A 144,179-nucleotide genomic window follows, 5' to 3' on the forward strand; every position below is an offset into this window, starting at 1 on the left:
AAAGCCTGGCAGTTAGCCTGGATATAGCGAAGGCCTTTGATCGTGTATGGCACAAGGCGCTCCTCTCCAAACTTCCATCATTTGGGCTTCCCGAGAGCTTGTGCAAGTGGACCTCCAGCTTCCTCACTTGGCGTAGCATACAGGTCGTTGTCGACGGATATTGCTCGAACCCGAAGCCCGTGAATGCTGGAGTGCCCCAAGACTGTGTGCTATCTCCCACGCTGTTTCTTCTGCATATCAATGATATGTTGGACACCAACATTCATTGCTATGCAGACGACAGCACTGGTGATGCCATATACACAGGCCATGCAGGTCTCTCTCGGGAAATCGTCGACCATTGCCGGGAGAAACTTGTGTCTTCTATCGAGTCCTCTCTTGAGAAGGTCGCGTAATGGGGAAAATTGAACCTTGTCCAATTTAACCCCCAGAAGACTCAAGTTTGCGCGTTTACCACTAAAAAAACCCCATTTGTCGTATCACCGCCCTTCGACAACACTTCCCTCAAAGCCTCGCCTAGTATCGGAATACTGGGTCTCGAAATCTCGAGCAATTGCCAATTCCGTGGCCATCTGGAGGGCAAAGCCAAATTGGCTTCGAAGAAGCTGGGCGTCATCAATAGAGCACGGCAATACTTCAAGCCGGCCCACATTCTAGCGCTCTACAAAGCGCAGGTCCGGCCACACATGGAGTATTGCTGTCATCTCTGGTCTGGCGCACCCCAGTATCAGCTCGATCCATTTGACCGCGTGCAACGCAGAGCAGCTCGAATTGTCGGGGACCCAGTGCTCTGTGAACGGCAGGATCACTTGGCGTTGCGTAGAGACGTCGCTTCATTGTGTGTCTTCTACGGGGAGTGTTCCGAAGAGCTGTTTAACCTAATTCCTGCCGCCGAATTCCACCTTCACACGACACGCCACAAGTTAGGATATCATCCTCACCATCTGGATGTGTGGCGGTCCTCCACTGTGCGGTTTTCAAGGAGCTTTCTTCCACGTACTACAAAGCTGTGGAATGATGAGCTTCCTTGTGCGGTGTTTCCGGGATGATACGACATGGGTACCTTCAAAAAAAGCGCGTACACCTTCCTTAAGGCCGGCAACGCTCCTGTGATTCCTCTGGTGTTGCAAGAGATTGTGGGCGGCGGTGATCACTTAACAACAGGTGACCCGTACGCTCGTTTGTCCTCCTATTCCATAAAAAAAAAGTCATTGTTATCGCCGTATATTGGAACGCGTGAATTGCAATTTCCATACAGACTTCTAGTACTGGTAAGCTATACGTCCTTCCATTGACAGACAGCGTGTGAAGGTGAGTGGAGTGACCACTTTGTGGCGCGACCATTTATCATTTAAATTTAAACAATTTTTTTAGCTTAAATTGGAATTATTTTGAGGAAAAAAGAATACCAGTTGGCTATCGAATCGTTAAGATAATTTTAGAATATTTTTTAAAACATCGGAGAATAGGCTATTGTAGCCATATCATATACGACTTCAATTTATTAATAGTAACACCTGTGGTACTATGGATCTACTTGAATTATTAATAATAATAATAATATTGACATACTTTTTACGCAAATTATCTTGCCCCAAATTATATATAGCCTGTGTTATGGGTTGCAAGACAGCGATATATTTAATACAATATACATACTTAAACATACAGAAATACATATAAACATACATAGATACATATAAACATCCATGACTTGGAAACAAACATCCATATTCATCATATAAATGCTTGCACCTACCGGGATTCGAACCCGGGACCTCTAGCTTAGTAGGTAGGATCGCTAACCACTTGGCTATACAGATCGTCAAAAATAAAAAAAAATAAAAATCAGCAATTCTTTATTTCTATTGTTGAAACAATGAAGCAAAATCTATATCATTGGTATGGGCAGTACATTCTACTTTAAATCAAGTGGGCCATCTAACCAATCCGTCACCTACTCCGATAAACAATCTGTTCATTGTCCGTCTGTCCCTCTATCAAGATAATTTTTCTCACAAATACGTGAACTTATTACATAGTATGTGTAATAAATACATTTTTTTTTTTGACACACTTTTACACAAATTATCTTGCCCCAAACTAGGCATAGCCTGTATTATGGGTACAAGACACCAATATATTTATTACAATATACTTACTTAAACATACATAAATACATATAAACATCCATGACTCGGAAACAAACATCTATATTCATCATATAAATGATTGCACCTACCGGGATTCGAACCCGGGACCTGTAGCTTAGTAGTCAGGGTCACTAACCATTCGGCTATATGGGTCGTCGAACATTACATACTTATTACATCTCAACGTCTTGTCATTAAATGTCACGACCTGTCAAGAGCTGTCACAGAAATATTATATTACGGCCGTTCCTAATATAGTATTTACATATTATATATAAATTACTACCTTTCTACTGTCAGTAATTAGCTGTCAATAATCTGAAACTGTCCCAATATACCCGATAAGGTGAGTCACCGTCGATAAGTTTATTGGGACAGAAAAGCCAACGATAGCTACGATTTTTATCTCAAGTAAGAGATAGACTGAATATTGGGAACGGCCGTTAGATGTTTATGTACATATATACAGCACAGCGATCAAACGTCAGTGGAGTAACAGGTTACCGGTATTTTTTTATGAAAATAAGTGACGAGAAGAGCAGAATGTTCACTTGATGGTAATTGTTACGTCTTGCCCATTACAATGCAATACCGCTCAGGATTCTTGAAAAACCCCCAAAATTCTGAGCTGCACTACAATTGCGCTCGTCACCTTGAGACATAAGATGTTAAGTCAGCCATTTGCCCAGTAATTTCACTCACTACGGCGCCCTTCAGACCGAAACACAATAATATTTACACATCACTGCTTCATAATATATATAGGCATAAATAGGCGCCGTTGTGGTACCCATAATCTAACTGGCATCCTGTGCAAAGGAATACAATGGTGAATGTAATTATGTAAGTCAACGTGAAAGAAACTGGTTGGACGGGAAAAATATTTTTAAAATCCGTACCTTACCTCTAAATCTACCACATAACAAACATATACTTTTGTAGAATATCCAGTTCTCACTAACCTACATGTATGACTATCTATCAGTACATACAATACTCGTAGCTATGTTACACACCAGTGGTTTTTACGATTCTGCATACAATAAAACCTATGTGGTGTCGTTTTTCTATCGAGTGTTAAGTCATACACTTATGTATGCTATTACGTACATACTCAGACTACATTATTATTATAAAAATTTATTGAATTAGGCGTAACTTTGCGGAAATCCATAATTATACAAATGATTTAAGTTCTCTTTAGTGTTAATTTCGCCAATATTTGTTTTTAAAACATTTCGACACGTGTTTCGCCTCTACACGAGGCATCCTCAGGACGTGTTGTCTCGCCAAAATCTGGCACGAGACTAAGTCTTCTTCAGTCTTCATCATTTGTATAATTACTATTATGATTTTATATCAATAGCAATGACATAATACAATATTCTATTTTTATTCTAATAAGAAAACTAGAGCGTTGCGTGCGCCGTTTCTTCTCTCCCGCGCTATTTGTTTTTAAAGTGGCGGTAGTACTTTCATTGAAAAAGTATTCGGAAGGAATTAAATTTGAGAATATTAATGCCTTTTATGCCTTATATTACAATTAACATGAAGTATATAAATCTTCAAGTAAGACGGGAAAAATTATTATTTAGTTTTCAACTTCTGGATACTTGAAATACGGTCACTATCAATATTAGTTCTTTAACTAAGATTATTTTTAATCCATTTTTGTGTCATTCATCATTAGTAAAATTAGTCCTACACGAGTGCAATTATTTCTACTTTTTACTTCGATACATTTATTGGCCCCTCGAAATTTTATATAGATTATATTATTACCAATTTATAAGTGCTAAATTCGAAATTATTTGCATAAAATGTGACGACTCGCTCCGCGCGCGTTTTTTGATTTTGAAAATTGACATTAGAGCGCCAACACACTCGGTGGCCACATCGTAACGGCAACGTTCGCGGTCCGGTGCTAATCGCTGGTTGCTTAGTCTGTCCGATAAGTGATAACGGACGATTGTTTCTTATATTCCACATTCACGGGCCGCCGCTTGTCTTAATTCATATGACAAAACAAAATACAATTTCGATTCATATAAATGAGCGCGGACCACTGAGTTTTGCTTATTTGAAATTATTAGATTTTTTTTTTAAATTAATGCTCTAGTGTCTAGCAAATCAATTTCCTATACAATGACGACATATGAAATTAAAATAGAGTGTCTCAATTTTTTTTTTCACCATCATAAAATTGATCTTTCATATTTCCTACGTACTTCATAGAACTAAATTTTTGTTTAATTTTTTTTAAATAAAGCAATTTTCGTTAAATGTCCTATAGATTATTACAACTTACCTAATTTTGAGTTTATTGTATTAAAATAATATTCTAATACAGTCGGAACCGTGCTGTTTATTTCTTTTGAAATCAATCTTGAATATTGAATATATTTTCAAGAAAATAAAATATATGTCGTTGAGTTACCGAGGTAAAAATATTATTTAACACTTTGTTCTTCAGATTGTATTTTTCTGCAAGATTTTCCACGCAAATCTCAGAAATAACTAAACCGATTTGAATGTTTTTTCCATTGGTGTATTGCAGCAAACTTACCATAGTATTAATTTTCGCTAAAAAATACGCTCCACCGATTTTTCCATTAACTGATTTGATATACCATTTTAATATTTTTCTTTCTCTTATCTTCTTACGTTCTTTTTGTTCCATCGTATCTTCGAAATGGTGCACTGTTTGACCTGACAGAGCTCGTTTAATTTTGGAAAATGAAGGAGGACTCGAAACTAATTCTGTACTTACAACTAACAAATTATAACAAATACAAAAAGTGACCTTTATATGCTGTTGTTATTATTTCCGATATCCCCCAGCCCCGGCCACCTGTTCGCATCACCGACCTCACATAATGTCACATCCGCCGGAAACCAACACAATCACTGTTTTCATTTCAATACACAATATATTGTCCACTCTCATCATTTTATATAAATAAATGTTTATGCGCCAGTACAGTAAATAAAGCCTTCGTCCAAATTTAACTTTTCAAGAACTCGATAACTTCTCGCCGATTTGTGCCTTTGCACAAGGGTCTTTACTTTTTACCCTTATTAGTTTAAAGTCTTAGTAAAGTCAAAAATATTTAGTTCATTTAGGTACAAAAATGACTCAAACGATTGTGAAACTTGGAAATATATTTAAAAAAAAACAACAAAATAGTGTGTGTGCTAAGTTTTTGTATACGAGAAGAGCAGAATGTTCAGTTGATGGTAATTGATACGCCCGGGCCATTACAATGCAGTGCCGCTCAGAATTCAGTGCCAAAAATTCTGAGCGGCACGACAATTGCGCTCGTCACCTTTGCGACATAAGATATTAAGTCTCATTTTCCCAGTGATTTCAATAATGTTAACACACTTCTGCTTCACGGCAGAAATAGGCGCTGTTCTAGTACTCTTAATCTAGCCGGCATCCTGTGCAAACGAACCTCCTTCAGGAATCCTACTTATGTTGACCACGTATGACAAAGTAAATAAATCCGCGCGATATACACTGTCCATTGCAAATGGGACCTTGTAATAATTATATCTAAAAGTAAATACGAAATGACATGTAATTTGTAAGCGTATTGTTATCACGGAAGGCCGAACGGATCGCTCGACTGTGACGAGAACGCGCGGTCTTCCTTACGAACAGATAAACAAATAACTCATTTTTTATTACTACCTTTATATTTATTTATGGACCGGTAAATGCGAAGATGTAGACGCAAAAATCTTTGGACCTTCGTTATCTAATAGTATATTGTTGCAAATTATTAATTAAATGTTAGATGAAATCAACAACGAGCGTATTGCTGAACGTTCAAAGTCGAATTCAAATAACCTTTATAAGCGCTTTGGAATCGACATTTTAAATATTTCTTTAAAATATTTCGGAAAAAGTTATAGCCCGTGAGAAGAACATAGAAGAAACTCAAGGGCCACTCTTTTCAATCAGATAAAGTATTTTACAATGGCCATAATATACATAATAAATTAGTTTGTAAGGTGCCGAATCTAATATGTGAATCATGTTTAAATAAAATTAAATATTTCATAAAAAGTAATGAAGAATAAACTGTATAAATATAAAGTATCGTATATTTTCCTTAACCTTTAGAGCTTTTTTTATGGAATAGGAGGACAATCGAGCGTACGGGTCACCCGTTATTAAGTGATCACCGCCGCCCACAATTCTGTTGCAACACCAGAGGAATCACAGGAGCGTTGCCGGCCTTTGAGGAAGGTGTACGCGCTTTTTTTTTTGGTACCCATGTCGTATCGTCTCGGAAACACCGCACAAGGAAGCTCATTCCACAGCTTTGTAGTACGTGGAAGAAACCGCCACACATCCAGATGGTGGGGATGATATCCTAACTTGTGGCGTGTCATGCGAAGGTGGAGTTCGGCGGCAGGAATCAGGTTAATCAGCTCTTCGGAACACTTCCCGTGATAAATGCGGTAGAAGACACACACAAGCTTGAATTCATTGTTTGTGTAAGGATGCTTCGTGAACATGATGTTCGTGATTACTGTCATAATTAGTAATCGCATCCAACAAATACAGACGCATGCACCATCTTTCCCTTCGCCAATAAAATATTGTATATTTTATTAAAAAAAAGGCGCAAAAAAAATGCTGGGTGAGTTTCTTGCGCCTCTTCCTCTCTCTCAGAGCGCCATTTTTTTCCGAAGTGGTAGTAGTGCCGAGTATATTAGAAATGACATCAAAAATAATGCTAAAGGATTCAATTTTGAGAAAATAAATGCCTTTTACTGGCATGTGTATCCACCTTTACAGTAGCTGGCACCTGCATGGATCTAGTATGCTAGTGTGCAAGCTACGGGTATGTGTATCCCGTACCATGTATGTAGCATTAAAGCTGATGCTAAGGTTAGAACAAAATGGACACTCGTCGGTGTAAATAGATATATTCTTATCCATGTTCAACGTTAGCAGAATGTATAAGAGAGGAGCTCGAGGCAAAGAATGTGCATATTATATAGTCAATTAGGCAGTGCCTATCACATTATTAACCTAAATAAATATAGCTCTAGTGTAGAAGTTAGTGTAGTTTAATTTGGTTCCGTTTTTTTATAATCTTCTATTGAAAACTTCTATTGAACTGCACTCACTCATAACATTTTTCATTGCGCTAGATACCTCCGGAAAGCTTTACATATTATACAAAGCTCAACTATGACAAGTTAGATCTACAGTGCCTACCTTGCTAGAAGACCAATGCCGCCCCTGGTGTTATAGTACACTCGAGGTGGCTCGAGTAACGCGCGATGGATGGAACGTAACGTCAAACAATACCCAAAGTAAGGCTCAGATCTATAGAGCTAACTCAAGACTTTGCTCAGACTATACTTACGCAAACCTTAGCCGTGTGTGATAAAACGCGAACTTGATTTTTGCATTGGGCTGTCTTAGCTTAAGCTTAGTATCATTAAAGCTGTCAAATAAAAATAAATCTTATCTATTTATAAATTATGTGACCCGTTGTTTGTCAGCGTTGGACTCCTAAACTAATGAACTAATTTTAATGGGGATTACTTCGTGGAGTGAAGTTTAGTCCAACTTGAGAGATAGGATAGATTTTATTTAGATTTGGGACCCATAATTATTTTTATTTTCAATATTTGTTATGTATGGACATATTTTCTATGAGAGAATTTAGTGATGCACTGTTTCACAGTTCCGCTGTGAAACAATTTAATGCTATCATTAGGTTGCTATCAATAGGGAGCATTTTTTAAGAAATAATTCTTGATGTTTTGAAATATTATTGGCGAATTCCTATAAATCTGTATTTTTTTTTTATTATCTACAACGTCTGTCGGGTAAGCTAGTACGAAATAAAAGTCTATGCTAAGCTAACACTCAGTTATGTTTTACGTAAGTAAAGTCTGAGCGAAATCTAAGTACACTCAACAGGTCTCAACCTAAACTTCATCATAAGACGTGTATAGGAATTACTTAAATCCTTATTGCGGCGAGACGAGAGGTAATTTCTCCACGATCTAGGGTAAAAGTAGGCTCCCAAAAATTATTCTTTCGGTGAATCCGCCCATTCTCTCCCGTGCCGCAAGACCACGTTGAGCTAGTTCTAGTATTTTTTTTTTTTCACTTTTATGGAAGTTGTAGTTCTCAAGCAAATTACCAAATTCTTAAAAGTTTTCGATTTAAAAAGTATGGAACAAATATCTTCCAATCGTATTTTCAGTTAAGGCATCAGAAAGAAAAAGGTTTGAAAATACAGATATTAAAATTTATCTTTGATAGGAGCACTAATATTTAGTTTAGTTGTAAAATCTCGAGAAAATCTCATATAATTATGGGACCCTACCCTTAACTGCATATATACACAATCTATTTGAAATGTATTTACAAATTACTCGCTCAAGTCCTATCCCCCAAGAATCTCAAGGAATTGGACTTAATCTATCATCTATTTGCACCAACATTGGTAATCTTTAATAATGTTATAAATGGTAAATTAATGTAACTGTGTATAACTATGCAACCAACTTATTAATTTATTTAAAAAAAACTGTTTATTTCTTAATTTATTCTGTATAATACTTCAAATTAATTATTTCTGTGCATGCTGTGTTTATTTGTAAGTAATCACTACATTTAGTTCCTAGTTCTACTTTTATTTATTTTATATTGTAAGTGATTGTAAATAAACCTAATAAATAAATCTAAAGTTTCGATGATCTATACCTACATGAATATTGGTTTGTAAAATTAATGAATTAATTTAAGAATATTTAACAACGCGGCGGCGCTCAGACAAACTCTCGAAAAATCTTAAATAATAAGAGATTCTTATGGCTAAATAATTTCATGCAAGATATTATTAAATAAATTACATCCAATTAATAAATTAATTAAAAACTTACATTTGTATATTAATCCATTAATAAAGTTAAGAATTTTACAAATAGTAATCGCAGTCTTTTAATTTTTGAAGGAAACTAACAGATATGGCCACAACACAACACAGCGAGTGTTTGTACAACTCTAGAGCTCGCGCGGCGCGGAACGGAAGCACCATTAACAGCTCTAAACTAAGTTAGCTTCACAAACATTACATAATATAAATATTCCAAGGTAGAGGTCTATATAGTGTGATGGAGCTACTAACGGCCGTTCTCAATATTCAGTCTATCTCTTACTTGTGATAAAAATCGTAACTATCATTGACTTTTCTGTTCCAATTATCGACTGTAACTCAAGGTGATCCGTACACGCTGTCTGTCAATGGGATGACGTATAGCTTACCAGCGATAGAAGTTTGTATGGAAATTGCAATTCACGCGTCCCAATATAAGGCGATAAGAATGACTTATCGGGTATAGACAGCTTCAGATTATAGACAACTAATTACTGACAGTAAAAGGTAGTAATTTATCTATATCTGTAGATAGTATAATATGAACGGCCGTAAGTGACTATAATGCTGTACGAATTTAATAATTGATGAGATGTATCTGTTACGTATCTTCACGCAAAAATATCTGTGTCTCTTTTTTTGCACAGTTGGAAAATACATTTACGTATTGAAGACCCCCAAAGGAGGCCCATAAGTCGGGATCGGGTGTAAGCACCCCCTACTGAATAAAAACCTCCTCTATGCTTCCCCCAAGTAAGGTTTCGCAACCCCCTTAAGGGTCGCGCCACCCACAGATTCAAAAACACTAAATTAGTGGAAACGATAGATTTTTTTTTATGAAAATAAGGAACAAGACGAGCAGGACGTCCAGCTGATGGTAATTGATACGCCCTGCCTGGAAACGGCTGATTTTACTATAGGCTACTTTGTAACCTACCAAAGTGGCAACATTGAATTGCCCTTAAATACCAGTGGAAGGCTCCTTTGCACAGGATGCCGGTTAGATTATGGGTACCACAACGGTGCCAATTACTGCCATTGAGCATTAATGTGTGAGCATTACTATATTTCGGTCTGAAGGGCGCCGTAGCTAGTGAAATTACTGGGCAAATAAGACTTAACAACATATTATGTCTCAAGGTGACGAGCGCAATTGTAGTGCCGCTCAGAATTTATGGGTTTTTCAAGAATCCTGAGAGATAGTGCATTGGAATGGGCAGGGCGTATCAAATACCATCAGTTGAACGTCCTGCTCGTATCGTTCCTTATTTTCATAAAAAAAGAAAATACTACACTAAAATAAAAATAAAAATTCAATTTTAAAAATGATACAACAGATTTTTCAGTTTGGCCGTTTCAAAAATCTTATAGGACGCGGTAGATATATCAATATACTTATTTTCAGTAATTACCTAAGTCAAACAGGTCTTTTACCATGCTAAGGTAGCAATTATTTTGCACAAAAATTCCATGCTTATCAAGTTAACTACATATTAATGGCTTTAGAACTACATTTTGGTGAGATAAGGATAGCTCGCAAACAGACTACAAATACCACAGATAGAGTAAACAGTATTAAACGGTTTTAACGGTTGTTCAACTCTCAGGTTGCGGGTTCATTCATTCATTCAGAGTTGAACAAAGCATACAAGATTTTATGACGATACTTCACTCGAACGGTTAGCTCAGTTGGCAGAGCACTGGCACGTGGGTTCGAGTCCCGCATCGTTCATAAAATTTTGTTTTCAAATTTTATTTATGTATTAATCCTAGAAGTGAGGGTTATCACTTTAAAAATATAAAAGATTCTTTATAATTCAAATTAAATAATTTAAACGTTTTTCTATTCTCTTCGCCATTACCCCGTTTGTGTTACCCTGTGTGACGCAATGGAGGGTACTGTGTTTAGCAGTATGTATTATATATTTATACTAGCACTGACCCGCGACTCACTTTGCAAATACATGACAAACTGTTGTGTTTAATACATTTTTAAGCTACCAACTATATCATTTTCATCTCCCTTTTTCATCCCCACACAGGTCTCAACTTTAAAAACGCTAAAACAAATATTTATTAATTTTTTATCAAATGTCTAAATACAAATTTTCGTGGTGTTATCTTCGATGATAATGACGAACTTTCATACAAATTTCCACCCCTATTGAAATTTGAAACCCCGCCATGCCTATTATTTGCAATAAAAGAACGCCTATTTCCTTTCCCAAGCTCTTGTCTATCTCTGTACTTAATTTCATCAAAGTTCAGTGGTTTAGGAGTGAAAGCGTACTACCTTCTACGAAAGTAGAAGGTAGTAATTTATCTATATCTGTAGATAGTATATTGGGAACGGCCGTTAATGGTAAGTAAAAAATCCCACATTATTCCATCAGGGATTGTTAAAAACCGAATTCCTCGAATTTTTCCATCGCATAAAGAGATGACTGTTTTGGTCGAATCAAGCAATCCGCCCTTCACCAAACTTAGGTACATTTGCGCACGGTTGTTCGCTTTACCATCGTAACAACTAGAAATTATACTTAAATACATCAAATAACCAGATTTAAAAAAATACAATCCCTGAAACCTGTTATTTGAAATGCTGATATAACTAAACCAAATAGTCCGTCAGACCTGAACATCAGGGAAGAATGAAGATTAAGTATAGATTAACGCTTAGGTAGGAGGCTAATTTTGAAATCGTGACGATGGTCATGTAAAATAATTCATATCCTTTTAATTATGTTTTTGAAGTAATAAAATCTTTAGACGCGTTCATCACATTCGAGTGATTGAAGGACATTGAAGGTCCATGATACTGTAACTACAATATTATTCACTGTCCAATGAAACCTTTCATTGTTATGAGTTGTTAAACAACTTGTCTTTAACTAGAAAAAAAAATTAATAAAATATGTCGCAGATTTTTTGAAGTCTGTCGGTTGTCGATCTATGACGGATATCCAACAATTTTGAGCGGGAAGCTATTTATGACATTATCTAACGAACAGCTGATCGATGTCGGCCATGTTTTTTTGCGTAAAATAGGTTTATAGAAGGGACCTAGCAACTGTAAGTCACGTCAGCTTTATCTAAGAGATAATGAACGTTTTAGCTCTAATATGCGATTATGAATACCATTTTTAACAAGCTTATATTAGCCATGTTTTAAATCCCTGCCATGTCATTATGAATAAGACAGTTAGTGTTTAGCCGCAGAAGAAAATCAAATAAAGTTTTCAAAATAATGTACAACAATAAGCAACTTACATCAATCTCAGAGGTGGCTTAAACTCAGTACGTTAATAAAATTATGAAGATTTAATTTATGATATAAAACATCAATTTTAGAAAATTCCATCATCATCTGCTTTAGACCAGTATTATATCCATACTCGATACCCACATATTCTGAGACTCGATACTTCCACATCTACTGATTGCCTCAAAAAATGATGAGACTTTACGAAAAATATGACATAAAACATAATTATAAAACAAACATTAATCATTGATTTTTGATAAAACAACTAACGAAATATAAAACTTTCCTATCTCTCAAGTTCGAACTGATACTGCACCTAGTGTAAAAAATTCGATTAAAATCATTAGGTACATTAACAGATAACAGGATAAAACTACCATCTAATAACAATTACTGGATACTTTATGTGATCCTGAGATCCAGTTAAAATTGTACACAGCATTCACCAAATACAGTAAAAAAAATAAGTGGACACAACAGAAATTACATAATAATTAAAAAAAAAAATCCAAATTTCTATATTTGATCTTAAAGTATATATACAAAATTACTTAAATCAACATATTAAAGCAATTTAAAATTAAGCCTTATATATGTAGGTATCAGAAAACTTATTTCTACAACCCTATCTACGTATTGAGGGATAAAACTTTATTATGCTTAAAAACTAATACATGAGGTTTGTGGGGGGGGAATCCAGGAAACTGGGAAAACCTGGCTATTTGCTATTGATATAACGTAATATTAATCGTAACCTATCACTTAACCTAACTTAAGACTAATGACTAGAACTTAAAACTAACTTAAAAACTAAGGTAAATAAATACATAGATATGTATACATACATATATACTATATAAATATAAGAGGGGTGTGGGAGGGGGGTTATCTTGGGAAAGGGAAGGAGGGAGAGGGAATAGGAGGCCAGTTTTCGCCGCTATTTAATTCTTATAACTAAACCAATTTACAATATATTGGTTTTACATTTATTCAGACCTAGCTAGAACTCTGTGTGCATGAGTATGTGTGTGTGTGTACGCTAATGTTCTGTGAGCTCTGACCACTTGTGATGTGGTAATGGGTTACATAATAATGAAACTTAAGTTTAACATGAAATAATTCAACGTAAACTAGCTAGTTTTATAAAGAGTATTTTCAAACAAATTTATATTTGTATAATATCAAAATCAGCTCACACTTCACTATATACTCTACAAATTCCAATAATCGGGTTGATAAGCGATACATTAGGATAGATAGTTTACATAGCTCGCGAAGAGAAAAGCTTTACGGCCGTTTTCAATAACGTATCTCTAGCTACGGATACATTGCTATCACCGTTTAGTGACAAGTTTTTATCTATCCATAGTTATGTCCAATATAGTTATAGTCCAATGCTTTATGTCGTAGGTTATTGAAATGTAATAAATTTGTCTACCTCTAGTAAGTTAAACTAAGGATAGATAAGTTATTGAAAACGGCCGTAAATCAACATACCTTATATATATATAACATACATAGAACCTTCATAAATTATATAGAATAACATCAGCAAATAGTTACCTAATAAGTAACTACATTAAAGAAAATTATTAATTGATCCGAAAATGTTAAACTGTTACAAATATTTGTTGAACTAATAATTTAATTAGTATTTAAACTTGTTTACTATTTGTATTTTCGGGATTGAGCATTTCACAGGTGAAACGGTCTTCATTATTAAGAGCGACCTACTTTTAAAGCAATTAAAATGAGTGATTCGTGTTTCCAAGTTTATGTTTGCAATAAGTAGCTTAGTTCGGAACCTTCGTACTTTGTTTTATATTTCACCCCATCAAAAGAAAACATATTTTATAAGACAAAATAGACAATTTGTTATGTTTTTAAAGTGATAACCCTCACTTCTAGGATTAATACACAAATAAAACCTGAAAAACAAAATTTTATGAACGATGCGGGATTTGAACCCGCGACCTCAGGCGTTCCGTGCCGGTGCTCTAAGCCACTGAGCTAACCGTTCGATTACCGCCTCGTTACAAAATTCTGTTTGCTTTGTTCAACTCTCAGGTTGTGGCTTCATCTACAGGATCTACTTTACAGTTGATAGCCTGCTCAACCCCAATATTTGCATATTAGGAAATTGACTTGAGATGTCGCTCTTGTAAATCTAAACAATTTGTTGTTTTTAAAGTGATAACCCTCACTTTTAGGATTAATACACAAATAAAACCTGTCATGGGTTCGAATCCCGCATCGTTCATAAGATTTTGTTTTTCAGGTTTAATTTGTGTAAGACAAAATAGGTTTACTTTGCAAAAAAATATTGTAGACGCCCGTATCGTAGACTAATAAAATATCCAACTGACGTCACGTATACAACATCCCATGGCTATGCCACATGGAGGGGAAATACCTTAAATATTGCAGATGTAAAAAAGGGCTTATGGTAACTAAAGTATGAAATAAATACTTTGGTCTTAATATTGTCAATATATCTTTGGAATACTGAGTCAATTACTGTTTTAAATGTTGTTATTGATACAATGTTAGTGACTGCTGCACATTTTCAAATTAAATTTGGCGTCCAAAAACTCAATCAACGGAATCGTCGTATCCGATGCAAAATTTACTTTAAACCTCTAAGCTGCTTTAGAAGTCCTGGTATGTGTTGCTAGGATGACACATGATTTAAACTGGTATGAAAAATATTACTATCTACCATCTCTATGTTCTCCTGGCGTCTAAGTAGTAATACGTCGTGCGCGTGACGTCAGAATATATTAAGGTATACTCGCATAAGACAATATCTTCTTCAACTATGATCGCCTGGTACCAAAACACTGTATAATGCTTCCTATTTCATTCTTTCGCCGGCTGACACCTTTACCTTTACCTGTATGTGTCTCTATCGTCTCGCTTTTTCGTTTCATCGAGTTTCAAATCACAACGATTCTAAAGAAGTTGCACTTCAAATAATACCCTTTAGCTTTAATACCGAAATGCTTCGTCTAACACTATATAAAAAAGAATAAGAAATAAAAGTAACACCATGAATTTTAACATTTGATGTAAAGTATTGTTCACAAAAATCAAAAGCAGGCATTGCACATACAATTGACATTGTCATTTGAGAGTAGGTACCCACTTGAGAAGAACGCATTATTTAATTTAAGTGCATGACAAAATAATAAAGAGATACGTAGGTAATGAGTAGGTATTGTGGCTGATTATAAGAAAATAATTCAAAATTTCTGTACTAACGGCTTGAAAACGTTGTATTATACTTCGGTCGAACGTTACCGTTTATCGTAACTCCTATCTGCCGTTGTGTAATATAATTTAATTTAGATTCTAATTGAATATATTCTGATTGTAAATACGTAATTGAGTGATTTGGTGTGAATTCAGTTATTATTAAAATATGGGACGTTGTTGTATATTATGTTGTACAAATAATTCAGAACGAAAACATAACACACTTTACAGACTATTGCTATCTCTCACTAGTGTTCATCTTCTAACGACGTCACATTATGTAAGTGCGCCATGTACAATATTAATACCTGATGTAAGTATTTCAAATTAGACAGGCATCGCGTAGCATGAATATTGAATAAAGTAAAAGCATAATATTAATACCATGAGGGAGTCGTCAACTCGGCCACTAGATGGAGCAACGATGGGGTGCGTTATGACATCTATGATCATGCCGGTTCGTCCCATTGCGTACCGGTACCACCTAATATTTAAGCATGTAACATACAATTGTATTGCTAACGTTCTCTTCAACAATACTCCACAGTAAACAAGAGTGAGAACGTCAAATAGATGTCAGATGCCAAAAGTCAGTACTGAAGAATAAAGAAAAAATTTTTATCAATAAAATTAAAAAAATAATACCGCTATATCAGATTTATAGTTTATAGGACCTGGAATAATAGAAACAGCGATCCTTATAATCTTGATAGTGCACCCATTTGAGCTAACACTTATGATATCTCGGCCACCATCAACGCTGCCGTGATACGAGGCAGTTTCACGAATAAATTAAAACTAAGCGCTGTAAGCACGCGATTAGCTCAACACTTAGATTGTGGCCGATTATACTGCATAGCTACAACTCCAGAGTGAGCACTTTGTAATGTGCTCAAGGTATTTTCAAATATGAATTACTTGTGTCAGAAATTAACTATAACGTTAATTTCGTTATACGCTTAATTTCGTTATATAATAACGTTATACGCTACTACCCACACTATGAAAAGTTTAGGTAGTAGTACATACCCAGTTGCAAGAATACATTTAAAATATGAGTATTACTAGATAAGTTATTTGTTAAATAATAAAGGTAATTTTTACTTGACTAAATGATGTTTATTATTACTATTACTCCTAATTTGGAGGAGACCTTCACCTGCGGAAGGGTTCTTAAAACCGAAAAAACATTATTAAGTACTTAATAGGTATTTTGTGTTTTATAAAAACATTTATAATTAATATTATTATTGTTATCCCTGTATGAGAATAAGCATCCACAATATTTATTAAATATGCATGTTTCTACATACTTTTATTAACTAGGTATATTTACAGTACCTACTTATGATTGCAATATGAAGTAAATACTATCACTACGAAGGGAGTGTACAAAGAATACTGACAGGATTTCCGCGTTGGATAGCTAGATATCCGTTGGCTAGCAAAAAAATTGAAATAGCTGCCAGCGCCTAGGTTACAAACTTAAAAGTCTCCGCGACTTCACGCCTCCCTCGGGCCGACTTTTTTTGAGACTTTTGCTGTCATAAGGTACTTGATATAATAAGTAAAGCGAGAAATCAGTAACTATATATACTTACCTAATCCCATACAGTAATACACAATACCGTGGACGTGCTTCATTAAGTAGGTACTTTTACCAAATCTATACAAATGAAATTTGTGTATAATATAAAGACTGCGTCTTATGATAACTCCAAACTCAGCACAATTAGGTGGTTCCGATACCTAACTTCTGGTCATATCACGAGATTCGTTCGATTGTCTTATTCCTGAAATATTTTAATTTCATAGGTTCCCTACGGCATGGCTCCATATTTGTCATCGTAGGTACATGAAATAATAAATGCTACTAAATTACAGTTTTGAATGATGCCAATCTGAAATAGCCTTTCAAATGTAAAATAACTTTACAAATGTATCCATCAACAATGGAGTCTTGAAGTATCAAACATACAGAAACAACTATTTGATAACCTCCTCCTTTTTTGAAGTTGGCTAGTAAAATCGAACACTCTTGAACTTGTGACTTACCATTAGGTGAACTGCAACTTTGCTTTGGCTTCTTTTTCTCTTAAATAAACATGGTAAAGTTGTCGACTTTAATGAACCAAGCAGAGTCTTCTGTTATAGGCTGTGGAACTACGTCTTCGCCTATTTTATTACAAATGGAATGTCGAGTGAGAGCCTGAAGAAGGCATAAAGCGTAATAATCTTAACAAATTATAGCATTTGGCAATGGAGTGCGACTTAGGTAGAGACTTACCTATCTAATATTAGGGTGCATTTTTCATAAATTGTGCACGAAGGAGATGAATATGCATAAAAACAATAAAGGACATTTGTATGAAAAGCCAAGGCGATAGTTCGGTAGAACCGCTTACAGATTATAATCGCGCTAGTGTGCAAGCTGACGTGATATAGGTATTGTCTTTGTCTTTTGATTAAATCTTGTGACACTATTAGAAATCTCGCAGCCCATCGCTTTAAGGCTTGGAAAGATGAAAGCTTTGCTTATTATATAAATGAGTCCTTATATATGAGAGATATGAGACATAATCGCCCTGCCGCACGGTCAAAGCCGCAACGATCGATACATAATCTTGACATTGACAGTTCGCTACCGACTGTTGATATTGCACGTCATCTGCACACTGGAAAATGGACAAGCTCCTGGAGCTGATCATATTACTGCATATGGCAGATATGGTATCATCCACAAATGCGCTGACGCTTTTGCGCGAGAATACTAACGGATGATTGGAATATATAATAGATCTGCTTATTACCGTTCCAAAAAAGGGAGAACCCAGTTAATGCAGCAACTGGATTATTTATTCTTCAATACCCTCTAAGGTGCTATGTAAATAGCCCCTCAACCGTATTTAGTAAATAACAAGCAGGCTTCCGACTTAATTGATCGTGTGCCGATCATATCATATTGAAATATTGGGCGCATTCGTTACGACGAATACCCAAGCGAACATATTATCTATCTCTAAAGTTGACTGTTCAATTTTGCATTCTCTAATCTATCATATCCACATCATTTAAAAAGTGGTGCCACTAGTATAGTCGACATTTAAGAATACCAATTTGATAGTCTCACCGCACGACAAGGAGGTTAGGCTTGGAACCCAATGGAAGCGTCAAACGTCATACATTTGATTTTGATGGTTAAAAACTCTCAGAAGTCCGGACCAAGCGAGTTACGTCAACTGAAGGTGTTATTGTAAGCGGTTGGACCGCCGCAGCCGTGCTAATAATAACTATTCGTCAAGTGTTGTCTAAATTATATAAAAACATAAAAAAGTATATAATAGGGGACTGACCTACATTGTGAAAATTCCCCAAAATCCTAAATTAAAAATATGTATTCTTGTTTGATGTGTTTTGGTGCTGATGGTCTCGTTACCAATGCTACATAAAAATGTATTTAAATGTGTCATCTGTCACAAACATGTGTATTTCTGTCAATTGTCAGTATCATGTTAGTTTTTTCAATCTTCAGTAATTACCTACCGTAAAACTTTAAAATTAATGTTAATTTCAGTTCCTCAAAAAGGATTATGTTAAAAGTATTAAATAAAAATGGATGCATATGATATTTTTAAAAAGTTAACTAAAGGCTTGACGTTCAAACATCGCGTATTAGGTGTTAAAAATAATGTAAGTAAAGATAACCTTAAACTTAAACAGTAAACATAAACAGAATTTTCAATAGTACCTACGTGAATGCTGAAAATTTATTATTACATTTGATAATTATATAGAAATTACAATTGTTTGACAAGCTGGATTAGAAGGAAATAATTGATTTATGTAATTTAAAACTTTTCAGGACTATAAAATTAAGCCCATGCTGAAGAATGAAGACATAAAAAATGATATAGACTTGAAGAGGATTGAAGATGAAATTGAATTAAAACAAGAAATTGAATCTAATGACTCAGGTATATAAGTAATATAATTGTTATTAGGGTTCCTGAGTCTAAGCATATAAAACGGGTACCCTTTTAATATGGTTCCGCTGTGTGTCTATCCATCTGCAACTCTGTCTGTCTGTCATTGGGCTGTATTTTATAGATCAAAACAGGCAGCTGAAATTCTGACAGAAACATCAAAGATGACAAATACCGAATTCACAATCTCTTTCATATTATAAAAGGACTCCCTTTTTTTTTGCAAAAGTTTTAGATAATTTGTGTGTCTAGATAGACTGTGACAGCTGTGAACTTGTCGAAAAAATAGCGGAGAACTGTTAACCTCTACACTAAGACACTAAAACAAAGTGATATATAGAACATAGCTGTCATGCACACTAATTTAATATACCTGGCCTGTTGTCACATAATCTCACAGCAAGAGACTCAATCTAAATCATAGTTTCTCAACCTTATTTTGCTCACCGCCCACTTTGAGAATATGTGTTTTTCTAGAGTACTTTCATGTATTTTTTGCCTTTTTAGACTATATTTTTTAATCTACCCACGCCCCATCTGCGCCATCTCAATGCCCCCTAATTTTCTCTGGGTCTTCTACTGCACCCCCCTAAGTCTCAAACGCCCACAAGGGGGTGTTATCACCCACATTAAGAACCTATGATCTAAACATATAAGGTAATTAAATTATGTATAGCAAAATTATTTAAAAAATCCATAATTTTATATCTTATAACAATCTGACACACAAGTGCATCTCAAATTATTTATAACAAATATGGCCCAAAGCTAATTTTGATGCTTTTTAATTATTCAAATATTCATAGGCAGAGTTTGTTCTTTCACTTATTCCCATAACCCCTCCGTTGGGCAAGACTGCCACAAAGAGCATGGCGCCATGGCCAGTCTTAAGCTGTCTCACGTTACCGACACCAAGGTCAACGGGCTCAGGTTACACAATAAAATTTATTGCTTTTGAAGTGTTTGGGCTTCTTTATAAAAACGATTGTCAATGCTTTTGTTATTAAACAAGCTAGCCCTTTGTTAGATAACATATACAATAGATACTGCTTAATTTAAACAAATTTCCTTTAAAGTAGGGTTGTCATGCATTTTTTATGATTTTTTTAGATTTACCTACAGATTACATTTCGATTATTACTAATGAATGTAGTCATTTTTTATAACTAAAACATACATACTTCAAAGTTACTAATTAATAATAGAATAGTTACTAAAACATCATAGATAATACAAAAAAGAATTTTTAAATCGACTGCTACAGATAATTTTTAAGGCTGACCGCATTTTGACGGCTTGTCGTATTTTACACAGATAAAGTTTTAAAATTAAATATTTTTACTTTTATAGTCAAAAAATATCTGCTTGCCCTGCAACGGTAGTTTTTATTGCAGACATAATATGTCTGATTTGCACTAAAATTTGATTATGATTGTTTGTTTTATTTACAATACTAAACAATGTTAATTACTTAGTAAATAAGTAATAATTTTTATTGACAGTACACCCTAACAGTTAAGAGCTCCACACAAGGCAGCTATAATATTATATTAATGTACATTGTATTCCATGATGGTGTAGCTTTAAATTATCTAAATGCATCACACACGCAACAGGTAATATCATGAATCTTTTCCATCGTTCCATTGGTATACAACCCGACTTTGTATACCAAGAGATTTAAATGTATTGTGTGTAAATTTATCGAAATATAAATGTATTTTTGTATCGGTCTGTATCTGAAGATTGTGTGGTGTGTGGTGTTATGTTGATTTTTATGGAAAGATATAATGAGATGTATTGTTCTATAGTGAACATCTTTATAGCTGCAGTATGTGAAGAGCCTTAGGCATATGAAACATAGTTGTCATACACTTACTATCAGGAAAAAAAATATTATTTATCAATCCAGTTTTGTGTTTAGTTTAATAAAATTTGAAGACAAATCAAACAGGTCAAATTCTGGAAAGCCTTCAAGTTTACTTATGAAGTTAGATCGAGTTAAAAAGAAAGATGACAAGCACTTAAATGTCTCAAGTTATGTTAATAATTTGTAACAGGATCTCAAACTGAATCACATGCATCTGAAGAATCCGAGGATGAGTTACAAATACTAGAAGGTGTGAGAATTGAAAAGAAAAAAGACAAAACGAAGAAGAAATCAAAACTTGATCCGGAGAAATTGAAAAAAAAATTAGAGCTAGAAGAGGTGAGTGGTTGTTCTTCTAATTAGCTTTTTTAAACCAACAATTCAAATTCAAATATTTTTATTCAAAATAGGATGCGACATCACTTATTGAAAGTCAAACAAACGGCCTGAGAAGAATTTCAGTGGGCTTTTGTTTTTTCGTCATAAATATAGTTACAAAGTAATTTTGTACAATTAAACTTATTATTTAATAGCTTGGGGGTGGGCACAACAAACTCCGTGGGCTTTTTTTTTCATCAAAAATATATTTATTATTATTATTATTATTATTTGAAGAGGGTGGCTATTTCCTAGTCCTAGAAGGTTCCTAGTAACACCGCGTCCAGAATTGGACTATTGTGTTCGCCACTCATACTAGAGCTCATCGTCAAGCCCTACCGCCTTTACGAACCGCAGTAGTTCCTTGACGCGAGTGTTGCAAACACTATCTGGAGGTACGAAGTAGTTGCCAAAGATTGTGTTACGCTTATGCATTAGTGGGCCGCAGTCGCAGAGTAGATGAATAGGTGTTTCATCATCCTCAAGGCAGAACCTGCAAGCCTTGTCGCTTCTGATGCCGACCACACTGAGGTGCTTGTTTAGGCGACAGTGCCCGGTTAGCATCCTAGTGAGTATGCATAGATTTTTCCTGTTCAATGATAGGGCTTCATTCGCATAGCTGCTGTTGAATGCCCTTATCAGTGCTTTAGAGTGGTTTAAACCTGAAGAGTTGTTCCAGCGTTTAAGTGCTTCTTGTTTACATTGGTTACTCAGGGTGTGTCGGATGGCGCTCTTTGGCAGTCCACAAATGGGTTCCGGACCATATCGGACTGCTTTAGCCCCAGCTCTTGCGAGCTCATCGGCCATTTCATTGCCTATGATTCCGGCGTGCCCTGGGACCCATCTGAGAATCACTCTGTTTTTCATGCCTAATGAATTCAGGCATTCGACGCAATTATTGACTAACTTAGACGACGTCAAGTCAGCGTCTAAAGCCAACAATGCTGCCTGACTATCAGAGTGAATGTATATGTTATGATTGAAGTAGCCTTTTTGGATATTGGTTTCCGCGCATTCCAGGATGGCGTACACCTCTGCTTGAAATATGGAGGTAAAGCTTCCCAGGTTTGTGCTGGATTTAAACCTGGGGCGTTCTCCATAGACCCCACAGCCGACTTCATTTTCCATTTTGGACCCATCGGTGAACCACATGAGGCTCCCGTCCTTCCACGTGACTTTGTTGTTCATCCAGTCGTCCCTGGAAGGTAATTCCACGATATAGTGTTTAACAGAGATTAATTGTGGAATCATCTGATCAGGTAACATGCCTAATATGTGGTCTCGCATAACTGAGTCCTCTAAGGTCCTAAGCGTTTGCGACATCCAGTTACATGAACCCCCCTGGGCGATTGCCCTCAGCATGCTTGCCTTCGCCTCTTGCTGTATGAACAGTGGAAGAGGCGGTAGGTTTAGCATTGCTTCAATGGCCGCACCAGGAGAAGACGTCATGGCTCCGGTTACCAACATGCAGGCAAGTCTCTGCAGGCTATTTAATCTGTCTGCAGTTGTTTTCTGGTTGGCTTTGTTCCACCACACAATGGAGGCGTATGTGATTGTTGGTCTCACAATTGCTTTGAATAGCCATAGGAGGATCTTGGGGCGCATTCCCCAATGTCTCCCTACCAGACGTCGACATACACCCAAGGTTGTTTTAGCCTTTTTCACGGCTTATTCGATGTGAGAATTCCATGTGAGTTTCTGGTCGAATGTGACTCCCAGATACTTAACCTCAGCTGAGAATTCCAAAGTAGAGCCGTTCAAGGTGGGAGACTTCAGTTTGTTAAGTCTCCGTTTCCTCGTGAATGGCACAATAACAGTCTTTCCTGCGTTGACTGACAGTTTGTTGGCTGTACACCACTGTGAGATGGTGTTTAGCGCCTTTTGCAGTATAGAGCTTAGTAAGCTTTGGCAGAAACCTCTGACGATAATAACTAGGTCGTCTGCGTACCCTAGTGCATCAATTCTGAGTTCTGCCAGCTTACTAAGTAGTTCGTCTACTGCTAGTGTCCATAGAAGTGGCGAAAGAACGCCACCTTGTGGGCAACCTCGCGTAGTGTATAGCTCCAGTGATGTCCCATGGAGGGAGATTAGAGCTTTGCGATTTGAGAGCATTGACCTTACCCATTTGACAGTGGTGGAGTCTACATTTTTGTTAATTAGTCCCTTCACCAGCGTGTCTGTCGGGGTATTGTCAAAGGCGCCCTCAATGTCTAGGAACGCACAAAGTGCAATCTGTTTGTCTTGTAACGCCTTCTCGACTCTATCCACAAGTTGTAGAAGGGCCGTTTCTGTAGACCTGCCTCTACAGTAGGCGTGTTGAGAACTATGAATGGGCTTTAGGCTTAGAGCATGCTCTCTTATGTGTCTGTCCAAGACTTTCTCAATAACCTTCAGGAGAAAGGAGGTTAGGCTAATGGGTCTGAAGGAGCTTGGCAGGGAGTAGTCCTTTCTGCCTGCCTTAGGTATAAATAGTACTTTAGCCCTAGTCCATTGCTCTGGAAGATAGCCCCAGGCAAAGCTTACCCGGTATATCTTGACTAGTAGCGGTACTAGGATATCCAGGCCTTTTTGAAGAAGCGCTGGAAAAATGTTGTCTAGACCGCTTGACTTGTAGGGTTTCAGAGTCTTGATGGCGCACCTTATATCCCGGGGTCTGATTATCTTTGCCGCTCTACGCCAGTCCTCGTCAAGAGGCCGTTGTGTAGGCGTTGCTACAGTTGGTTGATAGGTAGCCCCCGGAAAGTGGTGGGCCATCAGTACTCTTACGTTTTCTACGTCGTCGGCTGTAAAAGATCCATCTGGTCTCTTAAGCAGGCCGATTTGGCTAGGTTTGTCCTTGGCGAGCAGTTTGTGTACTCGGGATCCTTGGGGAATTTTTGTTATATCCTCGCAGAACCTCTTCCAAGATGCTCGTTTGGCCTTCCTAACTTCTCTGTTGTAATCTGTTAGGGCTTCTTTGTAAGGTTCCCATTCTTGGGTTTTTTTAGCCCTGTTAAACAGCCTTCTGGATTTCTGCCTTAGTTTGTTCAAGTTTGAATTCCACCAAGGCACTTTCCTGTTTGAGTGTTGTAAGGAGAGAGGGCAGCTAGCCTCGTAGGCGTCAGTGATGCCATCCGTGGTTATTTTCACTGCCAACTCTAGCTCATCCAGGGTTCTGATGCGCTTAGGGATATTCTCCAAATTACTCCTGAGTTTCTCTTTATAGACAGTCCAGTTTGTTTTCTTTGGATCCCTAAAAGTATATAGTTGTTTTTCGAGGCAAGTCAAGATGTCGTATGCTATGTGACGGTGATCCGATAGCGAAATTTCATCACTGACTCGCCAGTTTGATATTCGCCTGGCAATGTTGTCGGTAGCGAAAGTGATATCTAGAACTTCCTGCCTGTTTGAGGTAACGAAGGTTGGCTTATTACCTCTGTTTAGTACCTGTAGGCCGTTAGTGTCTAAGAAATTAAGAAGTTGCTCACCTCTGTGGTTGACGTGGCTGCTTCCCCAAGTTGTGTGGTGCGCATTGACGTCGGCCCCGACAATCAGTTCGGCGTTGTTGCGTCGTGCATACTCGACCACTCTCGCCAATTCTGTTGTCGGGTCTCTTTCTTCATATGGAAGGTACGCCGAGCAAACGATCACTTTGGTGCCTTCCCAACCTTCGAAACAGAAATACGCCGCAACAAGGTCGTCGGTGCAGACCTCTGTAACAGGTAAGAAATTAGTGTTCTTGTTGAAGACTATACAAGCTCTGGGTTTTGATCCGCTGGTATTGTAGATTAACTTACCAGCGGTGTTCAGTCCCAGTATTTTGCCGGTATTGACCCACGGCTCTTGTAGTAGGCCAAAGAGGATTTCACCACTCGCAAGGCATTTCTCCATTACTGCAGTAGCAGCTTTGGCGTGGTGGAGGTTTGCCTGGAGTATCCTCGCCCTATTTCTGCGGAGCGTCATTGGATCCCACCGGAGGTGGAAGGCTTAGGTCGGTCTGTCTTCTGGTATGGGTGTTTCCGCCCGCGGCCAGAATTAGCCCGACTCTGATCCTTCCCTCCCCTGAGGGGACCTGAGACGTTCCTCGACATCGGCCCTTTGCCCCGGAACGTAGTTGTGGGGGCAGCCGGCCGTAGCGGGGTCTTTGAGATCCCGGATGTTCCCGGTCGCACAGGCCCGCTGGTCTGGGTGGGTTGCTGTCCACTCGCTGCTGCGGAACCCTCAGAGACGCCCTTGATCTTAAAATTGATCTTTCTAAAACCAAGGGCAGCTCTGCACTCGGACTCTTTCAGAGTCTCCGCGGAGGGATCGTCCAAGGAAAAAGTGACCACTTGGCCTCCCTTGTCCTCCCTCGCGTGGAGCACCTTCCAGTGTTCCGTGTTCAGTCCCGCATTTTGCGCTCGGATCAGCTTCAGTGCCTCTTCGACTGTGTCAGCCTCAGTATTCGGCAGAAAAGTCGTGGCTATGGAGGGTTTGGGCAGTTGTTCCTCCGACATGCATGAGAGCTCTGCCTCCGGCCACGGCTTCAGATCCTTGACTTTGTCCACAAGCCACTCTCGGCTGAAGTCATTTTCGCAAGTCACTAGAATCCAGCCAGGCTTGTGGGCAAAGCCCAAAAATGTCGGCCCAGTACCTTGTTCAGCCCCGGTGATCAAGGCAAGAAGTGCGCGGCGCACTTTCCGCATTTCGTCCTCGCTCATAGTATGGGTATGTCGAATGCCCACACGTGAGGACCCGGTTACCTCCTTGAAGCTAGGTCTTCCCGAGGTTGACTGAGTGTCATCTAGCCTGGGTAACTTCTTCGGCTGGGTTTTCGGAGAAATCTCCTCTGACCTGCCACTTTCGCTTTCGCTTCAGGTGGTGGAGGGTTGTGACCTGCTTTCTGTAGGTCATTCCAAGGCATTTTGGCTAACGCCTTGGCTTCCTCTACAGGCATGTCCGTTTGGAGAAGCTTTCTGAATCTTTTCCGGCCTGCACCGGACAGCTTCTTTGGCTTCGTCTTTATATTTCTCAGTTTCGAGTCTGTTTCCGTAGGCGTTGTGGTTTCCTTAACGGTTGCCAGCTCGCCTGGGATTAGTCTTTCGGCCTGAGGTAAGTTTTCGGTTCCCTTGGGGGCGTCTTGCCGCTCACCCTCGGGTTCCGAGATAGATAGGTTTGCACCTATGGTCGACAAAATAGAATTTAAAACGTTATTTTCCTCCACTTTGTTCCCACGAGAAGCTAGGGAAATAAAGGTCACGAACCAGCAGAGCCCCGCTTACTGGCCGAAGGGCATAAAATAACACTCCGAGGTGCCCAGGTATCGGAGGTACACCGTTAAAGTCTGAGCTCTCCCCCAGACACGCAGCCCTCGTCACGGTACGTCTCACAACTTGGCTTGGATTCCCTCCTCCTTTATCCGGGCTTGGGACCGGCACCATACCAACCCTTTGATATAGGGAAGGATATGGAGGCGGAGTTTTAAAAAAAAAAAAAAAATTTACAAAGTAATATTGTACAATTAAACTTATTATTTAATAGTCTGAGGGTGGTCACTCTATTCCCAATCTGTGGTATCATTAAGAAAGTCATTTATGTTATAGTAACCTTTACCACACAAACGTTTTTTAACAATTCTATTGAATAATGTAATACTTTTGTTTTGAACATTTTCTGGGATCTTGTTAGTACATCGTTCCGATGTCTTGAATATAGAATCCTTAAAAATTCAAATTTTCTTTAATCAATAGTTTCACAAAAGTCAGGCCTTAATACTAAATTTATTATGGCTTCACCACTCAGCTGAAAAGATGCTAAGAGAAGCTCAGCCAAATGTTTGTGATAACAGAGAGACTCAATATTAATGATTGTAATGAATGTATTACAATTCATATGAATGATTATGAGAAATCTATTTCATTGCCAAGCAGCCTTATCATTCATTAAATCTTTTAAGCTGTAATTTTTATATCTAATAAATTTATTTATTTTTCGGCGCCCACTTGTGCCGTGAAGGAGTAATGTGTAAACATTATTGTGCTTCGGTCTGAAGGGTGCCATAGCTAGTCAAATTACTGGGCAAATGAGACTTAACATCTTATGTCTCAAGGTGAGAGCGCATTAATTGTTGTGTCATTATGAATTTTTCGGGTTTTTCAAGAATCCTCAGCGGCACTGCATTGTTATGGGCCGGGCATATTAATTACCAATTTTGTATGTAAGTACTTCTTTAAAAAAAATTAACAAAAGAAAACAACCGACTTCAAAAACACTATTCCAAAACATTAGGTATAATATGCACTTAAAAGTATAAAAATAATTACGTATTTTTATACAATCTAATTCTAGTTACGATTATTGTTATTTTTGGAATCGGTGTCCTCCCGCCGCGACCCACTCTCGCCTCTCGCCTCCTTACGACTCAGCAATCTCACCTTTAACTATGTAGTTACAAACCTATCTTATATGACACCGACTCCAATAATTCTTGTATTACTATGACTTAGTAGTAGAAGTTTGAATACAAGACTGTAGTAGTTTAACATCTCTGTTACCATAGTTAGGTTGGCTGTTGTTTTGTATTTATAAATACCTTCAATATAGATATCACTTCACACTATACTATAGTGAGATTTATCGACTAATGTCGCAGCGCGCGCGCATTGTAAATAATTCATACTCTTTTTTTTTCCAGATGAATTACAAGTTAAATAATATGGTGGATGGATATATGTCATATAGATAGAACAAGCTTATTAATAGATATAATGTTTTTTTTATTACAGCATAATCGTTTCCGCAACGAACATGGAATTAAGGTTGTAGGGCGTCATGTACCATGCGCCTTGAAGGACTTCAATGAGTTGGTTTCCAGATATAATGTTTCTAAAGCTCTTGTTGATACTGTTGTACAATGTGGATACACGGAACCCACACCAATACAGAGGCAGGCTCTGCCATGTCTGTTGGAGGTTAGTATAGTTAATTGTCTTCATGGGGACTCATAGGATAATGACTGTTCCCACTATTGCTGCATGACCCTTTTTCGGATTTATTGATTCCTTGTCTATGCCGGCTGCTGATGTAATTAATAATATTCTTAAGATAGAAAGTATTTTCTTATAATATAAAAGGAACAAATGAGTGAATTGGTGTCCTGGTGGTAAGTGATCATAACTGACTATACACTCTTGTAAGATACTGAATTACAAGTGTTGCTGGTATATATTTGCTTCTTTGAAGGTAATTCAAGTTATTCATTCATGGAATTAAAAAAAAATACATTAGAATGAATCACAAAGTAATGTTTAAGCATTTACCACCACTTTGGTAAATTTGAGTGTAGTTACCTTAACTTGTTAAAATATGAAGGTATTGTGATATTATAGAAATAAGATTCAAGCAAATATATGGCAGGTGTTTATTTCGACTAATAAAGCTTCATTAACATTAAAACGAAACCTTTTTAATTCAAGATAGTAAATTATGCAGTAACAATTAATTTACTTAAATTGATAATTATTATCAACATTTATATTATTATTTATTTATTTCGCACAACATTTGAAGGAGAGCACAACATAACTATAATATACTAATAGTCATTACTCATAATATAATTCTCTTCCTTCACACTACTATAACAAAAAGGAAAAGTACTTATCTGGTGATCTGTTCACTCCTACGACTCGACCAGGGCTGGGACAGACAGTGACGTTTTCAGAAGACTGTAGTGCCATCTGTTAGTTGCCCCAACAATGAAAGCTTTGTCAGCTGTCACTCGCTTTGAAACCTTTCAACTTTTCTTTAATTGTGTCACTGCCCACTGCAACTGGTCATAAAATGGCGGCTACTTCTAGCGTTTGCGCATGTATGTAGCTCTCGTGTTGCATTTTGCACTACTAAATATAGATTTAAAGGATAGCCTTTATATTCTATGTTGTGACAAAATTAAATAACTAACTCTACGCGCAATTTCAAACATGGTAAAAAATTGCAAAACCTACATTAAAAAGTAGAGTTAGTTATTTAATTGCGTCACAACATAAAAAATTAATTTTATAATTTGGAGGTTATATATAGTTATTGTCGTGGCCAATCTCCAGATGGCGCTAGTTTCAAATAGACAGCTCATAGTGCGTAGAGAGGGCTCTCTTTTCCCTATATATTATTATACTCTTTGGACTCGACTAACAATGACCCACAAATGGTTGGGCACTGGCTTTTATAGCAGGAACAAAGAACATCTGCTCTATTGAACAGGTGTCAATAGGCAGTGAGAAACGAGTGACATCCTTTGTTTGTACAAGGAACACCTGTACAAAATTAGTCAAGTAAACTACTTTTTAATCTTAATGATTTAAATATATGGAATATCACCTATAATTATGTTCCGAATTAAATATTCGAATGTAAATAGTGTAAAAGTTAGTTTTATCAATGATCTTATAATTTGTATCACAACCGAACCAACTTTCGGAATTAAGGAATCTTAATTTCACCCAATAAACATAATATAGTGCTAAAAAAACTATAAAGATATAAAACGCTCAAAGTTTTCATTGGAATACTCCCTGATGCAAAAATATTGATGTTTGCAGGGTCGTCAGATAGTGGCCACAGCCCCCACTGGTTCAGGAAAGACAGCAGCATTTTTACTGCCTCTGTTTCACATACTCGGAGCACCTCAAGGTGGACCTAGAGCCTTAGTTCTCTGCCCTACCAGGGAGCTGGCCCATCAGATATACAGAGAGGCCCTTAGACTATCAGCCAGCACACAACTCAGATGTAGTGTTGTTAAAAGTGTCAAACAAAGCAAAGTCAAGGAGAGAGAGTCGACAATTAGGAAAAGTGGTAAGTGTCTAAGTGATTGTCAATTTAACAACTAACTAATTAATATAATTAAAAAAAAGAAGTGAGAGTTATCACTTTAAAAATAACAAATTGTTTAGATTTGAAAGAGCAACATCTTAAGTCAATTTCCTAATATGCAAATACTTGGGTTGAGCAGGTTATCAACTGTAAAGTAGATACTGCAGATGAAGCCACAACCTGAGAGTTGCACAAGTCACTCGAACGGTTGGCTCAGTGGATGAGCGGTCGCACGGAACGCGAGAGGTCGCGGGTTCGAGTCCCGCATCGTTGGAGTGGTTTCTCACCTTGAACCTTTAATATTTCCACCCCGTTCATAGATCCTGCTACATATTCGATTTATTTTTAATTCAATGGGCTGCCTTACAAAGGTTCATTTGTTTTATAATATTCAGGCTCAGGCATCAAATATTTTGGAATTGTTCCTAAAATCCGCAATTTATTAAAAATCAATGATTGAAATTTCTGAATGTAAATTTTAATAGGCGCCTGTAAATTGATAATATTTAGCCTGTAAGTTATTTAAGATAATGTATAAAGGTGTTTTACCTATGTTTGATGTGTGTTAATTATGAATAAAGAATTTATAAAATGAAATGATAAAATGTTATAGTAATTCCAATGACTTTTTAATTCTATATATTATATAGACAATGCACCTCATACAAAATCAAAGCCGAAATATGGCACATGCCACAAATGACAACATAATAACCATCGACTGTTATGTCTATACATTTCTGATTGTGTCCTTTCATCTGTCCCATTCTGACAAGAGGGTATTGCTGGGGACTTGTCAATAATATTGTACCATATTTAATGAAAAAATATTCGTTTTATTAAATTACTTCCGCTTTTTGCATCTCAATCTTATATAATAAAATAACCTTACCGATGATAAGTCACACCATCTTTTTTTGAATCGTTAATGTATTATTTAAGCACTTTTTATAGCACACTTAGGCATGTTGATTGACAAACAGTTGACACACGACTAAGGAAAGTGTGCTTACATTGTCTTTAAGCACACTCTTGCCGTTCCGTTATCAGACTGCGAATGATATGTCCATATGTACAGAATGTCATTGAGTAATTCACATAAAAATGAAATTATAAGTGAGTCTGTAACATTAGAGATGTTACAGTTAGTTACATTAACTGGTGTAATTTGTTGTTACAGATGTAATTATAAGTACACCAAACCGTCTCTGTTATCTGCTGAATCAAGACAATGTTGGCATTTCACTAGATAAGTATGTCTCTTTTGATTACTACTGTATCTTTCAGTTTGGTATAATACCTATATTTGTGTATTTTTATAGACTGATTTTTTTAAAGTTTGTATATATGTATCTATTATTTAGTTATTTTACCAGTGGGAGGTTACTGTTTATTTTTATATGAAAATTCGGTAATCTGTTGCATTCTATGCAACTATAATAAACAATTTAACAGTAGGTAGATACTGAACTTTTTAATAACAGTAATATGTTGCATTATAAGGACCGTTAATAAAAAATCTCAAGGAAGGTATTAATTAAAAGTAATTCACAATCACATACATACACACACACACACACACACACACTTGATATAAAATTAAGTTCTACAATAGTATTATTATAAACTAACTTTTTATATGAAAATAAGAGACAAGACGAGCAGGACGTTCAGCTGATGGTAATTGATACGCCCTGCCATTACAATGCAGTGCCGCTCAGGATTCTTGAAAAACCCCAAAATTTCTGAATGGCACTACAATTGCGCTCGTCACCTTGAGACATCAGATGTTTAGTCTAATTTGCCAAGTAATTTCACTACCTACGGCGCCCTACAGACCTAAACACAGTAATGCTTACACATTACTGCTTCACGGCAGAAATAGGTGGCGTTGTGGTACCCATAATCTAGCCGGCATCTCGAGCGTCTCTCGAGTTAAGTTCTGTGGATTTTGTGATGTATTAAAAAAATATCAGTCTAAAGTTTTTTGAAATCTAAAATGGTTACGGAATAATCTCCTAGTATACACTTAACAATTACATCCTGTATATGTATATATGGGTATATATCGATGGTTTTCAGAGTTCAATGGCTGATAGTGGACGAAGCGGACAAGATGTTCGAGGGTTCGGTGGAGGAGGTAGACACGTTCCGCCAACAGCTAGACGTGATCACTCGCGCGTGTTCGGCCAAACTGGCCATGTTTAGTGCCACACACACTCCGGCACTCGCTAAGTGGGCGCGACACAACATGCGGGGTTTGATCAACCTCACCGTAGGCCATCGGTAATATTTATTTTATTTTATTTTATTGGGGAAACAAACAGTACAACTTAATACACTTAAAAAATTAAAATATAGATCAGTGACCAATAAAAGTTTCCACAATTAAATAGTGCATAGAAAAATGCGAGCAAATTAATTACAATTTAAAAGTACCTATTTGTATTGAAAGTAATAAATATTAATTAAATATATTGATTTGAAAATAATTACAGAAAATTATTGATGGTTTTAGTTGTAATAATAATAGCATACATTTACCCCCTTATTCATAATAGTCTACTAACTTAAAGCATTGCTAGTTCTCACTCTCTCTTCTTCTATTGACCTAAGTCAGAATGAGAAAAAACACTCCTAAGCGGCTGTTTAAAGTTAGCGGACCATTATGAATAAGGGGGTTATAAGTTAGAAAAGAGATGCAATGTTATTCAATACTAATGAGAATAAATTAAACTAAAACATTTTCTTAATTTATTCAATCAACTTCTGTAATGACTGAAAAATAATCAATTGAACAGTATTCTTTGTTAGTTAGTCAGTTATTCCTTATTTCCTTCGGCTTTAGATAGATAGATATTTTATTTAAAGGCATAAAAGGCATTTATTTTCTCAGAATTGATTCCTTTAGAATTCTTTTTGATGTCATTTCTAATATAATACTAGATACTACTACCGCTTCGGAAACAAATGGCGCTCTGAGAGAGTAGAAGCGGCGCAATAAACTCTTCCAGCATTCTTTTTTTGCGCTTTTTTTTGCGATTTGTTTTTTTAGTAATAATATACAATATTGTATTGTCATTGCCAGGTAGCGTACATGTCATGCCGATGACAGGCGTATGACGCAAAGAAAAAAAAAACAAATTGTTGGTTTTCATGACTATCTCTATAGTTTAATTATGCGTGTTATTTAGAGATAAATTAATTAGTTATAATTTATAACTAACGCATTTTTTTTCCATCCCATTAAATACTTATTTTTTATATTTCAGTAAATATTATGTTAGAATCAAACGTTGATAGACTATCTGTCACTACGTTTTTTGAAATATCCTGTGTGTTTATTTTAATACGTCATTATGACGAAACGGGCATGAAGTGTACGCTCCCTGTTCATTGCTAATGCTATAAAATAATCGTAATGTAGACCTTGACTGTCCGATCACTAAGATATTCAGCTGTGGAGTAATAAGATTTACGACAGAGCCATTTTTTTTATAAAACACTAGCTGAGCCAGCAAATGTTGATCGTAGATGGGTGAAAATTTGAAGTAATATGTATTTTTTAATGCTGACTCATAATCAAACAGATTAAAAAAAAAAATTGGTGTGGACCCTTAACATTTAGGTGGATGAAAAATAGATGTTGTCCGATTCTCAGACCTACCCAATATGCACTCAAAATTTCATGAGAATCGCTCAAGCAGTTTCGGAGGAGTTTAACTACAAACACCGTGACATGAGAATTTTGTATATTAGTATTAAATTTATTTATAGATAATGGCTGAACAGTGGTTGGGACTTTATTATAAAAGTGGGGCTTTATTATATACATAGCTTGTATAGAACTAGAGCAATTTATTATTGTAAGTGTATACCGCCCCCCCACTGCATCATATGAACAATTCCAACATAGAATGGAGGAGGTACTATCAAAATTTAGCAAAACTAGCAAGTCAATTATAGTGTGTGGAGATTTTAATATAAACTTGCTTGAACCTTCGGCCAATTGTACTAGCCTTAAAAACTTATTTCAAAGTTTTAATTTGTTCAATGTATTTTGGGAACCTACTAGAATCACTTCTACAACAGCAACCTGTTTAGATAATATTTTTACAGAGGTTACTATTACTAGTAAACTCATAATTAATAATCTTCAGTCTGACCATAGTGGGCAACTTATAAAAGTAAATACAAGATTGGACAATGTCAGACCAAAAAAGGTGACGATTATACCAGTTACGGGTAGCCGTCTTGAGAGGTTTAGAAATAATTTGGTAAATACGATACCATTCTTACACTGTGGTGAAACTGCTAATTTTCACTATAACTTAGTCTTCAATTCCTTCTGTGAGGAATTTGACAGGATTTTTACTCCAGTAACGGTGACAGTAAACAACAAACATAGTTATAATAATTGGGCAACAATGGGTATCCACAAAAGTCGTAAACGCTTATATGACCTTTATTATGAGAAACATTACAATAATAGTGAAGAATTTAAAATATATGTAAAAAATACTCCAAGCTTTTTAAAATAGTTTGTCATGAAGCGAAAACACGTTTCATTGCAGATAAAATTAAAAACAGTAATAATAAAGTAAAAGCGACTTGGAGTGTAATTAACAATGAAACTGGTAGATCGAATTGCCGTAACACCTCTATCTGTTTAAATATTAATAATCGCGTTATAAATTCGGAAATAGAAATTGCAAATGAATTTGATAAATACTTCTCCGAAATCCCGATTGTCACGACCAAATACCTTAACTCTTCGCCAAAAGCAGCATATGATATGCTTAAATTACACGTACCAGTATCTTCTACTGACTTGAAATTTAAGTATGTTACAGGTAGCGATATAATAAAAATCTTCAAATTAATTAACCTAAAAAATACAAAAGACCTATGGGGCCATTCGACTAATATTGTTAAATACATACTTGACATTATAGCACCTGAATTAGCAATAATATTTAATGAATGCATAGATGAGGGTGTGTTCCCTGACCTCATGAAATACAGCAAAGTTATACCTTTGTTTAAATCGGGCAGTTCTTTTGACCCTGCTAATTTCAGACCTATTTCAGTGCTGCCTGTTTTTAGTAAAATTTTTGAAAAACTTTTGCTTCAACAGCTACAAATGCATTTTTGTAAATTAATGAACAAAAATCAGTTTGGTTTCACTAGGGGTTTATCAACAATTAATGCGGGTACTAGACTCATTGAGCACATCTTTGACGCCTGGGAAGAGTCACAGGATGCATTGGGCATTTTTTGTGATTTGTCAAAAGCATTTGACTGCGTCCACCATGAAACTTTACTCCTAAAACTAAAGCATTATGGAGTGAAAAATAGAGCCCTAAATCTGTTAAAATCATATTTAAGCGAAAGAGTTCAGATAGTCGATGTAAATGGCAAACGGTCTTCGGGTAAACCTGTGCGAATAGGTGTTCCACAGGGTTCTATTCTCGGTCCTTTCTTGTTTCTTATATATATTAACGATCTACCGTTTGTGGTAGATGATAGCCATGAGATTGTATTGTTTGTTGATGATACTTCACTTATTTTTAAAGTGAAGAGACGTGCGGATATTGATGACGAGGTAAGCAATGCACTCTCAAAGATAGTGCGTTGGTTTGAGACGAATAATCTGCACTTAAACAGTAAAAAAACAAAGTGTTTACGGTTCATTACACCAAACACAGCGGAGGTACAAACCAACGTACTTATAAATGACCAGAGATTGGAACTTGTGGACACTACGGTCTTCCTGGGTATCACGTTAGATAAAAAGCTTCAGTGGGGTCCACATATTACCCATCTAGCAGATAGACTCAGCTCTGCGGCATATGCAGTTAGAAAGATTAGAGAGTACACGAATGTTGCGACCGCTAGATTAGTGTACTTTAGTTATTTTCACAGCATCATGACGTACGGTATATTACTATGGGGTCATGCTGCTGACATTGATATAGTGTTTGCTCTGCAAAAGAGAGCTGTTCGTGCTATATATCAGCTTGGTTATAGACAGTCTCTCAAAGAAAAATTTAAAGAAATAAATATTATGACTGTTTATTGTCAGTACATTTATGAAAATATAATATGTATTCACAAAAATCGTCACCTTTTTGCTCTTAATAGTGATTTTCATTATTATAACACTAGAAATAAGGGATTGCTTGTAACTAATTCTAGTAGGCTTCATAAGATACATAATAGCTTTAAGGGTAAATGTATACACTTCTACAATAAAGTCCCAGCCACTGTTCAGGCATTGTCTATAAATAAATTTAAATGTTTTATAAAAAAATGGCTCTGTCGTAAATCCTATTACTCCACTGCTGAATATCTAAATGATCGGACAGCCTGGGACTAGATTGTGATTATTTTATAGCAACTGTACAATATTGTATATTTTTATTGAAAAGAGCGCAAAAAAAAAAGAATGCTGGGAGAGTTTCTTGCGCCGCTTCTTCTCTCTCAGAGCGCCATTTGTTTCCGAAGCGGTAGTAGTATCTAGTAGTATAAGAAATGACATCAAAAAGAATTCTAAAGGAATCAATTTTGAGAAAATAAATGCCTTTTATGCCTTTTTACACTTTTAAAATAAAGTCCCAACCACTGTTCAGCCATTTACCCCTTATATGTATCTTTTTATATATTGCATACCATCCAGACTTAAAAATAAAAATTTATATAATAAAAAAAAGATCTCAAGCTAATTACAGTCTTTAGGTACGTAATGGGCGGTCTTATTGCTTGAAGCGATCTCTTCCAGACAACCCAAAAAACAATACGGGTTACAATAAGTTATTATAACAGGTATCTTGAAAATAACCTCTGTAAATATTCCTTTACTTAATTAAAGTTATTTAATAATTACAATAATATTATATACATTCTTATGTTTAATGTAAAAAAATAAAAAGAAAAGCGTTGCGTAGACACATCGCCTGTTTGTGTCTTCGCGGTTTTAAAGGAGTTTTCTACCACTTTCTTCCGGGATGATACGACAAGGGTACCTTCAAGGCGCATACACCTTCCTTAAAGGACGGCAACGCTCCTGTGATTCCTTTGGTGTGGCAAGGCGAAGGGAACGATGGCTGGTCCATGCGTCAACTCGTGAACGGGTGCTGCTTGTGGTGCCAGGTCGACCTGTTATAGTAAATAAATTATTGCATTTGTGTGTTAAATGTTTCTGCAACAATAAATATTGATTCAATAGTTTTTTAAATTTAACTATATATATAAATATAAACTAACAAGGATATGTCTTTTTAGACACCCCAATTATAGGTGCAAATCGAGATGAAGTAACAAAACGGGCATAAACAGAGCATTAGATACGTCTAGGATATTAATATTAAAACATTATTAAATAAGAAAAAAATATCGAAAGAGACGAGAGAAAAATTTAATGACATAACATCACCAACAAATTTCTTCTACAATAAACAATATAATTGTAAAAAAAAGTAATGTAAAGTTGTTAGAATCTCATTGTAGTACAAGGTCTCTGTAATATGGTCGTGTTTGTGTGTCGTATAGAAATGCAGCAGCGAGCAGTGTCCAGCAGGAGCTGGTGTTCTGCGGCAACGAGAGTGGCAAGCTCCTGGCCTTCCGGCAGTTGGTGCAGCGAGGTCTGAGGCCGCCGGTGCTAGGTAACGAACCACATTGTACTGTTATTTTTATGGAAAAGGAGGACAAACGAGCCCTCGAGTTGGACTAAACTGAACTCCATGAAGATATTCCCCATTAAAATCTGTTCATTAGTTTAGGGGTTCACTGGGAACAAACATCAGGACACTGGATTTATATAGCTGACCCAGCAAACGTTGTAATGCCATATAAAGTAATAAAAAAATTCAATATTTGAAATTTTTGGGGTATAAAATAAATGACGACCGATTTTCAGACCAACCAAATATATCGTACTACAAAGATTACTTTCGATTGCCATCTTGCAACTCTATTGCATATCTGTGGACGGAATAGAATAATATTAAAATCGCTGAAGTTATATGTTTATTTTAATGCTGAATCATAATAAAATAAAAACGAATTTTTCGTCAAAATGATAAAAAAAATATTTAGGTTTGGGTGGGTTTAGGTTGATAAGGGTCACCCCTTATCATTTAGGGGTATGAAAAATAGATGTTGGCCGATTCTCAGACCTAGCCGATATACACACAAATTTCCAAACAAATCGGTTCAGCCGTTTCGGAGGTGTTTGTTAACAAACACCGGGACACGAGAATTTTATATATTAGAAGATGAGTTGATAGAGATGATATAGTAACGTTCTTGATAATGTAATTTATGTTCATAGGCACATAAGTGAATTTGCTAGAAACTGTCATAACCATAATATTAACACCAGGAACAGACATAAACTTATAATGCCTACACTCGGCTAAGTCGAAATAGTAACCCTTTTGTGGGGCGATGTATATGCTTTCACAACAGATCCCAGAAAAAGTTCAAAACAAAAGTATTACGTTATTCAAAAGAATTGTTAAAAAAAAGTTTGTGTGGTAAAGGTTACTATAACAAAATGACTATCTTAATGATACCACGGATTGGGAATGGAGCGACCGCCATCAGGGTATAAAATAATAAATTTAATTGTACAATATTACTTTGTAAACATATTTTTTTAATAAAAAAAAAAGCCCGCTGAGTTTGATGCATTCATTCTTCTCAGGTCTGAGGCATTCGTTTTGGAATGGGTGGTAGTTTTTGACTTTCCAATAAGTGATGTCACATCCTATTTTGAATAAAAATATTTTAATTTGAATTCAATGTATTGCAGTTTTCGTCCAGAGCAAGGACAGAGCCAAGCAGTTGTTCAAGGAGCTGCTGTACGATGGTATCAATGTGGACGTCATTCACGCGGACAGAACGCAGGCACAGGTACGTGGGTTCACTCGTTCATAACAGTTACTATAAATCACTGACCTCTACTAAATACCACTGGACTGGCGGCTGTCAAAGTGCTTTTGTGTCTGTTTGATATTCGCCATTTTGGCGCTGTTGGCCATGTAGCGAGAGTCTGCGGTACTAAAACTAGTGATGACAACCTCAGCAAACATCGATAGATGGTGGGAAATTATTTACAAAAAAAAAATGTGTACTTTATTACGTTGATTCTTGAAGTATAAATAACACGGCAAACGAACGAAATTAATTCAAATTCCAAAAATACTTCAGATTATGATACGTTCCTTCGCAGCCCTTTGTATTATACGTCAAAATTAGTTCTCTGGACGCTCGCGAGTGGCGCTTCAAATAGGCCCAAAAAATTTGTTGTCAAACATATGGAACAGCCTGTCCAGTGGTATTTATACAGGTCAGTGCTATAAATAAATGTAATACTTTATAATGAACGGTAATTGCAAGAGCACACGATAGAAGTGAAACCTTAGCCTGTCTCACTCCCCGTGTAGGTATCGAAAAAGTAAGTGCGTGCGGCGGCCACTTCAACGGGGCTTTTCAGTAGGGACTCACGGCGAGCACCGAGCAGGGACGCACGCCCGAGCTTTGTTCGTAACCTACTTCACCGATCCGACCGATATTTAAAAGTAGTTATTATAAATATTTATTATTATTATTATTATTATATTTCTTCAATTAACACTTTAAATTTGCTCTGACTGTTCGTGCTATCTTAGTCGATTCGAGCTCACTTTACCCGAACTAGCGTTAGATAGCCGAATTTTATAGCTCAGTCTGCTTTCAATACAAATAATGTAGTTAGCGTGCTTGAAGAAGCAGAAGCCGTGAAGCAGTAATGTGTAAGCATTCTTGTTTCGGCCTGAAGGGCGCCGTAGCTAGTGAAATTACTGGGCAAATGAGACTTGACATCATATGTCTCAAGGTGACGAGCGCAGTTGTAGCGACGTTCAGATTTTTTGTGTTTTTCAATAATCCTGAGCGGCACTACATTGTAATGAGCAGGGCGTATCCATTACCATCAGCTAAACATCCTTCTTGCCTCGTCCCTTATTTTCATAAAAAAAAAAAAAACAAGATTTCTCTTCATAAAATAATATTTTTATTAAAAAATTAAATTGGAACATTTGTTGGTACGCCAGCGAGACAACGTGGTGCGCAGTTTCCGCGTGGGTCGCATCTGGGTGCTGATCTGCACGGAGCTGATGGGGCGTGGGATGGACTTCCGCGGTGTCAACCTCGTCATCAACTACGATTTCCCACCGTCCGCTATCGCCTACATACACAGGTAAGTTCATGAATTGAGCGCAACAAACTTATGGATTACGCTAAGCTTAGACAAGTATGGTGATTGGTTTATAAATGCATATTAACAAAATTTATGAACGATGCGGGGCTCGATCCCGCGACGTGAGAGTGCTCTTTCACTGAGCCACCCGTTCGAGTGACGTAAAGTTCAGAAGTCTTGATATCAAGTCTTTGTTCAACTCTCATCAGGTTATCAACTGTAAAGTAGTGTAAATGAAGCCACAACCTGAGAGTTGAACAGAGACATAAAAATGATTATCAAGATTTTTGATGTTTTTTTTTTATTGATGATCTCCTCATGTCTAGGGTGGGGAGAGCGGGTCGTGCGGGAGCGACGGGAAGGGCGGTCACATTCTTCACGCAGGATGACGTCGCTAACTTGAGGAGGTACGTTTTATATAGGTATATACACACGTCTGCATATTCCCGAAGGGGTATGCGTGTGTATCACAACCTCATTCACATCTAGGTGCCAAGTGATGCCTATTCCCCTAGCATCACCATCATTAGCCGGAAGACGTACACTGCAGGACAAAGTCACCGACGAATATAGCCCAGATGATTGCAAAACTTGATTCGTGGGAGCAAAATGGGTGGTAGTTTTTGACGTCCAATAAGTGATTTTGAATAAGAAAATATTTGAATTTGCATATGATTGAGACGCGCACCACCTGTCAGCCGGTCATAGCGCCATCAAAACAGATGCTTGGATTGTCCATCAATCCAGTGCTCTGTGAATGGCTTGATAGCTTGGTGCTGCGTGTACAGTGTTCCCCACAATACGCCACAAACTAAGCTGTTGTCCTTACCATCTGGATTTGTGGCGTCCACCACAGTACGCTCTTCAAGGAGCCATATTGTGTAATGAACTTCTTTATCCATGTTGCATGTTGAATGTTGCGACCGCTAGATTAGTGTACTTCAGTTATTTTTACAGCATCATGAAGTACGGTATTTTACTGTAGGGTCATGCTGCTGACATTGATATAGTGTTTGCTCTGCAAAAGAGAGCTGTTCGTGCTATATATCAGCTTGGTTATAGACAGTCTCTCAAAGAAAAATTTAAAGAAATCAATATTATGAGTGTTCATTGTCAGTACATTTATGAAAATTTAATATACGTTCTCCAAAATCGTCACCTTTTTGCTCTTAATAGTGATTTTCATCATTATAACACTAGAAATAAGGGATTGCTTGTAACTGGTTCTAGTAGGCTTCATAAGATACATAATAGTTTTAAGGGTAAATGTATTATATGCTTTCATAATAAAGTCCCAGCCACTGTTGAGACATTATCTATAAATTTAAATGTTTTATTAAACAATCGCTCTGCCGTATATCTTACTACTCCACAGCTGAATATCTAAGTGACCCTACAGCCTGGGACTAGATTATGATAATTTTATATCAATAGCAATGACAGTACAATATTGTATATTTTATTTAAAAGAGCGCAAAAAAAGGATTCTGTGAGAGTTTCTTGCGCCGCTTCTTCTCTCTCAGAGCGCCATTTGTTTCCGAAGCGGTAGTAGTGTCTAGTATATTAAAAATTACATGAAAAATAATTTTAAAGGAATCAATTTTGAGAAAATAAATGCCTTTTCATGACGATATGACCTCGACAAATAGTAACTCACCTAAAACGCCGGTGACTCTTACGATTCTGCTGGTGTTGCAAGACAATATGAGTGGCGGTGATTACTAACCATCAGGTGGCCAGATGACCTGTACTCTGGTTTGTCCTCCTCTTCCATATATTCCATTAAAAAAGTATTAAGTTGTGAGTGATGGGTTTGCAGCATAGCGTCTGTGATGAGGCAGTCCGGGTGCGCCGTGCCCGAGTACATGCTGGCCATGAAGCAGGACCCCAACAAGAGGAAGCAGCTGATGAAGAGAGCTCTGCGCAGAGACAAGATCTCCACTGTGCTGGAGAAACCGGATAAGTTAGTACTTGTTAATAGATTAGTGTAAAAGGAGTTGGTAATTTAAACGCACTCAATAAAATTGAAATAATAGTTGGCACTGCTGTAGTGCCAACTAACTAGTACGAATGAAGTTAACTAAAGATCTGAATGCTATGTACTATAGTTATTTATCATTATAAAACTATCATTATATTGATTATTATATAAAATAACTTTACTAACACGGTATGTAGTTAAATAAATGTAATTATTAATTGGGATATCTTATGACAGTTCATGAGGTTGATAGCGCTTGTTAACACATCGCCTAATCAGTATACTATTGCTGACATTAGGTAGTTCAAGAAAAGTATAGTTATTGAGACGCATTTGGATAGCATAGTTACATTACATTAATCGTAACCTTTATCTGTAAACAAAATATTACGATGACGTTATAAATAACGTAACACATTTACTAATAATAAATTCAATATTTTCAGAAGAAAGCTAGACAAAGAAACTCCCGATTCCGAGAAAGCGAAAACAACGGAGGAAGTTAAAAGCGGCAAAAATAAGAAATTAAGAAGAATAGAGAATAATAATAAGGAAGGAAAGAAGAGTAAGAAACAATTAGAGAAGGGAAAGAAGATCATGAAGAAGAAAAAGAAACCTAAAAATAAATAGATATTTTGAATTCATAAAATGTTTTTTGTATTGTAATTACACCAGTGATTAATAGACGGAAGTAATCGCCTGTATATTAAAAGAGAGAGAATATTGATGAACTTACGGTACGCAGACGTGGTTGCTAACTATGGGAATTATGAGAAAGCTCATGGTCGCTCAGAGGGCAATCGGAGGGCTATTGTGAAACTGAAGTGGCAGTGGGCAGGGTACATAGTTCGACGGACAGATGGCCGTTGGGGCAGTAAATTCTTCGAATGGCGACCACGTACTGGAAGAAGCAGTGCTGGTAGGCCCCCCACAAGATGGACCGACTATCTGGTCAAGATCGCCGGAATACATTGGATGAGGCCAGCGTAGGACCGATCGTCGTGGAAATCTATGGGGGAGGCATTTGTCCAGCAGTGGACGTCATCCGGCTGATGATGATGATGAATCACCTACACATCGTTCACATATAATGTGTGTGTGACGCAAAGACCTAATGCGGTTACACAACGAACGACGGCGAAAGGACTAGAAGTAGCATCGGTGAGACGGGAGGTATTTCGCTAGTTTTCGTTCAGCATTATTGTACAATTCGAAACTAGATAAGAGCTTAATGAGACTGCCCATAACACCGTATGATACTGACCGTTCTAGGATAGTGTCTGACAAGAAATATTATTGTATATACTAAAGCCAACGAGTAGAGATAAAAAATAATGTAAACAAACGGACCGTTACTGAGTTACACTGGGGAAGCGATACACTATAATCTCTGTCCTTATCAATCGAACGCAGTAATGGCGTTGTTGGTGCCATGTTTAATTTGCTCATTTCGGAACGAACTTGTAACTGTCATCGTCCACGTCAGTTGTCAAGTTCTCATTTCCACTCCCCGCTTCCTCATCCCTCCTACCGCACCCCGTGCTCTCTCCCCCTACCTTGTCCGGCACTCTCTCGACGGTGGATCACGCGCTCACAACCTTGCGCAGCACTTCGCGAACCGCGTATTTAAGTAATGACATTACATTACGCGGACGCGCCACCTAACTACCACACAAAGAAAGGATTTATTTATTATTTGATTCCCCCGGGGGCTGCAGAGGAGTAACAGCATTAATCAGGTCGGCCCCCTCCGTCCCTGTATATCTCTTCTCACCAGCACACCCAGGCGTCAGTTGGTCGACGACAGCTGTCGTTGCGGGTTTTCTGCAGTTGTCAAAATTTGGTCCTCCATTTTGTGAACAAGTTCATTCCTGTTTCGTTTGCGTTCGAAGTGATACGTACTTTTTCGTTTCCGTATTTACTTAGTTTTTGTTATTATTAATCCGTTACTATTGATTTTTGCCGTCGTTGTGAGTGTTTGTTGATTTTAATTATGGAATCACAGCCTGGCAGTTTACATCTTTTGAAACTGACAACCTTCAACCAACACAATTCTTATCAATTTTAAAAAATACCGATAAAAATGTTTTGAACCCCTGAAAGTTTGAGCCAATGTGCACTAGTACGCTCCATCACTGATGGACGGAGCGGCAATAGACAACAATAATTATCCTAGTATACGTTACAGGGTTAGTACACTGTCTCATATTTCTTTCCTAGAGTTTCTACGTTAGGAACACAAATCTTATATAAATCGACAGTAGCCAGTAGCGATTGTAAACGATATGTTGTGATCATTACCAGTCCAATGAGCATTCAGAATCCCGAGCCCGCTGACCTCAGTTCGTTGACTGAATTGTTCGCTTTTCGAATACATAGGTATTATCTCCCTTACAAATAAACTTTTCCGAATGTCAAGCAGCCTTGCAAATAAACGCGGGAAATGTTATACGTCCGAATAAACCTATACATTTTGCATATTCTTGGTTTATTCTCAAATATTACTTTATACCAAGTTTATTTGTTAGGCCCTATAAGTCTACTAGGTTATAGAGTCAATGTTTGTAAATTATACACCTGTAGATCATAAAATTGTTTTTATTTAAAGCTAGCCACATACATGAATTATATTATTATCTAAACGCGTACAAAATATACAGTCTTCATTAAAAATATTCTACTTAACCTGCTACTTATAAAGAAATAGCCGATGGCACTGTACAATGTAAGCCTCAAAATATATGACACATCCAACGTGTACATCTCACTATATAAATAAAATATCTTTATTAGACTTTTTAAATAAATTTATGCTCCCCATATCTATATAATTGCAATCATTTATATAATAAAGCTTATTTTTTAAAAGAAAACCTGATTCCATGAAAATTCAAATCATGTAGGTACGTAAACGGCGTGATGGTACTACATAAATAGTTAACAACAGAACTCGAAAAGATAAAAACAATGGAAATCACTTTATCGAAGAGAAACAAACAAAACTATTTTCCCATGATTTGTTGGATTTTTCTGATGATAAATAAATATTTTTATGTTTGAAAATAATTGAAATACATATTTACTTAACAACTATACCAAAATACTAATTTATTTTGTGTCTAGTGATAGAAATGTCGAGATATAAAAAATAGCCTCGATATAAATAAATAAATACATATTTAGATTATCATACATGTACAACTTTAGTATTGTAAGTATAAAAATCGAGTGTGTATATATTTGTAGTAGTATTATAGATATTGTACAAAAATATATTTAATTGAATGCGATTCAGACAGTTACGTTCATTGAATCGAATTCAGGGTGACCACACATTCATATACCTACTTGTGAATTAATTTTTTATATGATTGCACAAAATCGTTTTAAATTTAACGACTTATTTACAACTTAATTAATATTATGCTTTACAAATATGTTTTAGATACCATCATTGGTTTAGATTTTAAAACAGCAGGTACTCTAATTTCATGCATTCAAGTCCTATATCGTAAGGCCCGGTATCCACCAAAGCGGAGAGGAGATAAGCCGCGAAGCTGCCAGGTTATTTCCACCAAAGCGGAGAGGAGATGTGAGCTGTGCGAGCTCGAAATCCGTCCAGTGATGACTACGAAAGGAAGACGTCATCACGTCCGTCTACACGCATCTCCACCTCCTGTCGCGCCGCTTAAACGCTGGACGCGGCACAAAATTCTATGAGACATCTCCTCTCCTCTCCGCTTTAGTGGATACCGGGCCTAAGAGTTGAGCTGCAACAATTGTACAGTAAAACCCATCACGTAAATTGGCTAGATACAGTATTAAAAAAGTTACATAAAAGATTTTAACTACACTCATTCTTTAAATCCTCTTAAATATTCTAAAACAGTTAGCTTATTGCCAACATTAAAACACCCAATGTCCTATTAACTATTACATCATCCAAACGAGTGTTATAGTCATACATCATCCGTTTTCATAATAACACTCTGACTGGCTTTTTTAATGTTAGCAGTTAGCTAACTGTTTCAGAATCTTTTATAGAGGATTCATATTGTGGGTGTAGATAAAGTCTTGTATGCAACTGTTGGTAATTAGGCATTAAAACACTCATGTGATACTATTATCCTAAACCCACATTCGTTATAATACCCCTTATTACACAACAGCGACTTCGAAACCAGTACCGTACCTTTAACTTATTACTAAGTAGTGTCCACTGTTGCTTCCAGCTCCGCTTTTCTATTGGATCTACTTTCTCTCTACCATATAATCCATACAGTTTCATTTGATTTCGGGACATTCCTACGAGATTCTCTATAAACTATGGCATGTTTAATAAATGGTTTTATCAAACTAAAAACTTATGATCGACTCGTAATTACAAATATCAATTTTACTTAAGAAGAAAAACTATTCATAATTCGTTGTTAATCTATCTATTTTAATTTCGCATAAATTATACCAATTTAAGGAGGATATAAATATAGTAACACGATGAGAAAATTACTGAAGGTTTTTAAAATTAACAAAACGAGAGGAACTCATTGAACAAGAGGATGCCATTTTGTATTTAAATCATTAATTACAAAATGGCGCTAGAAGTAGTCGTGATAGCGATATCAATTTAGATCAGTTCACATAATCGAACATTTATAGAAAACGGATAATATTTCCTTTGAGAATACTTAACTTTTTGTTTTGACAAAAATTCTAATAAGTAACTGCACTGATTGTGCTGAACATTTAATGTGTAAATGAAATGGTGCAATCTTAGATCAATTATACGTCTAGACCAATGACGTTCAATACATATGGACATATCATTCGCAGTCTGATAACGGAACGGCAACAGTGTGCTTAAAGACAATGTAAGCACACTTTTCTCCTCAGTCGTGTGTCCACTGTGTATCAATCAACAAGCCTAAGTGTACTATAAAAAGTGCTTAAATAATGCCTTAACGACTCAAAAAAAAAGGATGGTGAGACTTATTATCGGTTAGGTTATTTTATTATATAACATTGATATGATCGAACAAGTCCAAAAACAATTCTTTAGACATTTGTATAAGACGCAATATGGATACTATCCATTTATGTACCCAACACTCTTTTTACAAGGACATCTGAGCTTTGATTCACTGCAGTTACGTAGGTACGTAGCTCTTACTAAGTTTGTTCTCAAAATAATTCGGGGCAGAGTGGACTGCGTATACTTATTACAACGTTTGTTGCGTTTCTTTGTACCGACCTCGTACTTACGCGCGCGGCGACACGCACTATGCACGCACTCAAGCGCATAAGCACACGCCTGTAATACGAGCCATCTGTCTTCTAAACTCTGTACTTGAGGTAGCACCACAGTGTGATCTATTTGGCAGCTCGATGGAATGCTTGGTCAAAGAATGTAAGAAAAGATTAGAGAGTTTGATGCCTGTAAGCTCTATAAAATAAGATAACTAGTTTATAATTTCCATTGATTGTTTTTTCTTTAGTATAATATCTTTGTAACGCTTTAGATTTAATCTGTAATGTTACATTGTATTTTTGATAAATAAATAAATAAATGCAAAACGCGGAAGTAATTTAATAAAACGAATATTTTTTCATTAAATATGGTACAATATTATTGACAAGTCCCCAGACAAGACCCGCCTGTCAGAATGAGACAGATGAAAGGACACAATCAGAAATGTGTAGACATAGTAGTCTAAGGTTATTAATGTTGTCATTTGTGGCATATGCCATATTTCGGCTTTGATTTTGTATGAGGTGCATTGTCTATATGTATAGAACGTCATTGGTTTAGACTCTAGATACTGTCTCTTGCTGTTAGACAACTTATAAAAACAGACCAGGAATATTAGTTAAGTGTGCGTGACAAGCTACGTTTTACACTCGCGATATGTAAGACACTTTGTGTTAGTGTGCGTGCATTGCTCCAAATAGAGGTTAACTCAATTTTTTCGACGTTTTCACAGCTGTCATAGTCTATCTAGACGTATTAATGATCTAACGGCCGTTTCCAATATACTATCTGCAGATAGAGATAAATTACCACCTTCTACTGTCAGTAATAAGCTGTCGATAATCTGAAGCTGTCCCAATATACCCGATAAGTCATTCTTACCTCCTAATATTGTGACGCGTGAATTGAAATTTCCATACAAACTTCTATCGCTGGTAAGCTATACGTCGTCCCATTGACAGACAGCGTGTACGGATAAGGTGAGTTACCGTCGATAAGTTTATTGGGACAGAAAAGTCAACGATAGTTACGATTTTTATCTCAAGTAGGCGATAGACTGAATATTGGGAACGGCCGTAAAGGTGCAATTAACTGTTATTGCCAACTGTCGCACCTGTCAGTTTGGTGAAATTAAATAGGGTCCAAATGTTATGATGACCATGTAACACTTAACTTTTATTTATATATATAATAATATCTATTAGTTGTTTATCTTTCCACACAATACTCATAACGTTTCATGTTTATAGCTAGGTACGTTTGAACAGACGCAGTAAGTTACCACAAAATTAGGTTTGAAATAAAAACGTTTGCTTAGTTGGTCACACAAATAACATTAAAGTATCTACCTATACAATTCATTTTAAAGGAAATTACCCAAAACGCTACCCCCCTTATTCATAATAGTCTGCTAACTTAAAGAATTGCTAATTCGCACTCTGTTTTCTTCTATTGACCTAAGTCAGAATGAGAAAAAACACTCCTTAGCGGCTGTTTAAAGTTAGCGGACCATTATGAATAAGGGGGTACATGTTTTGATAAAAATAGTAGCTCTTAATAGTAAAAGTCATTGTGCCTCTTAAGTTTAGTGTAGTCAAGCTCCTTATAATAATTTAATTATAGTTTTATTGACCACGCAACTTAAAAACCGTGAGATAATTCTCGGTTTTTAGTTTATGTTATCTTTAAATCTATTTAGTACTAAAGTTGACTTTATTTCAAAGATAAAAATTTAAATTATACGTATAAACTTTCTATTCTATACACGTCTATAATTTCTAATCGCAGTTCAATAGTCAATAGATAGATAAAAACATACCGTAGAGGTGGGTACAGTGAACGAGAATAACACAGAGACAACAATGTATACATTACAAAAGCGTTCCCAATGTGTGAATATCAAACGCTGTAAGTATTAAACTACCAGCACGTCATGATGACTTTTTGACATTGACATATGTCTACTTTGTTTGTGACACATGACATTTGAAGTATGAAATTGTTGCTGCTTTACCGGCTTTTATAATTGGACGTAATTCCAGAAAAACGTTCGAAACCACAATCATGTCGAAATTGGTTTAAGAACACAAATTGGTCACGTGATTCATATAAATGGACTGTTAAATACGAATTCCTTAAAATGTGATGTTTGTGGCTTGGAACGTTTTTCAGAAACTACGTCCAATTTTTAATAGTAAATTGCCATAACGTGCCACTAGAATTATTAAATCGAGCAACAACAGCTGCATGATGTACCAACGGCATGTCTGAAGTAATTTACTCGCACAGCCAATCGCACGGTAACCGCGGCATCTTGTTGGCCGGCCAGGGCAGGTATCCCGCAGTCTTGAACACCCAGTAGTCGTAAGAAACCTTGCTGATCAGCAACACCAGGACCATCACCTCGAGGCCGATGATGTAGTAGATATAGTCCGTCCAGTCCCTCGGTGAGTGACACACTTGGAGCTCCTTCAGCTCCACCACGGCTCCCATGCTGCCCTCACACTGCAGCTCTTTGAAGTCCGGGATTATCTTGCTGTTCTCCAGTAACCACGGCTGAAAGTAATGTATATAGTTAATAACAGCGTCTTCTACTTTATCACGGGGAATTTCAACTTGAAATTTATCTCACATTTCAACTTCAATATGTTAATATACTCGTAGTTGTTCATTATACTCGTAGTATTAAGACGTAGATATAAGGATGTTACGATAACGATGAATAAAAACATTCAGTTTAGTTGAAAAGACACTCGCATGAAGAAATGTTATTAACGCAGCAAAGAGGATGTAAATACTACATTATAAGAGGCGGGACTGCCTTAGTAAAAATTTTAAAGTAGTTATTAGATTTGACATAAGTTTTAAATAGTAATTACAATAAGGCGACGAAGTATAATCCATCTAAGTTTGAAAGCGAAAAGTTGCTCAAAACGTAGTGGATTTCGGCTATCTCCGTTTTTTACTGGATTATAGCCGTTATCTGTCAATTTATCAATTACTGCAGGTTTCATGCAATAGCTTTTTTCTTAGAGTTTCGCTAGGCTGTAATGCAGTGTTGTTAGTTACCTTGAGCACCTTCTCAGTGTTACAGTCGCAGTGCAGATAGTTACCGCCCATGAGTAGCGCGGGCCCCGTCTTGTCGTAACGGTTTGACAGCACGTACGTGTGGATCTACACAAGTGTCAGATGTCAAGTGTCAATCAAACAAAAATAATATAAATACGATCTTAGATTAATTATTGGTCTCCGCTATGCTCCAACTAGATAGCGTAGGCATAGTCGTAAAGTGCGGCAACTAATACTACGCCCGCAGGCGTTTTCCACCCAGACTCGTGTGGTCTTGTGGCGAACAATGTGTGACTTGTCACAATGTCATGTTTTGTCAAACTTTTAATTAATTTCAAAGTAAAATAACACGAACCGTATGTTGCAAAATTTGAAAGATGCCACGCACACAAGTATCAAATAGTTGCCGCAATACAAAAGCTATTGTTATTGGGTAGTGAGTTATCTAGTTGTAGTCATTTAAATTTTTACTTCTATGCCTCTACTATTCGTAAAACAACAGCGTCAACACTTTTATGAAAATTAGATTGCACCACTTATTCGTAGAACATTATAAGACAAATGTAATATGTATTATATATTTACGTACAGTCCTCAACTTATTATGGGTAATGGTTAGCAGTCGGAAGTTGTCGATGAACTTGGAACCCTCGAGCTCGATGATGTTCGCGATGTCGTTGTGGTCCACAAACAGGAACCGGAGATGCTCGTAACTCGGGTCGTCCGACACCGCTTGCAGAGATGTTATCTGAACATCATCAGAACGTATTAAGATGTGAGGTGCAAAACAAAACTGAGAATGTTGATGAATTAAGAGCCTACATGCAAACGGTACGGCTCTGTGCAAACTCTTTCACATGTACTCGGATTAGGCACGGTCGTATGGCGGCGGTGAATGGTGGTCACAGTATTATCGAGGTACTGAAGACGTCGCCGTTTTGCGCCCGTGTTCATGTTAACGAGGATACTTTACTGCAAAGACAGTTGCCGCGTCAAAACCGTGTTTATAGTGAATAAGCAAGGTCGATACACCGATGACCGTGAGTATGTGAACAGGCACAAAGGGTCATAAAATGGAGAATGTTGAGAGATTATTTAGAATCCATATTACTTTTTTATGACAATAAGGGACGAGACGAGCAGGACGTTCAGCATATGGTGGTTGCAGTGCCGCTCACGATTCTTGAAAACCCCAAAAATTCGGTGCGGAACTACAATTGCGCTCGTCACCTTGAGACATAAGCTGTTAAGTCTCATTTGCCCAGTAATTAACTAGCTACGGCGCCCTTCAGTCCGAAACACAATAATGCTTACACATTACTGTTGCACGGCAGGAAAAGGCGCCATTGTGGTACTCATAATGTAGCCGGCATCTTGTGCAAAAGAGCCTCCCACTGGTACTAGATTTCATCCGTCAATTAATGCTGAATCTGCATTTCAATATGTATATAATGAGTGCGAAATCTACATCGTCAATAGACAACGCTTAATAACAAGCTAAAAATACTAATAAAGTGTTCCATTCATAGGTTATTAAAAAAATCTTGGATCGCCAATAATTAAGCTAAACGATTGAATATAAAAGTCCGCCATATATAATAACAGGAACAAAGTAGCACCTGAACGCCATCTGGCTTTTAATATCAAATTCTCAAGTATTCTAATTAAGATAAAATTTATTTGCAATTAATGGAGTCAACCTCGTGAATGTATTTTATCGAGGCATGTTTCTCCTCAGTTAGGTTATAAATACAGTAATTTCCCCCGTTTTTAATACATCAATAAAATTGTACAAAGCACCTATTTTACATTTATCATTTGGTATAAATTACATAGTTTATTTAGCCCAACATTTTTCGACTTTCCGTGTTTACAGGAGATGTGGTACTGAAAGTCGACATACTACATTTTTATACTTTCTACAATTCTTGGCAACACTCACATTATTGTAAGACACATTTAGCTGCACCGTGTTGGGCGGCAGATCCGTGGGCATCTCCTTGAGGTGTCGCTGCGAGCAGTCCACCGCCACCAGCTTGGTCACCTCGTCATTCATCAGCTCCAAGCGCTCGGGGGAACACGTGCAGTTTATATTGGCGGGCTTAATGTTACGGCAGCTGACGTTTAGCTGGAAGTACATAATATTGCAGTGAAAACCTCATCAAACTTTATTAAAATGAGACTGAGCCATTATGCTCGGCTATGTACTGTTCGTTTGGATAAATTCGGTTCGAGTCGATTAAGGGTCACTCGAGATAAGTCTCGTGGGCTAGCCCATCCGCTCATTTTTTCTCGTTAGCCTGGCTTCGGTTTTGGCAGACGAGTTTGTAGCAGTTTCGTCAATAGCTGCAGTTATGAGTGACGTCACTGAAACGTCTTTAGAATGTAGAATTGTAGGCAGAAAGCGAGGCCTCAATAAATCCAACTAATGGAATCCCACTGTCTCCCGAGTGATAGTAGGTTATAATATATTTTGTATAATATCCTATATGTATAATAAATAAAGCTTGCTAAATACATAACAAGGAGATCGTATTCGAATATCTGATTTCTTTATGATTGTTTTGGTCTCAAAACTTAAAAGGAATTTAGATTTTAGAAAGTTTGTAATCGCCATGACAATGACAATCGATAGATGAGAAGATTATGAATTGAGTTAGAGATCCGGCCGGCAGTAGCCTGCTATAGACTAATAGAAAAGAATAAGACAACATTTAATCAGATTAATCGAGCGGAGGCAAAAGAAAATATAGTGAGCTACAGTTTCAAAACCGATTCTCCAATATCTATGGGCCGAGTCGAATATACAACATCCCTAATATTGTAATTGTAAGTACAACCAATCTAAACGTCTTGCCTGCTAACGGCAGACTGGGCGCTGTCGAAGGCTGCTTCTTCAGACATAGATCCTTCCCTGCTGCCGATGCGCATGATGAATGACACTCTGGCAAAGGAGAAGACCGATCTCCATGGTACAACTTTTGCCTCAAACTGGGCTTTTAATGACAATGGACAAACTTGCTATCCCTCGCCCGTGGGTGTAAGAGCTCAATGACTGGTGTACATTTCAGATAGGAAACTGTTCGTCAAGCTCTGGATTTCTTTTCTCCCAGCATGCTTAGAACTTGTGGTTCTACTTGAGTTTACGCTGGTGCTGACACATTTATTTCAGCACTTGTTCAAAAATATAAAAGTGAATAATGTTTAAGTATTTTATAGGTCAATGATCTCTAGTACCTCTTTTTGCATCCGCAAGTACTCAATCTGCACGATGGTGACATCCTTGAACCAGTTAAAGCGGAGGTCGAGCGCGCAGTACGTCTTGTTGTAGTTCAGGAACGTCACCAGGGAACTGTTGTTCAGCTCCATCGCCTTCGCAAAGTTCTTGCACGGGAGGTAATTGTTCCCTGCGCAAACAAATTGAAATCCATGACGTTCAAGACCTTTGCTATTTTTTCCGACTGATCGGGGTGCATTTCTTGTTAATTACGTAAGTATATACCAAGAAAAAAGAATGATTAATTCGTAGTTATATTCGCCCTTAGGCCTTAACCCTTTAGGGGGAAAATGAAAAGTGGTGCGCTTATTTCAGTCCACAGGTTTTGTTGTTACTGGCCAGTGTAAATTAAAAACAGGTAAATGAGACTCATCCTTAGGGCTCAGGTAGATGGGTGCAACTTAAACTTATCAACATCGTATCGTGGTACGCTAAGCCGAGGTCGTTTTCTACTACATACGTTACAACACAGTTTAATTTGCCTACGTTATGGGCGAATGGTCATCATGCTATTATAAACTGAGCATACACACCTGAAAGATCGACGGATATCTTGCGATTGCTCTGCACCAGGCTGAGCGGGAACTCCGTGAGGTTGTTGGAGGAGGCGTCCAGCACGGTGAGCGTGAACAAGTAGGCGAACGGGCGCTGTATGGGCGGCTTGAGTGTCGCGCTGCTGAGGTTATTGTTGGAGATATTCAGACACGCGATCGACGAGTACTTCGGGAACTGACCTGCCAACGATCATTCCTGTAGTATCCAATATATATCGTGTATAAAAGAAGGTGCAGTATGCAGGTTCAAATAAGGAGTCGGTTAAAACGCTATACATATGCTTATTTTCTGCTCCTTTAGACAACTTAAAAGGCCTATAGAAATTTAGGGTTTGTTTTGAGACACTCTAAAGAGTTCACTAATATCACAACCGTCAAGGTACTTTATAATGCACTGGTAAGGATTCGTTTGGAGTACAACTCGGCGATATGGGGCCCTTATGAGGACAAGTACAGGTTGATGTTAGAGCGTGTCCAAAACAAATTCGTTAGGCACCTATACTTCAAGTTATATGGAGTATACCCATTTTACCCACTTATGTATCCGACACTGTTTGTGCTGGGTATGGTTGGGTATACTGAGTTGAGCGTCCGTAGGTATTTTTTTCTAGCAGCGTATGTGGTGAAGTTGTTGCGCGGGAAGGAGCACAACCCGGGAGTTCTGTGCTGCTTGAGTCTTCGTGTGCCGGACCGGTACGTGTGGAGGCGCCTCCATCCGCCACTACTATCCATTCCGATGGCGAGAACAAATGTGTTGGCAAAGTCGCCTTTAACTAGAGCCCTTCGCCATATAAATGAACTCCACAACAAAGTGGACATTTTTGAGTGTACGTGGAGTGAACTCACAAGGGTATTGTTATATGTAGTATGTTATGGTAAATAGTAGTATGTTTAAGTTTTTTCTATTTCTGGTGTGATATATTATTTGTAATGTAATGTAGTTTGATTGTATGATTAGTTTCAGTTTGATTTGATTCTTGTTTGCTGTGTTTGTTATTCTTGTTTGTTTGTAACTGTCGCATTAGGTAATACCTGTAATGATAGTTGCTTATTGGAGAGTGCATTGCCATAAAATTTATCGATTTTTGCATCAGCACACCACTAAATAAGATATAAATCTTTATTTTATGAATTGCCAAGAACAGCGAATTACGCAGTCAGCAGCAATATAGTAATTTAAATTACATGAGGTTTTTGTGTGTAAAATTGTTTAATAGTTACTTACTGTTCTTTTTATCTTCCTGAACTATATCCTTAGCTTAGCAGTAACAAAAATAATATAATTAGTCATATACATTTAAATAGCGTAATATGGAATTAGACTGCAACACGACTAGCTCAACCATGTTACGTGTGACTGACCAACAATCTCCAGATATTCCCCTCGGAGAGCGCCATGGATGTCATCATTAGCCGGAAAACGTCCACTGCACACAAAGGCCTCCCCAAAAATTTCCACGACGATCGGTCCTGCGCTGCCCTCATCCAACGTATTCCGGCGATCTTGATCAGATCGGCGGTCCATCTTGTGGATGGCCTACCAACACTGCGTCTTCCGGTAAGTGGTCACTATTCAAGGACTTTACTGCCCCAACGGCCATCTGTCCGTCGAAATATGTGCCCTGCCCACTGTCACTTCAGTTTCGCAATCATTTGGACTATGCCTGGTTCTTTGTTTGGTTCTCCTACGGACCTCCTCATTTCTGATTCGATCTCGCAGGGAAACTCCGAGATGTCACCCTTCAGAAAATAAACTTCGACATCATCTGTGTGCGGTGTGACTCACCAACTATTTTGCCAATATTCCCGTCGGTGAGCGCCATGGATGTCAGCCGTCGGAATATGGACTGCGACACGTCCAGCTCGTCAATAGTCGCGTTCAACACGTGCAGATTCGTGGTGTTCTGCGTCACTAGACAATAGACACATTAACATAGATTTAGAAATCGAAATTACAACTACCGCGCGCATTCACATTAGCTACATGTTGATAACCGTGCCTCGTGTTTATACTAACGATTATTATTAACTATTTTATGCCCAAGCATTTTCAAATTTAGCCAAATAATGGGGACATTGCGGCGACAGGATTTATACGAAAATTTTGAAATTTTTTTGTTTTCTGTAAGACAATTTTCTCATTGAATACAAAAGAGATAGCAATAAAATAGGTAGATTAGACTTTTTCAAATGCTTCAAGCGTACCTCTAATATATTCTATACTATACTCTAATTTATCCTGCTGATTTTCATACATATTGCATGCGAGAAATACTCTAATACTCCAGTCGGATGTGTTTAGGGTGTTCAACAGAATCTACATAAATCTGGAATTTTAGATATGTTTAGAGTTCTCTTAGATACGTTTTTGAGGAAGATATATATAACATGCTGGCTTCTTCTTACAAACGGGCGGGGATTGACTCCGCGATCGGTCGCTCTAAAGACAAACACAAATTATTATTGTTCTACAAACGGACGTCTCGAAATCTCTCAAATTTGCTGAACTTGGTTGAACCGTAATAATAATAAGAAACGGATCTGTTCATAATATTGTTGCAAATTTAATTAATGTACATGATGATCTTGTAAAGTGTTTGTATGTTTTGTTGCAGTGAATTGGTTATTATTAGATCTACAAGACGAGGCAACTAAAATAAAACAAAGCCGCCCCCGCACGGAGCGAGCGTGGCACTCCTACATAATAGTCACTGGCGTACAAGGCCGGGGAACTGTCTTATGTACTCATGTCTTGTGTGCATGAACTATAGCCACGTTTAGACAGACTATGTATCCGTTTTTTATAATGAACAAGTCGTACACGTGGTAGTATGTGATTGTAGTGCTTACTATAATGCAGTGCCTTTTTTAGAAAATTCTTAACCGTTATGAATGAAATGAGGGGATTCCTTGATACATTGAGACATAAAATATTAGGGCTTACTGAAACTCATTGAGAAGCTCCGGATTCTATACAACACCAAGTGGATATACTTTTTTTATTTTTTATGAAAATAAGGGACGAGCAAGACGTTCAGCTGATGGTTATTGATATGTCCTGTCTGCAGATTATTGAAAACCCAAAAATTCTGAGCGGCACTACAGCTGCGCTCGGCACCTTGAGACATAAGATGTCAAGTCTCATTTGCCCAGTAATTTCACTAGCTTCTGGCGCCATACAGACCGCAACACAGTAATGCTTACATATTACTGCTTCACGGCAGAAATAGGCGCTGTTGTGGTACCCATAATCTAGCCAGCATCCAAAGGGGTCTATCACTCTGGTCCCAAATACGAAAGTAATAATGGAGTTGCCGTGTCTATAGCACCCGATATTAACAAATCTCTGCTAGGATACAAACCAGTGAGCGGCCGCATTATAACCCTAAGATCAAGACTCTCACTGGCCTATCACTTACGACCGCAATAAGGAAAGCCGAGGACCGAAAGGAGTGGAAGGGTTTAGTGACCTACGTTACGAAAACTTTGAAGTACGTACACGACAGAAAATAAGAATGCGACTAAGAAGAAGATTGAGACATAATTTTCCGTAGCCCAGAAATGTCATAAGCTGCGGCGCAATTCAATAAAAAAAAACATTGCTGCTTATTACACATTAATACTTGGCCGTCAAAAGCTGGCATCCTTGGAAAAGGATTCTTCCACCAGTAGTGTTTAATTAAGCAACAGTTGCACTAACTGTATGTTCAGTTTTGGTTTGAGGCAGTACCGGCACAACACTATATCTACTTGTACGCTTGTATTTCGGTTTGAAGAGTGTCAGTATGTTATTATAAACACTTAAGGCTGGGGACCGAGCCAATGGCCTTGAGGAATCGAGCGGAGCTAGGTTACCTCTCTCGCACAATATTGCCGTAGTTTTAATTCGGAATTAGAAGCATTTTTAATTTATTACAAACATTATACATTTTTTTTACAAAACTATGTTATGTTAAATAGTTCTGGTGTACAATTAATAAATTTTCGTGCAATTTTTATCTAGATTGAATGATGAGGATGGCTCCATCTGTAATAGGATTTTTTCGCACTGTCTATAAAAAATATAAATGTAAAGAACAAATGAATTTTCGTCTCATATTATATATATATAAACATATATCTTATATATATATATATAGTCAAGAAATGGTTTCAATTATGGCCTTAAGACTTATCTTGAGGATGATCAAATGTAGTATTATGTAACTTTACGTCTCAAATGCCTTTTAACAGTAGATTTGCCGTCGTAATATAAGTTACTCACATAAAATAATGCGAAATTACAATGGCCCAGGCCGGCTTTGTATAAAACAAAGAGAGTTCAAGAAGTTCCGGATGCTAAAATGGATTTTTTTAACACTTTGTAGCCAAAAAATGAAGGTTATTTCGTTTTCATTCGTGTAGCATATATCATATAAAAGATTAATAGTATTACGTAGGTAAAATCAACAATAAGTTCTGCCACCTCAAGAGACAACATGTCAATTACTTTCATTAACACCTGGAATAGACAGCAAATTTCGGACCTCGCATCTACCCTTTAATGCAAGCTTTTTTCATCTCCTGGCCGCTTTTAGTACATTCAAGACACTTCCTTGTATCAGTGCGCTCAGTCTATATCTTCATATGTCTATTCACTTGATATTGTGATTGTAGGACGGAGATTTAGATGGGATTTAGTTACTGATATAAAAGATTGAGAAGGTCATTTCATTGTCTTATAGCAGGTATTAATAGATGGCAGGTTGGATTAAGTCGAGTAACGACAAGTTAATAATTGTGATGTTATGGATGTGAGTGATCACCTACAATTTGCAAAGCAATTTACTAAACAAGCAAAAATGATGAACGAGACACCTTATTAACTCAACTTAAACGGCGTCACCTGCCCATACCAGTGTTAATATGATCGGAACACAAAACGAAAGACGACGTACCCACTATCACTAATCAAATTTCAACACAACACAACAAGCTGCACATATATTTCTTTTATGAAAAAAGGAGGGCAAAAGAGCGTATGGGTCACCTGGTGTTAATTGATCCCCGCCGCCCAGATTCTCTTGCAACACCAGAGGAATCAGAGGTGCATTGCCGGCCTTTAAGGAAGGTGTACGCTTTTTTTTGATGGTACCCATTTCGTATCGTCCCGGAAACACCGTACAAGGAAGCTCATTCCACAGCTTTGTATGTGGGAGAAAGCTCCTTGAAAAGCGCACTGTGAAGGACCGCCACACTTTCAGATCGTCGGGATGATATCCTAATTTGTGGCATGTCGTGCGTATGTGGAATTCAGCGGCAGGAATCAAGTGAAACATTATATAATTAGTTCTACTTGAACTTGTTATCAGGGTGAGTAAGAGAACTCACTGATGATGGCGAGCGCCTCCTTCAGCCGGAAGTTGTCGACGTCGCAGCAGAACACGGAGACAGGGTCCACCCGCTTGCACTTGTGTCCGTCCGTGGGGCAATGCTCCCGGGACATGTGGAAACACTTGCCCAGCTTCAACTCGACGCGGGGCTCCGGCTTTGGGTTCTCCGTCGACGGTGGGGGCTGGAATGCACATCAAACAAACAATTCAATTTTAACCTCTCTGAACATGTCAGTTTCGATTTCAAGTTATTAATACATAAGTAGGGAAACTCACCTCCATGCTCTTGTACTTGGAGTCAACCTCCTCCATCCTCGTCTCCGTGAGAGGGAACTGCACCACCAAGTATGCTATTGCTGTCCATAACGCGAACTGGAACCGAGTGATGTCATACATTAGTACTGTTCTAACAAAAATATGATAACCACTCCATCGAGATAAGAATTTGCTAGAAACTGTCATAACTGTGATCATAAACATGATGTTAACACCAGAAACAGACATAAACTTACAATGCCTACTATATAGCCTTTTAAGTGTAAGTGGAGTAAGTAAATCTTTTGTGGGACGATGTAAGTATATGCTTTTACAACAACATACCAGATAATGTTCAAAACAAATGTATTACAATATTCAACATGAATTGTTAAAAAAAACTTTTGTGTGGTAAATATTACTATAACAAATGACTTTCTTAATGATACCACAGATTCGGAATGTGCGACTGTCGTCAGGCTATTAAATAATAAGTTTTATTGTACGATATTTCATTTTAACCATATTTTTTTGTTAAAAAGAAACTCGCTGAGTTTCATGCACCCGTTCTTCTCGGGTCTAAGGCATACTTTTTCGAATGATTTGTAGTTTTTTACTTTCAATAGGGTGAGATCATATCCTATTTTGAATAAAAATATTTGAGTTTGAAAGAATAATCGATCATCACAAAAAAAAATGTTATGAGCAGATATCCCACCTAACGTTCAACAAGATCTACGGTGTAGTGTATTACAATGCGGCCCTGATTACATCATACTGTCACTATTAAAACTCTAAGAAGAAATGTCTATAATCATACAAGCAATTTATTAATTTGTCAATAATTAATTTGTCAAATTATCAACTTGCAAATAATGTAGCAGTACCTACCGGAATTCGAACGCGGGGCCTCTAGTTCAGTTGTCAGGATCACTAACCACTAGGCTATTTTATGAGTCGTCAAATTACTTATTTAATTTTATTATTAGTGTCCAGTATTTCTGAATGATTCGGTGAAACGGTTCTATTCTCGACGAACGCCTGTTGGCCAGCCGGACACACCGGTACTCGACAATTATTCAATACGGCACTTCCTTTAGCGACGGACCTCATTGCTAACAATATTACACTCTAAGATCACTTACATACTTGTTATAGTGTAAAACTGTATCCATTGCGTCAGAGGTTTGCTTGTAGAAATGTGATCGAATGTTACGAGTGCGAAAACGACTAGATATCTGATATATTATAATACATACCTACAAACACAGAGTACATATGGATACTAACGTATTCTACAAGTCATATTTTGTACTATTATATTACTATTTAGTCATATCTTACAATATTTCTCTTAAATGAGATATCCAGTAATCAAATATCGGATAGGTAGTGTCTAACCGAAATCAATTAGATAATGAATGGATTAGGTACATAATGCATAGCATGCCGCATGCGTAACATATGCGAAGACATATTTACATGCGCCTATTTCTGCCTTGAAGCAGAAATAGGCGTAATGGGTATGGGTAATGTGTAAGCATTACTGTGTGTCGGTCTGAAGGGCGCCGTAGTTAGTGAAATTACTGAATGAGACTAAACAACGTATGTCTCTAGATGATGAGCGCAAGAGTAGTGCCGCTCAGAATTTTTGGGTTATTCAAGAATCCTAAGCGGCAATGCATTGTAATGGGGAGGGCGTATCAATTACCATCAGCTGAACTTCCTGCTCGTTTTGTCCCTTATTGTCTTAAAAGAAAGAGTAGGAATGGATACTTACGTATTAATTTATATAGTCTTAACCCCTTATTCAAAATGGTCCGCTAACTTTAAACAGCCGCTTAGGAGAGTTTTTTCTCATTCTAACTTAGGTCAATAGAAGAAGACAGAGTGAGAATTAGCAATGCTTTAAGTTAGCAGACTATTATGAATAAGGGGGTTAATGTACAGTACAAAGATGTCTTCCAAATAAAGTAAAATAAAATAACAATTTAAAAATGTACAAGATAAGCAAGTCATCCAAAATAATTTGTCTTTATCAATAATTTTTAAATAAATATCTTCAGTTGTCTTAAATGTCATCCCATAGTCCTTTCTCGTATCGACACCGAGCCTTTAGGAATCGAGCGGAGCTAGGTTACCTCTCTCGCACAAGAACGCCATAGCTTTTATTCAAAATTAGAAGCATTTTTAATTGATTACAAACATAATACAAGTTTCTTTACTAAACTATCAAAACTATGTCCTATTAAATAGTATTAATGATTAGCATGGCTCTAAATGTAAAAGTTAGAGGTATTTTGGTGATTTTTCTTCGCACTGTCTATAAAAATATAAAGAAAAATATAAGCTTTGTATAAACCGTCAAGAAATGGTTTCAATTATGCGCTATTTTGACGATATCTTGGGATGGCGGCCTTAAGTAAGTTTTTTTTGCCTTACTAATGTATATAATGAATAACAATAATTAAAACGTGGTAAAACCCCATCTAGTTCACAATATTTCACGTTCATATGCATGAATAATTCGAGCGATAAATTGATATGTTATACATATTAAAATCCATCGTGTAATATTTTGCTATCACCGTGTTATCAGTTAGAAAGCTTTGACATGTGACTTGTGACGCAAATCTAGGGTTGTCAATGGTACAGCAACATGTTAAAGTTATTTAGAAATAGTTCCTGAAAAACGTTCAAAGCCGCAAACATCACATTTTAAGGAATTCCGGCCTTACAAATAAACTTGGTATAAATTTATACTGGTCATTATTTAATCAAAACAAATCTTATAACTATATTTACAATACTACGACTACATAAAATTAAAACTATCATTACGTGGAAGCGTACCAAGAATACTGGCAGCATTACCCCGTTGGATAGCAAGGCTGATCCGTTGACCGAAATAGCTGCCAGCACTTGGGTTTCCAGTAGCCTTATTGAGGCGCGAAGATAGTATTTTGAACATTCTCCGCGCCTCTGGGCCCCACGGGCCAAGTGTCTCGACACCAAACGGCACAAAGATGTAAGACTCACTGAGACCAACATATTTGCGACGCTTGCTGTCTTATATATAATTTATTATTAATTTATACTTGAGTACATACCAAGAATATGCAAAATGTTGACTATATCACTGACAACACTGTCAATACAATGATAATTCTGAAGTATTTCGAATGTCAGGCAGCCTTGCAAATAAATGCAGCAAGCATCATACGTCAGAAGAAATCAATCTTCAGGAAAATGTCTATTTGTAAACATTTTGTATATTCTTGGTTCGTACCTAGGTATAACTTTACACCATGTTTATTTGTAAGGCCGATTGTGTTTAATTAGTGTATTCCATACATGTGCGTTGGGCTAATAGATCATGATGTCATTTAAAGAGTGACAGTAGGGCTGGCATTTTGTCAATCCGTTAATATGAATCACGTGACCAGTTTTGGGTTCTTATCTCAATTTCGACATGATTGTGGTTGTGCCATTTGATCATCCAAAAAGTCATCTTAAGAAAATGTGATTTTGGCCTTGTTAAAGGCTCTCTAGATGAAGATATATTTTAATTGATAAGAGCCCCTAAAATAAAATATATTCTCCTTGCATCCTGTATATCCTACTGCACAGGTGAATCAATGAATTGTAAAATAAAGAATTATAGATCCTCTGATCTATCTAGATCACAATAATTTTAACAATTGGTTATTATTAGAATCGTGTGTTTTTTTTCACTTTATAATTTATATAATATATTATAATAAGTGTAAAAATTGTAAATTTATATAATATATTATAATAAGTGTAAAAATTGTAAATATTTGGCTATAAATAGCGTGTGTAAATTTGTCGGACATTCGCTCGTCACATATTATTATAAAAAAAATTGTTATTTTTTTAAAGTAATAACCCTCACTTCTGGGAATAATTTCACAAATTAAATTTGAAAACAAAATTCTTTCTCTGACCCAACCGTTCGAGTGACGTATCGTTGATAAAACTTGTGTCTTGTTCACTTCTCAGGTTGTGGCTTCATCTACAGGATCTACTTTGTAGTTGATAACCTGCTCAACCCCAATATTTGCATATTAGGAAATTGACTCGAGAAGTCGCTCTTTCAAATCAAGACATACAAGATTTATCAACGATACGTCACTCGAGCGGTTGGCTCAGTGGAAGAGCGCTCGCACGGAACGCGAGAGATCACGGTTTCGAGTCCCGCATCATAAAGTTATTGGGATGAAGTTATTTAACGCGGGTAACAGCTAACAGACAGTAGAGTGAGAAAATATCATGTAACTCCGTTATTATAGAAAATCAGTGAAACCTGCCGCGCTTACTTACAAATTATTATAACTTGTTATTTTAATAAAATGCTCGCAAAATACCTTTTTTATTTACGGTGTGTATGGATGATGCAGCTAGTGTACTCAATAACTTTTGTCTTGCATTAATTTACATATTTTAATTTTTTGACTTACACGGGTAAGGCATTGACTATTTGACGTTTGACGAATGATTTGAAAAACGATGAAAATGTAAATGTTGATTTATATGACTGGCAATGAGTTTCTTGCCACTTCTTCACAATAGAACCCTCTACGAAGTTGCGGTAAATTCATTAACAAAAAAATATTGACTGAGATTTTGAAAATAAATATATTTAATGAAGAAAAGGCGTAAAGATCTTTTCTCCTGGCGGGGTTCCCTCGAACACAGGTATACAATACCGTAGGTACATTTAATGAAGTAATAATAAAAAAAAAATGAAGAAGCTATTAAATATATTGTCATTCCGTTATTAAAATCATTATCCATCCTAGAACTTCAAACTGACTTTGCCTACCTACTGGGCTAGAAGTAGAGGGTTCGAATCCCGGTAGAAGCAATTATTTTATATGATAAATATGAATGGTTCTTTCCGAGATGGATGTTTTTTTTGTATTTATGTATGTTAAAGGAAGTATATAGTATTAAATATGTCGCTGTCTTGCACTCATAGTACAGGCTGTGCCTAGTTTGGGGCAAGATAATTTGTGTAAAAGTGTGTCAATATTAATATTTAAAAAAAACTGAGGTTGAGAAATGACTTACACTACTAGTCTGAACACATTACATAATGCAGCGATGCACTTGATATTTTTCAAACAATTTTTAAATTGCAACTTGGCTGAATAATTGGAAGTAAGTTTAATTACTAAACATTTAGTATAAATATGTAACTATCAATAATTTATCAAACTACATTCTGCTTAATTGCCGAAGTAATTAAACCGAACATTCACAAAACGACATATTCGTTTTTTTAAAGACACGGTTATGAAAAAGCCATTAATATACACGGACTTGTAAAAATATAAGGACTCCGTGTCACCTTACATAACAGTGTAGCACCAAAACAAGCCGATTAACGTGTAAATGCATAGCCCCACGCACACACTTACACTACTACAGGCCGATAGGCGGCTATCATGACAATTGTCACCGTCTGTTTCATCAGTTTGCGTCTCAATAAAATATTTTAAAAATGCCGTCGTGCGTTGTGAAAAAGTGTAAAAACGATACTATGTAAGTATTTGTGGCCATATATGATTATTTAAGGGAGAAAAAATTGTGTAACTAGTATCCCCTGTAACCGCACCCACACTAGCATAACGGTGCTTCACTTGCTAATATCACGGCGCAGACTCCTTCTTTTTTTACTCGGAAGATTTAATATAACATGAATTGAACATTAACAAGAATATTTAAGTTTTAAAAATATTTCATTTTCCACTACAAACATTTCATATTGATAATTTTATCGCAGTAGCGACAGCCCTACGAAACGCCAAATATTTTTGTAAAACATGATAGATTGTTGCTTTGTCCAATTTATAAAATATTTTCTGAAAGGATTATTGAGAATTTTTATAAACATATTGCGTACCTTTTTTTATTAGGGTTCCGTAGCCAAATGGCAAAAAACGGAACCCTTACAGATCCCTGTCTGTCCGTCCGTATGTCACAGCCACTTTTGTCCGAAACCATACGAACTATACTGTTGAAACTTTATAAGTACTTGTGTTCCGTGAACTGCATTAAGATTTTCACACGAAAATAGAAAAAAAAAATTAACTTAGAAGTGAAACTCAAAATTTTTTCTTCATTTACGTATACGTGTGGGATGGATAGGTGTTTCTAGTTCGATAGATGAAACTAGTCTCGCCATAAGTAGTTACAATTTTAAATCTTCTTTATTTTTATTATTTTCTGCATCAAATTCCCGCTGGGCGAATTTAAAAAGGAAATAAATTAATGAAGTTACTTTGAAATTCGTATAATAAACCATCTTGGATAAATTTCGCATCGAATGGTGGTAGTTTCATGTCGATACGATCAGTGGTTGAGGCGTGAAAGAGCCTCAAACAAAGACCATTTTCATTATATATATATATATAAAATTATGAAACTATAAATATTACGAGAAATGAAGATTCCCAGAACTCTTCTCTGAATCAATCCCTACCGCTTAGATTAAGGATTGGTCTCCGCTGCGCTCCAACTAAATACCGTACTACCTAACAACAATAGCTTTTTCATTACGGCAACTTTATATTGTAGTCTGTATTGGCTATTTGTAAAGATGCTTGTGTGCGCGGCATCTTGATACTCAAATTCATCTTTCAAATTTTCAATTGAAAAGCACTGCAACAAGCAAATGATAACATATTTGCTTATAAATAGTCTTAAATAAACTTTGCAAGTCGCTGGAAAGGTTATCATTATCAGTCATGGTATAGACTGCTAACGATAAAACACCAACGGCTGTTAGGAGTCACAATTTTTTCTTATGAAAATAAGGGACGAGACGAGCAGGACGAGGAGGCTCCTTTGCACAGAATGCCGGCTAGGTTATGGGTACCACAACTGCGCCTATTTCTGCCGTGAAGCAGTAATGTGTAAGCATGACTGTGTTTCAGTCCGAAGGGCGCCGTAGCTAGTGTCTTAAGAGTACAAGCGTAATTGTTGTGCCGCTGAGAATTTTTGGGTTTGTCAATAATCCTGAGCGCCCGTAATGGGCAGGGCGTATCAATTACCATCAGCTTGAACGTCCTGCTCTTCTCGTCCCGTATTTTTAATAAAAATATATTTATTTTTTATATAATACAGGTCAAACGGGCAACAAGTTGACGTGATGGTAACCGCCCATAGACATCTGCAACACTAGGGATCCAGAGACGCGTTACCAAACTTTAAATTATAAGTATGTTTTTATCTTGAATATTGAATAAAATGTTCAAAAAAATACAGTTAGGTTAAGATTACAAATAACTGTGCTTCATAAAAGAATTGACCCATTTTTATTCAGTGATGACTTACGGTATACAGACGTGGTCGCTAACTATGGGCCTTATGAGAAAGCTCATGGTCGCTCAGAGGGCAATCGAGAGGGAGTTTCCTATGCTCGGAGTTTCCCTGCGAGACCGAATCAGAAATGAGGAAATCCGTAGGAGAACCAAAGTTGACAGGTGGCCAAAGTTGGGGCAGTAAAGTCCTCGATTGGCGACCACGTAATAGAAGTGTTGGTAGGAAGTCAAGATGGACTGACGATCTGGTCAAGATCGCCGGAATACGTTGGATGAGGGCAGCGCAGGTCAGATCGTCGTGGAAATCTTAGGTTGAGGCTTTTGTCCCCAGCAGTGGACGTCTCCGGGTTGATGATGGTGATGATAATGCGATTACGCACAACGTATAGCTGTAATAGCAGTAGTAATAACACATTTCACAATAAATTTAATAATTTAGTCATTATTAAATAGACCTTTACCTTGACAAAAAGAAACTCTTTGTTAATCGCTCTTATTGCTATATAAATACGGTTTACTTTGTATTTCAATCTGTGTGATGCATCCAAATCGAATAATTTCTCAAGAATCCTTTGTGACTCACTCAACATCTATGTAGCAGATTGATGCTAAAATTTTATCAATTTTTCAACTGACCCCAGGTACACATTACATAAATTAAATTAAATAGTACCTAGAAAGGATACCATTTTATAGTTGGCATTATATGCAAAGAAACCTCCATTTTGATATAAAATTGCAATTAATACCCAAAGCATATCTTCTCAGTTCCTCAATGTGAAGCAGTCACTAAGTATGTATAAAGTAATATCTGTTATCAGCTGAGAGTGAAGGTCATTCTAAATGTATCTCATGCAAGTATTTACTTACATCAATCCTTATTTACAGTAACGGTTGAGATAGCGGAAACATGGCAGTGTTATATTTTAATATTAGGGCATTTTAGGGCCGGTTTTTCAATCCTCAGATAAATCACCAGATAACTATCGAGAGAATCAAATTAACTTACTGTTTATTTAACGATTAAAAGTTTTGAATTTTTCAATCGCTTTTTATCCAAATAATAGTCGTCTGTGGTATTGTCGAAGCAACTTCACACTTCATACGTGCTAGCGAGATGGACATATATATTATTTAACGCATAAGACAGAGCAAAAAAAGCGACTTGACCGAGTTGGTGAAGAATACTGTGCAGTTTTAGAAAATAAATAAAAATGATGCCGTCACTAACGAAGAAAAGGATGCAGCATGGGACAAAATTGCCTGCACTTTTAATTCTACATCTGATGGAGCTACCATTCGATTAGCGAAAACCTTACGACAAAAATACGAAAGCATGAAAAATTGTAAAAAAAAAACTGACTTGCCATAGGCAGTATTTTACGTTGGCGGACCTTCCAGTGCTCCTGACCTTAATGAGGATGAAGGGAAACTGGTGGCAATAACTACAAACTTATCTGGACTTGACGCACGCAATAATTCTGACAATATTACAGGTATAATACATAACCAATATATAAATATGAATAATGTTATTGGTAACTAGCAATCGACATAAACATAAATCTGAATGTATATAACTCTATTATACAGCTCAGATTTAAGTAAGTATCAGCTATCATCAGCTGAACGTCCTGCTCGTCTCGACCCTTATTTTCATAAAAAAAACACTTCAATGAAAAAAGAAGAAGAGAAAGACAGTTTAAAAGATGGAAGGATGTTATACGTTGTATAGCTGGTCACCTGTGGTTACGTATGGATTGACATAGAGAGGAGTGGAAGATGCTAGAGGAGGGCTATGTCCAAGGGCAGGCTGTATAATAACTAAACTGGTTGCCAAATTATATTGAAAACATTGTAATACAGCAATAAAGGATATTAGTATTATACGCTTTATTACAACATAATTTTATTTCCTATATTTATAAAAAAAAACATTGTCAATATAAATATAATAAATAGAGTCCGACTGGCGTTGGTTCACTATAATTTCGCCGGTGGTTAGGGCGACAGACTGAGGAACTTCCGCACGATACGTGCCGTTCCCAAAATAGCTACGTTCTGTATCTGACCCTTAATCCAGTTATTTAGCGAGAGCCTCTTGAGATGATGGTCGAGGCTCTTTGCTATAAGACAGTTTACGGAAACAACTATCGGGACAATTATTGTTGAATCAACATCCCACATGGCAGTCATGTAGTGTGCTAGGTATAGATACTTCGACAATTTGTCTATCTCAGCTTTCATGAGGTTTCCATCTCACGGAATGGTGATATCAACAATAAATGCCCCCCGCTCTAACCGATATACCAACACATCTATAATTATTATTATAATTATGTTGTCCCAAATACCGCAGTGTCTGAAGACGAAGGTTTTCAACCAGTGTGTGTTGCCAGTGATAACTTACGGTACACAGACGTGGTCGCTAACTATGGGCCTTATGAGGAAGCTCATTGACGCTCAGAGGGTAATGGAGAGGGCTATGATCGGAGTTTCCCTGCGAGATCGAATCAGAAATGAGGAGGTCCGTAAGAGAACCAAACAAAGAACCAGGCATAGTCCAAATGATTGCGAAACTGAAGTGGCAGTGTGCAGGGCACATATTCGACGGACAGATGGCCGGTGGTGCAGAATGGCGACCACGTATCGGAAGATGCAGTGGTGGTAGGCCCCTCACAAGATGGACCGACCGATCTGGTCAAGATCGCCGGAATACGTTGGACGAGGGCAGCGCAGGACCGATCGTCGTGGAGATCTTTGGGGAAGGCCTTTTTTATGGAATAGGAGGACAAACGAGCGTACGGGTCACCTGGTGTTAAGTGATCACCGCAGCCCACATTCTCTTGCAACACCAAAGGAATCACAAGAGCGATGCCGGCCTTTAAGGAAGGTGTACGCGCTTTTTTGAAGGTACCCATGTCGTATCGTCCCGGAAACACCGCGCAAGGAAGCTCAGTCCACAGCTTTGTAGTACGAGAAAGAAAGCTCCTTGAAAACCGCACTGTGGAGGACCGCCACACATCCAGATGGTGGGGATGATATCCTAACCTGTGGTGTGAATTTTATGAATTAAGGATTAATTAATTAATCCTACTTTTTATGAATTAAGGGACGAGACGAGCAAGACTCTCAGCTAATAGTTATTGATACACCCTACTAACATTGTAATTTGAACTGTGTATCACTGATCATGAGACGAACCTCTTTCTTCTGTTGTCAATTTTTCTCATAAAAAAAGCTTCTGGAATAAGGACTGCACTGGGACTGGAGTTAGCCGCATTTTAGTACAAGACATACCCTCTGTATATCTCAATAATATCGTAATTAATTTAAACAGATGTCCAAAAATTATTTGAAAGTATTTGAACACCTATTGTGTAACTATTTGAATAAGATACGACCACTGTCTATTACGCAACTATAAAACATTTAGTTACACATAATTGTACTAAGTCGAGCAAAATGACATACTATTACATTATACATTGAAATTATTATCTATATATATACTAGCTGACCCGACAGACGTTGTTCTGTCAATAAACGGTTCGAGAGATATGGTAAATGCGTGGGTGAGTGCGTGGGTGGGATCGAAAAACGACAAACTATATATGTAAACCTTCCTTAAGCTGCAACGAATCTATTACAAAAGATTTCATTGAGATCGGTCTAATAGTTTAGGAGTTATTAGGTTATTATTACACACAAACATATATTCTATCTTAATATATATAAATTACGTGACACGTTGTTTGTCCGCGATGGACTCCTAAACTAATGAAGGATTTTAATGGGGATTACTTCATGGGGTGCAGTTTAGTCCAACTTTAGAGATAAGTTAGTTTTTATTTCGATTTGGGACCCATAACTATTTTTATTTTCAATATTTGTTTTGGTATGGACATATTTTCTATGAGAGAATTTAGTGACGCACGGTTTGACGTTTTGCTGTAAAATAATTTCATTATAATAACAGGGAGCTTTAATTCTTGATGTTTTCAAATATTATCGGCAAATTCCTATAAAACAGTTTTTTTTTATTATCTACAGAACAACGTCTGTCGGTTCAGCTAGTATAGATTATAATATAAAAATGAATTGCTGTTTGTTAGTCTCGCTAAAACTCGAGAACCGCTGGACCGATTTGGCTAATTTTGGTCTTGAATTATTTGTGGAAGTCCAGAGAAGGTTTAAAAGGTGAACAAATATGGAAATGCTAGGAATTAAACAAAAACAACATTTTTGTTTTTCCTTTGATGTGTAACTGGAGCGTTCAGAAAATATTATATATATATTCTTCGATGTGTCCAACGTCGCTTAGAAATTAAATTGAAAGAATAGTTTAATATTAATAACTACTTAGAATTTTTATATCTTTCTTAATTTTTTGAGGAGGTAGTTTAATTTTAGCTAACTATAGTTGGTAGATTAACTACAGTGGTTAACTATCAATCAGATTCTGTTAATGTTCGAGAATTATTATCTTAAGTTTTGTCACAAATTAAATTTCTGAATGCAACCATTGTATTTGTTAGCTATATATATATATATATAGCTATAATAATCTAATATAATGTATCAAATTCTCGCGTCCCGGTCTTTTTCTACCAAACTCCTCCGAAACGGCTAAACCAATTCGTTTGAAAATTTGTGTGTATATGGTGTAGGTCTGAGAATTGGCCAACATCTATTTTTCATACAAAAATAAATGCCCCTGAGTATGTTTTTTGACAACTTGTTTTATTTTATTTTTTTATGATTCAGCATTAAAATAAAAATACATACAACAGTTTCGCCCCTCTACGATCAACACCTATTTTTACACGCTTTATATTAGCTTCACTTGTATGTTGGTATATTTGTATGTTTGTAACCGACTTCTTTGGGCGCGATTTTGACCCATTTTAAACGGCTAGATTTCCTTCAAACTTTGTAGATTTATCGAGGACCGATGACATTACACTAATTTGATAAAACTATTAAATTTTTCAATTGCAAAATATGATTTTTGTTAATTTATATAATTTTTAAATAAATAAATCACTAAAAAGCGCCATCTAGTAATTTATTGTAAGCTACAAAGGAAATGTCAAGACAGTTCCACTAAATTAAAGTATCTAATTCGTTTAGAAGCGAATAGATGGCGGTGAATTTATATTTCCATTATAAATTATTAATGCGTGATTTAACTGAGCTAATTATTATAAGAGCTAGTTCGGGGATCTCAGGCTAGCTGAATTAAGTGATCATTCAATATAACTAAAATATTTTTATTCGCAAATATTAAAATCCCTTCATTCAATCTAAAAAAAATAACTAAAAAATGAAAAATAAATAGTACTTTAAAAAAAACTAAAGATCACGCTTTACATAAAATTCAACTAAAAAATAGAAAATAACTTTAAATTGAAAATAGTGTAAAAAAATATTATATATTTCATTATATAAAAAGCGTGGGGTGCTTTTTAAGATATTATTAAAATAATAATTCTTCTACATCCCACGCTCTTTTTATATATATTGATTTTAAATACTATTTTGAATAAAGATATTTGAATTTGAATTGAAATTTTTGGCTTCCTGTTGTTTTTTTTTTTAATAAAACCTTGCCAAGCGTGTTTTCATTCTTATTTATAAAATTAGAAAGTCCACAGAGCTCGGTCACCCGGGACAGCTACGTTTCTGGTTTCTGGCACGAGAAACCAGAAACTGAGTCGTTTGAGGAACATCGTAAAGCTGTTTCATTTCGTGTTGAGTGTTGTCAATACAAAAAATCAACTAATTTACAAAGTAAATAAAATTATTATTTATCCCTGTCTCTGTCAACTATCAGAAAGATTCATAGAACCGGTGTAAATGCATAATTACAAGAAGAATGCATAATAATTACTCCAAATACTACATCACGAGAGGTTGCTAAAAAACCAGTGTTGTGTTGGTGTCTTCTGCAACGGCACAACAATGTACTGAGTCAGTTCTTTTTAGGGAATCACGCGTACACAGTTTTTTTTAATTTTAATAATATTTGTAACTTTATTTAATCTAGTATTTAAAGATTTTAGTTAATATTGTAAATTGTTGTGCTGTGTTGTATGGTTTTTTTTGGTTGTTAATAAAGTGTTTCTATTCGGGTCACCTGATGTAAGTGATCACCGCCACACGTATGATGTTCAACACCAGAGGAATCACAGGTGCGTTGCCGGCCTTTAAGGAAGTTGTACGCGCTTTTTTTTAAGGTACCCATCTCGTATCGTCCCGGAAACACCGCACAAGGAAGCTCATTCCACAGCTTTGTAGTACGAGGAAGAAAGCTCCTTGAAAACCGCACTGTGGAGGACCGCCACACATCCAGATGTTGGGGATGATACCTTAAGCATCTTTGATTGTAATATCTGATTAGGAGATCTCCTACCAAGTACCAACGAAATAAACACCGTGTTTCAAGCATGGTTAACAAATAAACGGGTGCTAAAAATATATTTACACTTTTTATTTTATTTTATCTGTAAGAGGTGTATTGTAGTTCCATAAGAAGACTTCAATTATGGGATGGAATTCAAGGATGGTTTTATATCTTTATATATATATATTTCTTGTGTGCGTGTGTATGTCACTGAACTCCTGCTGGACAGATTTTGATGAAATTTTTTATATGAGTTCAAGGGGATTCGAGGATGGTTTAGATTCACAATTGAACTACCTCCTCAACGGCTGGACCGATTTTGATGATATTTTTGTGTGTTCCAGTGAATTTGAGATTGGTGTGTGTCTTCAAGTGGATTCGAGAATGGTTTAGAATCACAATTAAACTACCTCCTAAACGGCTGGACCGATTTTCATGATTTAAGACGTGTGTACAGAACAACGTCTGTTGGGTCCACTCATTTAATATAATATACTAGCTGACCCAGCAAAAGTCCGCGTCGTATTGCCATATAACATATTAGCCCATTAAAAAAAACAATTATTCAAATTATTATGCAACCGATTCTCAGACCAACCCAATATATCGTACTACAATTATTGTATTCGATTGCCATCTTGTAAACATAGGTTTACCGATATAGATCGGTTTGGTGGATGGAACAGAATAATATAAAAATCTTGATACAAAAATAGTTGTAAATAGTAGAAGGGCGAAAATTTAAATTTGTGTGTATTTTTCAATGCTGAATCATAATAAAATAAAAATAAAAAAAAATGTGAAAAAATATAAAACACAAATTTTGGGTTGGACTACCCTTAACATTTACGAGGATGAAAAATCTCAAGCAAAGCCGATTCTCAGGCCTACTGAATATGCATACAAAAATTGGTAAAAATCAGTAACGCCGTTTCGGAGGAGTAAGGTAACTAACATTGTGACACGAGAATTTTATATTTAACTAGATGACCCAGCAAACGTTGTATTGCCGATATTAAAATCGCGATACAAAAGTAACTGTTGATCGTAGATGGGTGAAAATCTGAAGTTGTGCGTATTTTTTAATGCTGACCCATAATCAAACAAATTAAAAAAAAATGTTAAAAAAATTAAAAAAAAAATTGGCGTGGACCATCCTTAGCATTTAGGGGCCAGAAAAAGATTCTCAGACCTACCCAATATGCACTCAAAATTTCATGAGAATCGGTCAAGCTGTTTCGAAGGAGTTTAACTACAAACACCGCGACATGAGAATTTTATATATTAGATATATCATTGATACAGTGCTTGCTCTGCAAAATAAAGCTGTTTTTTCTATATATCAGCTTGGTTAAAGACTCAAAGAAAATTTTAAAGAAATAAATATTGTTCATTGTCGATAAATTTATAAAAATTTAATACACTTATACTCTTATTAGTGATTTTCATTATTATAACACTAGAAATAAGGGATTCCTTGTAACTAATTCTAGTAGGCTTCATAAGATACATAATAGCTTTAAGGGTAAATGTATACACTTTATAATAAAGTCCCAGCCACTGTTCAGACATTTTCTATAAATAAATTTAAAAATCCTACTTCTGCTGAATATCTAATTGATCGGACAGCCTGGGACTAGATAATGATTATTCTATAGCAATAAAAATGACAGTACAATATTGTATATTATATTAAAAAGAGCTCAAAAAAAGAATTCTGAGAGAATTTCTTGCGCTGCTTCATCTCTTTCAGAGCGCTACTTGTATTGAAAGCGGTAGTAGTATTAGAAATTACATCAAAATGAATTCTAAAGTAATCAATTTGGAGAAAATAAACGCCTTTTTATAATAAAGTTATACAAAAGAAATTTTGAGCTGTACAATAATATAATCCACAATGTGTGAGGTTTGAACTTGTAACCTCTAGTAGCAGTAGCCAGATGACGCAAGCGATCCATCACAGAGTGTACACATGCTGGCTTCAAGTGACCCCATGCTGGGCCGAGTTATTGTTCATTTGTCACTGCTCGGTAACAAATGGTTGCAAATGTAAACTAGACCGAACCCACTTTATTGTACACACGTCATGCACATTATACGACCACGGTATAACCGTAAAGGAATATGACGGGAATGTCAATACTAAGTACCCCAAAATGTGGATAGGTCGGATATCGTATGAGCGGGTACATACAAACTAATATTTTCTTTAATTAACGCGAGTGTAACACATTTAAATAAAACACTTTTAAATGATTAAAACGCGTGTAATTGTAACGGTTTTACATTAGATGTTTGCGTAAAAAGTTACATTTTTATTTTAGTTAGCCCGACGTTTCAAGACCTTTCCAGCGGGCCTACCACGAACTCTTATTGCGATTCAATTGACAACCTAAAATGAACTGCTTTGCTATTTCGTACCACGACGTGATTAGAGCTATCTAATTTAGGTTGACGTCAAATCAACTGATTTAATCGCAATGATGTCAATTGAATGTCAAAAATGATATCAACTGAATCGCAAACTGATTAAGTTCGTTCATTCATTCGTACCATGAGGTGTTATTTCAACCTAAACTGGTTAGCTTATTTGTCAAAGTGACCGATTCGAAAAAAGTTGCTACTTCCTTAGAGGAAAGTGAATCGTGTTGTTAATAACTTTTAAAAAAATAGTGAAAACATAGAAAAGAAAAATTTTATTGATTAAAGATGAGATGAGAATACTTAATTGGACTTTTTTGTAACACAAAATACTGAAAATAAATAACAAAAATGAAAATACTAAGGACGAGGCAGTAAGGGCCCGGGCTATAGCCTGTTCGCAAGAACGAATTAAAAAAAATGTACTCTGTGGTCCTGTCAAATCAAACATCAATGGAGGTGCGTTCATAACTCGGTTATTTTTACGAAAACACATTTAGCAAACATTTAATTTGTAATTCAATGAACTATATTTATTTATATTACTATTATTTAATAAGTATAAAAAAGGGCAATTTTAAAATGTATTTTTACTATTCTCTACGCAAAAAAGCCGCTAAAAAAATTTCATATTAGGTTTCGAAACGCAATTTGATTTCGTTCATTCTTCATAAGCGATCCGAACGCCATTCAGTAAAAGGCACTACATGGTACGAATTTTAGTGATTCAGTTTGGGTACCTAAACTGAACTGCATCGGATTCGCATCGCTTATTAAAAGTTGATGGTAGGCCCTCTGATCTCGCTTTCAGGGGGACTGCAGATGTAGTGAGTCAAAGATAGTATTTGTCATAATTGTCATTATGAAGTTTAGCGCCATTTATTCCCTCGGAGGTGGTTTTTTGCTGTACACAGATGGTTTTTGGCAAAATTTACTGACAGTGTCCTCTTCTTTAACTACACATACCAAAAAAGTACTTACTTCATCTGCAGTCCCCCTGAAAACGAGATCTAGAAAGCTCTTGAAACGTCGGGTTAACTAAAATAAAAATGTAACTTTTACGCAAACATCTAATGTAAAACCGTTACAATTACACGCGTTTTAATCATTTAAAAGTGTTTTATTTAAACATACCAAATAACATAAAACAAACTTATAAAGAATAGTCAATTTAAGGCGCAGTCATACTTCGAGTAGATTACAACATAACGCAATGAAAATACTCTGACGCAAAAAATACAGTGCGCACAAAGAAGGACTTAAAGAAAATTTTGAGCCGAATATTTATATATAATTTGTAATATCCAATAAGTCGCTTCCCAAAAATAAACTTTGGATACGAAAATCTCTGTAAATGTTGAATAAACAAAAGAAAATCAGTAAAATAAATGCCCATTTGCAGCTGAGCCACATGATCAATACAATATATATGTATTGTTGTTTGTAGCGGTTACAATCCTAGTCAGTCCGCGCCTTAAGCTACAAATTTATAATTTCACTTGAGATAATATTTTCCCACAAGTTCTTGTCTTCGAACTAAATATGTAACACAGAATAATTTTAACTGAAATCAAAAAAGAAGAAGATTGAATAAAATGATTCAAACGATTACAACAAGTACGGTGTTAGTTTTCCAGTTGGCCCTATTTTAAATTAATTAATATCAAAATCAGCTCAGAAATTTTCATGTAGATACGAGTAATCCTGAAAATTCCTTTGAAATTATAAGATTACCTTTGGTTTATCTCAATGTGTAAGCTTCTAATTAAATGCTTGCAAAATACCTTTATTTATACACGGTGCGAGTGGATTTATCAATCTACTGTACTCAATAACTCTTGTTTTTGCGAATTAACTTACATTTACTTTTTTGACATACTCGTTGGCAGGCATTGACTGTTTCACGTTTGAGTATTTTTGTTGGAACGAAATGATTTCTAAAACGATGAAAATGTAAATGTTGTTTTTAAAGAGTAGCAATGAGTTTCTCGCTACTTCTCCTCATTAGCTCAACACTTTACAGACCGAAACACATTAATGTTTACACATTACTGCTTCACGGCAGAAATAGGCGCCGTTGTGGTACCCATAATCTAGCCGGCATCCTGTGCAAAGGAGCCTCCCACTGGTGGTTTAATGACTATAATATTATTATGTATGTATGTTATTTTAGTGTCATAACATCTTTTCAACTCAAAAATATTTAGTTATAATGCTTAAAGAAAAATAGAAAATAATTATTTATTTAACTTTATTGACGAAAGGAGTTTTACTTAGAGGTCAGTTTATAGAATTATATTAAAACAATTTGTTATGATTTTAAAGTGAACTTCTGGGATTGATTACACGAATAAAACTGAAAACAAAATTTTATGAACTATACGTCACTCGAACGGTTGGCTCAGTTGGAAAGAGCACTCGCATGGAACACGAGGGGTCGCGGGTTCTAGTCCCGCATCGTTCATAAAATTTCGTTTTCAGTTTAATTTGTTTTATAGAATTATTTTCATAGTAGGTGATCCAATACAGAATCTTGGAAAATATTCCAAAGCTAATTAACAAATAATATTAACTGCTTAAAAGAAGTAAAAATGCATCATGAAGACTTTATTTGTTTGCATTATTGAAATATTTGTAAATGCATTGCGAATAACTTACTCATAGTTATAAAAATAGCTACGTAGTTTCTTATCGGAGCTGTAACATAGGTTGATACACCTGTGTTGCATGCTATAAATATGTACACGCATTCCACACTGTGTATGACTACCTATTTGTGTAAGCATACATATATATTTGAATAAACTATGTACATGCTTTGCTCCAGATATATTATTGTCCGTTTGAGTCCTTTAATTTATAAACAGTTTTGAATATTCGCTTATTCTAAATAGGAACAATAAATTAATATTAAAGATTTGACAAGTCCCCTTGTTCGGACGGTCTGTATGTATCAGGCAAGGGTTGCGGGTTTGATCCCGGCTTGGAAAACTTTTTATATTCCGTTTGGGTGCATGCCGTGCTATTTAACTAGGTATATTATCGCTAGTAATTCAAATGCTTAGAAAATTTAAAGAATTTCTTTCTGTTCGAGGTATATTTATCTTGCGTGTTATGACAAGCATGCATAAAGAGGTCTTGAATTTGCCTATAAAAACCTACTAGATAGCCGTTCGTACAAGATCCCAATACAAACAAAAAATCCAACATTTGCAAGTAGATTTAGCCCATTCTTACATACATATATATATAAAACAAGGTAAACTTAATATGTTCTATTAAAAATTGCTATACACACTCATTTATGTAGAGACATGAAGCTATTCTTAAAATGATAGGTTCGCATTCATATATTTATATATTTTACACACTTTTACACAAATTATCTTGCCCCAAACTAGGCATAGCCTGTACTATGGTTACAAGATATATATTTAATACAATATACTTACTTAAACATAAATAAATACATATAAATATCCATGACTGGGAAATAAACATCCATATTCATCATATAAATGATTGCACCTACCGGGATTCGAACCCGGGACCTCTAGCTTAGTAGTCAGGGTCACTAACCATTCGGCTACATCGGTCGTCATGATGTTAATACTTTGTAACTTGATAATCAGATACTCACACTCACACACAGACACACACACACGCATATACAGAGTGCACTTTTTGACCTTTCGGTTCATATTGGTAAACATAGAATGTAAATTGCTTGCTTAAAGGACAGCTTAGGTGTAGGGACCAAATACTGTGTAATATTATGCGATAAAGTGTCTGTATATAATAATAAAAAAATAAATTAATTAATTGTTATGGAAAAACGAAACCACGAATAAACACACCGTGGATTTTATATTGTACGTTTCACTGTTTGTTAGTGATCCCCGAAGTAAAGAGCGGGCGCATTGTGTTACACGTATGTGTATGTAATGGTAGGATGTAAATACAAGAAATGAAATGAGTTAAATATATTTTAAAAAGAAGTTTCTTAAACGGGTGTTAATTATGGATTATGGGTACCACAACGGCGCCTATTTCTGCCGTGAAGCAGTAATGTGTAAGCATTATTGTGTTGTATTTCTGAAGGGTGCCGTAGCTAGTGAAATTACTGGTCAAATGAGACTTAACATCTTATGGCTCAAGGTGACGAGCGCAATAATTGTAGTGCCGCTCGGAATTTATGGGTTTATTAGAATCCTGAGCGGCACTGCATTGTAATGAGCAGGGGGTATCAAGAACCATCAGCTGAACGTCCTGCTCGTCTCATCCTTTATTTTCATGAAAAAAAATTACAACATAATACGTTTATGGTATGAAGATATCATTAACGAGTTCGAACCAATGTAATTTTAACTCATTTAAATTCAACAACATGTTGGAGATTATCCAAGATTGGCCATTATGACGTATCTTCTTCTTTTATCTTTCTTTGTGACGTTATTGTTAACGTATCTCACATCATCAGCCGGAATACGTCCACTGCTGGACAAAGGCCTCGCCCAAAGATTTCAACGACGACGGCTATCTTGACCAGATCGCCGGTCCAACTTGTGGGGGGCCTACCTACGGCGTCTTCCGGTACGTGGTTGCCATTCGTGGACATTACTACCCCCATGGCCACAGACTCGCAATAATTTGGACTATGTCGGTAACTTTCGTTCTGCTACGGATCTCCTGATTTCCGATTCGATTACGCAAGGAAACGTATCGCACACATTATCAAAATGTAAAAAAACAGGAGACAGTCCACCTGATCACCTTGAGACGTCATGCTGCCACACTATGAGTCTGTAGGTATAGTGCCTGAGCATGCACCTGGATCAAAGGCTTACTTGGAAAGAACACGAATCAAAAGAAACAAGAGTAACTCAAGCATAAATATCGAGGATTACAATGGTTGCTCGGAAGAAATTCAATGCTAGACAACCAACTCCTAATATACAGAATAAAAAACTCCAACTCAATCCATTGCATTAATACAGAGAGCCCTTAATGGCATCCTCAGAAAACTATCGAATGCCCATGCCCATGCTTCCTAAAAAACAAAAAGTGCGTACACCTTCCTTAAAGGCCGGCAACGCTCTTGTGATTCCTCTGGTGTTGCAAGAGAATGTGGGCGGCGGTGATCACTTAACACCAAGTGACCCGTACGCTCGTTTGTCCTCCTATTCCATAAAAAAAAAAACAATAAACTTCGTGAATTTTTAAACAGTAAAGAAGTAAGAAATCATGTTCAAGGTTAAAATTTCAAAGTTGGTGTTTCAACGCACGAATGAAGTTGCGTTTTTCAAAATTTTACCCCTCAGAGGGCAGAATGAGCTACAGTGAAATGTGCCGTGTTTTGTTAATAGTAAGTAGTTATATGCGTATAACAAATAATATTGATGATTATTTGAAGATTACCGATTAGCGATTTCAAATTTAATTTGAATATGTTTATATCAAAAATACTCGAGCATATGTACTGCGCATTTTGCTTACATTATGTCTAACTATTTAAGTTCAGTACATTTAAAACACACAAAAACAATTAATACACAAATACAAAAAAAAATTAAAACAAAATTTTATGAACGATGCGGGACTCGAACCCGCGACCTCTCGCATTCCGCGCGAGTGCTGCCATCTGAGCCAACTGTTCGAGTGACGTATCGTCATAAAATCTTGTACTTATGCTTTATTCAACTCTCAGGTCATGGCTTCCGCCACAGTTCGAAGCCCGCATCGTTCATAAAATTTTGTTTTCAAATTTCATTTGTGTATTAATCCTAGAAGTGAGGGTTATCACTTTAAAAACATAACAAAACAATTTATATAAATTAGAGTGCGTTAAAATAACAGGAGAATAACAGCAGACAGAGGACAGAGGGTAAAGGGCAGAGGGCAGAGATGGACAGTAAACGAGTTAGCTTGATAGCGGTCAACTCGACGAGATAATTGGATCGCGCGACCGGCGGGCGGCGGCCGCAACCTCCGCTCAATTGAATACAATGTGGTAATTACATTACGTGCTCGTCCCGTTTTACTTGAAGAATTCAGCTTCTGTGTTTGTTATGTATCTCTTAGAGATCCATATCTCTAAAAGAAAAAGTGTGTGTGTACTTATGTATGCACGCAAGAAGTAATTCTTCTTTGGCCTAACGAATTAAAATGATTTATTCCTCGTGCTATTCTACGTTTTCAGAAAGAAAAATTTTGTAAAAATCCCGCAAAAGTGGCTTTGACAATTAGTTATTAAGTAATGAATACGGCTGTATGGGCTTGAACCCTTTGCCTGTCCTAATAATGGACGAAGAAACCAAAAAAAAAATAACGAATGACGCAAACGTCAGAAAATTTTAGGAACCAACTTAAACCTCAGACTAGTCACATTTCTGAGATTTAGAAAATTATGAAATTCTTAAAACAGCAGTGTTCTGAATTGTTTTAAAAAAAATTCCATTTAAATTATTTTTCAATAAAATCAACATTAAATCAAACAAATGACTTAACAAAATAATTAAAAAAAAATACAATCAATATTAATAAAATTATATTTACAACATTAGTTGGTATGTAGTATAAATAAAGTTTTGTTATACTCAGATAAATATATTTTAATTTGAAAAAATGTGATGGCTCGAAATTTGGAAACCCCTCCCTCCCCCCACACATTTTAAATATTATTATGCTAGGTAATAAAGAATTATTATTCTTTTTCTTGTAAAATAATATATAAAATATGTTTAATCGGCGTCATTACGTGTAACGTATATAGTGATTGATACTTTTTTTCGTTTTAATAATCATTTTCATAGTCAAGTTACATTAAGGCTGATATCTCAAGATCTTAAGCTTTCTGGAGCTTATATTTTTATAACAAATAATTATATATCTACAGAATATGACAAGAAAAATCATTTTATCATTACATTTCCATTTTTTATGGACAGTGCGTTAAAAATCACCAAAATACACCTGACTTTTACAGTTGAAGCCATGCTAATCATTGAATCTAGATAAAAATTGTACGAAAATTTATTACTTGACACCAATACTATTTAACATGACATAGTTTTGTTAGTTTTGTGAAGAATATTGTATAATTTTCGTAATTAAAAATATTTCTATTTCCGAATTAAAACTATGGCCATCTTGTGCGAGAGAGGTAACCTAGCTCAGCTCGACTCCTCAAGGCCGTGGCTCGGTCCACAGCCTTAAATCCTAGGATCGATTGTGCTTGCGCTACTGCGCGTGCCCGTAACTCCCAAATAGGTAGGTCTAAAAATGAGATGTGCTAAAATCGAGGCTACTAACTAGGACGGGTCTACGACAAAGGTACCCTTGGAGCTGGATAGGCCACACACTCCGGAGGGATCCCAACCCAGGGGCGTGCATATCATATAGGCAAACCTAAATAAATATAGCACTAGTGTTAAAGTTGATTTAGTTTAATTTGGTTCCGTTACTTTATTACCAAAGTTCTCTTGAACACCCACTCATAATTTTTTTCTGTACGCTAGATACCAGATACCCACAGTAAGCAATCTTTGCATATTCCAAAGCTCAACTATGACTAGTTAGATCCACAGTGCCTACCTAGCTAGAAAACCAATGCACGCCCCTGTCCCAACCATATACCGAGGGAAGCCCTAGACTGGAACCCTCAAGGAAAACGCAAACGTAGCCATCTAAAGCAAACCTGGCGGCGAATTGAAGAAGCGAAAGACATCGAAAAGACCTGGAGTGATTACAAGAGAGATGCTGAGGACCGATCGCGATGGAGGTGCACTGTGGATGCCCTCTGCCCCAGCTAGCGGATAGAGGAATTTAATGAATTAATGAACTAGGAAATGTGTGCCATAAATTACTAATAACGAACAATATTAAATAAGCTGAATACCAGATTGTAAGTAGTATTTTCAATTATACTATTAATATTGTTTACGTGTGATATTAAATACCAGTTTCGAAATCATTCTGTTTGCCACAAATAGTTGTTGTTATAACTATTGTGCTAATGAATATCGCTTAGTAGGTCATTTAGCATGTACCTGCCATAGAGCTAGACAATTAAAATTATTGAGACAGCTGCACGTGCAAAACAGACTTTATATTGATTCAATCAATATTATATGGAGCATAGAAAATTACCGTGTCTAAATATTTTAATACTAGAATTCACAAAAACTTAAAATTATGATTATCTCACAATAAACCTGCACAGTATCTAAAAAAAATTACAAAAATATTTTTTTTTAAATAAAACTTAACCACTCATTGGAATAAGACATTTTATTCTGTAGAACGAGTTAGTTAAGAGAGCGCTCGGACGGAATCCGAGTGGTCGTGGGTTTGAGTCCCACATCGTTCGTAAATTGGTTGCAAATTTAATTTGTATAATTAATCCCAGAAGTGAGGGTTAGTTAAGAAATTGTTTAGATTAGAAACCGCGACATCTGAAGCCAATATGCAATTATTGTGGTTGAGCAGGTTATCAATTGTAAAGTAGATACTGTAGCCATCGGAGATTGGAGCTCACTTCATAGCCACAACCTAAGAGTTGAAGAGTTATTGTCTTATAATAGTACCATTATTAGCTTACAGTTTCAACTTCACCCAAATATAATTTTGTCAAAGGCACTAACTATCTTTTTATGTAATAATAATATTGACACACTTTTACACAAATTATCTTGCCCCAAACTAAGCATAGCCTGTACTATGGGTAGCATACAAAGATATATTTAATACAATATACATACTTAAACATACATAAATACATATAAACATTCATGACTCGGACACAAACATCCATAATCATCAAATTAATACATGATTGCACCGAATTTGGATTGGATTCGAACCTGGGGCCTCTAGCTTAGTAGCCAGGCTCACTAACCATTCGGCTATATGGTATGTGTTTATTAAATTTATGCGCGGAACCCAAATTAATGGCCATAAATTTAATAAAAAGTCATAAGTACACAATAAATATAGCAAATTCGAAAATAATGCATTTTAAAGTAATGTACATTAAAACTCGGCTCTATCTATGCAGTTGCGATAGTCTGTGGGCGCGCTCGTAAATAATGAATAAATCAGAATATGAAGGCTGAATCAAAGGTGAGTGACACACGCCGTTGTTGTAAACTTAATGCCTGCCTCATGCTGTGTTCCTGCACAGTGTTCACCGCATACTTGAATACCGACTTACTGTAGTTGTACACACATTGCCACATATCAAATACCAGTGGGAGGCCTTACATCGAATGGCATAATCAAGCGATTACGGTTCCACTACGGTCTTAGGGTTATAATGCGGCCGCTCACTGGTTTGTAATTGTAATTTGTTAATGTTAGGCGCTATAGACACGGCAACTCCATTATTACTTTCGTATTTGGGACCAGAGAAATAGACAGAACCACTGGGAGGCTCCATTGGATGCCAGCGGTGCCTATTTCTGCCGTGAAGCAGTAATATGTAAGCATTACTGCGTTTCGGTCTGAAAGTCGCCGTAACTAGTGAAATTACTGGGCAATTGAGACTTGTCAACTTATGTCTCAAGGTGATAAGCACAGTTGTAGTGCCGCTCAGAATTTTTGGGGTTTATCAATAATCTGAGCGGCACTGCATTGTTATGGGCAGGGCGTATCAATTACCATCACTTGAACGTACTGCTCGTCTCGTCCCTTTATACTTTTCATATTGCATCATACAAAGACAGACAGTGTGGACGGATAAATATATCAGCGTATGTTTACTCCTCACATATTTAAACAAAGAACTAATTTAAAACTACACTGGCCTTCAAAAGTAAGTATCACACTTTTAAAATTGGGATAACGTTTTAAGTTCACAAGATATACTTTCGAAATAAGAAGGACTCCAAAGAGAATTTAATTTTGTACATAAAAACTTTATAGTCGGTAACCTTCTTTTAAGAATTGGCTGAAAAAAAACTTCAAAAACAAAACCATTCCTTCTTCAAAGTGGACGTTTCCGAATTACAATTTTACCATTCACATTTTTCTTTCTGTTTTAAATTTTTTTCAAGATCGATGGGTCTTGTCTTAAAAATTTATGCTAAAAAGCACATAACATTTATATATCATGCCTCTTTCAGTTGAAGAATGTGCTAGGATCATGGCTTTTCTGGAACTAGGCATCAGTATGCGTCGCACTGCAAGAATGATGGGTGTGACGGTACGAACGGTCCAGAAGGTAAAGCGAAGGTACGAAGAGACTGGACACCATCTGAGGAGACCTTGTAATGGCAGACCCAGGTGTACCAGTGCCCGAGAAGATCGTTATATTATTTCCACTGTGTTAAGAAATCGCCACCAAAATGCAGTTGAAGTCCAGCAACAGCTACTTTAGACCCGGAGGGACTACATTAGTGACAGTACAGTGAGAAGAAGACTTGCTGAAGCAAATTTGAAACCCCGAAGACCAGCGAGTGGCCCAAAACTCGAGAGACGGCATCGAGTAGCGAGACTGCGATACGCCCGTGAACACATGCAGTGGGATGAAGAAAATGGTCAAGAATGTTGTTTGCAGATGAGTCTCGATTCTCCCTTTACACTTCCGATGGAAGGCGAAGTGATTACAGGCGACCTGGTGGGCGATACCTTCAAGCCTGCATCTCAGAAAGAGTCCAATACGGTGGAGGCAGTGTACATGTATGGGCTGGCATATCTTCGGAAGGTCGCACAGAGCTAGTAGCCATAGAAAATGGCACCCTCACTGGGCAAAGATATGCTCAAGAGATTCTCAATGAGTATGCAGGGCCGTATTTAGCAAATATGGGTGATGGATCGATGCTGATGCATGATAATACCCGCCCACACACGGCTCATATCGTACAAGAGTATATTCAGGAGGTCGGTATCAGCGTGATGGCTTGGCCATCAAGAAGTGCTAATCTCAACCCGATTGAACAAGCCTGGGATGAGCTTGGGAGGCTAGTCAGAAATCGCAGACCACCACCTACTACCCTTAGGGCACTAAAGCAGGCCCTGGTAGAAGAATGGGAGAATATTCCCCAACATCGGCTCCGAAACCTAGTGTTCAGTATGCCAAACCGGCTCGAAGCTGTAATCAGAGGAGGCAATACCAGCTATTAAAAATTAAGTAACATGTAATACATTTTAGTTGAATTTTTTTACACTAAACTAAAAATGTCTATTTTCATTGTTTTATCTTTTTTAAGTTAAAAATGTTACTAATGTATAATTTTAGTTTCTAAGAATTAAAGCCTATAAAATTTGCAACAAAACGGTTTCGTTAACGTTTCATCTTAAATCTCTACCTTCTATAGTTAAGAAAAAAAAATAATTTGAAAAGTGTGATACTTACTTTTGCAGGCCAGTGTATTTAAAATTCCATTAGCATGATTATTAATTCTTCTATTTTTGAATCTGACTAGTTTACCAATAATTCAAATTCAAATTCAAATATTTTTATTCAAAATAGGATGTGACATCACTTATTGAAAGTCAAAAACTACCACCCATTCCAAAATGAATGCCTCAGACCTGAGAAGAATGGGCGCAACAAACTCAGCGGGCTTTTTTATTTCATCGAATAAATATGTTTACAAAGTAATATTGTACAATTAAACTTATTATTTAATAGCCTGAGGGCGGTCACTCCATTCCAATCTGTGGTATCATTAAGAAAGTCATTTATGTTTTAGTAACCTTTACCACACAAACGTTTTTAACAATTCTTTTGAATAACGTTATACTTTTGTTTTGAACATTTTCTGGGATCTTGTTGTAAAAGCATATACATCGCCCCACAAAAGACTTACTAACTCGACTTAGCCGAGTGGTAGGCATCATAAGTTTATGTCTGTTCCTGGTGTTAACATTATGGCTATGACAGTTTCTCGCAAATTCACTTATGTGCCTATGAACATACATTACATTATCGAGAATATATTGAGAAGCAACAGTCAAGATGTTAATTTCTTTAAATTTTGCTCTCAATGATTCTTTAGGACCTAGGTTATAAATAGCGCGAATAGCCCTCTTCTGCAGCACAAATATTGTATTAATATCGGCAGCGTTGCCCCATAGCAATATACCATAGGACATAATACTATGGAAATAACTAAAGTATACTAGTCGCGCCGTATCTATGTCAGTTAATTGTGTAATCTTTTTAACCGCGTATGCTGCAGAATTAAGTCTGTTCGCCAATCCTTCAATATGGGGGCCGCATTGAAATTTGGAATCTAGAGTTATGCCTAGAAATATAGCAAATTCCACCGGTTCTATCACCTCTCCGTTTAACAACATATTTGCATTTATATTTTTTACATTTGGTACGGTAAATTTAATGTATTTAGTTTTCTTGATATTTAACAATAGGTTATTAGCGCTAAACCAGTACACGATGGCAGATAAAATATCGTTCACTTCGTCATACATAGCTTGGTTTCTTTTCACTTTGAAAATCAGTGAAGTGTCCTCCGCAAACAATACTACCTTATATTTTGTTCTCTATAAGATTAGGAAGATCATTTATATAGATAAGGAAGAGGAACGGTCCAAGAATAGACCCTTGTGGTACCCCCATACTGAGAAGAGTCCCAGGAGATCTCTTGCCATTCACGTCGACCCTCTGAATTCTATTATTTAGATATGAAGTCAGAAGATCGAGCGCAGTTCCTTTTATGCCATAGTGGTATAGCTTCCTGACCACTGTTGAATGTTGAACACAATCAAAAGCCTTAGATAAATCACAGAAGATGCCAAGTGCATTCTGCGATTCCTCCCAGGCATCAAAAATATTCTTGATTAGCTCAACACCTGCATCCGTTGTTGAACGTCCCCTAGTAAAGCCAAATTGTTTCAAATGAAGTAACTTATGAGAGTTAAAGTAAGTAAGCATTTGGCTTAAAATTATTTTTTCATAAATTTTACTAAGGGTCGGCAAAACCCGACACAGGACGATAGTTAATCGGGTCAGAAGAGCAACCCGACTTAAATATTTATATTTTGTTAATACCAGCGACCATCTTACCAGCCTATAGGAATGTTGGCTTGATTCATCTGTCAGAATCGAACTTTGCCACATATATCATTTTCATATTGTGTGATACATAGACAGACAGTGTGGGCAGATAAATATATCATAGTATATTTACTCATCACATATTTGAACAAATAACTTAGTATTTAAAATTCCACTAGCATGATTATTTCTAATATTCTACAATCTGACACGTTTACCAATAACCAGCCTTTTTTTATGAAAATAAGGGACGAGATGAGCAGGACGTTCAGCTAATGGTAATTAATATATACAGCCCTACCCATTACAATGCAGTGCCGCTCAGGATCCTTGAATAACCCAAAAATTGTGAGCGGCACTACAATTGCGCTCGTCACCTTGAGATAAAGATGCTAAGTCTTATTTGCCCAGTAATTTCTTTAGTTCAGTTTAGTTTACTTCATGGCAGAAATAAGCACCGTTGTGGTTTCCATAATCCAGCCGACTTCCTGTGCAATATAGCCTATAGGAATGTGGGCGTGATTCAAGTGTCAGGATCGCCATTGTATGAAATAAAATTTATGAATCTTAATTTTTAATTTTTTCTTCTCTAAATATTCACCGCGGCCCATACTTATTTATTTTTATAACCATCAATCATAAAATCTACAGCACATAACATTACTTAAGTATTTGCTAAAGTATTGTCCATCAAAACATGGGCCAACAGAGATTTTATATTATTTAGTCAAGACAAAAGACTAAAGATAAACTGAAACAAGAAAAGAAAAAGTGAGTACGTATAATTCAGTTTACTTGTGTGTGTGTGTGTGTGTGTGTGTGTGTGTGTGTGTGTGTGTGTGTGCGTGTGTGTGGGGTTTGTGTGGGTATGTGTATATCTTATGTGGGGCATTTGGGTATTATGATGAGAGTTTTATAGACGGAATTACTGAAACTTACTTATATAAACCCCAGAAGAGTCACAAGAGCATTGCCGAGCTTATAAAGGGTCAAATAAACGAACATAATATTATATGAATTCAAAAACACATTGGTACATGGCGGACGAGGGTCCAACCGGAGGCTCCATGGTGAGAGGCACCCCGTAGCGCATCCAACGCAAATTTAAATGTTTTACCAAAATACAAATTATATATTTTATTTCGGACATTTGCAATCACTTCTCTCTAGTTTATAAATACAATAGATTGTACTTTATTTATTAGTTTAATTTACATAGGTTGATAAGAAAAACCTATTATACCTACTTATATAAACCTACCTAATGTATAAAGAGTGAATTTTTTTATGACAGTAGGGGGCGAGACGAGGGGCAAGATGTTCAGCTGATGATAATTGATACGCCCTGTTGATTAAAATGCAATGCCGGTCAGGATTCACGAAAAACCCAAAAAAATCTGAGCGGCACTACAATTGCGCTCGTCACCTTGTGACATAAGATGTTAAGTCTCATTTGCCCAGTAATTTCACTAGCTACGGCGCCCTTCTGACCGAAATACAATTATGCTTCCACATTACTGCTTCACGGCAGAAATAGGCGCCGTTGTAGTACACATAATCTAGTCGGCATGCTGTGCAAAGGAGCCTCCCACTCTCTACTAGTTAGATAACCTATTTTCTATTTAATTTTTAAACTTTATTTAAATGTGCTGCGAACACTCGTAATAATATATTACAAGATTTTATATAATAAGCATACATAACAATTACAATAAAAAAAAAGTAACCAAAGAAGAATGTCAGCTGATTAAAAACCAGTTGTGATACAAACGTTATTTTTAACACCTTCATATCGAAATATATTTTTCTAATGAGTTACAAAAACTTACTCTTCAATAAGTAAATTTTTGCACTACAGTAAAAAAGTAAGCACATACATCTTACCTACTAAATATTATAAAACCCGTTACTTATACTTTTATATATTCATTGCCCGTGCTTTTAAATATTCAACGAGAGGTATTTATGTACATTTTCAATTAGTATTTTAAGATTTCTGATGTTTTGTCAGTGTAAGAGCACTTTTACATTACGTCCGAGCAGAGACCGATCCGTACCCGTGAAAATACAGATCTAGAAATCACGGAACGAATCCGGATATTGCTCACGCACAAGTCCAATCTCTGATCCAATTCCATGAAGTTCATGGGCCATTTTTTTAAATACGGCATTTTACGTCGCAAAGTATTCAAGTCGTTGCTCATGAGTCCATTCAATTAGCGTCAATTTAACTAAGTAAGATCATGAGAGACTTATTCTTTTATAAATTTGGAACGTTTAATATGTAAGTTACAATGAAAAGGAGAGGCATTATGCTGTTGAAATCAGTGACGGATTGACGGAGAAAGAAACTCAATAAATAACGTAGGAGGAGGACATTTTCAATAACAAAGTGACTGACTTTGGAATTAAATGGCGCTCTGAGAGAGAGAGGAAACGATATTTTTTCAGTATATTTTTTTATAATATCACCATTACATTACATAAATAACTGCTAAAGACATCGCAATCTTATCTCAGGCTATCTCAAGAGATAGATTTAGATACTCTGCAGTAGAGAAACAAGAATTACTCAGAGTTCTTTTAAAACTTTTTAATTTTATTTAAAGACAACGTCTTATCAAAGGTTGGTATTTATGACTGTTTACATTTTCTTAAAACTATTGCGTATTTTATGGTTCATACTGAAATTTGTAACCCGGAATTGTTAGTCTCTCGTGTTATATATTGAGCCAAATGTTTATCTTTATAAACATATAAGTATTAAGTTTCCATAAATAATGACAATAAAAGGCCATCATATATTTTCATTTGAATTATTCTCTATGAGAATGTCTAAAACCAATCAACTTTATTGTAAAAAGAAAACACTTTTAAGAATAGAATTTTATTAATATTAAAGTTTTGCATAAGAGGTGTATTAAATTATATTTTTAGTTATTTTATACCCATTAAAGTTTGTTTATTTAAAAGTAGTCTTTTTTTAATTTTTAGTGTCAGTAACGAGTAATAAAGAACATCATCCACACAAAAAAAAATATAAGAAATGTTCATAAAAAATTACTGGGCCAAACTGTGTAAAATTTGGGACCAAATGGCATCTGTTCCGCATCGAACTAAAGAAGAATTACGTAAATCGGATCATAAATCTCGGCGTTATTTATTTTATTTATTTATTTATTCATAAAGGCTTACTACCAACTAAACATAATTTATTAATATATGCACTAAGAATTAAACAAATATAATATAATAGTTTAAATGTACTTAATTTAAATAAAGGTAGGCACAACATTACTATACGAAATACATGTGATATTTTAAAATATATAAATTTTGGAGAGCAATATAAATATGTTTTTTAAAATTAAGAAAATTTCAAAAGCAGATATCAATGTTTTCATCTATATTAAAAATACTATTATATAAATTGTAACATTAGCTGTAGAGGAGAGTTTAAGCCATAATTGCTGTGGTGGCTAAACCGACAAGGCAGGCACATGCAAACCGATTTGTGATAAAAGTGAAGGACAGTACATATCCGTAATTGGTGTATATATTAAAAAAAAAACGATCGAACTGAGAACCTCCTTCTTTTTGAAGTCGGCTAAAAATCAGCAGCATGCACAGCAAAATATCGTATGGCATCATGAATGTAACTGTAATACACTAATCTAACACTAGTTAACTTGTTATATTTTTAACTGAACGCTATGCGACGTGTGATACTACCTAAGAAGACCGTTGTGTCCACAAGTTCCAATCTCTCAACGTTTATAGGCGTTTGTGACATTATTTGATGTAATAAACCGTTTACATTTTGTTTTCTAACAGTTTAAAAAAAAGTCTATTCGTGTCAAACAATTGTACTTTTTAATTTGTATTATTCACCACAATGGGAAGCTTCTTGTTTGCTAGCTGTGTACTACAGCGGCGCTATTCTATCGTGAAGCAGTAATGTGCAATCATAATTGTGTTTCGCTTTGAAGAGTGTCGTAGCTAGTGAAATTACTGGGCAAATGTGACTTAATTTCATATTAATTTATTTTGAATAAAGCGGTTACAAGACCAATTACATTAATCACGTACATTGCTATTGCTAGACACTATTATGCGAGGACTCACAAAGTTGGAGCAAGAGTAACTGCACCAACACCTCAAGTCTGTTAGTAAACAGATCACAATCTGGAGCTCTATTATCAAAATTTAAATCCGAAGTTTCGTTCCGAAACGAAAGAACGACGAACTTCGTGACGTGCGGACGGATTTCATTTCGGAACCATAGACATAAACATAAAAGGTGAAGTTGGTTACGATCATAATAATGTTAAACAACGAAAAAGTAAATGTCAAGTGAATTTGGGAATAAGGTAAAACGAAAGACAAATTGTCTAATCGCGAACTTCGTATCGATCTTCGGATCCGAAACACTTTCGTAATAGGAAAATGTACGATCCGTAAACTGAAACTCGTGTTTCGATTTTGGTAATATGCCTCCAGGGCGGGCTTCTAAGACTATTAAACAATTTCAAGACTCGCGGCACGGGCGCCGCAGTGCGTGAGACCGTGCGACACGCGGGGACTGCCACAAGGCGGTGATTCTGCTACGACTATCATTGTCAGGTATATGAATCAGCTCATTATGAATATTATGGGCATCTATTAAGCCACGGCTAACTTTGAGAAACGCTGACCGATATAAGTACGGGTAATAACCCACTTATATTGGAAACGCAAAAATGCTTTTAGTCTTTCTCTAGCATAAGGGAATCGGTTACTTATGTCTCAAGGTGACGAGCGCAATCGTAGTGCCGCTCAGAAATTCGGTTCGGTCAAGAAACTGGAGTGTTACGGGCAGACACCATTTACCATCAGATGAACCTCCTCCTCGTTGCTTGCTAACAAAAAACAAAAAAAACATCAAACAATACAAACATGGCTATTGTTTACCACAAAAGGTAAGTCGTTAATGTATTTTATGATAATAAAAAAAAATATGACCGAAGAACGGACAATGCTGAACACATACAGGTTTACCCGAAAACCATTTGCTGTGTACGTCGACTATCCGAACCCTTCGATTTAAACATTTTGACTGGTTGAAAAATGTATGATGTTTATTCTACTCTGTAATGTCACTGAGTAGGGCTGGACACGTATAAAGTAATCTTTAAGTTTGAAGAGTAAAGTTACATAGTGCAGTTAAAGTTGTGGTAATTGAGCCTTCATTTATTATTATTAAGTCTGTAGTGAATCCAATTTGATTATTTTTCAATACTTACTTTACAAAAGTACTTTTGTAACTGCTGTAGTAAAAGTTATATAAACAGGTAGCACTTAAATAGGTCTAAATTTGACAGAAGTAACAAACAATTGCCTGATTTTAACAAATATTGATGAAATTGATATTGCTGTATTTCTTAAGATCAGGGAAAACGCCTTCAACCATACATTTATTAAATATTATTGTCAATTCAAGGGGTAATGTTTACCATGTTCAAATGTTACCCGTTTTGTAAAAAGCCCTTTGTATTATTAAGTAAATTAATATAAATACTACTATGAACATTTTACATCAAATGAATATTCAGGTGCATATTGTAATTTGAATAAATCCTGATAAGGAATTCAATTCTTGCGTAACTAGTTACAATCGGAATAGAAGAGAATTTATCAATATTCGTCTGCAAATTGTTTTTCCAAATTAAATAACGCATTATGTGTCTTCCACCGCATTAGTCACAAGTGTCGGATGGTATTCCGATGCAGTGTTTGACATGGTTGATTTTGCGTCCATAAGCCACTTTAATGTCATCCTAACCGTTTTGGATGACGTTCATCCACAGTGCGGTCTCCGAGTAATTTTCTTGAACCTCATTACGAGCATTACCAGTGTGACACGACATAGGTTGGACCGTTGATTCTCACGGACCCTCCGGTTTGATCCAATGTGTTTTATGTTTTCGAATTCATAATAATATGTACGTTTATTCGATGCTTTATAAGGTTGACAAAGCTCTTGAGATTCCTTTGGTGCTACAAGAGAGTATATGCTGCAGTGATCACATACCATCACGTAACCCTCTTTTTTTATGAAATTAAGAGACGAGACGAGCAGGACGTTCAGCTGATGTTAATTGATACGCCCTGCCCATTACAATGCAGTGCCGCTCAGGATTCTTGAAAAACACAAAAAGCGCGTACACCTTCCTTCAGGGCGGCAACGTTCCTGTGATTCCTCTGGTGTTGCAGGAGAATGTGGGCAGCGGTGATCATTTAACACCAGGTGACTGGTACGCTCGTTTGTCCTCCTTTTCCATAAAAAAAGGCAATACAATTGCGCTCGTCACCTCGAGACATAAGATCTTACGTCTCATTTGCCCAGTTATTTCACTACCTACGGCGCCCTTCAGACGAAACACAATAATGTTTACACATTACTGTGCTTCGGTCTGAAGTACGGCAGAAATAGGCCCCGTTGTGGTACCCATAATCTAGCCGGCACCCTGTGCAAAGGAGCCTCCCACTGGTAAGGTCTCGAGTAGCTGATAATACATCCTTTATTTTTACTTTATTTATTTTTTAGAAAGTAAGCGAACGTTTTACTAGGTATTGTTTCTAACAGCATAAAAAAGAAAATAGTAGAAAGTTGTTTATATATTTCCTATTTACATAATGCAAAATATGCAAATTTATCACTTAATCGCGTTTCACTGATAACAAACCTTGCTTATAAATTTTGTGTTATAAAAGTATAACTAGTTTAACCAATAATATTGCTACAACTTAAAAAAAATTATGACTTCAAATTTGGAACGCGCCTATTATGACAGACACTTCGATCAGATCCCGCCATTTTAGATATTTCTTTCGAGGTTGATATAAATAAATTTCAAGTCTTTAGCTCTAATTGTTCCAGATATATCGTGATGAGTGACTATATACGTGGAAATCTCTTATATATATACATATATATGTATATAGATTTACTAAATGCACACCTAGTTACTAGAAAATAAATCAATTTCAGTATTATCACTGTTATGCAAAATATTGCATAAATTGGAACTTCTAAATACTATTTGATCAATACTGCCTTTGGTGGTAAGGGATATGAAGCAGGGGCAGTTTCCAAGACTAGACTCTAAGATGAATTAAATTTAACAATTTTAACAACAATAATTATTAGCGACCATATAGAATTAAATTAGTTCCATTGTACCAATGATTTTATTTTGTCATTAAACTTGACCAGATCATTGCCGTATGAAGCACCTAACTTAAAAGTGTAAAATAAAAAAAAAATACAAAAAATACCGACTTTACACATACATATGTATTATAAGAAAATTTATTAAAGTAGGCGTTACTTTGCGGAAATCCATAATTATACAAATGATTTGAGTTTTCTTTAGTGTTAATTCCGCCAATATTTGTCTTTAAACAATTCGACACGTGTTTCGCCTCTACACGAGGCATCCTCAGGACGTGTTGTCTCGCCAAAATCTGGCACGAGACTCAAAGTCTCGTAATATATATATTATATAATTTGAAATGCAAATTTTCTCTACAAAATTTTGTAGTGTTGATTTTGTATTACTACATTTCCTTTTTTACAGATTTTTCTTGATATTTTACGGATAGATTTTACGGATCTCTATGTTTGTGGCGTATTCAGAAAAACCACAGCTCCTTTTTCAGTAAATTATTTACTATTGGAATTTCTGGAAGCAGAACTTTTATGTTAGGTATATATAAATAATATATTATAAGTAATTTATATAAGTATAAAAACTAAAAAATGGCTCTGTCCCTAATCCTATTACACCACAGCTGAATATCTAATGATCGGTCAGCCTGGGACTAGATTATGATTTTCTTATAGCGATAGAAATGACTGTACAATATTGTATATTTTTATTGAAAAGAGCGCAAAAAAAAGTATGCTGGGAGAGTTTCTTGCGCCGCTTCTTCTATCTCAGAGCGCCATTTGTGTCCGAGGCGGTAGTATCTGGTATATTAAAAATGACATCAAAACGAAAATAAATTCCAATTATGCCTTTATAGGCAAGTATAGGCAATACTAAAATTTTGAGACTGGCTCCTTCGAGATAGCTCAAAAAAATTTATAGGGTAAATGGATAGTTAAATTGGCAAGTTTTTGGATGAGATGCGGGAAAATAATTATCAGTTTCTCATATCATTTTATAAATATTAACGTAGCTTTTTATATTTTACTAACCGTGTAATTCAACTTTTGATATTAGTTAATGGTATCAGATAAATTAGATGAAGACTATATTTGCTTGCATAATATAATCCGAAGTATATTTATCACCCACCATCGCAGTAGCCCTATGCTTGGCGAGAAGGTGACAATAAAACATGGAAAGTTCTAGATCGCAAGATTCTATATTTTTTGTGGGGCGTTGTAGGCATATGCTTTTACAACAAGATCCCAGAAAATGTTCAAAACAAATGTAGGTATTACGAAATTAAAAAAAAATTGTTAAAAAACGTTTGTGTGGTTAAAGGTTACATATAACATAAATGACTTTCTCAATGATACCACAGATTGGTAATGGAGCGACCGCCCACACCATATTTGTTCTGATGAGAAAGCCCGCTGAGTTTGTTGCGCCCATTCCTGTCAGGTCTGAGGCATTCGTTTTGGAATCGGTGGTAGTTTTTGACTTTCAATAATTTCATAAGTGATGTCATATCCGATTTTGAATAAAAATATTTGAATTTGAATAACATATTATCAGTACCTACATTATGCAGAAAAAAATTACCGCGAAGCTAAGACGTGAGAACAATATATTATATACTTACTGTATATCAATATATATACTATGTAAGTACCATAACTATTCTACGAAAGATTTGTATCGTTAAAATAACACAATATGTATATCTATCTACTCCGACACAAGGAAAACGTGAAGTTATTTGTAAGCACCTACATTGGTATGTATGTATACACAAAAACATAATTAGTATGTTTTGTTAATTATGTTTGAATAATGACCGACCGAGTATCGAGTCAATTGTGTGTGAAACAGTTTTATGTTATTAATTAGAATATTGTTATGTTTAACAAAATTTAACCTGTATTTATTAATTATAATACATTTAATAAAATTTGAGTTCTTTAATAAAATTCTATGCGTGTTTATCAATTACATTATTACACCACAGACTAGTAAAAAAAGAAGGATATTATCAAGTGAAGCACCGTTATGCTAGTGTGTGTGCGGTTACGGGGGATACTAGTTACACAATTTTTTCTCCCTTAAATAATCATATATCCACAAATACTTTTATAGTATTGTTTTTACACTTAATCACACCGCACGACGGCATTTTTAATATATTTTATTGCGACGCAAACTGATCTGTCGCAGACGATGCATGGCAAATCTCATAATGGCGGCCGATCGGCTTGTATTAGTGTAAGTGTATGCGTGGGGCTATGTATTTACACGTTTACTGGATCGTTTTGGTGCCTCACTGTTATGTAAGGTGACACGGTTCTTATTTTACTCGTCCGTGTATAACACTAGTTTTAAAATGTTTTTCTTAATTAATAATAAATAACCAAATTCTTAATAATAACAATGATATTAAAGTACTACTTTTCGATTAAAAAAAGTATCGAACAAGATCTCCCAATCGTGTTTTCAGTTAAGGCATCAGACAGAAAATGGTTTGCAAATAAATAATATATTAAAATTTCTCTTTTATAGGATATTTAGTAGTTAAATCTCGTGAAAATCTCATAATATAATTATGGGAGCCTACCCTTAATGTCAATTTTAACAATATGTCACTAATAGTTAATTAATAAATTTATATATGTACGTATATTTTAATAATATACGTAAAGCACAGTAGCAATAAAATCTGAAAATTTATGAAGATAAAATGAAATTGTTAGAAAACTGAATAATACCTACTTACCTACAATAAACATATATTTTAATACCCATTGATATATTATTGCATTCATTGACTTCAACTAGGTATTTAAGTAGCAAAATATTAATATTTAAAACTAGGTAGGTCATAATTAAATAATTACTCCCTTATTCATAATAGTCTGCTAACTTAAAGCATTGCTAATTCTCACTCTGTCTTCTTCTATATCAGAATCACCTAAGTCAGAATGAGAAAAAACACTCTTTAGCGGCTGTTTTAAGCTAGCGGACCATTATGAATAAGGGGGTAACTCGGTAGGGAACTATTTATTTCTTTCCTGAATGAAATAGTTAATTGTTTATTTTTAGAAAAAAAAAGGTACCGTAAGGCTTTTGTATTTCCTATATAATTGAGACATTTTGATTTAAATTAGAATAAGGTGTAATTTGAACAAAGAAATGGTCTAAAATAATATTTACCTTTATCAAGATCCATGAATGAATTTAATTATGAAGTGAATTCATAACATTTTAGGTGGGATTCAAAAGTTCAAACTGACGACTGTCGCTTTCAGTACGACCAAGTAGGCCACCACTGAGCATTCAGTGGCTTCCATTAATATTCAAAGAATAGGTTCAATGGTACCTTTTGTATATGATACATCTATATTTATAATCCCTACTACTATTATAAACGTTTGTTTGTTACGCTTTTACACTGGAGCTACTGCACCGATTTTGATAAAATTTGGTACAGCGATAGAGTAGAGCTTTGGAAAGGACATAGGTTACATTTTATCCCGGTAAAATCCATGATTCCCGCGGGGTTTGTGATAAATTGAAATTGTCGTCGAGCTATAACTATAGGTACCTATAGTAGGTTTAGTTTGCCATAGCCCAATATATTGGAAACGGAATCTTCAATTCCAAGCTTGTTTATTATTTTTAAATATCTTTTATCTAAGTGGTTGAATGAACTAGTAATTCATAAAGCAACCTTCATATTTTATGAACTTAAGAATTCAAAATGATTATAAGGATGTGTGATAAAATGAAAACAACAAATAAGTGTAGTATATAAGCAATTAGAGAATTTGACTTACATTAATTAAAAATCTTAAATCCCTCATTGTAAATAAATAACACTAGAAGTAAACACGATTACACTAAAATCAAGTAACACATAACAAACAAATCAACTTTCCACTTCTATCGGAAACGAATAGCTCCCGCGCACCATAGCCAACTCTGTTCTTACCACATTCTGAATTAATTTTATTACCAATCAATAAAAAAAACAATACTAGTCATAAAAATCACTTCACTGCACTATTGTTCGTTAACGTAAGTATTTACAAGCGCTCTACGTAACAGTACGGCTTCAACTTGGCACGACACAAGAACGAATAACTAAATAGCTATAAGTTTAACGTTCCGATGCCGCCGCGGCCGCTTCTCGAAGCCTGACGCGGTAATGCAGCCTTACAAGTGGTGCAGACAGAGCGGCCGGTTCCAAACTGCCATTTAAAGACCCTTTACTCCTACCATCCAAATGGTGTTTAAAAACAGTCTATGCTAACGCAAAATTTGTGCTTATAATAAGTAATTTAACTTAATATATTAAGTTGTCTAAGCATCTTCACATAGGTAATGTTCTACCATTAAAATCATAAATATTTGTCTTTATTCCAAAGGATCTAAGGAAGTGGCTAGATATTTTAACTTCTACATAAAAATTGTCTACATTTACCACTAATGTAAGCTACATAGTGGAGATGATGTTGCTATTTCAAATGTAACTAAAAGTACTCTGTGTTTTCAATGTAAGCTTTGGACACATACAAGGAACAACAAACGATTAAAATGTCATCAAAATGTCTTCCGTCTCTTTCACTAGTCTTCACTAAATCATCCACTCTTTTTTTTTCCATTCCTTTTCCGCCATTTTCTTTTATGTGGAACTTCATCTTACTTACAAATTACTAAAATTATGGGATCCATGAGGGCTACGTATTGTTAGATGTTTCATTTGATCATGAGTGTCGAATTTTATAAATAATTAATGGGCAATCTGGAATTCATTCTTTAATACACTTCCTGTTTTTGCAATTTAAGTTGCCAATCTATGGAAAGGTATGATGATCATTTTCCTGGTGGTTGGTGCTCACGATATATATTTTATTGATTTAATACCGATATTTCGATCCAATTGCATATATCGTGGTCGTGGCGGAACTGCAGAGGCGAGATCACCAACTACTGAATTGAGCTGCATAACCCACGAGTAATTTCCGCTGAACGCCAATATATCCCACGGCTTGTTAGAGAAGATATCGAAATTAAAAAGCATCCTAACAATTTGAATAGGGAAGACGGTATTAGACTAGTGCAGACATGGAATCTCGTGGTATCACTCTACAGTACAAATGCAACAAAAATACCCAAAAGTGTGTAAAGTAGTGTGGGTCGTGAGTTTGGGAATCAAAGACCAAAATGAATTGCGCCACGTGGACGATTGATGTACTATCTCATCTCTAAGTCTCAAGTGTCAATGTGTCATTTATTTCTCACCACCTCCGCAGTTCCACCGCGACCACGATTCATGCAATTGGATCGCAATATCGGCACCAAATTAATAAAATATATATAGTGAGTACCCGTCATAATAATTAAAACATTTTAATCGTATATGAAAATATATGGTGACTTCAATGATTATTGTTATCAATTAAATTGCCCACTGGCCAGAAAATACTCCGTCTATTTTAAGTTCCACACGATTGAAGTTTCAACACAAGTGCGAAAAAGACAAACAATATTATAACAAACACCAGGTAAAGAAAACGAACACCAAAGGGAGACAGCTATATGTTGTTATATTGCCTACCGACATTAGCATTGGGAACAGTGTCGGTGTACGGGACAGAGTGAACGATACAGCGTGGTCAAACATCGCTGGCCTCTATAGATTACCTATATCTATTGAATAATTACAATATTTATGCTGTAGTTAAAAATAACCGCGCGACAGATAACGGGCTTGTTTGTGTATTCATCTCGACGCAATGTGGCCTAGATCTGTGTTTGTAAAGTATAATCGTCATTATAATTTAAAATGCTGAATTTACAATAACCCCTTTGTTACTGAATTACATTGAAAAGAAAACAGTTGGGTTGCTAGTATATAATATAATAGCTGACACGACAGACGTTGTTCTGTACATTATAAATAAAATATTGTTTATTTTTTTTATCAATTTGTCAATAATTCTCACTGTTGTTATAATGAAATTGTTTCATAGCAGAACTGTTAATCTGCGCGTCAATAAATTCTTTTATATGAAATATAATATACCAAATATTGGAATAAAAATAATTAAGGGCCCAAATCGAAATAAATACTATCATATTACATTTTACATATTATATTGTAATTGAAATGATTTGTAAATCCATGTAAATGTAAATCTTGATATAAAAGAGTGGCAATGAGTTTCTTGCTTGCTAGCGGTAAATTCAATTAGATTTTTTTTTTGACATTCATAAATGTCGTTGCCCTGACGTACGTGAATAAACTGATTTTGATTTGATTTGATTTGATTTGATTTGATTTGACATATCTCTCAAGTTGGACTAAACTGCACTCCATGAAGTAATCCCCATTAAAATCCGTTTATTAGTTTAGGAGTTCACTGGAAACAAACATCTGGACACTGGATTTATATATACCCTACTAATAATATAAATGTGAATGTAACTTTGTTTGATACGCTTTCACGCCTAAACCGCTGAACCGGTTTTAATGAAATTTAGTACATAAGAAAGAGCTTGGGAAAGGACATATATTTTTGTCGGGCCTTGGCGGGGTTGAAATAAGGGTGGAAGTTTGTATGTTTGTTCATCACTATCGAAGATAACACCATGAAACTTATATAATATACCTACTATTACATATAAACGTATTTAAGCACTTGATGGTATGGTATGGTATGGTATAGAGGCTCCTATTTCCGAAATTAAACTAAGTCCATTTTGCGTGCAGTATTGGCCTGTTACTCCAACCAGCCCATCTCCTTCCAGAAGTTCAGAACATTTCTGGGGTGTTCGCAGACTTCCTGGAGCAACCTCGTATTGGTTAAGGTTTTGCCCGTTGGTTGGCCATCCCCGCACATTCCAGGATTACGTGAGTGACCGTTTCGTCCTCGGCCAGACAGCCTCTGCACTTAGGACTGTCCGTCACGCCGATTGTGAAAAGGTGCTTGTTTAGTGATGTGTGACCCCTTAGGGTGCCCACCATTATACGGATGTCATGTCTGTTGAGGCTGATAAGTCTACGTGTCAGTTTGGGCGACAGAGCAGGTATCGCTTCTTTCGACTGTCTACAGCTTGAGACATTCATCCATCGGGTTATGTAGGTTGTTGGTGCGTATCCATGAGCGCATTTGTGAAGGGCAGTGGCATTATGCACTTGATAAAAAATAAATATTTCTTCTATCGTTTTTAAAAATTACACCTGTGTGGGGATGAAAAAGTGTAATGGAAGTTCTACAGTTTCTAGCTTATAAAAATGTATTATCCACAGCAGTTTCTACGTGTATTATTTGCAAAGTGTAAAAAAATAAAAAATTATGCCCATATATAAATAAGTCACTATTGCACGTGAACGGGTAAAAGCAAGTATGATTAATGTAAGGCGTTATGTTGGAGTTGAAGAGTCTAGGTTATATAAAATAGAATATCTTCATCTTTCTAATCACGATCAGACTAGGAAAAAATCCAAATGAAATGAAATGAAATGAAATTTATTTGCAGGAAACATTGTACTTAAGGTGTTAACAATATAATGGATAATCCAATATGTTTCGTCAATTGACATGCAAAATATGTTACAAAATTGTCTAAACACTAATCGTACTGTTATATTGAAACATGTCGGATTTCACAATGATATCAATAATATTTATAAAATGAAATTTTAATACTTATATAATATTATAATATGAGACGTAAATAACTTAATAATTCATTTAGTACCTATGTATAATATTAACAAATTCAATGTCATAAAAGTATATTAATTTACATATATTATTATCAAATAGACTAATTCATTTTGTATTGAAAAATTCATTTAAACACTTACTACCGGTCTTAGCCTGCGTTGGGAAGAACCTCGTCGGAAGCAAGAATGTGGGTTACATTCTTGCTCTCCTTGTCTACCTTACCTTACTCTTACATTTTCTTTATCCTGCCAACGATAAACCCAAAATTAATATAATAACTAGCTTACCCAACAGACGCTGTTCTGTCAATAGAAAAAAAATTATGGAAAGAATAGGCTTTATAAATATAATTTATCCTATATTGGACACATCAACCTTTAGAGCTGTGTAAGGATACTTCGTGCATATGGTGGTCGTGATTACTGTCATAATTAGTGATCGCATCCAATAAATACTTATCAGGTCGACCTGGCACCACAAGCAGCACCCGTTCACGAGTTGACGCATGGACCAGCCATCGTTCCCTTCGCACGTATTTGAATTTTAAGGGAAGCAGACGACCCGGCATAGGACGCCGCCGTGACCGCCGCATTTATGCCTTTATGATATACAAATGAGTTATGTATTTTACCGAGTCTCGTTTTTGGAAAAGCTATACCAGTGGGAGGCTCCTTTGCACAGAATGCCGGCTAGATTATGGGTACCACAACGGCGCCTATTTCTGCCGTGAAGCAGTAATGTGTAAGCATTACTGTGTATCGGCGCCGTAGCTTGTGAAATTACTGGGCAAATGAGACTTAACATCTCATGTCACAAGGTGACGAGCGCAGTTGTAGTGCCGCTCAGAATTTTTGGGGTTTTTCAAGAATCCTGAGCGGCATTGTATTGTAATGGGCAGGGCGCATCAATTACCATCAGCTGAACGTCCTGATCGTCTCGTCCGTTATTAGTTATTATCATAAAAAAAGCTATTTTTAATCTTGTTAAGTATATTATGTCTCTTTTATGCCTACTACTCGGTTAAATCGAGTTAGTTAGTCTTTATTAAGCGAGGTATATGCTTTTACAACAAGATCCCGGAAAATGTACAAAACAAATCTGCTAACGAAATTCAAAAGAATTCACGTCTACGTTTACATAAATGATTTTCTTTCGATGCCACAGGCTGGGAATGGAGAGAACGCCCTCAGGCTATTTAATTACCAATGTTTATTGTAAGATACATAATATTATAATTAAATTAAAAAAGCGGCCAAGTGCGAGTCAGATTCGCCCATGACGGGTTCCGTAGCAGCAAGTAACATAATATAAAAGTTATATAGAAAAGAAAATTATATTAAACTATTTAAATGGAAAAGGCAAAAAAATCTTTCTGCAACAGTGCAAATGAGCTCTCAATATTTATACGAATTAAAAAAAACTAATTACTAGATCTCGTTAAAACTATACTTTTTAACCGACTTCAAAAAAGGAGGAGGTTCTCAATTCGTCGGTTTTTTTTTATGTTTGTTACCTCAAAACTTACGACTGGGTGAACCGATTTTGATAATTCTTTTTTTATTTGAAAGCTGGTGCTTCCCGAGTGGTTCCATTGTAGAGTTCCAGATCTGACAATGGAATCCATGAGAAAACCATTAAAGTCTTAAGTTTTGCTATACATACGTATAGCAAAGTGGATGATAAATTTACGAATAACTTAATATAGCGCCAACCGATTTCGATGATTATTTTTTTATTGGAAAGCATATACTACAAAGATAGTTTGGTGAGAGTTTGGTTTGGTGCTGATAACGGAATCCATGGCAAAGTAACGGAACACTGTCCGTAATCAAATTGCAAAGTACTTACGTTCATTGCTGCATTGAATAATTTTGTACATTTACACTTAGTGTACTTCAAATTCACCAAAAATAATAAAATTAAAATAAATAACAAAAAAACAACCGCTTTCAAAAACACTATTCCAAAACAATATATATAATGTGCACTAAAAAGTATAAAAATAATTGCCTTTTTTATACAATCTAATTAATTTATCTTATTCTAGTTACGATTATTGTAATTTTTGGAGTCGGTGTCATCCAAGATAGGTTTGTTACTACATACATAGTTATAGGTGAGATGTGCTTGAGTCGTGAGGGGGCGACAGGCGAGAGCGGGTTGCGGCGGAAGGACACCGATTCCAAAAATTACAATAATCGTAACTAGAATAAGATTAATTAATTAGATTGCATAAAATACGCAATTATTTTTATACTATTTTGTGCACATTATATATATATATATATATATATATATATATTTATTTATATATATTATATATATGGAATAGTGTTTTTGAAGGCGGTTGTTTTGTTAATTTTTTTTAAACTACTATTTTCGGTAGAAGTTGCATTGTAATGTACATCATATATTTTTTTAGTTTTAAAATTCTCTTATTTTAGAAGTTTCAGGACACACATTTTACCACTTTGAAAGTGTCTTTTTCTATTTATCACCATACCTACTAAGACTTAAATTCAAAAAATTATAACCCCCAAAATTTTTGTTTTTTCTATTTTTTGTGAAAATATTAATGCGGTTCACAGAATACATCTACTTACCAAGTTTCAATAGATAGTTCTTATAGTTTTGGAAAACATCGCTGTGACATTCCTGACCCTGTTCCGTTTTTGCCATTTGGCTACGGAACCCTAATAAGAAGCCCGCTGAGATTCTTGCGCCCGTTCTTCACAACGACGAATTCAAATTCAAATTCAAATTCAAATATTTTTATTCAAAATAGGATTTATAATCACTTATTGAACGTCAAAATCTACCATTATTTGAACTATCGGCAACTGGATGTTTGTGTAGGACAGCTTGTATATCGACAAAGGCCTCCTCTAAATATTTCCACGTATTCCTGTCTCTTGCTAAACGGGTCCATATCGGACCAGCCACTTTCTTGAGGTCATCTTCCCATCTTTTGCTTTGTCTGCCTCTATTTCTTTTGCCATCTCTTGGGTACCATTCTGTTGTTAACTTAGTCCATATTTCTTTAATGTCTCGTAACACATGTCCCGTCCAACGCCATTCAAGCAGTCACTGACAAGCTTATAGTTAAAGTATATTTAAATAACTTGCCATTTGTAATGAGATTTATTAAGTAAATCTGCAATTATTTAGCTTGAGAAAATTATGAATAAAACATTTTTCGGGAAATGCTCTTAGTATCAACAGATTAGATATATTATAATAAATTATATTACACGTAATCTTAGATTAAGGATTGCTCCAACTAGATACCGCACTACCTAAGAACAATAGCTTTTTTATTACGGCAACCATTATATGCTTGTGTGCGTGGTATCTTGACACTCAATTGCATCTTTCAAATTTTACGCTTCGTGATATTTTAACTTGAAATTAATAAATAAAAGACTTACTGATTTCTTGTAGTTTTTTTTTAATGAAAATAAGGGACGAGACGAGTAGGACGTTCAACTGATGGTAATTGATACGCCCTGCCCATTACAATGCAATACCGCTCAGGATTCTTGAAAAACCCTAAAAATTCTGAGCGGCACTACAGCTGCGCTCGTCACTAGCTACGGCGCCCTTCAGACTGAAACACAGTTATGCTTACACGTAACTGCTTCACGGCAGAAATAGGCGCCGGCAACGGCGCGTTGTGGTACCCATAATTTAGCCTGCATCCTGTGCAAAGGAGCCTCCCACTGGGGCATTTTTACAAAGTTTTACTACGCAACCCGCCATTAAGTTTCAATCATTAGCAAAGTTTAACAGAACATGTGGCACGTCAACGACACACATTGTTCGAGACTGGCTCGAGTACGCCCAATTGGGCGTAGTATTAGTTGCCACACTTTGCGACTACGCCTGCGGTATCTAGTTGGAGCGCAGCGGAGACCAATCCTTAATCTGAGGCTAATAATAATAATAAGTATTCAATATTACCAGCATTTAAAATATTCTTAGAATTCCTACCAAATATATAAATAAGGCAATAAGTGATTTTAAATCCTATTTTGAATAAAATATTAAAAAATTTGAATAACTAGGTTACACTTATATAATATCTTACAATATACTGTAGCTACTATGTATATTTTTTTTATTTATTAACATATATCAACTTACATTTAAATTACATTTATTTACTCGCCAAACGTTATGTTTATCGGCGAGATGCGCTCATTAATTTTATACATAACCTACTAATAACCTAATCATATACAAACATAACATAAAAAGGTTCTCAACAACATTCTTCTTCTTCGGCGTTACACTCTTGTCAGAGTGGTCGTGGTCGTCACGTCGAGGTTAGTGGCCTGTTTCACAATGCGACGCCACTCGTCGCGAACTGCCGCTCTTCAAGTGCATTCATGCAGAGTACCGTCGACAGCTTGCCTCACTTGGTCCGTCCACCTCATCGGAGACCTGCCTCGTGGTCTAGTGCCCTCGACCTTACCCTGTACTATTAAGCGTTTCACGTCGCGATACATGCCCGAAGAAAGAGAATGCGAGCTTGTACGGTAGTACAATATATAGGTGTATAACATTCCCTCGAAAAGCGCGATAGCATAAAAAGTCGGCAATTATCGGTTCCACCACCGCTCGTGTAAGTTCTCCGGTGCAGCAAAAGAGCATGGACGGTAATGACATACCATCAGATATACCTATGGATTAGTGAACAATCCATGTTGTTGAAATGGTAATCATGTAAAGGGTAAAATAAATATAAGCCTGTTTTGACATTCAATATAAGAAAAGGGTTCTTTTCCTTTTGTGTTGATGTTCTTCGGTTCAAAGTTAGGGCGTGCCGAGACGATCAAGACCTTGAAATGATGTTAAATGTTGCGCCCCGCCCGTAACAATGCAGTGCCGCTCATGATTCTTGATTGAGCCCACAATTTGATCGGTCGTTCACAATTTCTCGTCACTTTGAGTTGAGGCCATTTAATAATTAGTTATAACACTTACCTTAAAGGCCTGTGATTTCAACATCAACTAAGTTCCAATGATAGCTTTGTGGGTATTTGATGAAATGTATCACGTAAGTATTTTATATGTAGATACATCCTCAGTTATTTTATGGTGAGATCCAATAGGCAAGTATTTGACAACTTAACTTATTGGCTATTATATGTTGTTTTGTTCTTATCACAGGTCTATTGAGCCCCAGTATCATCTCGAACCATTTGACCTCGTACAACGAGATGTTGTTCGAGCATAGAGACGTCTCGTCGTTGTCACATTAAACACACAGATTCTTCCAAACAGGTGTGACACATAATCTATGCCACCAAATTCTACCACCACACGCCATAAACTAAAATATCCACCTGACTGTCCCTGCGTTCCTCTTTTTTTTATGAAGATAAGGGACGAGACGAGCAGGACGTTGAGTTGATGGTAATTCATTCGCCCTGTCCATTACAATGCAGTACCGCTCAGGATTATTGAAAACCCCAAAAAGTCTCTGCGGCACTAGGATTGCGCTCGCCACCTTGAGATATAAGGTGTTAAGTCTCATTTGCCCAATAATTTCACTAGCTACGCATCCTTCAGACCGAAACACAATAATGCTTACACATTACTGCTTCATGGCAGAAATAGCCGATGTGGTACTCATAATCTAGGCGTCATCCTGTGCAAAGGAGCCTCCCATTGGTGAAACTATGGAATGACCTATGGTTGTTTCCAGATAAAAAGACATGGGTAACACCAAAAAACCGAATATCATACATATACATACATACATATCATACATACTCAGGGTGTCTTGAGTTTATCAATCAGGTATCCTTCGTTGTGGACTTCTCAAGCAAGCCCTTTCACAATAGACGTGTTTAGCCCATCCAATTCAATTATAGACACTGACAGATTTGATGTCTTCCCAGTACCAACTGGTATATAAATAAAAGTTTACACAATGTTAAAGATGTAATCAGTGGAGGTGATCACCTGCTATCAAGCTTCACACTCGGCCGTTGATGACGATATTAAATAAATCAACGATCTAATCTAAATTCAAGAGCTGACCAGGTCTTGGGGTCACTGAGATAAAGACATGAAACAATACAAGAGATAAATTATTATATATAATAGATATACATTTTACAAAATATAATATAGAACTCACATTGAAGTACAAAGGTTACATCTAAATTGTTTGGATAAAACTGCAAAACTTAGATTTTTTTAGAAAGATTACAATTAGAAAGAAAGATGAATTTTATTTTTCGATCATTTTAAATATTGACAACTTTTACTCAAATTATCTTGTCCCAAACTAGGCATATACAGTAAGTATATAAGTAAACATACATAAATAATTATTTAAACATCCATGACTCGGAAACAAACATTCATATTCATCATAATATTATGTTTTCATCTACCGGAATTCGAACCCGGGACTTCTAGTTCAGTAGGCAGGGTCACTAACTACTGGGCTATAGGGGTCGTCAATTATTAAGGTAGAAGTTGTAATTAAAGTAGAAATTAGACTAACTAGTATTTCTACTAAGAAATTACTAATTTTATTCAATCAATAATGACAATCCTAGCTTTATAATTACAACTTTGAGCAAAATCATGACTACTTATCACGTCAAACTACAATATTTTTATTATTTTTTATTTTATGAAACCAATGACGTTCTATACATATGGACAAATCATGTCTTATAAAAATAAAGCCCAAATATGGAACATACCACAAATTACACCATAACACTTTTACTAGTACATATTGTTTTCCATGATAAACTTCTATGTATGCATTGCCGTACCTATTTACGAAAATTTATTAATGTAGGCGTTACTTTGCGGAATGTCTCGTGCCAGATTTTGCGCGTCCTGGGGATGCCTCGTGTAGAGGCGAAGCACGTGTCGAATTGTTTAAAGACAAATATTGGCGGAATTAACACTCAAGAAACCGGAAATCATTTACTCCAGTTGCTAAAAATATTCTTGGTCAGTAAGCAGCAATATAAAACATTTTATTCAGTTCAGAAAGATTCGGACAGTGACGGTTCACACACGAAGCACAATTTAGTCGTTTCACTATCAGATAGCGATGATATGTCCTTATATGTGTATAAAAAGTCATTGTACGATACAAAGTATTGCTTCAAACAATTCAAGCTATTTGAGATAACGTTTACTTCACTTAACACCTGATTTTATCAAGTGTACAAAATATTTCAGTTACCTATATTTGCTATGATAACACGTAAGGCGTTATTATTGGTATTGGTATTGGTAAAGGGCTCCTGTTTCCGCAATTAGACTGCTTAATTGGGTCCATTTTGCGTGCAGTGTTGGCCAGTCAATCCAACCAGCCCAGCTCCTTCCACAAATTCAGAACACTCCTGGGGTGTTCGCAGACTTCCTGGAGCGACCTTGTATTTACTAAAGTTTGTGCCCGTTGGTTGGCCACCCCAGCACATTCCAGGATTACGTGAGTGACCGTTTCATCTTCGGTTAGACAGCCCCTGCACTTAGGACTGTCCGTAACGCCGATTGTAAATAGAAGTTTGTTCAGTGATGTGTGACCCGTTAGGGTGCCGACCATAATTCACATGTCATGTCTGTTTAGGCTAATAAGTCGACGTGTGAGTTTGGGCGATAGTGCAGGAATCGCCTCTTTCGACTGTCTGCAGCCTGAGACATTTGTCCATCGGGTTCCATGTAGGTTGTTGGTGAGAGAGCGTATCCATGATCGCATTTGGCTGAAGGGTAGAGGCAGGACTGGCCCTGGGCCAGCCACTTGCGTTTCCGACCCCCGCCTTGCAAGTTCATTCGCCAACGAACCGCTGTGTCCTTTGATCCATTGCAGAGTTACCCAGTTGTTAGAGGCAGCTCGTTCTAAGGATCGGTGACACTCGTATATCAGCGCTGAGTTATAGGTGTTGCTCCCCAGCGCAGTCAGTACTGCCATACTATCGGATAGAATACGGATATAATATCGTTATTATTACAACCATACATAAGTTCTATGTATATTCTATTCTAACCTTTACTAGAACACTAATTATTTAGTTTAACTCAAGAAACTGAAATAATTCCAACGGGGTAATGGAGCACAGTATTAGTATGAAAATAAAGGGATATTAAAAGATTTTAAACAGAATTTTGAAGAATTTTGAATTTCGTCGGCAGGGATAACGTTTCGGAATACTGAAAAGTGTACATGAAGTACAGTACCCGGAAATTGAGGGCTCTGAGTTGCAAACGTTTTAAATAGATCAAGCTTATATTGGGGTACTGAGAGATGAGAACCGTACTTCATGTGCAGCTTTAGGTAGGTATAAGGCTGTCTTATCTAAATGTATATATTTCTTTTGTGCTGTTGTAACCGAACTCCTCCTAAACGGCTGGACCGATTTTAATGAAATTTTCTGTGTGTCTTAAGGTGGATTCGAGAATGGTTTAGATTCACAATTGAGCTACCTCCTTAATGGCTGGACCGATTTGATGATTTTTTGTGTGTTCCAGTGAATTTGAGATTGGTGTAGATTCTCAATTCCGTCCATTTAATATAATTCTCCTGCTCATGTGTATGTTAGTGAACTCCTTCTAACGACTGGACCGATTTTTCAAATTTAAGACGTGTGTACAGGACAACGTCTGTCGGGTCGACTAGTATATTTTAAAATTCTCGTGTCCCAGTGTTTGTTACCAAACTCCTCCTAAACGGCTGAAACCAATTTGTATGAATTTTTGTGTGCATATCGAATAGGACGGAGAATCGGCCAACATATATTTTTCATATCCCTTAATGATAAGGGTGACCCACCCCTAAATATTTATTTTTTTTTATTTTTTTGACAATTTTGTATTGTTATTTTATTATGATTCAGCATTGAAAAAAAATACAACTTTAAATTTTCGCCCTTCTACGATCTACAACTATTTTTATATCACGATTTTTATATTACTATGTTCCATCCACAAATCCGCTATAGGGTTGCAAGATGGCAGGTCTGAGAATCGGATACATTTATTTGTCATACAACAGAAATTTTAATCATAGTTTTTGTTTTATTAATTTATATGGCAATAGAACGTTTGCTGGGTCAGCTTGTCATATTAAAAAAAATCCCTACTAATATTATAAATGTGAATGTAAGTTTGTTTGTTACGCTTTCACGCCGGAGCTACTGAACCGATTTTGATGAAATTTTGGTACACCAATATACTAGGGAAAGCACATATGCTACAATTTATCACGGACACATCCGCGGGATTTGTGCAAAACTGAAATTAACATCGATGAACTATAACTATACCAATAGTAGGTTTAGTTTTCCAGAGCAATCTTCCCCGAAATAAGATTCATATCATATAATATGTTAGGAACGGGAGCGAAAACGGGAGCCGGAACTGAAATAGGACATGAGAAAATCTTCAAATCCAAACGCGCTTATTATTTTTAAAAATTTTAAGTTCGGAAACAGCAAGAAGCCTGCCAGACTTGTGTACAATAGTTACACAAGAAGAAATTATTGATTTAAAAGAAGAAATCACAAGTCTTAACATACAGCTAAATAGTGCACACACGGAGATTTTCACACTATCAGGAGAAATTAATGAATTGGAGAAACTAATAACGGAACAGAGAAATCAAATAGAAGTCCTTAAAAAAGTGTGTTTTAGTCCAAGAAACAATAGCTCTATAAACACTTCTTTAAAAAAAAAAGGAATAATCCTAGATTATTGGAATTAGCTAAACCTTACAATTAGATTCGAGTTATACTGAAACAAATCAAGAATCGAAAATTCCCACTAATTCAAGTACTAAGGAGTTTATACAAGAATCGGAGTCATCCTGCATTTGTTTAGAAAAAACTTATGTGAAGACAGCAGTATGTTCAAGTGAGGGATGCGTCCCTACGCCAACTACGAGTACATAGGGAGATCAAAATAAGGGAAGAAGAAATAAATTCTTTATCGGTTAGTGACACGGACACCAAACCTGAAAATTCAAAAGAGAATTCAGACGAAATGTGAATTATGATACTTGGCGGACAACAATGTGTAAATTTAGCAAGATCCCTTATCCAATCACGTCAGAATTCTAAATACGAAAACTATCAAATATTTTCTTTCGTTAAACCTCATGCAACGTGCGATGAACTAGTTGCGACCTTTAATAATACTGAATTTAATCATAATGATAAAATAATTTTGTGTTTAGGCGAACAGGATAGTAATCCTTACAAAATTATAATGGAACTTGGTTTTTTCTTAAAGCATCATAGTAAAGCAACAGTTATTGTAACCAGTGTACTGCAAAATTACTACATTAATGAAAGAAAACTGAATAATTTATTGGAATTGACTTGTAAAAATTATAAAAATCGTACATACTTGACTTTAGCAAAATCGTACCCTGGCAAGAAACACTTCATTCATGATTTTTGTTATAGAATAAATAAGCTTATCGACTCAATGTATTATAGGCAAAAATATTTAGTACCCGGTAGTATAATTATCATGGGACGTGGTGCGAAAGGCAGTCAACATCAAGCTCAAATATCGCAGTCTGCCAAACTATCACTAATAGTCAAATAATAAAAGGTACTATACCATATTATTTCAAACTAAAAAGTAAAGAACAAAATAATTATCTCAAAAGTGATTCATTTTTCGAGTCAAAATTTTATCTTAATATAATGCATCAGAATATAGCAAGCGTTTTAAGTAAAAATGATCTACCAAACATAGCTCTAACTGAACTTTTTGAAAATGGACAAGTAGTAGATGTTATATGTCTATCAGAAACATTCGTGAATGCAGAAAACAGATCTAATATTAAGTTGAATGGATATACAATGGTATCTGCTTTTTGTAGCCTTAAGCAAAAGCGTGGTGGGGTCTGCATTCTAGTCAGAGACTATATTGAGGCTGTAAAATTTGATGTTATGGATGAGCTATGTGCAGAATATTTTTTCGAATGTTGTGGTTTAAGAATACCAAAGCACAAATTAATTGTAATATGTCTATACAGGACGCCGAATTCGAACGTTGCTGAATTTTTGAATAAGCTTGATTTACTTTTACACAAATTAAGATATTGGGAGACCAGTAATATTGTGATTGTTGGTGATTTTAATATCGACACTCTAAAAATACTAAAACGAATTTGGAGTTTACTAATTTATTGCGAAATTATATTTTTTTTAAACATATTAATGAACCTACTCGGCAAAAATCCTGTATTTACCTCTTTGTTAGTAATATAGAAAATGCCACAGGGGAGATTCGTCAGTTAGGCCTGTCGGATCATGACACAGCACAATTCTTAGTAGTACCGACAAAAATAAATAATTCAACACCGTCGTATAAGTTAATTGTCAAAAGAGATTTATGTAATCAAAACATAAACAAATTTAAGGACTGTATACAAAGTCTTAACTGACAGTGGACATCGATCCATTGGGGTATTCTTGGATCTGTGTAAGGCATTTGATACTGTCTCAGTTCCAATACTTTTGAAGCGACTGGAATGTATGGGCATCAGAGGCCTTCCTTTGAAGTGGTTTGCTAGTTATCTAACTGGCAGGAAACAGTGTCTGCGTGTAGGTAAACACATTAGTGAATTGCAAGAGGTCACAGTGGGTGTTCCACAAGGCTCTATCTTAGGCCCAACCCTGTTTTCAATTTACATGAACTCCCTACTTAAATTGAACATTGAAAACGCGGATATCGTTTGTTATGCTGACGACACCGTAATATTATTTAAAGGTAAGTCATGGGAAGAAGCAAAACACATGTCGGAAAAAGGCCTCTCCGTTGTAGCTAACTGGTTAGATAATAACCTCCTGACTCTTAACCCCGGGAAAACGAATTAAACAAAAGCTAGTGCTCCAACCGACTGCGAATTCATTCAAATACATAGATGTGATAAAGCAGCAGAAGCACCATGCTTTTGTCCAAAGATACAGAGGACGACGGAATTACCTGGGAGTCCAATTGGATGAAAAACTCACCTTCTTGCCGCACATCTTATCCTTATCTGGAAGAGTTAGAAAACTCATGAATATCATAAGGCTACTCAGGAACTCAGCTGACTGCCAATTACTTAAATCAATCTATATTGCACTATGTCAATCAATCATTATGTATTGCATAACAGTCTGGGGAGGAGCTGCAAAATCTCATCTAATAATATTAGAGAGAGCTCAACGAGCCTTTCTAAAAGTCATGTGCAGGAAGCCACGACGACACCCTACGGACAGTTTGTATACGGAATGCGACGTGCGAAGAGTTCGACAATTATTCATATTGGCTAGTGTAATGAAGGAGCACAAAAATGTTCTCAGTACTCCGGGTTTTGCCACTAACAAAATGAAACGCACGTTTAACATAACTCGCCCAAGAATTAATACCAAGTTTTCGGAACGACTGGCACCTTATATATCTAAATATTTATATAATTTTATGCATAAACATGTTGGTATATTAGACTTAAGTACAAAAAATATGAAAATAAAAATCAGTAAATACCTAGGAGAATTAGATTATGAAAAAACTGAAAATATTTTGATCCCTTGTATTTAATTTTACACACACATACACATAAACACACACACACAAACACACACATAAACTTACACACACACACACACATGTTGTTACTTTAATTTTATTTTACTTTCTTTTAAATTTAGTATTGATAAATTTGTAGTTTTTTTTAATTAAAATATTATTTTACAGTTGTATATAGTGTCTTCAAAATTTGTAATAGTAATGCCAATGATGACAACAAAGATAATGGTTTACTGTTAATCGTATCTTTATTTGATTCCACGATACAGTCTCCGACTAGTGTGGTGATTCAATGGCAATCATAATTTAGTCATACTTATATATAAGCTTGTAAAATATTTAAAGTTAATGTAATTTATGTAAAAAGATCAATTTAAATAAATTATTCTTATTCTTCTTATTCAATATTATAAGAATAAAATACCTGCAAACAAAAACAAATTTAATAATTATTCAAAGATTCTCAACAAGTGTATAAACCTAGCTCAGAGAAGTAGTAACAACAAATATATACTTTACTCGAAAAATAAATGCAAAGCGTCGTGGAATGTGATTAAAAATAAAACTAACTTTAATGTAGGAAGTATCGATGAAATTAATTATGAAAATAAAATTATAAATAATCGAACTCAGATTGCTACTATTTTTAATAATTATTTTATAAAAACAGTCATACAAAGTCAAAGTCAAAATGTAAAAAATAAAAAACCTGCATATAAATTAAAACATAATAATTCAAATATTTTCTTAATGCCAACTGATGAAATGGAGATAATAACCGTTATTAAGTCACTTAATAATTCAAATTCCACGGGCTGCGATGAAATAGCAACAAAGGTAATAAAGGAATGTGCAAAGGAACTAGCTCCAGTCCTCCTAGCCTACTTAATAAATCTATCTTTTAAAGAAGGTAAGTTCCCATCAAATTTAAAAAAGTCAAAAGTAACACCTTTACTCAAAGCGGGAGATAAAAAGGATGTTAACAACTATCGACCAATCACACTCATTACTATTATCTCAAAAATTTTTGAAAAGATACTGCACAAGCGATTAACATCTTTTTTAACAAAACATAATATCATTTTGGAGGAACAAAATGGTTTCCAAAAAGGAAAATCAACAACTTTAGCGTGTTTTTCGCTAATAAAAGAAATATCGGAATGCATGGATACAAAAATTCCAGTAACATCAGTATTTTTTGATATGAGCAAAGCTTTTGACAATGTTTGTCATGAAAAACTATTAGATAAATGCGCTCAATATGGTATTCGAGGTCTAGCAAATGACTGGCTTAAAAGTTATCTTTCAAACCGCACTCAATACGTTGAAATTTCTAAATTAAATAATAAACAAGAAGCCTAATACCTTATCGATCAGAACATAGACTTAAAACAAAAGGTGTACCACAAGGAAGTATATTGGGTCCACTTCTATTCATAATCTATATAAACGACTTACCTAGCATTACTACTTATAACTGTACTCTTTTTGCTGATGACATCTCTATTGTAATTAAATGTAACAATGAATTGACATATGATATAGAAATTAATAAAACAATAAAGGACACAATTGAATGGCTTACTGAAAATAACCTGACTGTAAATATAAAAAAAAACAATGTATATGCTACTTGAGAAATTGAAATCCCGACCTAGCTAGTGGGAGAGTCACGCTGCCGTCTTATGACGTCAACACAATCGGGCCAGACTCGTCCGGGTTAATTACCACACTCGCACAGAATACCGGCGTGAAGTAGCGGCCTAGTGCCGCTATGTTTCGCATAGGTTGGTGTCGAGGACCGGTGGCCATTCCCCCCCCCCCCCTCCACCCGAATATGACAGCGGAATCTAAAAAGGGTACCGGCTCTACCAGAGTCGGAGAATCCCTCCCCGAGCAATCCAGCTCGGGCTACCCTTCGTATTCTGGGGAGGGCACAGAACCGCGCATGACCAAGGACAAACGAGGCAGTAACACCACGGCACCCCGCTCCACACTCAACGTGGACTTTTGCAATATCAGGGGAATTCACTCCAATTTAAACGCCGTCCACCACCACCTTGAGACGGCGCAGCCGGCCTTGTGCTTCCTTACGGAAACGCAGATATCTCGACCTAGCGATACATCATATTTAATGTACCCCGGGTACAAAATTGAGCACAATTTTTTGCCTCATGCCGGGGTATGTGTGTACGTTAGGGAGGATATCTGCTGTCGCCGTCTCGGCAATTTTGAGGGTAGGGACCTGTCCACTCTCTGGCTCCGCGTAGATTTATAGGACCGCGTCCACATCTATGCGTGTGTCTACAGGTCCCACAGTGGTAACGCAGAAACCGATCATCTCATGGGCTGCGTTCAAGCGGCAATTGACGACGTGCTTGCACAGATCCCCTCCGCTGAAATCGTAGTCTTGGATGATTTCAACGGGCACAATGCCGAATGGCTTGGATCACGTACCACAGACTACGCAGGGCGATCTGTGTACAATTTTGCATTGGCGTATTGTCTGTCCCAGTTGGTCGAGTCGCCAACGCGGCTCCCGGATGTGGATAGCCACATGCCGTCCTTATTGTATCTTCTGCTGACTAAACATCCCGATGGTTACCAGGTCTTTGTAGACGCCCCTCTCGGAACGTCCGACCATTGCCTCGTCAGGAGTGTAGTGCCTATCCGACGCCAACGTCGCAGACCACCAGCGACCCACCGCGTTTGACACTACAAGTCAGCAGATTGGGATAGGATGCGTTCCTTTTTTGCATACTACCCTTGGGGCAGGGTTTGTTTCCCTTTAGATGATTCTAGTGCCTGCGCCGTTGCAGTAGCCGATGTGATACTACAGGGTATGGATATTTTTATACCAAACTCTGTAGTGCCCATCGGTGGCAGATCATAGCCCTGATTCGATGCGTCAGTTAAAGCAGCATCTGACTGCAAAAAAACAGGCGTATCGAGCTTGGGTTGCGGCGCTGGGCACAAAGGATCCGAACTGCACAGTTCTTAAGAGGAAATACAAACGTGCCTCGAGATTTTTTAAGCGGCAAATTGCCCGTGCAAAGTCAAAACACGTCGTCAAAATCGGTGAGCAGCTTTCCAGTTACCCGACCGGAACACGCAAGTTCTGGTCGTTGTCGAAAGCTGCTCTTGGTAACTTCAGCCAGCCGTCCATGCCGCCGTTGCACATGAGGAATGACACCCTGGCCCATACGGCAAAAGAGAAAGCCGATCTCTTGTGCACTCTTTTCGCCTCCAACTCGACTCTTGACGACAACGGAAAAACACCGCCGACCATCCCGCGGTATCAGAGCTCTATGCCTGAAGTACAGTTCAGACAGAAAACTGTTAGGCGAGCTCTGTTTTCGTTGAACGTCAGGAAGTCGAGCGGGCCGGATGGCATTTCTCCAATCGTGCTTAGAACGTGTGCCCCTGAGTTGACGCCGGTGCTAACGCGTTTATTCCGGCACTCTTATTCTAAAGGCGTAGTCCCTGACTCATGGAAGTCAGCCCTTGTCCATCCGATCCAAAAAAAAGGAGACAGTTCGGATCCGGCAAACTACAGGCCTATTGCTATTACCTCCCTGCTCTCCAAAATCATGGAGTGCATAATTAGCCGTCAGCTCTTAGTATATATAGAGGGTCACCAGTTGATCGACGACCGACAATACGGATTTCGCCATGGTCGGTCGGCAGGTAATCTTCTGGTATATCTAACACATAGATAGGCATCGGCTATTGAAAGCAAGGGGGAAGGCCTGGCAGTTAGCCTGGATATAGCGAAGGCCTTTGGTCGTGTATGGCACAAGTCACTCCTCTCCAAACTTCCATCATTTGGGCTTCCCGAGAGCTTATGCAAGTGGACCTCCAGCTTCCTCACTGGGCACAGCATACAGGTCGTTTACGACGGATATTGCTCGAACCCGAAGCCCGTGAATGCTGGAGTGCCCCAAGGCTGTATGCTGTCTCCCACGCTGTTACTTCTGCATATCAATGATATGTTGGACACCTCCAACATTCATTGCTATGCAGACGACAGCACTGGTGATGCCGTATACACTGGCCATGCAGGTCTCTCTCGGGAAATCGTCGACCAGTGCCGGGAGAAACTTGTGTCTTCTATCGAGTCCTCTCTTGAGAAGGTCGCGGAATGGGGAAAATTGAACCAATTTAACCCCCAGAAGACTCAAGTTTGCGCGTTTACCACTAAAAAAACCCCATTTGTCGTATCACTGCTCTTCGACAACACTTCCCTCAAAGCCTCGCCTAGTATCGGAATACTGGGTCTCGAAATCTCGAGCGATTGCCAATTTCGTGGTCATCTGGAATGCAAAGCCAAATTGCCTTCAAAGAAACTGGGCGTCATTAATAGAGCACGGCAATACTTCAAGCCGGCCCACATTCTAGCGCTGTACAAAGCGCAGGTCCGGCCACACATGGAGTATTGCTGTCATCTCTGGTCTGGCGCACCCCAGTATCAGCTCGATCTATTTGACGCCGCGTGCAACGCAGAGCAGCTCGAATTGTCGGGGACACAGTGCTCTGTGAACGGCTGGATCACTTGGCGTTGTGTAGAGACGTCGCTTCATTGTGTGTCTTCTACCGCATTTATCACGGGGAGTGTTCCGAAGAGCTGTTTAACCTGATTCCTGCCGCCGAATTCCACCTTCACACGACACGCCACAAGTTAGGATATCATCCTCACCATCTGGATGTGTGGCGGTCCTCCACAGTGCGGTTTTCAAGGAGCTTTCTTCCACGTACTACAAAGCTGTGGAATGAGCTTCCTTGTGCGGTGTTTCCGGGATGATACGACATGGGTACCTTCAAAAAAAGCGCGTACACCTTCCTAAAGTCCGGCAACGCTCCTGTGATTCCTCTGGTGTTGCAAGAGATTGTGGGCGGCGGTGATCACTTAACAACAGGTGACCCGTACGCTCCTTTGTCCTCCTATTCCATAAAAAAAAAGCTTAGTTCTTTTACTCCTGGAGCTAATATTATTTGCTAAGGTACCCACTATCATACCTTTTTAGAATCTACACATACTAGCCATGTTTTTAAGATAATGGGCAGCTATAGCACCATACTTTTTTTTTCACAATCAAGGGTCAAAACTACAAGTAATACAAAAAAACGGAAATTACTTAAAATGTTAGTTTTAATAATATTTTACGATAACAACGGCTAAAAATGTAGTTAAATTTAATAAAACAAGCCTTTAGGAGTACGATGCCAAAAAAAAAATACACAAAAATACCTAATTTTAAAGAAATGGCAACCGATTGAATGATCAAAGGAGCAAAAATTTCGAAAAAAACTAAAAGTATGCATCATTTTTACACTGTTGGTAAAACTGACGTAAAAACTAGATTTTATTGTAGCCTGACATCGGGGTTACCTCCACTTATCGGATTATCCATTATTTACGACAGACCCTGTATATTATAATCAAACTAATTAATTATACTATTATATTATAGACTAATTCATAATACCTAATAATCATTTTATATTGAAAAATTCATTTTAACTATATGGAGCAGGTATTGTGTAGCAAACACAGCTGTTTTGAGATTTTCATGTTAAAAAACTCCTGGTTACTTGTTTTTTTTTTTATTTGAGGCTAAAATAATAGGAGTTACTATTTACAAATCCTCGCTTCGTTGAACAACTAAGACTCAATAAATAAATTAATCGAAACGCAATCACTGACGCGAGTGCACAGTAATTATAAAGTTGGTATCGATTTCACGGGTCGGCTTATCCGAGGGCGTTTGATAAAGAAATCAGCATAGTGCACACGACGTACGCCCGGCTGCGGTTACACACCATACACTTGTGTTTGTGTCATGCTGTAGACATATTGTTAGTAAGACTTTAATTAAATCTCCTACTTCAACAGTTGTGTGGATGTAAGCTTCAACTGACACACTGATGAAACAGGGCTGCACTGAACTAAACTAAAGCTGCTTTACACACCATAAACCAAACCTGTCAAAATATTGATTTGTTTAACGGCCGTTTTTAATAACGTATATAATCTTATCTATCCATAGTTATGTCCAGTATAGTTATAGTCCAATGCTTTATGTCGATAGGTTATTGAAATATAAGTAAGCGTAAAAGGATAGATTTGTCTTACCTCTAGTAAGTTAAACTAAGGATATATAGGTTATTGAAAACGGCTGTAAATCTATCTCAAAGCTATCACGAGGATTTAATCATTTATAAATAGCGCGTACGGCTCTTTATTAATGCAATACCTTTTTTAATGCAAAATTGGCTATGGATGATATAATCTGTCCGAAATAAAATATTTTTATTTATTTATTTATTTTTATTTTTTTATTTTTATTTATGGTTATCTGTCATGATCAATCCTACTCAAAAGTATCACGGTTATCATCATCATCATCCAGTAGGACAAAGGCCTCCCTCGAAGATCGGTCCTGTGCTGCCCTCATCTAACGTATTCCGGCGATCTTGACCAGATCGTTGTTCCATCTTGTGGGAGGCCTATCAACACTGCGTCTTCCGTTACGTGGTCGCCATTCAAGGACTTTTCTGCCGTCCGTCCAACTATGTGTCCTGCCCACAGCCACTTCAGTTTCGCAATCATGTGTAGGGGAACATGGGTATCAGTGGATCATTTTTTTTTGTACTGATGTTTTGGATTGAGTTTCTTCTTTATTGACCAAGGTTTTTATTGTAATATGCTAAGGCATTCCTAATCTTTGGGATACGTGCTTAAAATGCCTATTTTATAGGTTAGTATATTTTATATGATAGTTTTTTCTAGTGCAGGGAATTGACACAATGTGGCCCATGCACGGGTTTCAAAGAATCAGGGTTCGGGCTACAATGGATCAAATGGGGCACCCTGAATCACAAGTATTTAAAATTCAATAAAACTTGTTTTTATTAAATGAATCTCTTTATTAGTTTAAAAAAGATATAATTATTAGTCATAGCTTCTGTTTTTAATCAGTCTATAAAGTTTCTAAATCACAAAATAGTCTTAAAGATCAATCAATCTAGAAAGTAACTAAAGATAGGTTTAATAACATAAAAAATATAGATATTTCAAACTATAAAATTTTTAATCTAGGCCACAGTAAAACAAAAATGAACAAATAAGGCATCCAAAAATAAATCAATATTATATATTATGTGATCAATTTTTAATCTTAATGGCCTATTTCAAACTTTTGAACATATTTCGAACAGAAAAGAAAACTAAAACTTAACGTAAATCTCTGTTTGTAAAATTAACGTATAATATAGACCTTGAGTCCTTTTTATGCTCCCAGTATACCCGGGTTTAGGCAATATCGAGCAATGTGACCGTGGCAAAATCAGGAACAACAGGCAGGTGAAATTTGTTTGAGTTTTTGACTGATTTCCTCAGAAAACTGACCTCAGTCTCTACACCCTTTTCTCCTATCACTTTTGCAATGTAATAGATATTTTTACCCTTCACTTTAAATAATACTAATACGAAGTCCCCTTCTTTTGGCAATTTATCAGGATTAATGACTAGAAACTCAGCTTCCTCTTCAAACACAGGTTCTTCTTACGAATAGATGCTCATTTCTTCGTCTTCTTCACTGGAGCTATTATGACTTTTCTTTTCATAACATCTTTAGCCTGTATCTTAGTCTTCTTTCGCTTATGTATATCTTCTGCTGTTTTTTAGAATTGGTCTTTTTCGGGTGTATCTGTAGCAATCATGGTTTTACCTTTTCGTCTTGCTGCTCTATTACCTTTTCTAGGATCAGCTTTTGGTAAGCCACAAAATTCTAAAGGACTAATGAATTTCCTAGCTTGTGCATTTGAGTCTATAAACTAGAAGTTGACGGTGGACCATTAAATGCAGGGCAAGGTGGTTGTTTGACTGGTATAGAAGAAGCTGGTTCAGTTAGTAGTTGATGAAAGAAAATATTTTCTGAAGGAGATATCAATGGCACTAGTTTGACGTCATTTAAGGTTTCAATATCTTTCGAAGCTGATTTGGCAAATTCTGCAGATGATGTATTTTGAGGGTTGGCTAAAGACGTGTTTCGTCATGAACAATTGCCGATGATAGTTCTAAAGGCGTGAAGGAGGTGTTGGTGAAGGAGTTCTTGTTCTGTTCTCGTCATCGTCGTCTCGGAAAATATATTTATGTTGTCTGTCGTCTGGGTTTTGCTAGTGTGCCTGTCGGTAACTTCACTGGGTGCGAAATCCTCGTCAGTAAAAATATCTCTGTTAAAAGGGAAAATCCCTGTTTCGCGAAAGGCATTGCATATGTTAGGCGGCGTCATTGCTTTAAAACGGGCATCTCTAACACACCCAGCAACTTCATAAATGGAGAATGTTTTCCCTGGATTGCGCATCATCCAGCTGTCAACGTGTTCAGGTGTTCTTAGGTTTATATCAGGATGTCATTTCCTAAAGCCATAAAGCTATTCAATACCTACCAGTTTGGTTTCATACAATTTTGGGGTACCTGGATATTATTTAGCAACGCCATCTCGTACGTGGCATTTTAACCTGTAAAAAAAGTACTTTGAAGATCGAAGCTCTTTGGGATACAATGGATCGTGATCCAACGAAACCCATAACAACATGATTCACTGTAACCCAAGTACCAAAAACACAAATAATATTTTTTACATTAAATAATTTGCTTTTTTTCCTGAACCTCAGTACGGTTCTATACGATTGAGTACATAAATATAAAGAAAAAATGCATTTAATAACAAAAATCCAAGTAACTTTGAAGTAAGACAATTTTAAGTAGCACGTAAAAAATTTTTTGGATACTTACCTACTGATTGATGCGCTATCGCGCGTCGTCCCGCTATGATGGAAAGATTGCGACTAGTTGGGCCGCGCGGGATATGGAAGAGCGTTATTGAAACCATCGTGTGTATGTGTGGGTGCTATAGATACAGAACTATTTTAAATGATTCACTGTTCCCCGTGATCCACTGATACCCATGTTCCCCTACTATGTCGGGAATTATATTCTCCTACGGATCTCCTCATTTCTTATTCGATATCGCAGGGAAACTCCAAGCATAGCCTTCTCTATTGCCCTCTGAGCGACCATGAGCTTTCTCATAAGGCCCATAGTTAGCGACCAAGACTACGTACCGTAAGTCATCACTGGCAACACACACAGCGGTATTTGAGCTATTTATGGTGATCTGTCAAGATCAGCAAAAATAATCGTGCTGTTGTTGGTCCTCCGATGCTGTGAAAAGGTAAATACCTATTGTAAAAATAATGTATTATAAGAACGCAACTCGTATCACGTATAATATTTCGTGCTACGTTCCGTTCTACTCAAAAGTATCACGGTAATGTCATAATAAAACTGTGATAGGCGGCTTAATAAGTTTATTGTTTTTCCCTACCAACTTAATTCTAAGAGATTAAAAATTATTGAGTCGAGCTACAGATTACTACTACATACAGATGTACATAACGAAGATTTTTTAACCGACTTCAAAAAATGTTTTTTTTTAATGTTTGTTACCTCAAAACTTTCGACTGGGTGAACCGATTTTGATATTTTTTTATTATTTCAAAGCTGGTCCCATTGTAATTTGGTCCAGATCTGACAGTGGCATCCATGAGAAAACCATAAGAGTCTTTAATTTGCTATACATACGAATAGCAAAGTGGATGATAAATTGACGAATAACTCAATATCGCGCCAACCCATTTCGATGATTCTTTTTTTAATTGGAAAGGATAGTTCAAAGATAGTTTGGTTAGGTTCTGATTACGGAATCCATGACAAAGTAACGCAACTCTTCAATTCTTAGGAGCAAATTAACGATATTCGGCCGAATCTTTTTTCATTATAAACTCAAGTTCAATAAGGAAATTTAAACATGAAAAAAAAATACAAAATGATTTTACGAGTAACATAGAAGAACAAAATTTCAACTGAAAGACTTAACAGGCTAAAGACTACACAAGAACAAGACAGGTACTGTGATTTCGACATTGAAAGAACTTTTTTAATCGTTAGGTATTCGTTATGTCATAGATATAACTTAGTTTATAGCTATTCTTTATCTAAATAATACCTATATTTGTTGTTATTTTGTATACTTTTTCATATTTATTTATTTATGATATCTAACCTTATAATTTGATATCAGCTTAGATTGTCCCCCAATGGAAAGGAATATTGCGGTGTCTGACTTTTTTATTTCCAGGTGAGCATATTAAGTAAGATTGTGAAATCACCGACTGTCGATTCGTTCCGCAGCATAATAAAAGTACCTACGTTAAGTAGAAAACTGAACAATACTTTCAGAAAACACTTGTTCAAACAGTATTAGTTTTTCAAACCGTGGTGAACGCGCATGCGCCGAGCTCGCGCGGGAAAAATAAACACAAAATGGCGCGATGCGATTATTAAAAAGTTTAAGAAAATTGTTTTATACGGACTTTGAGGAAATATTGTAATGAAATTATACCGCTACAGAATTTCTCGGGATATTTTTTATGTTTTTTTTTATCATTTGTGTGACCGTTGTGATCCGAACGACCCGAGCGGTTGAGCAAACTGTTTCTGAGCTAGTTTGTTCGCCCCGGCTCGTGTCGTCATGGATCACTGAATCTACGTACCTTAGTATGCTGCACGTGGAGATCTAAGATGAGGAGATTGGCTGCAGCAGCGTGTTGGTAATATTATTTCTAATACAATTTTATTTCAGTAGAAGTAGGTATAATTATTTATTTAAGTAGCGCCCAATTCGAATTTAACCTGATCAGCGGTTCCATTTTGCTGGAATATTCTTTACAAAAGGATCACGGCCAAAAGCGGCTATCCAAAGCTTGGGACCACAGAATCATGAAAATTATATAAAAAATATTTCATATTCAATTAGTTGACATTTTTTTTCTTTGAGGAGCATAAGTAATAAGGAAAGAATTGTTTGGACAAAATTTAGGTAGGTATGTATTTGAAAAAAGTTCTTTTAGTTCCCTATTTTCTATGTTTGTGTTTATTTTTGTATTTATTCGGGGTATTGCGGTGGCAAGTAGCCCTACATATTGTTACATAAATAAATTCCGACGGGGTACGACAACCATTGACATTAATAGAAAGTTCTTTTTATGTGAATTCCATTATTTAGTTAAATAAATATGGATACAATAAACCTAAGGCTCCAACAATATATGTGAATTCTTAAAATTAAATGCAAAAGTCAAAAAACGTGTTGCTGATTAGTGAAATTACAGGTGAACAAATCGTCCATATTGAATGATTGTTGTATTATGTTGTTGGAATTTAATTAATATAAATAATTTAATTATTTGAATTTAATCTTCTAAGCAAATATATTCAAAAATATACACTTAATAAGAAAGATTACAATATTTATCAAATCATTAAAAGCTAAAATGTCACAGCTAAATGCTAAAGTACAACATTTGTCAACTCGTTCATTTCAAAATAATATTTAATCTATTTTACAAGATTGTAAGCCTTTAGTTTAGATTATTTGTGATTATAGTGAGGTTATTCTTTAATTCAATGTTGATGAAGAAATTATAATGTTGTACGGCGCCCCAGAATCAATGATTTCTGCTTTCATTCAATCATTCATTGTCGCTATAGCCTATTTTTTTTATGATAATAAGAGATGAGACGACCAGGACGTTCAGCTGATGGTAATTGATACGCCCTGCCCATCATTACAATGCAGTGCTGCTCAGGATTCTTGAAAAACCCAAAAATTCTGAGCGGTACTACAATTGCGTTCGTCAACTTGAGACATATTAAGATGTTAAGTTGTCATTTGCCCAGTAATTTAACTAGCTACCTTCAGACCGAAGCACAGTAATGTTTACACATTACTGCTTCACGGCAGTATTAGGCGCAGTTGTGCTACCCATAATCTAGCCGGCATCCTGTGCAAAGGAGTTACATTAGCGAGGTTAGAATATTGCCAGTGATTGTGGTGCTCTAGTTGGCATGTGAATATATTTTACCTTATATTACGTTGTCTGGCCATAAGTTTTATTACAAATAAAAACGCATTTTTTTTTATAACGCAATGTTGTCTTAAAAAAATGTTTATTTATTTATTCACTGAAGTCTGAAAAATAAAAATACGTACTTCGTACTAGTTACCTGTAACATTAATTACAGGTATTTAATCTGTTTGGCCACGAATCTATGGATAACAATAGGTTTAGATCCAACTGTTTGATATTTTATATCCCTACCTACTGAATTCAAACAGAATATATTAAATTACTCCCAGAACTATGCGTTTAACGTGACATAATATGTGCTTTAGCAAAATACCCGAGGTAGTCCATACGACTACCTCGGATATTTTTAACCAAATCCCGTGACCGCATAAATAAACTTGAAAATTCTTGCTACGAAGGCTACTTACATAAGGCGAGTAATGAATTCGATTTCCAACTATCCTAAGTCATTTGATTCGGCCATTTATAAATAATGTCCAAACTACAAATAGAAATCGAATTCCATGCCTACTACACTTCTAGGCTAAGTACCTAATATCAATCAAGATATCATTTATAAGCTGTGGTATTCAGCTTTGCAATATAAACTTCCTAAAACATATGAAACGTACTAAACGTATCTTGGTGCTAATAGTGATTCCCCTGTTTTTCCATATTGTGTTCAGGCGGGTCATAGCATCCTTGATATTACCAATACGTCAAGTGACCAGCACGCTCCACCACCATAATCTTTCTTCTTTCAGTTTCGAGTCAGCTTCATAACTTTCAGTTTCGAGTCCCTGGAATAGTTCCCTTATGTCATCAATAGAGGTGGCTAAGAGAACAGTGTTATCGGCATATCTCAGGTTCGAAACCCTTTTACCTCCCACCGGGAACGCTCTATCCCAATCATCAAGGGTCTTTCGCATAATGGATTCTCCGTATGTATTGAAGAGTGCCGGAGAGAGAATGCAACCCTGTCACACTCCCTTTTTAACTTCGTACACACCTGAACAGTCGGCACCAACTCTGATGAAAGAGCGGTTATCATCGTATAGATACCGAATAAAATTGAGCAGATGTTGCGGGACCCCCATATCGTGCAGCACAATCCACAGTTTCTCCCATTGAACGCAGTCAAAAGCTTTAGTGTAATCAATGCGTGGAGTCGTGGAGGATACGGGCTCGAGAGACGCATAGGATTAATGGCTTGGATGTGGTGCTGGAGGTGTATGTTGAGGATACCTTGGACAGCCAAGCGAACAAATGTGTCGATCCTCTCACAGCTCAAGATAAAAACCCGTCTGTCCACGATATGCCACCAACGAATCCTTCGTATTTTGGCCACATAAAGCGAAGGAGTAATGAGAGCCTGGAGAAATTGAGCGTAGTTGGGAACACAATGGCAAGCGAGCCCGAGGCCGATCTACTACTGGATAGACCGACCAAATAAAAGACTCCAGGTCGCCGAGGTTAGGCTCCGTCGTCAGGGCAGCAATGGATAGAAGCCGATGGAAACAAATAGTTCTCTCCAAGTTTAAACCACTTGTTGATGACCATGATCCTCAGTCATGAGGGAACGACTAGAGAGAGAAAAACATATGAAAATGTTTCTCTACAAATTCAAAGCTCATATCAAACGAAAATTTACTGAAACTTAGAAAAGGATTATTTAGAAAAGCTCGGATATGAACTGTCATATGTTTTGTCATGAGCTTTCATGATAGGTTTTTGTTTGATTATTAACTACCGAACACTGTTGGTTTTCAAAACTCAATAAATAAATAAATTTAATAAAAGTACTTTCTCACCTACCTGAAGGCTCAAACTGAATAAACTCTTGTGACTACTGATGTCTTTGCTACGGATGTGGAATTGCACTTTTTTATGGAGGAGGAGAACAAAGAAGAATAGGGGCCATCTTTATTTTTAATGAAAATAAGGGACGAGATGAGCAGGACGTTCAGCTGATGTTAATTGATACGCCCTGTCTATTTAAATGCAGTGCCGCTCAGGATTCTTGAAAAACCCCAAAAATTCTGAGCGGCACTACAACTGCGCTCGTCACCTTGAGACATAAGATGTTAAGTCTCATTTGCCCAATATTTCACTAGCTACGGCGCCCTTCACATCATTATCATTCATCTGATTTTGATTTAGTCAGTTGATGTTGATTGATGATTTGTGAAGTGATCACCGCCGCCCACATTCTCCTGAAATACCACAGGAAACACAGGAGCATTACCGCCATTTTAGGATGGTGGTGATGTCGTAACTAAACAAAAAGTGTTTCCCAGTCTCCTCAGTTGGAATTGTTCAACTAACCATGAACAAATAATTCAAATAACTGACTTTCTAGAACAAAATGTGTATTAAGCGCATATGTGTCGATTAAAACGCTTTTAAATATGTTATCGTGCTAATATTTGTAATAATTGAGGTAGAAACAATGCCGTCGTAAAATAACTTATCTAGGCCACACACACCAAGCACCGGCACATAAAAGGTACCAAGCCACTGTAATCACTTGCCAACCTGCCTCATAATTGATTTATACTACACTGAAGGAATAATAGCTACCAAGGTATTAGTGTAGAGCATGGGGTTTACCGTTTATTTAAACGAAGCTAGCTGCTGAACTGCACCAGTGCATGTCTTCTTCAACCTAAAATCATTCACTTTATAATATTATAATTTGTATAATATTGCCAGAGACTTCTATGTATACTACACACTGACCTGTTGAAATACCACTGGACAGGCTGTTCCATATGTTTGACAGCAATTTTTTTGTGCCTATTTGAAGCGCTACTCGCGAGCGTCCAGAGAACTAATTTACGTATAACTAATAAACGTATAATACAAATGGCTGCGAAGAATTGAATTGAATTACTTTCATTCGTGTTCCGTGTTAATTATACTTTAAGAATCAACGTAATAAAGTACACATTTTTGTTTGTAAATAGTTTTCGATCACCTATCGATGTTTGCTGAGGTTGTCATCAGTAGTTTTAGTACCGCAGACTCTCGCTACGTGGCCAACAGCGCCAATATGGCGAGTATCAAATAGACATAAAAGCACTTTAACACCCGCCAGTCCAGTGGTATATAATAGAGGTCAGTGATACACCAACACAAGCTCTGTAGTCTGTGGCCTTAGATAATTGCTCATTGAGTTTCGGTTCCGACGCAGCAACTCGTGTAGTCCACTGCGACCAAGCGAGAAGACGTGTGCACTGTTTTGTAAGCCGTGAACGATGTTTTCAACAAACTTACACAGAATTTGCGTTTGCAAGGCATATTGTCTCCGCCATCCAAAATTGCGACACAATTGTTATTCCAAACTTCTTGTCTAGTAGTATACATAGAAGTCTTTGAATATCGCAGTTCAATCTGACCCTAATAATATAAAAAAAAACCGTAAAGTATTTCTGAACGCCAATTGAAAGCCGTCAACTATCAGTAAAATTTCCATAAAGGAGACCATTGTGAAATAAAAACACCCCATAAAACTCGTTGGGTAAGACTTTTTACCCCAAGAATTTATCTTAACTTTCCAGAAGTGTTAAGACAAAGCCGCGGTCAGACTCAGTCAAGTACACGGCGGAACCGTGATTTACATGTTAACAACAGGTGTCAGTGTCAAGACAGTGTGGTATAATAATTAGCGACCGGATTATATGCTACAAAAAACGCCCAAAATATGCATGCAAATATGCAAGTAACTAAAATAGTTAAGATATGCACGAAAATCCATAAAAAGTGCATTCAATTAAACAGGAAAATATTATTTAATAAATATTTTATAAAGACTTGTACTGACAATCGTATTTGTGAAAAGAACTATTACAAGATATATAGAATATGTACTACTAAGTAGTGTTCTAAATGTTCTGTAGACAAATTGTGTCTACGATCGCTTAATAAATTTTTGTAAGCGGAAAAGGAGCGTTCTACGTCTACTGAGGTTACTGGGCAGAATTTAAATTTGGGTGCAATGTTTGGGCTTACTGTGCCGGGCAAAATTTCACCCATCCCGTTGATGAAACTATCAATTTTGCACAAGGGTATAAACCCTGGGTTGTTGCTCAATATGTTTTCAAACTTTTCTTTGAGTTTACTCGGGAATGACTCTGGCAATGAGGAGTTCATAAGACGAATTTTCTTCTAATGAAGAATCTATTCAGCTAATGCTGAATAGATTCATTCAACTGCATTCCTTGAGTTTCGAGCGTTTGTATACTCGTAGGTATGTAGGCAAAATGAGTGCTAATCAGGGTGAGGTTTGTTTTAATACTAGCATCGTCAAATGCTTCCTTACACTGGCAAACAGATAAAGCCTCTGCACTATTGAAGTCGTCGATTACACCCTTGATGGCGTTGAAATGTTCATTGTAAAATATCACAGCTTCGATCCAGGCTTACCCCAACGTGTAACCACTGGCTAGGGAGGTATTTACCTCCCAAATGTCCGAAGTTGTTCTTTGAAGGCCTTAATACGTGCAGGCGCCTTAAGGAAACTTTCTTTGTTGATGAAATTAGTTTATTTACATTCCCAAACGAGGATCGTACTTCTTCGGCGAGTCTGTGTACTCCGTGAGCAAAACACGTCACATGAATCAAATTGGAATAAAATACTTGGAGGGCTTTGGCTGCTTTGGTCATATAGGGGGCAGCATCCGAGAGCAACACATACACTTTTTCATCCGGGACGGGACGTCCGCTAGCCGCGTGCTTAGCTATCGGACGTCCCGTCCTACTATGAAAAGCATCGAACGATGAACGAGATCGAGCGTAAATATGCTTTTTTTTTCTAAAATATACAACTACCGCTGAAAAGGTTCTAAATATGCAAAAGCATATGCAATATGCATTTGCATATAATCCGGTCTCTAATAATAATATATTAATGGATAATAGGTAGGTATAATAAGTAATAATCAAAGGAAGGTACAAAGTATCGATGTTTCATATCAGCCAGGCGTCCCAGTTTATATTTCATATAAACGTTAAGGTCAAAATTACTAAGTTACCTATTGTTTATCATACCAAGAGTAAAGTTGTTTAATCCATGTTCGCCGCTCGCTAAAAATTAGTGTATTGGGGCAGCTAAACTAATAACAAAAGTACAGCTAACCCTTAGATTAAGGATTGGTCGGAAGCTGCGCTCCAACTAGATACCGCACTACCTAAGAACAAAAGCTTCTTTATTGCGGCAACTATTAGATGCTGTTGTGCGTGGCCTCTTGACACTCAATGGCATCTTTCAAATTTTGTAACATACGCTTCGTTTTATTTTTCATTTAAATTGATAAAATACAAAATAATTAGTGGTGATATTGTGATCCCAGTGTCTTTCTTATTTTTACAAGTGGCACTTTAGTATAAATTATTAGCTCACCAACTTTGACGTTTCACAAGTAAACATATTGGTTTATAAGTTCCTAATTTTTAAATCATATAAATAGTTTAAAGCTTACTTTTTGAAGTCCGGCTTTAATTTATCCATAGTTTATATTGAATAAATGCGATTTTAGATTGTGCAGTGATAAAGAGATTTCGTACGAACTTCTAATTCATTTATAAACTTTTAACAATAAACAATAGTAACTTTATGTGCGGGGCGCGGGCAGTTAGTAAAATAAAAGTGACGGTGATGTAAAATAATTTAATGTGTCTCCGTGCAGTTTTGGCATCTGTACGCTTTGTCTGAAGAGCGAGTTCGGCTTGCATTAGCATTGCGGCTCGTTTACTGCCGTTTTGTCATAGATTAAAATAACTCAGATCTGTTGGATGTTTTGTGGACCCAGTTTGCATCGAATTGTATTCTGTGCTAACCATTGTCAGTTAAGTATTACAATTAAATATTATATTATAATATGGATAAGAAAAAATGGGGATGTTGTACACCTGCCAAAGACAACAAAGATAAATTTATAAAATGTTTAAAATGCACTAAAACCTATCATTACGCCTGCATGTCGTTGGATGATGCCGTATTTAACCCGGAAATGCGTGCCGTTTGGAGTTGTCCTGACTGTTTGCGTACAATCCCCAAACCAGCTAAAAATGATAGTACGCCGGCACGCAATGTTTCTACAACGAGGGGGAGTAAAAGACAAGCCCTTAATTCACCACCCATGGACAAATCCATCTCTTCTTTTACTCGGGATGATATTCGAGAGGTGGTGGAAGATGTTGTCAAAAGTACTATGAACGACTTTTTCTCTTCGATGCAGGATAATTTAATGAGTGCTATCAACAAAGAGCTTAAGCCAATAAGATTAGAATTGTCCTCAATTACGGACTCAATCAACTTTATGAGTAACCAATACGATGAAATGAAGAAAGATCACGAAAGTTCTAAATTAAAGTTAGCCGACCTTGGGAAAAAAAATGCAGCCCTTACTAATACTATAGAAGACTTATGTGTGCGTATTAATCAAATGGAACAGCAACTTCGTCAATGCAATATTGAGTTGCAGTGTGTACCCGAACGCAAAAACGAAAACCTTATTGATATTATAACAGAACTAGGAAAGGTCATTGGCTGTAACTTAAGCTCTAATGACGTATTTCATTGCACTCGCACAGCGAAGACAAAAGCGGATACTCCTAGACCTCGCTCCATAGTTGTTCAACTTTCCTCTATACGGATGCGTGATCAGGTTGTTGCTGCCGTCTCTAAGTTTAACAAAGATAACCCTCAAAACAAGTTGAACAGTGCTCATGTGGGTCTACTGAGTAATAATATAACACCAATTTTTGTAAATGAGCACTTGTCACCTACTAACAAATCCTTACATGCTGCGGCAAGAATTAAAGCAAAGGAGAAAGGATATAAATTCACATGGATTCGCAATGGCAAAATTTTTATAAGGAAAAATGAGGGTTCCCAATATATTCTGATCAAAAATAAAAATACGCTGGACAATCTTATTTAGGTGTTAATTATTAGATTATTTTTAGTGATAAATAAATTTAAAATTCGATAGTTTAAATGTATACTATCAGAACTCAAGAGGCTTAAAAACTAAAACACATAATTTTTATCGCCAAGTGTTATGTAATAATTATGATATAGTGGTTCTAACTGAGACCTGGTTAAATAGTAGTGTGGCGAGTAGCGAGCTTTTCGACCCGAGATACATAGTGTATAGAAGAGACAGACACGATTCCAAATTCAGTTTCAAAAGTGACGGTGGTGGCGTACTTATCGCTGTGTCGAGAAAATTTAGTTCACGTAGAATATGTAGTTGGGAAACAGACTTAGAAGATCTTTGGGTTCTTGTTGATTTACCTTTTTCTAAGTTTAAAATTACTCGTCAGATAGCCTTTTGTGTAATTTACATGACTCCACCAGTTAATCGTTCTAGGCTGAACGGCTTTTTGGATAAATGCAGCTCTATATTAGAATGTAATCAAACTTATGAGAATTGTATACTTGGAGATTTTAATTTGAGCAGCATTAATTGGCCTTTACTGAATGACGCTCCCAGTGATTATATTATTCCTGAAATAGGTCGCTCCTTAATTGATTTTATTCATACTAATAATTTAAAACAAAATAATTATATTTTTAACCATTCTGGGAAAATTCTTGATTTGGTCTTAACTAATTTGCCAACTTGCACAGTCAGGCAATCACACGATGCCTTAAGCACTATTGATGTATTGCATCCTCCTCTGGAAATTGATATACTATTTATGCGTGAAAATAAATTACATTTTAATGAAAATAACCCGCAACTCAATTTTCGAAGGGCAGAATATGATATTATACGCTCAAAATTAGCACAGATTGACTGGAAAGATATGATAAGTAAACATGACAACGTTAATGATATGGTTAATTTATTTTACGCCAATATTCAACAAATAATACGTGAAACGGTTCCTTTAAAAAATAAATGTAATCATAAATATCCTTCTTGGTATGACCGTTCATTAATTAATTGTTTAAAAGAAAAAAATAAGTTAAGATTCCGTTTCAAACATTACAGAAACCCCCGTCAATTTACAAAAAGAATTTAGGCATAACCCAAAGTTTTTTTGGAGTTACATTAAATCGAAACGTGGTGGTACTAGTGCGTATCCGGCTCTTATGACTGATGGTGAGGTGATAACTTCAGATGGCCCCCAAATCTGTGAACTTTTTTCTTCATATTTTGGCTCTATTTATACAAATAACAGTGGACAACCTTACAATAACTGTCTAAACTCTGATTATTTCTATAATGTCAGGAATAATAGTCCGTTATTGATGCCGCCACAGATTGACGATAATATGATTTTAAAAAAACTGCAATCACTGGATAGAAATAAAGGAGCTGGGCCAGATGGAATTCCTTCAATTTTTGTGGTTGAATGTCCTGAGCAGTTGGCAGTACCCCTCTCATTTATATACAATAAATCTCTCAGTACGGGATGCTTTCCGTTATATTGGAAAACAGCCAAGGTGGTCCCCATACATAAGTCAGGCCCTCAGGAATTAATTAAAAACTATAGACCAATCTCCATTTTGTCCACATTTGCCAAAATTTTAGAATCCTTAATTTGTCCTTTTCTACAAAATCACTTCAAATTGTTCTTACATGAAGTTCAACATGGCTTTGTACCTTTAAGATCAACAACAACCAATCTCGTAGATTTTTGTGAAACTATAACCGAATTACTGGATGCACAGAAACAGGTCGACGTTGTATATACTGACTTCAGTAAGGCTTTTGATCGAGTGTGTCATAGTATCTTGATCGCCAAATTATCAGCTTATGGTATATCCAACATATTTTTGGAATGGTTTAGATCATATTTGTCTAGTCGCTACTTTTTTGTGGTGGTGAATGGCTTCAATTCCTCTCCTCAATTTATTACATCTGGTGTACCGCAGGGCTCTCATTTAGGGCCCCTACTTTTCAATTTTTTTATTAACGATATCGTCAATTCCATAAAATCATCAAAACCTTATCTCTATGCCGATGACTTGAAAATATTAAAAGAAATTAATTCAATCGAAGACTGTACCAGACTTCAATCAGATCTCGAGAGCATTACTTTATGGTGCCATTATAATGGTATGGTATTAAACTCAGATAAGTGCCACTTTATTACTTTTTCACGGAAAAGAAGTAACGTAGCGTACAATTATAGCATTAATGGGACTTCTATTCATAAGTTAAATCAAGTTAAAAATCTTGGCATTGTTTTTGATGATAAGTTAACTTTCGTTCCCCATATAGAGTATGTTACCTCTCGGGCATCTAAAATGTTAGGATTTTTAATTAGAAACATAAAAGTATTTCGTGACAACTTTTTAAAAATTTCACTTTACAACTCATTGGTACGGAGCATATTGGAATATGGATCGGTAGTTTGGAGACCTCACTATGCGACACACATGTTAAGAATAGAGCGAATTCAAAAAAGATTTATTTGGCATTTAATTTATTCGAACGGACTTTCAAGAAAAAGTCTGTCTACCTATGCTAATAGACTCGTATTTTTCAAAATGACTTCCTTAGAAGACAGGCGAACTCTAATCGATCTTATCTTTGTATTAAAACTTTTAAATGACAAGATTGACTGTCCTCAGCTTCTGAATAAAATTAATTTTCGTGTCCCTAGTAGATATCCCCGGAAGCAAATTGCTCCGCTAGTTCCACCGGTTCGAAGATGTATGTTTGGAGCGAACTCTCCTATTCCTAGGCTGTGCAAGATGGTAAACATATATAGCGATTACATCGATATTAATTTCACGACTTCTGTCTATACAGTTCGTAAATTATTTATATATAAGTTTAGTGAATAAAATGTAGTCATAATAATTTTGTTTCTTAGTTTTATAATATAATATATAATAATCTTAAATAATAATAATTTCAAACCAAATCATTTAACCATTATTACTTGTTAGCGTATATTTTTTTTCCACTTAAACTAATATTTACTTTGTGAAAATTATTAAAGCATGTGGTAGATACCTGTAATTGTTTGTTACATTAAGCACATTATATTTAGTCTATATTATAAATATGTAACGCATCAATGTAAACAAATGTTGGTATTTTTAAATAAATAAATAAATAAATAAATTAGCAAAGTTTAACAGAACATGTGGCATGTCAACGTCACACATTCTTCAAGACTGGCTCGAGTACGTCCATTCGGGCGTAGTAAAAGTTGCCGAAATTTGCAACTATGGCATCAGTATCTAGTTGGAGCGCAGCGGAGACCAATCCTTAATCTAAGAACTAACCCTTATTTTAAATATTAGATAAGTACTAACTCATATATTTAGATACGTAAAGTAGGAAACTAATTTATGATTATTATATACAATATTCGATTACCATCGCTATGAAAACATCGATTTAATTCTCAAAAACCACTTTAATTTCAATACACTAAATCTTACAATCGCAGGTAAGTAATGTTTAAGCGTAAAATTGTAAGCGCTTATCAGCACTATAAAAGGCCTGAGGTAGAAAAATACACGTTCTGCAATAAAATCTATCAGGAATTCATTTCTCGGCGTTGACGCAACGCCCGCCAATCAGAGCCCGCTTATAAAATAGGTCTTCTTATCGTAGGGCGCGCGCGGTTTGTTACGCCTCTTTATACTGTTGCCTAAACACAATCTTGGATTGTAAATCTATTGTAATATTCAATTTCATACGCGTTTTATTGCAGGCTGTTTGGAAAATTTATGGTTACATGCAACGGTTATGCAATCTTTGATAAAATTTAATTTTACGTTTGACCACTTATAGATGTTGATACTTAAGACTTATTTTTATGTTCACTATCGGACTTCTATTACATATTGCATTGAATGTGATGATCTATTCTTTTGAATAACAATATTCGAATGTGAATTGGAACCTAACTACTAACCCCCTTATTCATAATAGTCTGCTAACTTAAAGCATTGCTAATTCTCACTCTGTCTTCTTCTATTGACCTAAGTCAGAATGAGAAAAAACACTGCTAAGCGGCTGTTTAAAGTTAGCGGACCATTATGAATAAGGGGCTAACTATTTACCTCAGCTAGCAGTTTGGTTAGCATATCATAAAGTGTTAATTTTTTTGTGGAATAAAAGAATAATAGAACTAGTTAGTAACTGGCTGATTTTCGTACGATTATCGTATTAACGTTGAAGTTATTAAAAATCATGTTTTTGTTTCAAATTTCAATGTAGGTACCTATATTGTATATGTCATTCGGTAAAGTTTGGAGTTACAAAACTTATTCTATCTTAAAAGGCCCGCAAGGTTCTTTTAATACTTCTTGTAAAGAAAAGGTGATCACATTTTTATACCTACCTTATAAGTGGGTGCAAACGAGCAAGAAGCGCGCATGGTGAGGCAACCGCCCATGGACATCAGTACACCAGGGGCTTGTTGGGATGGGATGCCCTTTAAGTAAAATTAGAATTTAAAACTTTAAATTTATTTCTTTAAAAGGCATTTATTTTCTCAAAATTGTTTCCTTTAGTATTCTGTTTAATGTCATTTCTAACACCACCACCGCCTCGGAAACAAATGGCGCTCTGTGAGAAAAGAAGCGGCGCAAGAAACTCTTCGAGCACTAATTGATGATTTCGAAGAACTTTATATGTCCTAGCGAAGAATAAATTAAATAAGAGAAACATTAATACCACTTAAAAGAAGCAAATTAGGTAGGCAGTTAGGCACCTACCTTGTGAGAGCAGCTTCCGATACCAAAACTTAAACTATCGTATTTCTTGACACAACTCTTTCTTCGTGATTAAATACAACATAAATAAGTAATTCTGTAAGTCATAATTGTTCATTTGATGAATGGTACAGTAGTTGAAAATAAAGACAGAAAAAATTTAATATTTTCTTTAATACTATTTTAATTTCTCTAAATAAATAACAATCTGATATAGTAATTTAGTAATCATACGACATCGAACATTATTTATACAAAAATATAAATTATGCAAAGAAGTTATAAAATTTTAAAAAAAGTTCAAAATGAGGTTAATAAAACACAATATAATAATATTCTGTTAAGCATCGACCGGCGCGGGCAGGGCGGGGCGTGGCATTACTAAGCCCCCTCCCATACTCCTATCACTCCCTTGTTCTCGTCCTGTTGCGTCAGTACGGTTTGCAGTTTCATGTCGTGATGAAATTTGCTTTGATTTTTGATGTTTTCATTATTACGTTTTAACTTTTGATGTAAATAGTGCAATAGTTTCTATTATTCTGTGTCGCTTTAATAGTACTGACAGAAAAATAAAAACTTTTTTGCTTAACCCAGATTCTGTCATTATTTTTTTCATTATTATAATAATAATAATCAGCATCACAACACAACACCTTTACATCAATCAATAATACAGAAAAAAAACATATTTTTATAAATTTAAATTATTAATAACAATATCCTTGTGATACTTGTTTTGCACACCGTAACAAAGCGACATTTTGACGTCAGCTCCACAGAAAATGTAACCGGGTAGTTGAACTTGACAGTAGATATTGTCAGGTATTTATGAGTTAGATAATAACAGAAAATTTTTATACTTTTTGATATTTTGGTTATTTTGCGATGGTAACTGAGGTCCTGCTTCCGATTTACAGAGTTAATGCTTAAACTTCTATCTGTCAAATAGTATTTTTTAGGTACTCTTGTTGTATCTGGTTATGTTTTGTATGAAATTATTGAAATATAACGGAAGGTCGATGCTATAACACTAAAAGATGAGGCGCCTGAGCTAAGTTTACAAAAAATAACTTTATACTAAAAATAATCACCTAATGATATTTGTAATAAAATATATTTGTCTAATACCTGCTATTGCGACTGTACAAAAATATTCAGCTGCTGACTGTACTTCATGAATAAAGCTTTCTTACTCAACTATTGCATGGTTGAAGATACATTTATTTCCTATAAAGCTATAAAACAGATCTAAATAAAAAATTCTTAAGCTTAAATAATATTCAGGCTTTTACAATATTTCTGTACGCAAACTTTCTACTATTACGTGTACATGTGTTTCATTTCTATTAATATTACGTCACCAAGTTATCAAAAAATATCAACATAATTACGTCACAATACATGGATATTAACATAAACTTAGTATACTAAAATAATAGACGAAACCTGTGTGAGAATGAGTTGACTATCCTTACACAAAATACCTAAGTGTGAGAAAGAGACGGAGTTAAACAATTTAGTGTCCACTAGTCTCCTGTCAAATTTGACCACATTTTTATTCTAGGGTTTTTGTCGTAATTGTTCTGTGTTTTAACGGATATTAAATAAAAAATATAATGGTGTCGGGTTCTCTGTTAGACTGTGTTGTTATCTACTGCAACAATCCCAATAACGACTTGTAAGATATTCAATAGCTTTGGCTATTTTTAATAACAAATAAAAAACGCTTTAGAAATGGAAGGAAAGCCTTTCTATAATATTACAACTTGGTATCAGTTTTAATGAAAATTTTGAAACTTGTCTGGTAAAAGAAAACACGGGTGGGATAAAATTTTCTAGATAGAAAGCTCACAAAGTTGACTTTGAAATTGAAAACATATTTTCAAATTTAGACAATAAAGTAGCACACATCATCCTCACCGTATTTCGAATAAAACGAAATTATACAATGATACTTATGAGCTTCAAAAATTAATACTAATGTTAAAAATGTCAGTTCGATTGAATGTGTTCAAAAAAATCTTCCTTCCAAAATCGGAAAGTGCCATTTTGCAATAGATCTTTCATATACACCAAAAATCGGAACTGCCGTTCGGCACACTACGCCCTGTCCAATTTCTGACCTCATTTTGTTTATAAGATAGTTTATTTTGCATGGTGTTATAGCTTGTTTCAATAGTTTTTTTATATATTCTCTCATATCATGCTAATTATAAGCAATCTAATAATAAACGTAAAATAAATGCGCCAAAATGGCGCCGATGTATGGCAAACCGTGGCGCGTGGATGGTTAACATGTAATTTAAATGAATTACCGTCGAATTAAAGCACAATGCGAGCACGATATTTAAAATTATAATGTCACTAGAATAGTCAGTATACACAAACATTACAACCCATTTATCTTTTTTTATATAAAATAAGGGACGAGACGAGCAGAACGTTCAGCTGATGGTAATTGATACGCCTTGACCATTACAATACAGTGCCGCTTAATATTCTTGTAAAACCTCAAAAATTCTGAGTAACACTCTTCTTACGCTCGTCACCATGAGACATAAGATGTTAAGTCTCATTTGTTCACTAATATCACTAGCTACGGCGACCTTCAGACCGATACACAATAATGCTTACACATTACTGCTTCACGGCAGAAATAGGCGCCGTTGTAGTACCCATAACCTAGCCGGCATCCTGTGCAAAGGAGCCGTCCACTGATCCACTCCATCTTGCTTAAATATTATATATAAAATTTATTAAAGAAGGTTAAGTAGTAACAAGGATTATTATGGTACTTTTAATTGGATATTTCAATTAATAATATTATATGTTCAAAAAATCGATACCAAATAAAAATGTGTAAATCAAGTAGCTGGTGGATTTGAAACTTACTACCGTGATGAAAAGCAGCATGCATTCAAAGCTTCTAAAGTTCAACTGCTAACCTCAACTAACTTACACATTAATTTTGTTTATAGTTTAAGTTTTTTTTATATATTTATGATTTCTAAATTTATTGGAACATCGACAAAACATTTATTACAACAAATCTATTTGTTAAAAACATTATTTTAACTAATGCTGTTGAATGTTGTAAATGATGGATGTTGAAGTCCTACTTTCATTAAAATAATGTCTTATTATAACGAATGGTTCCTAAAAATTCGTTAATTTTTTAAGT

At 36.2% G+C, this 144,179-nt stretch overlaps 2 protein-coding genes across 2 annotated transcripts; one reads left to right on the top strand and one right to left on the bottom strand.

Annotated features, from left to right (window-relative positions):
* The first annotated feature begins 19,105 nt into the window (after positions 1–19,105).
* Positions 19,106–43,520, top strand: LOC126979523 (probable ATP-dependent RNA helicase DDX52). The gene is made up of 13 exons (XM_050828849.1): positions 19,106–19,277; positions 19,450–19,561; positions 21,631–21,779; positions 28,562–28,747; positions 30,377–30,629; positions 31,828–31,900; positions 32,730–32,933; positions 38,199–38,311; positions 39,463–39,563; positions 40,745–40,890; positions 41,217–41,297; positions 42,710–42,853; positions 43,318–43,520. The coding sequence occupies exons 1-13, from the start codon at positions 19,200–19,202 to the stop codon at positions 43,499–43,501; spliced, it is 1,824 nt and encodes a 607-aa protein (XP_050684806.1). The 5' UTR covers positions 19,106–19,199; the 3' UTR covers positions 43,502–43,520.
* Positions 43,521–48,159: 4,639 nt separating this feature from the next.
* Positions 48,160–101,197, bottom strand: LOC126979531 (protein halfway). Its single transcript, XM_050828868.1, has 10 exons — positions 100,864–101,197; positions 60,668–60,763; positions 60,390–60,573; positions 56,806–56,931; positions 54,999–55,199; positions 54,426–54,595; positions 53,131–53,316; positions 51,778–51,936; positions 51,189–51,293; positions 48,160–50,675 (listed from the first exon to the last, which is right to left on the bottom strand). Exons 1-10 carry the CDS (start codon positions 100,888–100,890, stop codon positions 50,397–50,399), a joined length of 1,533 nt encoding a protein of 510 aa, XP_050684825.1. The 5' UTR covers positions 100,891–101,197; the 3' UTR covers positions 48,160–50,396.
* Between the last annotated feature and the right edge of the window lie 42,982 nt (positions 101,198–144,179).

This window comes from Leptidea sinapis, chromosome 3 (genome assembly GCF_905404315.1).
Source record: "Leptidea sinapis chromosome 3, ilLepSina1.1, whole genome shotgun sequence".
NCBI classification, from domain to species: Eukaryota; Metazoa; Arthropoda; class Insecta; order Lepidoptera; family Pieridae; genus Leptidea; species Leptidea sinapis.

Bases quoted from the DNA above. Each gene is read 5' to 3' on its own strand.
- LOC126979523 (XM_050828849.1), top strand. From the start codon at position 19,200: ATGGATGCATATGATATTTTTAAAAAGTTAACTAAAGGCTTGACGTTC. The intron at 31,901-32,729 runs GTATGTCTCTTT...GATGGTTTTCAG, and splicing joins GTTGGCATTTCACTAGATAA to AGTTCAATGGCTGATAGTGG. The intron at 40,891-41,216 runs GTAAGTTCATGA...CCTCATGTCTAG, and splicing joins GCTATCGCCTACATACACAG to GGTGGGGAGAGCGGGTCGTG.
- LOC126979531 (XM_050828868.1), bottom strand. From the start codon at position 100,890: ATGAGGGATTTAAGATTTTTAATTAAT. The intron at 56,932-60,389 runs GTGAGTTCTCTT...TCTATTGTCTAG, and splicing joins GGAGGCGCTCGCCATCATCA to TGACGCAGAACACCACGAAT. The intron at 55,200-56,805 runs GTGAGTCACACC...GATCGTTGGCAG, and splicing joins GAATATTGGCAAAATAGTTG to GTCAGTTCCCGAAGTACTCG.